The sequence below is a fragment of the Pyrus communis genome, chromosome 4 (genome assembly GCF_963583255.1).
Source record: "Pyrus communis chromosome 4, drPyrComm1.1, whole genome shotgun sequence".
Lineage (NCBI taxonomy): Eukaryota > Viridiplantae > Streptophyta > Magnoliopsida > Rosales > Rosaceae > Pyrus > Pyrus communis.
In genome coordinates this window covers 5,626,833-5,764,186 of record NC_084806.1, presented here as the reverse complement: position 1 = coordinate 5,764,186, position 137,354 = coordinate 5,626,833, and the positions used below count along the sequence as shown (strand labels likewise).

General features: G+C 37.8%; 22 protein-coding genes, 1 non-coding gene and 2 pseudogenes across 26 annotated transcripts; 8 read left to right on the top strand and 17 right to left on the bottom strand.

Moving 5' to 3' along the window:
- Positions 1–4,132: 4,132 nt before the first annotated feature.
- LOC137731419 (non-specific lipid-transfer protein 1-like) lies at positions 4,133–4,634 on the bottom strand. Its single transcript, XM_068470527.1, has 2 exons — positions 4,291–4,634; positions 4,133–4,142 (listed from the first exon to the last, which is right to left on the bottom strand). Exons 1-2 carry the CDS (start codon positions 4,632–4,634, stop codon positions 4,133–4,135), a joined length of 354 nt encoding a protein of 117 aa, XP_068326628.1.
- Positions 4,635–9,130: 4,496 nt separating this feature from the next.
- On the top strand, positions 9,131–12,449 carry LOC137731198 (uncharacterized). The gene is made up of 2 exons (XM_068470298.1): positions 9,131–9,637; positions 10,374–12,449. Exons 1-2 carry the CDS (start codon positions 9,557–9,559, stop codon positions 11,469–11,471), a joined length of 1,179 nt encoding a protein of 392 aa, XP_068326399.1. The 5' UTR covers positions 9,131–9,556; the 3' UTR covers positions 11,472–12,449.
- A 5,679-nt stretch (positions 12,450–18,128) lies between these two features.
- On the bottom strand, positions 18,129–18,863 carry LOC137730518 (probable E3 ubiquitin-protein ligase XERICO). The gene has a single exon (XM_068469509.1). It carries the CDS (start codon positions 18,779–18,781, stop codon positions 18,395–18,397), a length of 387 nt encoding a protein of 128 aa, XP_068325610.1. The 5' UTR covers positions 18,782–18,863; the 3' UTR covers positions 18,129–18,394.
- A 2,844-nt stretch (positions 18,864–21,707) lies between these two features.
- LOC137730771 (uncharacterized) lies at positions 21,708–26,506 on the bottom strand. 3 transcript variants are annotated; one of them, XM_068469730.1, is made up of 15 exons: positions 26,118–26,506; positions 25,086–25,147; positions 24,867–24,978; positions 24,632–24,787; positions 24,283–24,387; positions 23,675–23,758; positions 23,490–23,605; positions 23,307–23,408; positions 23,102–23,215; positions 22,946–23,002; positions 22,770–22,836; positions 22,610–22,663; positions 22,417–22,491; positions 22,283–22,318; positions 21,708–22,128 (listed from the first exon to the last, which is right to left on the bottom strand). In XM_068469730.1, exons 2-15 carry the CDS (start codon positions 25,130–25,132, stop codon positions 22,015–22,017), a joined length of 1,239 nt encoding a protein of 412 aa, XP_068325831.1. In that variant the 5' UTR covers positions 25,133–25,147; positions 26,118–26,506; the 3' UTR covers positions 21,708–22,014. The 3 variants fall into 3 exon arrangements, with proteins under 3 accessions (XP_068325831.1, XP_068325830.1, XP_068325832.1); XM_068469729.1 differs by having other exon boundaries at positions 25,086–25,172; positions 26,118–26,505; XM_068469731.1 differs by lacking the exon at positions 25,086–25,147.
- Positions 26,507–35,631: 9,125 nt separating this feature from the next.
- LOC137731416 (uncharacterized) lies at positions 35,632–36,748 on the top strand. The gene is made up of 2 exons (XM_068470523.1): positions 35,632–36,555; positions 36,647–36,748. Exons 1-2 carry the CDS (start codon positions 35,632–35,634, stop codon positions 36,746–36,748), a joined length of 1,026 nt encoding a protein of 341 aa, XP_068326624.1.
- Positions 36,749–37,341: 593 nt separating this feature from the next.
- LOC137731463 (GDSL esterase/lipase At3g26430) lies at positions 37,342–40,135 on the bottom strand. Its single transcript, XM_068470572.1, has 5 exons — positions 39,842–40,135; positions 38,870–39,079; positions 38,587–38,756; positions 38,129–38,399; positions 37,342–37,962 (listed from the first exon to the last, which is right to left on the bottom strand). The coding sequence occupies exons 1-5, from the start codon at positions 40,086–40,088 to the stop codon at positions 37,703–37,705; spliced, it is 1,158 nt and encodes a 385-aa protein (XP_068326673.1). The 5' UTR covers positions 40,089–40,135; the 3' UTR covers positions 37,342–37,702.
- Positions 40,136–43,567: 3,432 nt separating this feature from the next.
- On the bottom strand, positions 43,568–46,557 carry LOC137731462 (GDSL esterase/lipase At3g26430-like). Of its 2 annotated transcripts, none has more exons than XM_068470570.1 (5): positions 46,233–46,557; positions 44,928–45,137; positions 44,563–44,732; positions 44,205–44,475; positions 43,568–44,107 (listed from the first exon to the last, which is right to left on the bottom strand). In XM_068470570.1, the coding sequence occupies exons 1-5, from the start codon at positions 46,405–46,407 to the stop codon at positions 43,833–43,835; spliced, it is 1,101 nt and encodes a 366-aa protein (XP_068326671.1). In that variant the 5' UTR covers positions 46,408–46,557; the 3' UTR covers positions 43,568–43,832. The 2 variants fall into 2 exon arrangements, with proteins under 2 accessions (XP_068326671.1, XP_068326670.1); XM_068470569.1 differs by having other exon boundaries at positions 46,167–46,555.
- A 958-nt stretch (positions 46,558–47,515) lies between these two features.
- On the top strand, positions 47,516–47,588 carry TRNAR-ACG (transfer RNA arginine (anticodon ACG)). Its single transcript has one exon. It is a non-coding gene; the product is annotated as a tRNA-Arg (tRNA).
- Positions 47,589–47,956: 368 nt separating this feature from the next.
- On the bottom strand, positions 47,957–49,617 carry LOC137730665 (GDSL esterase/lipase At5g14450-like). The gene is made up of 5 exons (XM_068469635.1): positions 49,308–49,617; positions 49,018–49,227; positions 48,756–48,928; positions 48,314–48,584; positions 47,957–48,207 (listed from the first exon to the last, which is right to left on the bottom strand). Exons 1-5 carry the CDS (start codon positions 49,615–49,617, stop codon positions 47,957–47,959), a joined length of 1,215 nt encoding a protein of 404 aa, XP_068325736.1.
- Positions 49,618–49,906: 289 nt separating this feature from the next.
- Positions 49,907–50,614, bottom strand: LOC137731415 (uncharacterized). Its single transcript, XM_068470522.1, has 2 exons — positions 50,526–50,614; positions 49,907–50,321 (listed from the first exon to the last, which is right to left on the bottom strand). The coding sequence occupies exons 1-2, from the start codon at positions 50,612–50,614 to the stop codon at positions 49,907–49,909; spliced, it is 504 nt and encodes a 167-aa protein (XP_068326623.1).
- Positions 50,615–51,323: 709 nt separating this feature from the next.
- LOC137731095 (eukaryotic translation initiation factor 4B2-like) lies at positions 51,324–55,058 on the bottom strand. The gene is made up of 3 exons (XM_068470171.1): positions 53,699–55,058; positions 52,060–52,533; positions 51,324–51,685 (listed from the first exon to the last, which is right to left on the bottom strand). Exons 1-3 carry the CDS (start codon positions 54,838–54,840, stop codon positions 51,661–51,663), a joined length of 1,641 nt encoding a protein of 546 aa, XP_068326272.1. The 5' UTR covers positions 54,841–55,058; the 3' UTR covers positions 51,324–51,660.
- A 9,088-nt stretch (positions 55,059–64,146) lies between these two features.
- On the bottom strand, positions 64,147–64,916 carry LOC137730622 (sufE-like protein 2, chloroplastic). The gene has a single exon (XM_068469602.1). The coding sequence runs from the start codon at positions 64,894–64,896 to the stop codon at positions 64,210–64,212; it is 687 nt and encodes a 228-aa protein (XP_068325703.1). The 5' UTR covers positions 64,897–64,916; the 3' UTR covers positions 64,147–64,209.
- Positions 64,917–67,248: 2,332 nt separating this feature from the next.
- On the bottom strand, positions 67,249–71,679 carry LOC137731458 (uncharacterized). The gene is made up of 14 exons (XM_068470566.1): positions 71,411–71,679; positions 70,868–71,006; positions 70,502–70,759; positions 70,070–70,244; positions 69,845–69,906; positions 69,558–69,721; positions 69,363–69,460; positions 68,976–69,034; positions 68,756–68,890; positions 68,404–68,669; positions 68,144–68,303; positions 67,919–67,997; positions 67,763–67,813; positions 67,249–67,675 (listed from the first exon to the last, which is right to left on the bottom strand). Exons 1-14 carry the CDS (start codon positions 71,470–71,472, stop codon positions 67,455–67,457), a joined length of 1,929 nt encoding a protein of 642 aa, XP_068326667.1. The 5' UTR covers positions 71,473–71,679; the 3' UTR covers positions 67,249–67,454.
- Positions 71,680–73,370: 1,691 nt separating this feature from the next.
- Positions 73,371–77,413, bottom strand: LOC137731619 (protein PECTIC ARABINOGALACTAN SYNTHESIS-RELATED-like). Its single transcript, XM_068470778.1, has 11 exons — positions 77,059–77,413; positions 76,885–76,935; positions 76,706–76,796; positions 76,516–76,592; positions 75,701–75,789; positions 75,315–75,434; positions 75,114–75,230; positions 74,802–74,945; positions 74,597–74,720; positions 74,305–74,496; positions 73,371–73,995 (listed from the first exon to the last, which is right to left on the bottom strand). Exons 1-11 carry the CDS (start codon positions 77,371–77,373, stop codon positions 73,636–73,638), a joined length of 1,680 nt encoding a protein of 559 aa, XP_068326879.1. The 5' UTR covers positions 77,374–77,413; the 3' UTR covers positions 73,371–73,635.
- A 675-nt stretch (positions 77,414–78,088) lies between these two features.
- Positions 78,089–80,944, top strand: LOC137731508 (ribose-phosphate pyrophosphokinase 4-like). Its single transcript, XM_068470628.1, has 7 exons — positions 78,089–78,537; positions 78,654–78,969; positions 79,087–79,182; positions 79,302–79,370; positions 79,764–79,892; positions 80,189–80,288; positions 80,393–80,944. Exons 1-7 carry the CDS (start codon positions 78,173–78,175, stop codon positions 80,524–80,526), a joined length of 1,209 nt encoding a protein of 402 aa, XP_068326729.1. The 5' UTR covers positions 78,089–78,172; the 3' UTR covers positions 80,527–80,944.
- A 599-nt stretch (positions 80,945–81,543) lies between these two features.
- Positions 81,544–85,085, bottom strand: LOC137731745 (uncharacterized). Its single transcript, XM_068470939.1, has 10 exons — positions 84,102–85,085; positions 83,860–84,017; positions 83,712–83,795; positions 83,562–83,614; positions 83,387–83,468; positions 82,942–83,049; positions 82,637–82,760; positions 82,394–82,479; positions 81,911–82,214; positions 81,544–81,786 (listed from the first exon to the last, which is right to left on the bottom strand). The coding sequence occupies exons 1-9, from the start codon at positions 84,967–84,969 to the stop codon at positions 81,996–81,998; spliced, it is 1,782 nt and encodes a 593-aa protein (XP_068327040.1). The 5' UTR covers positions 84,970–85,085; the 3' UTR covers positions 81,544–81,786; positions 81,911–81,995.
- Positions 85,086–85,717: 632 nt separating this feature from the next.
- Positions 85,718–88,081, top strand: LOC137731413 (protein POOR HOMOLOGOUS SYNAPSIS 1-like; annotated as a pseudogene).
- A 471-nt stretch (positions 88,082–88,552) lies between these two features.
- LOC137732476 (peroxidase 44-like) lies at positions 88,553–90,067 on the bottom strand. The gene is made up of 2 exons (XM_068471789.1): positions 89,740–90,067; positions 88,553–89,600 (listed from the first exon to the last, which is right to left on the bottom strand). Exons 1-2 carry the CDS (start codon positions 89,974–89,976, stop codon positions 88,827–88,829), a joined length of 1,011 nt encoding a protein of 336 aa, XP_068327890.1. The 5' UTR covers positions 89,977–90,067; the 3' UTR covers positions 88,553–88,826.
- Positions 90,068–91,624: 1,557 nt separating this feature from the next.
- LOC137730531 (peroxidase 57-like) lies at positions 91,625–93,112 on the bottom strand. Its single transcript, XM_068469521.1, has 2 exons — positions 92,849–93,112; positions 91,625–92,636 (listed from the first exon to the last, which is right to left on the bottom strand). Exons 1-2 carry the CDS (start codon positions 93,080–93,082, stop codon positions 91,860–91,862), a joined length of 1,011 nt encoding a protein of 336 aa, XP_068325622.1. The 5' UTR covers positions 93,083–93,112; the 3' UTR covers positions 91,625–91,859.
- A 2,422-nt stretch (positions 93,113–95,534) lies between these two features.
- LOC137730710 (lysM domain receptor-like kinase 3) lies at positions 95,535–98,716 on the top strand (annotated as a pseudogene).
- A 1,082-nt stretch (positions 98,717–99,798) lies between these two features.
- On the top strand, positions 99,799–103,170 carry LOC137730972 (AP-1 complex subunit mu-2). Its single transcript, XM_068469999.1, has 11 exons — positions 99,799–100,159; positions 100,428–100,574; positions 100,674–100,736; positions 100,825–101,001; positions 101,088–101,191; positions 101,603–101,710; positions 101,828–101,924; positions 102,049–102,146; positions 102,236–102,377; positions 102,483–102,605; positions 102,866–103,170. Exons 1-11 carry the CDS (start codon positions 100,031–100,033, stop codon positions 102,962–102,964), a joined length of 1,287 nt encoding a protein of 428 aa, XP_068326100.1. The 5' UTR covers positions 99,799–100,030; the 3' UTR covers positions 102,965–103,170.
- Positions 103,171–104,192: 1,022 nt separating this feature from the next.
- LOC137732571 (L-tryptophan--pyruvate aminotransferase 1-like) lies at positions 104,193–106,903 on the bottom strand. Its single transcript, XM_068471887.1, has 5 exons — positions 106,712–106,903; positions 106,234–106,540; positions 105,181–105,473; positions 104,787–105,091; positions 104,193–104,503 (listed from the first exon to the last, which is right to left on the bottom strand). The coding sequence occupies exons 1-5, from the start codon at positions 106,822–106,824 to the stop codon at positions 104,304–104,306; spliced, it is 1,218 nt and encodes a 405-aa protein (XP_068327988.1). The 5' UTR covers positions 106,825–106,903; the 3' UTR covers positions 104,193–104,303.
- Positions 106,904–112,710: 5,807 nt separating this feature from the next.
- On the bottom strand, positions 112,711–116,113 carry LOC137731633 (uncharacterized). The gene is made up of 8 exons (XM_068470795.1): positions 115,393–116,113; positions 115,171–115,265; positions 114,909–115,012; positions 114,688–114,788; positions 114,233–114,336; positions 113,508–113,945; positions 113,284–113,415; positions 112,711–113,188 (listed from the first exon to the last, which is right to left on the bottom strand). The coding sequence occupies exons 1-8, from the start codon at positions 115,663–115,665 to the stop codon at positions 113,029–113,031; spliced, it is 1,407 nt and encodes a 468-aa protein (XP_068326896.1). The 5' UTR covers positions 115,666–116,113; the 3' UTR covers positions 112,711–113,028.
- A 4,371-nt stretch (positions 116,114–120,484) lies between these two features.
- Positions 120,485–122,725, top strand: LOC137731337 (large ribosomal subunit protein mL101 (rPPR4)-like). Its single transcript, XM_068470440.1, has 2 exons — positions 120,485–120,756; positions 121,355–122,725. Exons 1-2 carry the CDS (start codon positions 120,532–120,534, stop codon positions 122,597–122,599), a joined length of 1,470 nt encoding a protein of 489 aa, XP_068326541.1. The 5' UTR covers positions 120,485–120,531; the 3' UTR covers positions 122,600–122,725.
- Positions 122,726–124,986: 2,261 nt separating this feature from the next.
- Positions 124,987–129,597, bottom strand: LOC137732440 (protein neprosin-like). Its single transcript, XM_068471747.1, has 7 exons — positions 128,910–129,597; positions 128,708–128,794; positions 128,240–128,452; positions 127,552–127,716; positions 127,022–127,075; positions 126,747–126,893; positions 124,987–125,595 (listed from the first exon to the last, which is right to left on the bottom strand). Exons 1-7 carry the CDS (start codon positions 129,294–129,296, stop codon positions 125,218–125,220), a joined length of 1,431 nt encoding a protein of 476 aa, XP_068327848.1. The 5' UTR covers positions 129,297–129,597; the 3' UTR covers positions 124,987–125,217.
- Between the last annotated feature and the right edge of the window lie 7,757 nt (positions 129,598–137,354).

The following is a 137,354-nucleotide window of genomic DNA, read 5'->3' as shown; positions in this document are numbered from 1 at the left end:
CACACACAGTCACATGACTTACATCTTAAACAGATTTTACATGTTCCCATATTAACTGTTAATCTTCTATCTATCAAAAAGTTGTGTAAAGATAATCACAACTGGTTTATTTGTGATGATATTCAATTCTTTGTGCAGGACAAGGCAACATGGGCAATCCTCTACCACGAAAAGAGTAGCAAGAATGAGTTGTTCAAGATTCATGTGCATATTTTTCCTACATTACTGAATCAGGGTATGCATTCTTATGCATTTTTGGGGCATGTTGTCAAAACTTCTCTCTGGCATCAAAGACTTGGTCACCCGTCTAATGACATATTAACTGCAATGCTTAGAGAATCAGATATATCTTGTGTTCCTAATGAACTTGTAAAAATCTGTTCTCATTGTCTTAGTGGCAAAATGAGTAGGTTACCATTAGGACAGATAGAGTTGATATTCCATTTTGTAAGATCCATAGTGATGTTTGGGGGCCCTCTCCAGTTGTTTCTCTTGAAGGTTACAGATATTATGTTTCCTTTATATATGAAGCTACTAGGTTTGTATGGATCTATCCTTTAATCAATAAATCTGAGGTTTTTTATGCATTTGTAAAGTTTTGTGCTTATGTCGAGAATCATTTTCATACCAAGATCAAAGTTTTACAATCTGATGGCGGTGGAGTAATAGTTTTAAGAAGTTTTTGGATACTAATGACATTATACATTTTATCTCATGTCCATATACTCCCCAGCATAATGGATTGGCTGAAAGGAAGCATCGACATCTTATTGAAACAACTATTACCTTGTTGTTAGTTGCTAAGTTTCCTCACAAATTCTGGTTTTATGCAGTGTCCCATGCAGTGTACTTGATTAATCGGATGCCTTGTAAAGTGTTACAGATGAGTTCACCATTTCAGCAGTTGTTTAACAAGAAACCAGAGTTGTCCAGTATGAAAGTATTTGGTTCAGCCATATATCCATACCTCAGACCTTTTAATGTGCATAAATTGCGATCTAGATCTGTTTAATGTGTTTTTTTGGGATATTCACCAGGATATAAGGGTGCTATTTGTTATAACATTGAGACAGGGAAGATCATTATTTCTAGGCATGTTATTTATGATGAAACCATTTTTCCATACAATGAAATACCTAGAAATTCTGGTACTACTTCATGTCAGCCATCTTCTTCTAGCATTAATAGACTTATAATTGTTCAGTTACCTTTAGTCAGTCTTCTATAGAGGTAATTAAGCCTGTCAATTATGGAGTGTCCTCTAGTCAATCTCTTAGTCCATTGGTACAATCTGGTGACATTGATGGTGATAGTTCAGCTCATAATACACAGGAATCCAGTTCCAATGATAGTTCAGCTAATAATGCACAAGAATCCAGTCCCAATGCTACTCTTTCAAATGTTAATGCCCTGTTGCCTGTCCTTCAGCCTACTCAACTTCAGGTTGTTTTGCCAAGTATCAATTCCTCATCTTCTTCAAGTTCAAAGCGAGTTATTCATTCTTTAGGAATTCAGACAAGATTGCGCACAGGAACAATCACTGGACATGATTATTCAGCTCTCAGTGTAATGTTTCTTACGGTTCAGTCATTAACTTTTGATGGTGATGATCATTTTTCAGAAGGCTTTACTTTTCTTGCCGATATTGTTGATGCTTCAGAACCATCAACTTTTAGACAAGCATCTCAAATACCTCAATGGCAAATGGCAATGCAGGAAGAATTTGATGCACTTCAAACTTAAGGTTCTTGGGTTCTAGTTCCTTCTTATGGTGATGAGAATGTTATAGGAAGTAAAATGGGTATATAAAATAAAGAGAAATAATGATGGTTCAGTTCCAAGATATAAAGCCCGACTGGTCGCACAAGATTTTAGTCAAGAACAAGGGCTTGATTATACTGAAACATTTAGTCATGTTGTTCGCCATACGACTGTGATTAATCTTGTCTTTAGCTGCAACACATAAGTGGGATCTTTGACAATTAGATGTTAAGAATGCTTTCTTGCATGGTGAATTGCAAAAAGAGGTTTATATGAAGCAACCTCAAGGATTTATCAATCCTCAGTTTCCCACTCATGTTTGTAAACTAGTGAAGTCCTTATATGGTTTGAAGCAGGCTCCTCGAGCTTGGAATGCTAAATTCACTAGTTATTTACAAGCAATTGGCTTCCAAGTCTCTGTTTCTGATTCAAGTCTTTTTGTCAAGGTGGTTGACACTCAGGTTGTTATCCTTCTTCTATATGTGGATGATATTATCATCACAGGATCTAGCATTCAGTTAATCCAGTATGTGATTCATACTCTTAGTGAAGTCTTTGATCTTAGAGACATGGGGAAATTGGCCTATTTTATTGGTCCTCAAGTTACATATAAGTCCAATGGTGATTTTTTATCAATCAGGCTAGATATGTGAAGGATCTTCTTCACAAGGCAAGCATGGATGATTGTAAGTCCTGTTATACACCATGTAAGCCTCATAACCAGGTTTTGACTTCAGAAGGAACGTTGTTGCCAGATCCTACCTTATATAAGAGTCTTGTTGGGGCTCTTCAATATCTAACTTTCACACGGCCTGACATAGCATTTGCTGTGAACACCATGTGTTAGTATATGCATGCTCCTACAAATATTCATTTGGGAATGGTTAAGAGGATTCAGCGTTTTCTTAAGGGGACTATACACTGTGGTTTAACTTACATCTCAGGAGGTTCTTTGCAGCTAAATGCCTATAGTGATTCTAATTGGGCTACTGATTTGAACACTAGGCGATCTATTACTGGTAATGTAGTGTTTTTGGGAGAAAATCCAATTTCCTAGCAGTTGAAGAAACAATCATCTGTTTCACGTAGTTCTACTAAAGCTTAATATCGTGCATTAGCTCATACCACTGCAGATATTGCTTGGATTCGACTTCTTCTCAAGGATGTACATGAATGCTTGCCTATTCCACCTGTTATATTTTGTGATAATCAGTCTGCTATTACTCTCAGTTTGAATCCTATTCAGCATTCTCGTATCGAACACTTGGAGACAGATTTCCATTTTGTTCGTGAACGAGTACAAAGTGGCGATTTATCAGTTCAATATATTTGCACTATGGATCAAGTTGCCGATGTCTTAACCAAAGGACTTCATGGACCCGATTTTCTACGCCATTGCTTCAATCTTAAGCTAGGCTATCCTAGCTAAGATTAAAGGGGGTATTGACCATGTCAGCAGTGCCACCTAGGCAATAGTTGCTTAAGACATAAGTCGGTGTAATTTAGATGTAGTATAAAAACTGATTTCCCTCTTATTGTATATGTAAGAAAGTCGGTTGTATTGTAAGAGAACAGCTATCAAATACACAAAACTTCTCTCTTCCTTCTTCCTCCTCAAGGTTTTACTTTTGAGATTTTCTAATTCTTATAGATTTGTATAGCTTAATTCACAGTGTTATCATTCAAGTGGTGTAATTTTGGGAGCGCATTGCATGCTCTCTAGCTACTTCTTACTTGAATCCATATCTCAAAACACTGAATCACAATTTAGGCTTTTAAAGTATGTGGATCGTTTTCCACTACTTGCCAATATTAGGGAAAACAAGAAAACTTCCCGTTGTGTCCCAAAACGAGTGCGTTGCAGGTTGTAACAAAATTATACATGGAATGCAACGCATGATACATTGATTTGATTATTTTTCACGCTTAAATTCACTTTCATCGGTAAAGTGTTCGTATGTGCAGGTGATATATGGGCCAGTCTAAATATTGGTAATATATATAAAGGGCATTTAAAGTAGTTGGTTTGAATAATTAAAATTCAATGAAGAGTGAATCCAGCAACTAAACTCTATTTTTTTTAAGACGTGAGAATTTTTTCATTTAAAATCTCTGTGTTTATATGTATAGAGTGAGATATCCAACAGACAACTAAGATTTCTCTATTTTATTAAATACAATGTTATCTCGTACATAACAAGTAGGTTGAATAAACTAGTAGGCATAGCATGGCTCTCTAGTGAGAAGCATAACTTGACGACGTTCAACCAAAAGCTAGCCAATGCAGTGCAGCCGTTGAAGAAGATAGCAGCTGCAGCGGCATCCCCCATGCTTCTCTCTCTTTATTTCAACTCAATCTGTAGCCTTCATTTTACTCAATACTGTTCATACAAAAGCAAAAGACATTAGCAGTAGCAAGCACGTGATGATCACACATCGAAACACCTAGCACGTTCTAATCACATGGACAGGCGGATTACACAACAACTGTTAGTAAGAATTTTTTAATACAGTACATGAATTACTTACATGTTGCAGTCGACGCTCCTAGAAATTGGAACGTTGATCTGAACTCGGCATGCCGCGGGAAGGCCAGCCGCAGCAGCTTCCTTAATGTCTTGGTTTTGATTTGCTGCGTCCATGAGGCATTGGCAGGCTGTACGCCTATCTTCGGTGGTTTGAGTGAGCTGTCTCAGACCCGAAACACCACTGCAACATGCCACAGGAGGGGTGCCAGAGCCGCTGGTAAGATATTGAAGGCAAGGACTCACAGATGACACTGCTTGTTGGCAAGTGACCGTGGCATGCCCCGGTTCAACCAAAACCAACGTGGCCAGCACCAGCACCACTGCCGCTATAACGACGCCCTTCATTTTTCGTACTTTTGATTTTCGAGATCGATTAATGAAGTGCTAGAGTGTTTAGTTACCTTAATGGTGAGCTTAAATTGTTAATGTAGGTTTTGGTATGTAGGGTTTGAGGGGTATTTATAGCTGCCAAAGGAGGATATGATCCAAAACGATGACGGGATTTTTGGTGTGAAGATCAGAAGCCGTTAAGGAATGAACTTGTGCTTTTCTTGCTCTGATATGGGAAGGTTGAGCATCCTTTGCATGCTTTCTACATCTTCACTGTGTTAGGCTTTTCATGCATGCATTGGTCGTTACAATTTTCTTCGAAAAGAGAGTAGATTTGTTTTTATTGACAAGTGTTAAACAAATTGTTTATTATCCATGTTATCATTAAGTAAGAGCATGTTTAAAATTGCTTATGGAATGGCTAAAAATATTTTCTAACCACCAAAACACTCCGTTTTACAAATAAACTTTCTTGACAAAAATACTTAAAAGTACGCATGCGTCATAGAAACACTTTCTAATCAAGTGTTATCAGATGCTTATTCAAGAAGCATATACTAAGTACTCTCTTAGAAAAACTTGCATTTTTAATGAAAATTTCAATATGCTTCTAATAAAAGCACTTTCAACAAAAGCGTACATGCCCACCTCCATATAACATGAGGCATTTTGGGAGCTCACTGGCTTCGAATTCCATCGGAACTCCGAAGTTAAGCGAGTTCGAGTGAGAGCATTCCCAGGATGGATGACCCACTGGGAAGTTCTCGTGTGACTTCCTAGAAACAAAACCGTGAAGGTGTGATTGGGGCCCAAAGCGGACAATATAGTGCTACGGCGAAGCCGAGACTGGGATGTGACATAATGGTATTAGAGCCACTCTGTCGTGTGGTGCGAGTGTGCCGACGAGAACGTCGAGCCCCTAAGAAAGGTGGATTGTAATATCCCACATCGAATAACGGATAGGGGGTGATGTGTCTTATATGTACATGCCCACTTCTATATAACACGAGGCCTTTTGGGAGCTCACTGGCTTCGGAGTCCACTGGAACTCCGAAGTTAAGCGAGTTCGCGCGAGAGCAATCCTAAGATGGGTGACCTACTAGGAAGTTCTCGTGTGAGTTCCCAGAAACAAAAACCGTGAGGGTGTGGTTCGGGCCCAAAGCGGACAATATCGTGCTATAGCGGAGTCGAGCACGGGATGTGGTGGAGTCTGGGTCGGGATGTGACTATTTGGTATCAGAGCCACTCTTCCATGTGGTGCGAGTGTGCTGATGAGGACGTCGGGCCCCTAAGGGGGGTGGATTGTTAGATCCCACATCGCCTAGGGAAATGGATCCTCTATGCCTTATATGTACATACCCACCTCCATATAGCACGAGGCCTTTTGGGAGCTCACTGGCTTCAGAGTTCACCAAAGTTAAGTGAGTTCGCACGAGAGAAGTCCCAGAATGGGTGAACCATTAGGAAGTTCTCGTGTGAGTTCCCAGAAACAAAACCGTGAATGTGTGGTCGAGGTCCAAAGATGACAATATCGTGTTATGGAGAAGTCGAGCCCAGGATGTGGTGGAGCTCGGGTTGGGATGTGACAACATTGATAATGTTGGTTGATCTTTGATATCTCCCATAAGTATTATTGGTCTGAATTATCATAGATTTTGATTTATATCAAAACTTTTTAACTTGCCTACAAAATGCAACTCACATAGTGCAACTTTTGTATTCTCACGGTAATGGATTTAGTGAATAATAAAAAATATATATATATATATATATTATAATACAATTATATATAAATACTATTATATTATATATAATTCAGTTCGGATTCGATGACGGATATGGATTTGGGACCCCTATAACCATATCCAAAATATACCTGAATTTTCATACACAAATCCAATCCATTTGGGCGGTTATCTACGGTTATCGGTTTTAATAGTTAGAATTGACATCCCTATTCCTGATAATAAAAATCGATAGAAGTGGTTTCTCCACTTAACAAGCATATTAGCAGATTTTTCACGTAAATTGGAAAATAATCTATATGGTAGACATACTTAGAATCAACTTCTATCAAGTTTCATAGTGAAAGATCAAAGTGAAGACTTTGCAAATTTTAAGGACCATTGTGGCTCCAAACCCTTAAGGTTTTTCTTTTTTGGTTTAGGTCAAATAAGTATAATCTTAGTCTAGACTCTAGTTGACGTGAGTCTTGAGTCGTTGCCCCAAACACTACACATTGCGTACTCTTTGGTCTATTTGAACGTTTAGGTCAAGTCGACGCACAACTCCACCAAAACCAAATATTACCATTGCTATTTTCTAATTAATTAACGTTCATTTTTAAGATTAAACGTTATTTCCACTAATTAACAATGATTAACATTCGTAATAACCGAGCGTGTTGATGTGTTAATACACGACCGGTTTTTATTTGTAGGTTGAGCTAATTTTTTATTTTTAATTTGGAATTTGGAATTTGAAACTTGTATCGACATATCCTAGTTCACAGTTGACCGGTCGCCTTGGAATTGTTCCAACTTGCAACCACACACTGATTCTAAAAGGATCTAGACCTTAAAAATGATCGGTTGAATTGTCCACCTATCTTAATTATTATTCTCAGCGTGAAAACTTTTAATAACGATTTTGAAAGAAAAGATCAAAGCAAGTAGAGTAATGTTTTATTTTCTTTTTAGTACATCGATATTTTTTACATTGAGGGGAAAAGGAGTTCGGTTAAGTCACATAATGTGCAACTTAATTTGGTATTGAATTTGCCATCTACAAAATTCGAACCTAAGACCTTTCACTTTCAAATGAAGATGAATATCACCAGACCATAATACTGAGTGACATCACGTAGAGTAATGTTGTTTACCAAAGTATGTTCAATTTGGAAAATGTGTGTTCATAGTTAGAAGAGGACTTGAATGGTTTCGTGAATATATTCAATGTGACGTTTGTGTATCTAACACTTTTAATTAACAAAATTGGAATATTTTATGAGAAGAAAAATATTACGAAGGTAGAAATACAGAATTGAGACGCATCTTAAGTTTAAAGTAATATCAAAGTAATTTATAAAATATATGGACATAACTAAATTCAATTTCTCTCATTCTGTTTACGATTTAGTAAACTAGTCATTGGTTGAATTAGTCAGAAAAGGGAAGGAATACTCAATCCCAAATTCATTAGGTAACCACTTCACCAGAATCACCACCCTTCATGCATATTCCAAACCATAAACCCTAAAGAACAGTTAAGGAATATTGGGCAATATAATAATGAAGAGGATTTAATTAGTTAGAGTAATTAAATTATTGGTAAATAATGCATAATTGATGAAGGTATGTTATTGTAATTATAACCCATGTGCTTCTCTGCCATCAAATGGGGTGTTATTCTCTTTCTGCCCGTCAATAACAGCAACAACATTTGCACCACCCACGCTCGCAGCCCCTCCTTCCCTTGGAACTTTGAGACCTAATCAATCAAATGAAACCAAACCCTCATGGTAGGACCCAACAGTATTACAAAAAATGACAACCCCAAGAGAACAAGATTCTTTATTTTGCGAGGGTTGAGGAGGGAACGTATATTGTATGCAATCTTACTCTTACTTTGCAAAGAAGTTTTCACGACTCGAATCCACGACATTTCGAACACAAAGAATAAACTCTTCTGCTGCACCAACGCTCGCCCTTGACCCGCAAGTATTACAGTTTAAATAATTTTCTCTTCACTTTTAAATTGTAAGTTTCAAGTTTTAATTCTAATTAGCAATTAACTTATTATGTGGCCTAATTCAAATTTTGTTTTGTAAAGAAAAATAAAAATTTAGAAAAAATAAATAATCACTTGAGCAAATAAGAAAAATAGATAAAAAAAGAAGATCCAAAGCCCAAAAGGGCCCAAAAACGTTACCGACCCGGAAATATACAGCATCGATTGCACGAAATAAGATGAATTGATACGATAAGATCTTGAGCCTCGCGGGACAAACCCCAGGAACAGAAAGCCACGTGTCGGAAGAGAGACCCGGGTGGAAGTAACAACGCGCCAATTGTCAGCAAAATGAAGCAGGAGACGACACATCGTCATGGTGTTATTTATTGTCTTAGTGGAGAGGCTGTCACAGCACCGCGTGGGCCCCTCCATTTACCGACCTTCCCCACCCAGACCCGGCCAATGCCGTGTCCGTCCCCATGTTCTCCCACGCCTCCTCCAGGCAATGACATAAACACCCCTCCCCCTCCCTCGTTAAGGAAACGACCACATGGGCGAGCGCGTAAAACGCGGTATTATTCATTTTAATCAAAAATTATATTTTGACATTAAAAAATTAAAATTGATAGTATTTACTTACTTTTTATGTTATTTTTATCGTTAAAATTTAAAATTTTTAAAATATTTTCTTTAATTTTTCTTAAAATGAAAGGTAATTCGTAAATAAATTTAAATGGGAATTCGAAAGAAAAATATAAAGAGGAGGGGGCGTGGGGTAGACGACAAGTGAAACGGCTCGATTTGTGCAGGTGGAGAGAGTTGCTTTGTGAGGACAAGTGCCACCCAATACCAGAGAGGCAGCACCCTCCTTTCCCTTCTTCTTATTCCTTTAGCTTTCCTTTCCCAACCGTCTCTTTCCTTCTTTCTTTTTTCTCTCTATTTATTATTTTTTTTCCTCCAATACCCAACAAAAAGATCATATTCTTGGAAATTCTTAGGCGTCTGTGATCTGTTGATTCTCTTCTCCCCGAGTGACACGGAAGCCTCAGCTTGCCTGATTAGTGATTAACCAGAAAGGGATCGGGGGAAGCAAACAAATCTGGGTAAAGTTCCGATTTTGCCCTCGGGTTTCTGGAAGCCCGATCGATCTGCCGTGTTCCGAACCCCGGTGGGTCGTGGAGGTATTGAAAGGGAGAGGATACAGAATGTGGTGGATGATGGCTGAGGGAGGGGGCCATTACTGCTCTAAGAAGACTGATGATATCTGCGGCAATGTTTGCGGCCAGGTACTTCAATTTTCTTTTCGTTTTTTTTTTTTAATTTTTTCGAATTAAAGTTTGGTGCCTTTGGTTATTCTTTGTGTATGGTTTGGTGATTTGATGGTTTTTGTTTTCTGGGTTTGCATATTTGGTTGCTTCGGTAATGTAACAGCAATGGGATTATTGGGAAATTGTGAAAAAATGGTTTACCGGAAATTTGACCCAAAAGCTATGAACTTTTTGTACGATATTTCCTATGCAATTTTTTTTTTTTTTTTGGGGAATTTTATAGTTCAAAACCCTTTTTTATGAATGAAGTTTTCGATTTATTGACCTGAGTTTTCTTAGCAACCAAAGGTAATCTGTGTATTTTTTTCATCAAGTGTGGCCAGTCAGATCAGATGGATTTTCCTAATCCATGTCTTGTTGATATGAAATTTTGCATAACAAGAGTCTTGGTTTTTCGATCCGTAACACGTTTGTACTGGAATTTTCTTGAATCGGATTACTTTCAGCTTTTGGTTTGGAATTGACAATTGTTTTTGCTAATTTAAACGGATATTATAGCGTTCGTGTTGTTATCGAAAAGAATGTCGCTTGTGGACTACTAAACCTATGAATTATTTGGAGTATTATCATCTGCCGTTGTGTTTGTGTTGTGCATTGAATCTACGCCTGAATTATTGCAAGTAGTTGGAATTTCTTGACTGGTGGATTTCATGTTGTCTTGCGTCTGACAAATATTGTCTGTATGATTGTGCAGGAATCAGGCAGAATGTTGAGCATGTCAAGAGTTCGCTGCATTCTACGTGGATTTGACTTCAAAGTTCTCCTCATTCTGTTTACACTTATTCCGATGTGTGTCTTTGGCATTTACGTGCATGGACAGAAGATCTCATACTTCTTGCGGCCGCTATGGGAATCGCCACCTAAACCTTTCCATGACATTCCACACTATTATCACGAGAATGTGTCCATGGAGAACCTCTGCAAGCTTCATGGTTGGGGGATCCGTGAGTACCCTAGGCGTGTTTTTGATGCCGTGTTGTTCAGTAATGAGATGGACATCCTTACCATAAGATGGAAAGAGTTGTATCCCTACATAACGCAGTTTGTTCTCCTTGAATCAAATTCAACATTTACTGGATTTCCAAAGCCTCTGTTCTTCTCCCGTTATCGCGAGCAGTTCAAGTTTGTGGAGCCCCGATTAACTTATGGGACTGTTGGAGGAAGATTCAAGAGAGGGGAAAATCCATTTGTTGAGGAGGCATATCAACGAGTAGCACTGGACCAGCTTCTCAAAATAGCTGGTATTACTGAGGATGACTTGTTGATAATGTCTGACGTTGATGAGATCCCAAGCAGACACACCATCAATCTTCTGAGGTGGTGTGACGAAGTTCCTCAAATCTTGCATCTTCAGTTGAAGAACTATCTCTATTCCTTTGAGTTTCTGGTGGACAATAACAGTTGGAGAGCTTCAGTACACAGGTACCGGGAAGGGGAGACGAGATATGCACACTATCGCCAGACAGATGACATCTTAGCAGATGCAGGGTGGCATTGTAGCTTTTGTTTCCGCTATATCAGTGAGTTCATCTTTAAGATGAAAGCATACAGCCATTACGATAGAGTCAGGTTTTCAAAGTATCTAAACCCAGAAAGAGTTCAGAAAGTGATCTGCAAGGGGTCTGATTTATTTGATATGCTTCCTGAAGAGTACACCTTCAAGGAAATCATCGGGAAAATGGGACCTATTCCTCATTCCTTCTCTGGTGTCCACCTGCCATCCTTTCTGTTGGAGAATGCAGAGAAGTACAAATTTCTTTTGCCTGGGAATTGCAGAAGAGAGAGTGGCTGACCTTTATGTCTGTTTCTGTAAAGATAGTTGACCATGCAGCTTCTGTGACTACTCAAGAAGGGTTCGACTGAACAACGATGACTGGTGTATCGCTGACATAGCTGTGCCTCATGCTCGGTTAAATTTACATTATTCTTTGGAAATGTTTGGGGGCTTGACAGACTTATGAGTTCTTAGGGTAATGTTTTTGTACATAACTTTTACTGGGGTGGGGTTTAGTATAAGCGGAGCATGTCTTTCTAGTATCTACTGAGAGGGAGCCTGCCTGTGCTGGGAAGTGTCACAACGTACTGGCGTATCGCGTTGTTCCCTGGATACCCCAAAAAGATAGTACAACCGTCCTGCATTCCCCTTGCCGGGAAGTTTTGTTTATGAGACAAATTATTCGTTTATGCGATGAACTGACTCTGTATGTGACATCTGAATTGCTTTTAGATCGTTTTATTGATCAAAATGCATCACCAGATAGCGCAGTATGTGCAATTTAGGATGTTTTGTTTTCCTGTCATGCTCCTTTTGGTTCAAGATATTCATTGGAAATATTTTTGTTTCTCCATTAGTCTGTCAATTATGTCAATGATCTGCACTGCCCCGGCAAGTTTTTACGTTTTCTTTATCGAGTTTTGCTTTTTATGGTTTGTGCTCAAGTCGGGAACGGCTTACCTACATCAGGGGCGCCACTGTACGCAAGTCTCGCTTGAGTCAGGTGGATATGTAGTTAATCAAATGTTCGAAACATCATCGATATATTTACCCTGTTTCGTTCTTTGCTTGAAATTGAAGAATAATAAGATCCTTAGCTACAAAGGGAATCATATCCCTTTTCTGGTGTAATTATTTTCTTCTTATCAAATGACAACTTACATATACTTCCAAACCAAGCCTACAAATATCCCCAAACAAACAAGAGGGGTGACAAACAGATCGAAATCGTACAGATACCAGCAACCGGAAAAGTAGAAAAAAAGCGCCGCGCTTTTCAGGTGACAGCAGCAGCAGGGCTACGGCATGCGCCAAGAGGCTCAGCAGCAGAGCTACTCCATGCATTAAGGAGGCAGCTTGGAACTCAAAAGTATGATTATCACTATCACAACCACCTTTCAGGTGTGCCAATTATGCCTACTTTACGCCTCGACTGGTTCATGAAGCGAAACTCCATGTTTGACGGAAAGCAGGCTCTGCCGTTGCATGGCGGCAGCTGGCATGCCGAAAGCACGAACCAAAACGGATGGTATGGCTTCGGTGCCAACAATAATGCCTCGCAGTTTTCATTTGGTGGCCCTATGAACTTGAACAATGCATTGATGAAATTGGAGAATGCTGAATATGAAGCTAGTTTCCAGCAGGTGCATCGTCTTCCGGCAACGATGAGAATGCAGGAAACCAGATACGAGCGCAGGATTTGGGGTTATTGTGATGAGGATCATGGCCTTAAGTACTGCCATGATTTTATGACAATGTGATGCTAATTTTGCACTCAGTAACTCAATCGCAAGGTCCAAAACTAGAAAAATGGGAGGACAAGCTAAACTTGAGATGAAAGACATCTCCGAAATGTGTTCCGTGAACTTTAAGAAGCTTATGGTTTGACGAAAATTATATGAAAAAAGATTTACGATGGTTTATGTAAAATGTCACAAAAGCAATAAAAACCAAACGATCTTCCTTTGAGTCCCAACATATCCAAAATATCTTCCATGATATTTAAGAAGCTTATAGTACGGTTAAAATTTCATTACAGTAAGTTTTACTGAAAATATGACTTTAGCCCCTAAAACTCAAGTTTCTTTACATAAAACCCGACATAGTCTTTTTATCTGAATAAAACCCAATGATTAGCCTCCACATAAGTAAATTCATTAATTTTGTTTGCCTTTACACATTTTTCATTTTTTAGATACATAAAATACCCCTAATTACCGTTTTGATGTAGACATTTAATTCTATGCATATTTGAAGGGAGAAATTAATAAAAAGAAATGTATTAATGAAGTCGCTATCGTTTCAACTCTTGCATTATTGTATGTCGTCTTCTTGACATTAATAAAGTCGCTATCATTTCAACTCAAAAAAAAAAATTAAATTAATTATAGAATAAAAAATGTTATTTGATTCAAAATAAATTTATCTATATTTTATATGATAATATAGGTAAATTTTTCCACACATATATATTAGTAGTAAAATATGCCCAATATATATAATAATGCATGAAAATAATTCACCAACAAATAAAGGAAATTTGATTAAAAATTAATATATCTATTGCTTTTTGTTTATGAATTTCAATTCTTTTTTTATATTACAAACATAATGTACCTACAATATAATTTACCTATTGTTTAATCTTATAAGAAAATAATGTATCTACTATTTTATTTTATTTATTTATTTATTTATTTTTGTTTTTGTCGAATATGTACTGTTTTATTTTAATGGAGATAATTTGTCTTGGTTTAATTTTTACGAAATTATTTATGCACTGTTTAACTTTCCCAAAATAATGGAACTACTATTTTAATTTACCTACAAAATAAATACTATTTGATTCAAAATTAATTTACTTATATTTTAAATATAAATATAGATAAATTATTTTTAACAAGCATATATGATAACAAACAAAAAATGCCTAATGTATGTAATAATCTAGGTAAAATAATTTACCTACAACATAAAAGAATATTAATTGGTTTTTTGTTGTTTTATAAAACAATATTATTATTTGATGCAAAATAACTAATTGTACAAAGGATTTTTCTTTCCAAACGAAAAATGTGCCCATAAATTGTTTATGAACATAGCTAAATTTATATATATATATATATATTCCTAATATTTAACATACAAGAAAGGTAAAATTTTCATATGGGGTTAATTGCTAATCATAATTAGGGTGGGTAATAATATTTATTGACATAACTAGAGTTTTGTGGCATAAGTTGTAAATATGTGATGATAATTGGTTACATATTTGTCTACATGGTACTCTATTTGAAATTTGGGTTTTATTTGGAAGTTTAATATTATGTGGGTTTTTGCTTGGAAAATAAGAGTTTCAAGGGCCTTTTTCTAAAGAACCCTAAGTTTTATCATAATTTTAACAGAACATCGCGAAAACGATAAGATATCTTGAGTAACAGTTTTTGGAAAAAAAAGGTAATTATCGAGTTTTTCAATGTGATCAGAATACAAAAAGGAATACCACATGTCATTGTACAATTAGAGAGATACTTAAAAAAAATTCCTCTAATTGTATAATAACATGTGTTATTCCTCTCCATAGTCTGGCACGTTTGAAAAATCTCTTTTAAAATATCTACCATATTCCAAATACTTTCCGAACATCTCTTTTGCTAAAACGTGTGATAATGATCGTCCTTCCCTTTATGTTATGCCAGTTACTGTGTCCAGAGATTCCAAACTCCAGAACCAATCAGGGGCTTAGCTTTCAGAAAAGCATATATATCACAACCCAGAAAAACTTGTGGACGATATCTGGAACACGCTACGTACTATAATCAACATACGTGTTAGTTTGAATGGACGACGGCTTCAAACAGTATTAATATTCTATTAACAAAGTTGATGCACGAGACCCAAGGACAGAGCTGTATAGGGCTTAAGGGGGGCAACCGCCCCCACTCAATTTTGTGTGTGTGTATTTTGCAATTCTATTAACAAAGTTGATGCACGAGACCCAAGGACAGAGCTGTATAGGGCTTAAGGGGGGCAACCGCCCCCACTCAATTTTGTGTGTGTGTATTTTGCATTCCAATTCCCAAGCTCTAATTAAACTACAAATAAAAAAATGGATTGCATTTCATTGCATTTCAATTTCAACGTTCGTTCTAATTAAACTATAAAAAAAATACCCCAGTGAAAAAAAGACAAGGTGTATCCGTTAATTTACATGTTTATGACATTAGCACTAACTCTTTTAGTTGCTACTGCCACCGTTGAAAGATCATTTTCGGCCATGAAATTTCTGAAAAAATCGATTGAGAAATCAAATGGAAGTTCAATGGATGAATGATAACATGATTATTTTTATAGAAAGATATCTGATAGTATTTGGTAATGATGTTGTCATGCATCGCTTTTAAACACATGAAAACGCATCAAAGAATATTGTAAGACGTTGTATGAAAAACTTTATGGATTAAAATATAAGTGTTTTGTGCAATGAATTCTTGAGTTTTTTAATTGTACCTTGTTGTGTGAAGATGCCCTCATTCTTACAAATATCTGACTTCATCCCTGACGAGACCTAATGAATTTTGAACGCTCAAATTCCTGCCTGCCCAACTTTTTTATCCAAAGAGAACCCTTCGGTGCTGTTGCTTTGTGGGATTCTATATACCACCAAGTTTGGCCAGAAAGGAGGGCATTCGATTCAAACTTATCCTTCAAGAATAATGGAAACCCTACGCTTCTTCTCCAGCCGCCAGCCGCAATGCAGCTCAAAAATTCAAACCCTACGCGTTCCTCTGCCACTACCATATATAAATACAGCTCCTTCCCCATCCTACAACCTAAACAAAGCAACCGAAAACTACATACAAGAAAATGTCGTATTGGAGCAGTAACTCAAACGACTTCCAGTTCTTCGCATCCACTGTGGATCCTATGAATGATAGGTTCACTTCTAATGCCCAACATCGACCAAGACACCTTGTGAAGTTCAGCGATGAGTACGAGGAACGTGTTGTAGAATCCCCGAGGACAACAAGGAGGGCACCTGTGATAGAACCCCCGAGGACAACGAGGAGGGCGCACGTGACGCATTATGTGGCTCGTGATCAGGCGGAGGATGTCGATGAAGAAGCTGCGGAGTTCATTGAGTTTGAGCACAAGAAATTCCTCATGAACCAGCAAAGCATGCGAAATGATTAAGCACAAAACCCCTCTATTTATACCCAAGGTTAATTATTATATATGGTGCTTAATGGTACAAGTTACCATCTAAATAATGAAAAAGCTAACAAATTGCTTTGAAATTTGTACCTCATATTTGGTTTGTACTGCTGATGATTTCTTATAGAAGAAACCACAGTTTTATGTTTGTACTGATCTGTGTTGTAATCTTCTTCCTCTTTCTCTTTCCATCCCTTTCTATTTTTTTTTTTTTTTTATTGAGTGGATGTTTGCCTTTTTAAAACTTTGTGTAATGTTTATATTAAATCAAACTCCGAGAATAAATAAAATGGAATTAACTTTAATTAAATTTATTTTATGTTATCAGGTTGCGAATCTAAAACCGTAACAGCATTATTTTATAAAGAATAATAATTTGTAGCGAATTATCACAGCGTAGAACTAACTTTGCGATCCATTGCAAGTTCGAACCCTGGCATTATGCGAGAAATTCACATTTTTTGGGTTACACATGTATTTGAAAACTCAAACACAAAGCTTTGCTGTTGAAAACACACAAAGTTTGTGTTTAAACTATTTAAACTTTTAAGATCCATCCGCTTATCCACCAACTCCACCCTTCTTCCTGTGGGCTGAGATAAATCGACGGCGAACGGCCACTGCGATTTAGTTTCTCGTCTCCTTGGTACTATAGATCGCTGGACTTTGAATCCGAAACCGGCGACCCAACGGGCATCTCTTCCTGTCGACGCGAGTTTGGAGTAAGAGAAATAAAGAGGGAGTAAGGAGAGAGACAGAGAGAAATCAACGAGAGATGACTGGCCGGGGTTTTACGGGGTCAGGGGATAGGCCGGCGAAGTGGGCGGCGAGGGAGTGAAAGTTGGGGTTGTCGGGGATTCAGGGATGATTTTGGAGTTTGATATTTTTTTTGTTTTTGAATTTTATATTTTATTTCTTGTTGGATACAATTTTTTTCAAAATTGCTTCCTAAACAAGTTTTTTTTATATATTTTTTAAAGACATGAATAATTGATAGCAAGTCCCAATTTTTAGTTCGAATAAAAACCTCGCAATCCAACATTTATCATTGAAATACCAACTTGTGATTTACTAAATAAATTTTTTAATATTAAAAAAAAAGAAGGTTATGAGAAAAACGAAACTTTTGAATTTAATTTTCAAGTAAGATACCAAACGAAATCTTTAAATTCAATAAAATTTTGATTTCTCCTATCGGTAAGCAAGCATGTCTTTATAGTAGAAGAAATCCAAATATGGGATGGTACTTACGGGATTTTATAGTAGAAGAAATCCAAAAGAAGTTTTGAAGATAATTAGTTTGAACTAAAAATAGCCGTTTGCAAACCATAAAAAGCAAAAAGGAAAGGCATCAACTTTTACTTTTTATGAAAGTATTTACTACCCAATAAAATGGTGTCTCTTTCTCAAATAGCATAAATCAAACATGCTGAAATTTTTGTAGACATGTGTTCCACCCACTTATTCTTTTTAATAAATTATCTGACACCCATTTTATCCGTGTCCAATTCCCAATCCCAAGTCCCATACTTTCTTTCTTCTGTTCCAGATTGAAGATTTTGGAGAAATTTTTATTGAATACAAATAATACACCACGTGTTTTAATATAAGTAGTAAAAAATTTAAAATTTTTTATTTTTTAAGTTATTAACTTTTTAGCACAAATATCTCACTATTTGTATGTATAATAACACGTGTTATGACACCTTATGTACCAATCACACTTAAAAATCTCTCGAATATTTGGTGGCAGAAAACAAGAGCCAATAGAAAATTAACAAACCTTTAAATTGTTCAATGCTCCAATGCCTCTCCCTTCCTTTATTTGTTTATTTTTAATCCTCTTGGTACAAGTACAAAGTACAAACACAAATTAAACCAGAAAGCAAACATTTTAAATTAACTTTCTCTAATTTGTGCTAAAAAATAACAGGATAATATAAGCAACAACAAGAAAAAGTACAGCTGATGAACCCAAAACTCCATAACACAAAGAACTTATCTTTTTAGTCAATAGAGCGGCAGAGAGGGCAAGTCGTACTGCTGTTGTGGTCGAACCACTTTTCCAGACAACTTTTGTGGAAGAAGTGCTTGCAGGACAACTCGCTCACTTCTTGCTCTGCTTCGAACCCGCAGAGACAGACGCAGCACTCTGTTTTTCCCCCGTTTCTGCAGAACGATTTGAACTGGGTTATTGAGATTCTTCTCTCTCTAGGCATTTCCTCAGGACACCCATCAGGGTTCTCGTCGAAAGTGTGGGAATTGATATTGGCACCCATCACTTGGAGCACAGATCTCGCCATGTTCTTTAGCAGAGCCACGTAAAAAACTGTGTTCATTACTAGCAATGGCAGCACGCCCCCTGCTGCACTCGGGAAGTTCGAAAGCCCCATTTGAGAAAGTGCTTATGCTTTTTTGTTAGAGAGCGGAAGAGAGAGAACACAGAAGCCAAAAGCCAAAAGTTAAAAGCAGAGAATAGTTTTAACCATGGGCTTCAATTTTTAGTTGGGCTTGTTGCTGATAAATATACACGGACAGTCAACACTGTTAACCGTGGTTAGATGGAGGGGGGTTAAGTTTTACCCACGGTTTGATGGCGCATGCGACACGTGGCGACACGTGTAGGGTTTGTGTGAGACGTGTTTGATTGATGTAATAGAGTGAGAGAACTGACATTTTCACTGGCACAAAAAGGCCAAATTTGACGTGTCCACGTGTCCCTGGGAGGTTCTGTGAGAGCCAATGAGGTGGTGGTGTTCCGTTGGCCGTGGCAGATTTGTAGACCTTTCAATTTTTTCTGTAACCGTGGGTACTGGAAGTTTCTTGATTTCTGGAGGAATTAAAGGCTGGTATGGTATTGTTGTGTTCTGAAAAAAAACTGTTATTGTTAGACTATGAGAATAAGCTTATTTTTACTGCTTCATATTTTCATATTTTTTTCATCCAAAATTATGAAAATAAGTTGTTTTTAAATGTTTACCAAATACATTTTTGAGCTCAGTTTTTTATATACCCACTTTTATAAAAGCAACTTAATATCAAACATGTACTAAGTGATATGACCAATTATTTTGGGCTGCTTTTGACGAGAAATATTTGATTCCGACCGTTATACTATCATGTAATATCACTAAATAATTAATTGTAAGATGATATAATTGACGTGTCAAGAATTTTAAGTGATATATGTTTTGAAGCATAAACTTATCATATAATATAAAAATACAGTTCAGTACATTAAGCCATTAGTCAGCATACTAAAAAGTCTCGCCATACAAAGTCGGCCCAAAAGCAATACAAACTAAACATGTGCATTGAGTTTCACCTTAAATCAAGTTTCATGTTTTTTCATACCTTTATGTTACTTGTAAATTTTTATTGATCCATAGTATTCTCAATGAAGGAAAAAAAAAAATCTTAAATCTAATATGATGTTCTTCTAGTTTTCTGTGTCGTAGAGAGAACTGGTAGATTGGATCGAAAAGTTTTCTAATTCATTAGTTTATTGAAAAAACCTATTATGTAAAGATACAAAATTAAAAAGATCTCGTCACTTTTGGCTTTCATTCTTAGTTTACATTGAGAGATGGCTCTTATAAGTGTAACAAGACACGATGATATAACAATCACATTGAAAGAAAAATGTCAGTATTTCTAAATGGGATAGGATTAAGGGACAAATATTTTTACACTGCTTTTTAGCCTTTAGATTTTATAACATTCAACGGTCTATATTAAGAGTGATGTGAAGAGTTTTAAACATTAAATGACTTGGATGATGATGTGGGTTATAATTAATAAGGAAAATACTACTCTAAATGAAATACTAATATCTAATAGAATAAAAAAAAATCAGAATTTGAACCCTAATAACAAAAATAAAAATAAAAATCTCTTCTTCGTCGATGAGGTCTGTAATGTTCAAATAATCAGAATTTGAACCCAAACAAGTGCAAAGGTTGATGCTCCTATTTCTACAATTAGATCGCTAGAAACATCAAAGATTTGCCTGCGTAATAGAAAAAAATTGTCAACAAATGGAAATAAAGCGAGGCAAGAAAATCAATGTCAATTACAGTCTAAAACCAAAAGCATACATTCGCATAGGTATCAACATATCAAAAACCCTGCAGGATCGTTACAAACACACACTTTTGAGTTCAATCAAAACCTACGGAAAGCGTATTGAGATAGTTGTTTTTTTTTTTTATTACTCCAAGAGTAATATAACCACCCTACATATATGAACAATAATAGATTTTGGGGTTTTGTTTTGCTTATGTAATGGAGATTCAAGCATGGAAGTTGCAGACCTGGGGAGATGGAGGTTGCAGACCTCCTTTCTTATTTTCACGATTGGGGATTTTTTTTTTTTTTAAATCTTATTTTTAATTTTCTCCCAGATATTATGTTTTTTCAGTTTTATTTTTATCTTTAATATTAGTTAAAATCCACATAAATATTTATGTCATTTAATGAATAAATAAGAACCCTTAGATATTATAAAAATTTAAAAGCTACAAATGAGTGTAAAAATATTTGTCCCTTGTTCCTATCCCTTTCTAAATAGTATGATATATATACATATGACATAATAAATAATAATGGTGTGATTGCGATGACTGATATCTTGCTCTCTCTCTCTCCCTCGGAACCGAGCGAGTGGTCCACGCTTTCGTGACTCAAAAACCATCGTCACAAATTCAGAAAACAAAAGTTGATTCGATTAATTTGATGATCTCATACACACATAGAGCTAAAACTATGATGTATGGTTGCTTGCTTTCATACGGACAGTTGTGTGTTCCAAATTGTTTGTGCGGTTGCAGTGAGACATCGCATTCACACTTCACATGTAACGCCTCGGAATTAATTGCTTGAAATTTTGGGTTGCTACAACAGTACTTTGGCTTCTAGGTTATAGAAGAATTGGGTTCACAGAAAATTCTTGAAATACCTTCCCTACCTTCATTTCACTCTCCTGTATCGCTCTACTCACGTGACATAGGATCGGGATAATAAAACCGGGTCGGGCATTAAGCACAGCTAACGAAGCGTCCAACAGCGAAAGCCAGGAGCCGGAGGCAAGTTCTGTTCGGCCCGGAGAATTGATTCCCCATAACGAATACTAAGCTCTATCAATGATTCCATACCAAAAATTCCAGTTTCAAGCAATTTTTCATCTGCAACATGCGACTCATAGTTCTAAACGACCGTGATACGATGATACCAACAAAGTTCGTGACATGTTTTACGAAACACGAAACCCAGGTGAAACAAGATTCATGTTTTTCCGGCAATGGCCAAATCGATCGCCTCTTCTGAATTCCGATTTATTGGTATCTAGTATACGTTTAACAAGCACAACATCTCATACAGTAGTAATGATACGAATCCTAATACGAATATGTTACACCGAGTCAGAGGAGTTGTCACTAAAGCACTGAAATTCTAAAGGACGATTTAATCGACGCTGTGTTTTTACTCAAGGACCTAATTCTGCGATTTGGTCAATTAATGAATATCACAAATCGTAATGGATTTTACAAATTTATGTAAAACACCAATCGACATGGTCCTGAGTCGTCGATTGTGTACAGTACCTCTGTCATCGCTGCTGTTTCCCCTAATGGGCCTTTGAAGTTGAGGGATCTACCCCGATAGCCTTAAAGTACGCATTTTCTGCATTTGATACTCGCATTTGAAACATCGTCCATTCCTTTCGGCACCTTTCCCTTACCTGGAATCAGCAGTAAAGACAACAGCGATATCAGCAAACTTGATTAGAAAAATTGCGCGTTTTTGTTGTTTATAAGATAACTTTTGTGTGAGTAATTGACGTTTTTAAGATATAAATGTGAAATAATGGCATTAGAATAAGAGTTCTTGTATACCCCTTGCCATGGCGCCTTTCCATTTTCTGATTCACCCTACAGAAAGCCGAAATAAATTAAGCTTTTCGTACCAATATCTAAAATATGTTTATTAAGGAAACGAGATGATGACAGCGGCTAAAAGTGATATTTACCTGGCTCCCCAATGAAGGAACAGTTTGATGAATGATCCACTGAGAATCTACAACCCCGATCTTATCATGCGCAGGCTGTTTGCAATGAAAAAATGCATTTAATTAGGAGTTCCATTCAAATCCGGCCATGTGCAGATTACGAAATAAAGTACAAAACAGAAACATCAAGGAGGTTAGGAAGTGGGTCACCAACCTCTACACATTTTCTCAGGGCAAAGTCAAGACCCCAGCCGTGGACCAAGTCATTCTGCAAACACCAAGTGTAGCAATCACAGAATTAAGTAACAAGACGGCTAATTTAACTGAGTGCTAACAAGTGGTGATAATGGAAAAAGATATCGCGAACTTAATACCTGAATCATATGCCACACACAGCGCCAGGCACTTCGAGAAAATACTGGAGCCATGATTTCAATAAAGCTGAATCAATAAGACAGAAACAAGAAACATTTATTAAACACAAATGTCACATACAGAGGAAGACAAACAACAGCACTAAAATGTCCTCTGTAATTTCTTAGTGTCTTACGCTGCACATGGAGGCAGAAGTGGGTCAGTGCACCAGCCCGGTTTCTCCTCTGTTTGTCTGGAACAATTTGAGACAAGGGTTTCAGGATTACTTCATAGTTCATAAACTAAATCTGAAACAAATAAATAAGTTTCAGTTTAGGTTCCATGATTTTACTTGTGAACTTCACGATCGCCTCTCCTCTTTGTCATCTGCCATGTTAAACCTTTGTTGGGTTCCAAACCAGGCTGTGAAATCTCCAAACCATGCTTCCTCACTAGTCTAATGTATCTGAAATTGGATTGAAAAGGGAGGCATAAGAGATTAATTTCATAGGCTAACTAGCCCAACATCAAAGAATTACTTTGTAATGAAAACTCACTCTTCTGAATTAAAATGCTCTACTCCCAGGTCTTCATCCCAGATAAATATGTAGTCGTATGAGGCCACAATGTCAGGATGCAAAAACCGCTTGGCATACCACCTTTGACAAAAAGTTTAAATTCAAAAACCAGTGAAACTATTCATTATTGAAGTACAAATAGGAGTTAGCAATTGTTCATACCATTTAGTCTGCTTACGAACACTAATATGTATAGCACGCTTAGACCACTCCAAGTCATCCCATTCAGTTGTTTGGCCATCATAATGAAAAAGGAGAATCGTAAAGTTCTCTGAAAACTGTGAGAGAAAGATATTTAGTCACACACATCCACCACCACACAGAGAGAGGGAGGGAGAGAGGGAAACCTTTTTCACTGCCGCATCGATATTCCTTTTCTGATTCAAACCCACAGTGAATGTCACAAGGTACCTTGGTTTGATGGTCACGTCCTGCAATTGTCATCTTAATCAAAAGACTTGCACTTTGAATAACGACGCATTAAAATGAGAAGTATCGTGTGCCATCAAAAACAAAGGATTTAACTTGGCAGTCTCACTGGGACTAGAGAGAATTCAATAAAAAAAAAACTTGGCATGTTATTCAACTGTTTCCCCTTTATCTTTCAACCTAAAATTTGCAGACGACAGACTTCAAATATGACAATGAATACGTATGCTAAAATGACTATTTTCTTTGATATGAATTCCTAGACAAATCAAATGCGTAACACAGAAGATTCCAGTTCCAGCTTTATTTGCAACAAACGTATCCCATTATTTCATAATAACGTCGAAAAGGACATGTCAAATAATATCCTTTATATCCCATATACATTACAAAGAAATCAATTCAAGACACAGAGAATCTGTAATTATGCTGCATTATCTTCAGTATCTATTAGACCATTCCTGGCATTGCGTAAAGTCCAAACTGTTAACTATTTTGCTTGTATAAGTAAAAATAGAATACACACCTCATTAGGATTGCCCCATAATCTGCGCAAGTATAAGTCTGACTCAGCTGCAACAATTCCTGGTGGTAGCATTTCTGCACCTCTGGGATTTGATGGCACCCAAATCTGCAGGAAATGTAAGCTTCAGTCTAGATAAGTAATGACTATATAAGGAGAATTGGCATGGAACAACTGGAATCTGTAAACTATATCGAAAATGACACTCAGATTTTTAGCAATTATAGACCTGGTTCGACATTTGTATTACGAAATAGCCAAGATTCAACACACTCCTCAATAACATACAACATTAATACTGATGCAAGTCATTTCAGACACTACTGTTAATCTCAGGGAGACTGACGTATACCCTCGATGTGCCATTCGAACTCTGATCTTGACTTGTGCTATTTTTACTCCTTGCAGAAGACCAAGAACTTAGAAGTGCTTGGCTGGAGATGTCTGATTTCAGGTCCTCATTGTATGACAGATCAATAGTTGGATGAAGGCTGGATGAGAGATTCAGCTGTCAAAGTGTACACGTATTAAATACATTTTGTAAGCAACAGAGAGGAGTATAACAGACACCCAAAAGAACTGAGTACCCTTGTTAGTGACAATGTTGGAAAGGATGCACCTATCAAGAACCCAAAAACTACTCCTACAAAAGTTGTCACAATAAGCCTCATGGTCTCATTTGGTTTCCTACCACCCGCACTGCAGCCAACATGTAAATGTAATTAGCGGTGATCAGATCTCCATAATAAACTTAAAGACAACAAAAGTTAGCTCGTTGATGAAAATAGGCTGTCACAAAAGTTAACCTGCGCGAAAGGATTCCCATGTTATTTACAAGCTTCTGACTATACATTCACGGAAAAATGAACTGCAAGTAGAAAGCGATAGCTGATCTGCATTATTTAACAGGTTTTCAGTTGCAAATTCCCTTAAATGAAACGACAAACCTCATGAAGGAACAAAAAACCTGGTTTATCGTATACACAGGAACATAAGTTTGAGCACACAACTTCAGGAATTTAAGCAAAACTCTACGACTCAGTAATACAAGAATATACAACTACAAAAATGACCCGAACAATTTTTGTAAATCAATGCACAAACCATATCAATAGATGGGTAGCGCTTGCAACTCACGGCCCAAAGCTGCTGTAAGATGGAAACGCTTTATCTCTTTCCGCTGCATTTCAATTCGAATTCACAGACCACATTGACCATTGAACAGCAGAAACCGCATACTTATAGCCTAACCTACCAAGCAGAATTCTTCAAACACAATATAAAGAAGCAACAAGCAAGAAGTCATATGCCCGTTCCTCAATCCCCGTCTACATACGGAGAAACGAAGCGACCATGTGCTTCCATTTGACAATGAGCAGCTTACACAAAGTCACAAAATCTAACACCCATTCATTGAAATCATCCACGTGCTCCCTTTGAATTAAACATCCCACTACCTTAAATTAAGACAGAATAACAGCTGTTCTTGCTTAATGTCAGAGACAACGAACAAACCGACCAGAAAAAAAAAATATATATATAAATCCAATGGCTCATGTGACAATTCCCGATCAAAAATCTCCAGTAACTTCAAAATCAAAACATTAAACTCCACGACCAAAATCGATAAAAATTTAAACAAATTAAATTGATATATCGGATTGCTTTTAGTTAAACTGCTTGCGATCGAATCAATTCAAACTAAAATATTGAGAAAAATGGAAATTCAGGAAGCTAAATAATAACTTAATCGAGCTTGGCTGAGCAGCACTCTACCTAATTTTCTCGGTAACCAAACAGAAAACGCAACGAGTGAATCGAGAGACAAATGAACCGACCTCATATAGCCCGAGCAAGATCTGCTGAAGAGAAAAGCCGTTCAGGAGCTGGGAATCACGCGGAAAAGCACTTTCTGCGAATCCAAGCTTTTGGTGCTTATAGGTGTGATCTTGGGTTGCAAATAGCGTGAGAGGAAAGATTAAAAAAATCAAAAAATCAAAAAGCAGTTTCAGTTTAACGGCAAGAATACTATGATTCCTGATAGTTCCGAGGTTCGAGGTTCACGTGTTTTTAGGCGGTTGGCTGCGGGGACTTCGGCCGTTACGATTCGGAGGGCGGTGGACGTGGTGGTGGTGGAGGAGGCGGACTTTGGCTGGACTCGGAAGGGAAACACAGGAAGAACCCGAGAAAAGTGAGAAGAAAGAGGGTCTTTTATATTCTATTTTTAATTATGTGGAGATCTCAATAAAATAATAAATTAATGTAGATTATATCGTTTGTTAAAAAATAAAATGGAATTAACTTGGCTACTAAACAATTCAGCACCCACTTCTGCTTAAGCTTCTCGGTGGACACATCCGAATTTTGATTTGTCCATGTGTAAGCAAGAGTGGCTGCGAAAATTCAGGAGCCAAGTCTTGTTCAACTAAAATAAGCCAAGTCTTGTCCAACTAAAATTACTAATTTGTAGTGAGAGGAATGTTTAGGACTCTCGTGGACTCTCGTGGACTATTGTCGAGTTTAAATTTCCTACCTTCAAAATCTTATGTGGTTTTTTTATGGCCTCTTTCATACTGTGACGTCTGTTAACTCACTTAAAATCATCTAGAATAAAAAATAAAAAAATGAAATTAGTGGGAGATATATATATCAAAATTGTTAGTTGTGGACAAGTGTTAGAATTATGAGAGAGGCTATAGAAAATTTTGGAGGCAGAAGATTTGAACTCCTTTTTATCATTTCACAATTTAATATTAAATTACGTGTCAATATTATAAACCATCATACAAAAAAAAAATATTTAGAATTTATAAAAATTCTCACTTTTAAGAGATCTTATTACCATTTAGCAGTGTAGTGATAAGCAGCCAATTTATTTTCAAAACTTCAATTAGAGTTTTGACCATAATCAGACTCCTGAGTCCTTAACAGGTAGCCCAACTTATACTTACTTTTTTTTTTTATTATATTAAAATTTTCTTTTGTTGCTTTTGATGCTTTTGCTTTTCGACTTTTTTCTTGTTTTTAGCTTAATGGTGGGTTTTTCGGTTCTTCGTTTTGATTTTTTGGATTTTTTGAAGAAATTTGTGGGAAGGATGTCAAAGTCAATTACCAAGTGCCCCTATGTCATTGAAGTCCGGCCAAATAAAATGTATTACTACAATTTTATAGGAAAATACAGAGGCTTGATTTCTGTACAATTTTCTCTTTACACAAATTTATAGAAAGAAAAAAAACGTTTGTACAAATCATTTAAAAGATAGTAGAATAAATGACTACCAAAACTTAAATTACTGTATCATTTTTTTTAGTGAAACTTAGTACAATACTTTTGGTACAAAAAAAAATTGCTATATATAGGTGAAATAGTAAAAGCCAAAATAATAATAGAAAAAAAAAAGATTATGTAGATTATGCACAATAACTAGCTAATACTATAAATATGGTGAAATGTGGTAAAATAACTGAAAATACTTTTAATGAAAGTGCTTTTGTGATTTTAAAAGCACTAGAAGAGCATTTTAGAGGAAGAACTAATTATGTGTTTTTTGCATAAAACACTTCAAATGTTTTTTCATGATTTACTTGCATTTTTACTAAAAATTTCAAAATCGGTTTATCAAATACGATTTGGTCATTTTAAATGCACTTGCAAACATAATAACTACAGCCTCTCGTCACGAAAAGGTGTTTGTAATTGACTTTTTAATTAAAATTTATAGTGGCGATCCACATAAGATAAGAATATAATAGCATTTTGTTTCCACCTTTGTCTTTCCCTCCAATGGTATTCATAATTATTGATTAGAGAATTTTTTCGAAACCAATTCAAAAGATAATAATTAATGAAGGGAGGCAGCATTCTTTCGGAGATACGCTTGACAAAGGCGATTTCTATCAGGCTGCCTGAATCGTTGACTATTCATGGATTGACGTACATCGGACGGTACAGAAGATTCAATGAACAATGGGAAGCAATCACGGACCTTCCCTTTGATTGACTTTGAAGTTTTACCCGGCCTAATAATAAGACCTGTATGTCCCACGGCTACATCGCAATTTACATTGAGGGGGCAAGCACCCAGTCTGGAAGGGGCCACTTCATCTCAACCGTCGCCGTGCTTACACATGGTACCCTAATACTATGTAGGTGGGACCAACAATGTCATGTTCCCAAATACTTTGGCCAGAATCCAGGTCACGCTTGGATTGACATGTCGTATAAACATGTACACATGTCATCAAAGTTTGTCTAACCCATACTTGTAATAGACGTTTTGGTTTGGTAATTTTTTTATTTTTTTATTTTATTTTTTATGAAAAAGAAGAGACTAATCACTAATTTTGTCACGACAGTCTATCATTTTAAAAAATCAGAAACCAAGTAATATTAAAGAAGATATTGGATGTGGTCCATAGCTATGAATATTTTTTAACTGAAACCTTATTGGTTTTCAATTTTTTATTGAAGTTCCTGAAATTAATATGATAATTTATTTTTATGTATGTTACTATATTTTTTAATTAAAAATTGAAATTTATAGTTGTTTATATTAATGAAATTGTAAATAAAAAACCATAATTTGTGGGGAAAATATTAAAATATAAATTATACTATTGTGACACACTTCGACCGAAATCAAGGTGTGCTGGCCGTCATGTGAGGGTGACGTAACCATGTGCATAGTGCAGAAGCAAAAGATAATAACAAAAGTACAAAAAAAAATAAAAACCAAACTACACACAAAGTAGTTAACATACAAGTATAAGCGTAAGTGTGAAAAATAATATTCAAAGCACAGAAAACCTAGTGTAGTCCAGAGGAACAAACACTAACTAAACACATCCAGAGGTGGTCCTACACTGGTGATAATCTGTCAGATATGCCGTAGATTCCTCGTAAGCCACCAAAAGAGCAATTCAACTAGAACCTGGAAGGGTGCAAAACAGAAAGTGTGAGTGGGCAAAAACAAAGCTTTTCAAAATCATTTCAATATCAAAAGTTCTAACCCCTCGCCGTAAAACTTGTATAGTTTCCCAGAAAATAGAATATACACATATATCGAAAACATGCTCAGAAATATGCCATGTCGAATGCCTCCACATAAAATGTAAGTAATCCAAGTAATGTCAATCAATGCAAATAACATGTCAGCCGGAGTCACCTAACGTGACCTGTATGGCTGAATCTAGAGCTCAAATCCCAAACTCACTAACTATATCTGCACACGAGTCAGAACCACCTAAAGTGGTCTATACGACATGATTGGGTGTAAATAAATACGCTCAACTGCTACGATCACATGAAGACTGGGTGAATAATCGCGGGTCACCTAAGAGTCGAAACCACCTATAGTGGTATGTACGACAGGACTGTGCACCTAACTTGGATTCAAGATGAGCATGTGGTGCGGGAGGTGAACATCACATGAAGGATTGTGCCATACTCTGAGCAGGAGCACTAACACCGGGAGTGCAGGTTATGAGCTCTCAATGCATCTCATATAACCACTAATTCACAATCATAAACCATAAACTTACCTGGCACTTACCTGTGCGTCTGTAGCACCAAACATACATATATACAACTACTAATGCATAAATAAATAGGCAAACACTATGCATGGCATTTAAAACATATCAACATTCCATTTCATTTTCTAGGAAAAACCACAATTATATAGGTATATACGGAAAACCAAAAGCCCACTTACTGGTATGTGGAAGGGTCGTAACCCCCTTGCCTCGAGTGACTGCGCTCATCCTCGGGATAGGTCTCACTTATATGCGAAACAACTATAAAAAGGTCAATTTAAAGCACATAACCAAAACTAGGTAATAACTTCTCATAAAATGCTCAAATAGGGTGTGTGAATACACCAACGTGATATACTCAACCTCATGAACATCCCAATATTTTTAAAATAATTTTCTGACGTCACACGCGCCTCCACACATCGGCCACGCGCAGGCACACAGACGAAATCCCTAACGGCGTTAGGGAATATTCTGTCCAAAAGCAAGCATATTCCATTAAAACTAACTTGACGCCGTTAAGAATATTCCGCTAACTTAACGAAATATTCCCTTGTCTTCTCTGGTGAGTCTCGCCGGCCGCCGCCACCCGCCACCGTCTGCGTTGCCGGAAACTGGAAATTTTTTCAAAACTTCATATCTTCTTCATTTCTCAACAAAATTCCATGAAATTGGTACCAAATTGAAGCTTACAACAAGTAGAACAAAACCTTACCACTTTGAAAGCCCTAAAACCAACGGAATCTTGCCGTAAAAAACCATGATATTCTAGCCAAACCTGTAACTCACTGAAACTTGCCTTCTCGACGTCCAAAACGCTTCAACTTTCTTCCGCGAGCTTCGTGAGAGTGATCTAAAACTTCTTATGACCTTAAAAACTTCTAAAAACTTCATGATCACGTGTGCATGAATAGTGCACAAAATCGGGATTCCCTGGTTTTCAGGTTTTCGAGGGTTTCACGTCCAACAATTGGTACGGATGAGTTCCTGAGCTTGCTAAGAGTCCAAAACCCACCTTCAAACCTTCGATCCGTGCGTAGATAGTTGTCTTCGAAATGGTCCGTACACCTTGTAAAGAAAATGGAAGAAGTCCGAGAGAAAAGAGAGAGAAAAAGGTCACGGGAGTGTGGTATGGGTGTGTGTGTCTGTGTGTCCTGAAGAGTCAACCACCAAAAACAACAAAACAACACCCCACAACACCAATTACGTCATAGGGCATTTTAGTCTTTTCGCACCTACGGTACAAATAATCTAGGACGGGTTGTCACAATTGTGTGTGTGTGTGTGTGTGTGTGTGTATAAACATGGGTACATTCTTTAAAATCATAAAAAATTATTGTACCAAAATATGGGTACATTCTTCAAAATCACAAAAAAAAAAAAAAAAAAGAAGAAGAAAAAAGAATAACATATTAAGCTTAATAACATTAGTAAATTTCTTCGATTAAACTTGACATGGATACATTCTCAAATCAAAGAAAAAAGAATGTACCCATATAAGTTTGAAAAAGGATTAGAAAAAAAATGCATAGATTTTATTTAAAAAATGGTACATTTTACGTATAACAAATTGGTATATTTAAGAATGATTACATTTTAAGATTAAAAATTTCAAAAAATTACATGAACGGGTGCATATAAGATTAAAAAATTGAAAACATTTTTTTTAAAAAGCTAATGGGTACAAACTTATTCTAATTTTTTATTTATTTTGGAAATGTTTTGAATTGAAAATTAGTTAGGAGTTTAATAAAGGTGTGAGTATTAAAATTCTAAATCAATTATTAATTTTTATTTTAAAAAATTATGTAACTGACATGTAAATTCATTATTACATTAATGCTAGGAACTTGGATCAAAATCTGAAAACTAATAAAATTTCAGTCAATTAACATTAGTAACTAGAGATCAGATATTGATTTTTCCAATATTAATTATGCGGATATAAACAAAGTAATGTGAGAAATACACTGCTATGCTTGCTTGCAAAGTAAATAAATTTTAATGGGTCAAAAACAATGTTATGAGAAAAGTCTCATTCTTTGAAATTGAGATAAGGGGGAATTTGAGTGGCCACCTATATGATTGTGACATCAATGGCATACACCCTTTCTCAGAATTTATTTGAGGTTGTTCTAGGAATGAAATTAGTACACTAGAAAAAAGTGTTAAATTAATCACAAGATAGTTGATAGGAAACAAGATGGTAAGGCTACAGTTAGACATAGTTGAGTCATAAACTGCATGAAAAAAAACTCGTGTTACGATTTTATGTACTTGCGTTCTGTCTCTCTCATCACGCACTTAAAGTAAATGGCATATACCAACTATTATTACTTCTCTTTGTGTAAAAGAAAAAGCAACAAATCAAATCTGCCAAAGCCAAGCCCTGAGAATGGCTTTTGACGTTTTAAGATGTTGGGCAATGACTTTTGACGTTTTAAGATGTTCGGCAATGACTTTTGACGTTTTAAGATGTTGGGCAGGTGCGCATCAGTGTGGGGGTCTGGTCTAGGTTTTTTTTTCAACTATTTTTTGGTAAATGGTAACATCTTTTGTCATAAATAAGTCCTGTGTATTCAATTAGGATCCTGAAAATTTTTAATTTTTTCTTACAAAGGATAGTACTCTTTAAACACTCATTTTTACTTTTTACACACCATTTTCAATTTTGGCCGTCAAATCGAATGCATTACAAATGATTAATGAACCAAAACTAACAAGGGTGTGTGGAAGGTAAAAAATGATGTGTGAATAGCATTACCTCTTACAAATTCAATGGGTACAAAATTAGAATTTTAAGTGATTATCTAAAAATTTATGTGTATTCAATTAGGATTTGAAAGGAGTTTATAACCTTCTAAGTATGTATATGCAATTAGAAGTTACTTTTAAAGGATTTTAAAAAATTGTGAATTAGAGAATTTGAGAGATTTCATAGTTTATTTTAACATTCTCAAATCTCACATATTCCTTGAGAATTTGAGGGAATTCACTCAAAGTTTTACATAAAAATTTTAAAAATCAATTAAACCCCATCAAAATCGATGGATTTAAAAATTCATTAAAATCCCTTAAATTTTTAATTAAATTCACCCTCCGTAGACTACTCAATCCCTTTTTACTTTTTTTTTTTTTTTTTTTTTTTTACTTCCTTAAATTCCCCTGGTTTTGGTCAGAATTTAATTATGTAAAAGCCCAAAAGGCACAGAACAAAGCAGGGCCCAAACGCATTAAATCTAATCAATCATTAGAACATGAAATCTTAAACTATTCAATCCTTAAAACTTGCATCCAGACTTGAACCATATGACCAAAACTTTCATTATAATATATGTGTAACTCCACCTAAAGCAGCCTATCCAAATAAAAAAAAAAACAAAAAAAACTTTCCTTTCTCTCTCCGTGAGAGATCTTCCCTTTGTTTGGGGGTAAATCTCACCGATCTGTGTGAGCGTTTCCCCATCGAGTCCAATTCCCGTGCCGCCGGTCCTAGCTTTGGCTGGGATCGGTGGGTCTTCTTTTGTTTCTGTCTCCCTCTCTTTCTCCTCTTCCATCCGTTGTTTTATTCCTGGTTTTATTGGCCGATTTACCTTCTTCTCTCATCTCTGCTATCTTTCATCCATATTCATTCAATTTTCAAGCTTCGGTCACCCTTTGCAGCGATTTGTTGTGGTGTTTCGAGTTGGTGTGCTTTGATTTGATGCTTGCACTGGGTCGGGTGTTCCTTGCACCCCCACATTCTCTTTGTTGTTTGCCCTTGTTGGCAGTGTTGCTCGTGGACTGCCATGAGCTTCTTTCACTTGGCTGCAGGTTCTCTGGTGTCTGTAGCTGGGCTAGGATTGAAGCTTGGAATTGGTTGCTGGTATCGGTGAGGCGAGGCTTTGTTTGGGGAGCGAATTTGGCCAGATCGACATGCATGGCTGCTGTTTTGGTGGTTGCAGCGACTGTTATGGCGAAAGACACAGCAACTCCGGTTGTTTTTGTGTTTTCTTTGTTTTGGTCTCAACTTTTGGTTGGGCCTCTGTTGTTTGTTTGTGTTTTTTGTTTTTGGGTCTCTATGTTGTAGTATTTGTTGTTGGTAATGCATGTTAGCTTTGCTCTCAAAAAATAAATTAATAAAAAAATAATAATAAAAATCTCCACCTAAAGCACTGCATAATAATAATGGGCAAATTCGATTTCGAAATGACATTATCTGTCATATAACATGAAATCATGTCTGTTATTTTATATGGTAAGTTTGTAATCTTTATAGACAACTTTACATAAGACTGATCCATATATGCATGCGGCTTTCTATAGCAGGTTCGACCATCTCCAAAAGAAATACCAAATTAAAATTGATGGCTGATATCATTTTAATTGAGCATTCTCGATTAAAATGCTCAGTTGATATATAATTGCATGAATTATTTCTTGATTTTTCTATGTGATTTAAAATAACAATTAGACCCTAATTTTCCAACAGGTTCTCCTATAGCAACTTGCAAAGATTTTCCAAATTCAATCAGTTCGATCACGCGCTGCTGGTTTTTCAGCAAGAGGTGTTACCGCTTCAACCAAATCTACCAGTATAACAGAAACATTGCATGGTCTTCCTGACAGCATCCTTGAGTTGCTGAAGGTTATCCCTCATATGATCGCCTTGCACCCGTATATCTTCATCAACGTCATAAGAAATCTACATAAGCATATTATTCCAGAAAGCTAGCTATAGAGAAAGCTGTGCAGGTACCATAGCCATACGTTAGATTCTTTAACTGCAAGTAACACTTTCTCTCTTTCCAAAAGCTCAATGATAGCACTCGTGGACCACCAGTCTTTCGTTAGTGCTTCTTGCTCACCTTTGATGTATATGTTGTGTGCGCACATGAGCGACTGTAATTGCCCTACTGAACGTAAGTCGTGATAAATGAAGCTTCAGTAGGCTGCTCCCGACTCTGCAACTTCAGCAGTCGATCAAACTGACTCTTGAGAAAGGTAACAATCGATTCATTTAATCTGTTCCTTAGTCTTAATTGTATCACGGAAATGTTGTTCTTTCCATTTCACCAAATTTACTATATACAGACTGTAAATCTCCCCGCCCGCCATAATCCCTTAGAGCTCGTTTAGTGGAGACTCTGAGTTGGAGCAAAGCAGATTCCTCTCATCTTTCTGCACCTGCCAACAAGGATTCCTGCTATCTACTCACTTCCCACACACAACTCGCTCCCTACCGTTCAATCCTGGAGTAAAAAAAGACGTGGTAAAACAGTAGAAATTTTAATTAAAACACGTAAACCATGTGGAAACATAATTACCGACATCGTTAATCCAAATTAGTCTCCCTTACCCCACCCACATGCCCTCCCTAACATTAACCTGTTGAGTTGTTTATTTTTCTGGTACGGTGTCACATGAACTTCGTACGTGATGGAAAAGGTGCTCGTTTGCTTTTTTCCATGCATGAAAAAGATAGATTTTATTGAGATCGAACTTATCCTCCATACCCAAACCACTTCCAAGACGAAATAAAGTAGGTTTTGTTATAAACAGAAAGCCAGTAACAGATGGGAAAAAAGCTCGCACAGTTTACATGAAACGTAAGCGCTTTACGTTTTAAGTTTAGTGTAGAGTATCGCTTGTACTATCATAATATAAACTGTTTCCTCTCGGCCTCGCTTCTCTCTTCCTCTAAGTCTGCCAGTTTGGGTTGGATGCCATGTTGTAAGAAAACCTGCGAAATTCTTTCCGGGAGGATCTTAGCTAATCGAACGCATTCCTCTTTCGTTCGTTAAATCAATTGGTTTTCTTACATTTCGTTCAGTAACCATGCACGATTCAATTGGAATTCCGGCCTGCTTCACAGCCGGCACTCCAAGGCCGGCCGACGATCCAACCCCAACCGGCGTGATCAGGTCGGGGCAGAGCGTGTTCATGTCAGTGTACAGCACAAAGATAGCCGGCCAGTGCCGGCTGATCACCGTCACCTGGTGCAAGAATCTGTTACTCCACGGCCTCTCTGTTTCGGTGCAAGGCCAAAACAGAGACGAAGAGTACCGGTGCAAAGTTGAGCTCAAGCCGTGGTACTTTTGGCGCAAGCAAGGCTCCAAGCAATTCACGGTGGACGGCAGCGCCGTGGACGTCGTCTGGGACCTCAAGGCCGCCAAATTCAACGGCGAAACGGAGCCACAATCGGACTACTACGTCGCCATTATCTGCGAAGACGAGGTGGTTTTGCTCGTTGGCGATCAGAAAAAAGACGCATTCAGAAAAACTGGCTGCCGGCCGTCGCTCATAGAGCCAATTCTGGTTTCGAGGAGGGAGCATTTGTTCGGGAAGAGGAAGTTTTCGACACGAATCAAGTTTCACGAGAAGGAGAATTTCCATGAGATTTTGATCGAGTGCAGCAACGGCTCAGATGGGTCTGATCCGGAGTTGGAGATAAAGATTGATGGGATCCAAGCCGTTCGTGTGAAGCGGCTTCACTGGAAGTTCAGAGGCAATGATTGTGTTGACGTGAACAGAAACAGAGTTGAAATTTTCTGGGATGTTCATGATTGGCTATTTTGCTCCGGTCCGAGGCACGGCAAGTTTATATTTAAGCCGGTATCGGCGGAGCATACGGCTGAGCCCCCGTCGCTTTCGGCCGTTGATCAACCTTTGACCGAAAAGGTAGGTTCTGGTGTGGGAGACGACCATGATAACGTAGGTGGGGCATCCTCTGTGTTTACCTTATTTGTCTACGCGTGGAAGGTAGAATGAGGTGATTAGCGGCATGATTGGATTAAGTTAAGGTAAGTAATTAAGGATAAATGTGGGTGATTAAGGGTCCACGTTGATGCAGATTAAGAGTGAGATTTCGAGATATGATGTGAATTATGAAGAGGTGGGGCCAAGTGGTTTAGGAGTTTTTGCTACAGCTGGAATTGGGCAGCATGGAACATGATTAGACAAGGACACATTGGATCACTGTCCCATAATCCTCCAAATCCTATTTATCCAATTGCCTATTTATGACGTATATATTTGTTTTTTTTTTCCTTCTTTGTTTTTCTTTTTGTACTTAATTTTATTATTGGTTTTTTAGTATAATTGTTTTTGATAGTTTGTGTGAGAGTCGAATTCTTTTCGTGCGACAGTCAAATTCTTTTCGTGATTATGAGATAACTGTGTTTGTATCACTTAAATTTTATGTTCAGGTGTTGGTCAAACGTCGGGCAGAGACTTAGTGTCGAGGCGTCTAAGTGGAGTAGATGAGATTTTTTTAATTTTAGTTAAATTTATTATATAATACCTCTTCTTTTATAGTAGATAATATCGTTTGTTAAAAAAAAAAAACTTATTTATATTAATTGTATTGAGTTACACAAATTACAAAATAGAATGACGAATAAATTATAAAGTGCTAAAACATATTAAAAACATTAAAAACAAACATATAATTAGTATACATCTAAGCATTTAACAAGTTTCTTATAATTTATTAAAACTAAAACAAAAATAAAAACGATCTATTTTATATTTTTATGAGAGTTGCAACCTAGATGGTATATTTATCCAAAACCCTAGGATATAAAGTAATATTCTTATTCAAGGATCTGACCGTTGAATCTTCTGAAAAGTGCAAGTACCAAAGTGAAAATAAGAAACATATAAAAATCTAGGGTTGGCCCATAACGGCATGCCAATCACGTGACATGCATGCAAACCCCTAAAACGACAGGAACATAAATCCTCGAGGGCATGGGATGATGGGCCTCTTTGGTGGCCCATCCACTTTTGTTTGATATTCTTCTGTTTGGCAAAAATACAAGCCCAATAATACATTCCAAGTGAAAAAGCAAAAGGAAAAAAACACCCACAGAACACAAGCGTGAGTTTGGTGATTCAGTGGTCCTCCCTAACTGCAACGACAGGCCGTTTTCAACGGGTTTGGTGGGTCCGAAAAGGAGCCATTCACAATTTGTTGGAATATCCACTTGTTGGCTGCCTCCGTGAAGTGGGTCCCGTCCCAGTTGATCCGAACCGTTGGATCATCGCACGATTTGGCTATCAACGTCTCTGTGCCGTTGATAATTTTCTTGGCCCCGCACTTTGCGTACCGGTCGAAGTTATATTTGCCACCGTGACCACAACATGCGATGAGGGGATTCTCAAAACCTACAGATTCAAAATTGTGAACTTTTTTTTACTAAGAATCGGTGTATAAAATACATTACTCAGTTGGACGGTCAAATTTTATATGAAACCAAACGGCAATGTGAGCAATACATTGATGCATCGCAGAACTTTTGCTTCCAATCATATAAGCGAAGTGAGGTGTTACCATATTTTTTGGCTTGGGTGATGAGGGTGTACTTTACTGAGTAGACATCCACATAGTTGATTGCAGCCAATGGAAGATCTTTCTTGAGTTGAACCACAGCTTCCTTTAATCTTTGATTGAAAAATTGGGCCACCTCATTGATCTGATCCGCACACCCATATTTATTTATTTGGGCCGGATCAATGACGAAGCGGACCAAAACATAAGGGAGGCAGCCCAGTGGGCCTGTGTTATGTATCCAAAACGATCTTCCTCCTTGACCATATACATTCTGTAAAAGATCCATATCAAATTGTAAGTAGCGTTAACATCAGCCGCTCACGCGCCTGTGAACCATTTCTAATCGTTGATAGATTGCAGGTCTCAGATACATTTACTATCAACTCATCTCGTGCGAGTGAGCTACTAATGGTGAGAATATAAAGAAAACATGAAATGAAAACGAAAGAAAGATCAACCTTGATGGCATTTGAGAGCTGGGTGAGCACATATGGAAGATATGCCTTGACTTGTTCTGCGGTCCAATTGAGTTTGTAGCCAGCAGTGATATCATTTTGGCCGATGTCAAAGGTATATAGGGCTTGAGAAAAGTACTCTTCCTTCGGCAGCGATTTCTCAAATAATTCACCTATGTCAAGGGTAGACATTCTATATGGCGTTAAATATATATTACTGAATTTAACGGTCAGATGAAGGCTCGAGAAGTAAAAGGAATTCAAGGCTGGTAGAGGAGTAACCAACCTTTTGTGCGATAAATTTGGGATCGTGTGCGGAAGTCGGAGAATTGAAGAAGCTGCACGTCCAATGAGATGGGACTCGCCCCACTTTGGGAAATGGTTGTGTTTGGAGGTATAACGGTTGATCCAGCTGTGGCAAAATTGGCTCCATGGCTGAAGTTTGATCCCATCGAGTCAAGAAATGCACTCAGATGAGGCAACCCCAAGCCTTCCGCTTTCAAACGACAGCAAGAAAATAACTTCTTAATTAGTATAATTTGGACATGTAAATAAAACTGACTTCATGAGTCAGGTCACAAGTGCAGCGGTGTCTTGATCGTGTTATTTGTAAGACACATTCTACATTTAAGATCTTTTTGTATTTCATCTTGTTTGATCTCGCGCGGCCTCCCTCCATTGTAAAAGTTGCTCTCGCATGTCCAACGGGGGACCCACCCTCCTTTTCAAAAAACACACAGCACTTTGACGTGATGGCCAATAGTTAGGTTCCGATGTCCTACGGTACAGATCAAAATTCTTTTTTTTAGGGCAATTTTTTAATTTAATTTAAAAGTTCAGATATATATTTTTAAAATCTGATAGTAAACCTATCTAACCGTTAAAATTTAAATCCAAAACGATCAAAATAACAAAATAAATTTTTTAAAAAAGTACAAAATTTTAATGTATATTAAAACCATTTCACTAATTAAAATATTTTAGGTCATGAAATTTAAATCGGGATGGTTGGGTGACATTCACTATCCAAAGACTTAAATTCTGTGTTTTAATAGACCTAAATATTTGAGTTTGGTCTGTTAAGAGTTGCTAATTGAGACAATTGAGATCTATGCATGTGACATTTTCACATTAATTTTACAGTCCTCAAGTGAAACAAACATTATAGCAAAGGAAAACAGAGACATTAAAGTTCCTAATTGAGAATCTGATCATAACATCATAGCTGGCAAACAGAAAGATGTTGCAGAAGCAGTACCTATGAAATCGATTACAAGACGGCCGTCGGAGAAACGGCCGGACGGGACGTGAAAGTAGGTCTCTCCGTTGGGGTAAGGGGCTTGTCCGAATGCTGCAGATAAACCCCCGGTGTCCGAGTTCGAATCTCCGAAATTGAATATGGCCGGAAAAGAGCATGGCCCTGTGCAAATGCCGGGACTCGGAAGCAGCGTTGCCCAAATTACAAGGCCGAAGAGAACATGATGTTTTAAGAAAACAAATTCCATGTGTTGAGTGTGTAGAGAGAGAGAGAGACAGTGACTCAAGGGGAGAAGTATAGAAAAGCAGACGGCCTTGTTTTTATAGAGAGACGACGAAAGGGGGTCTTTCTTTATCTGTTTCTTGCCAACTGCATTGACCACTTTGATGGAATTGGATCCTCTCCTGAGCAGCCCATTCGGACCGTTGAAATTTGATCCAACGACTTAAAACAGGAGGTTCCTCTAAAAGTTATAATAATTATAACCATTTAATCAAATTTGAACAGCCTGAATAAGCTGCTCATAAGGATCTCCATCCTGAGCTCAGAAAAGGATCCAGTTCCCACTTTGATAGCATGGTCTTGAAAAAAGAATTTAAAAAGAAAGATAGTACTTGCGTGTGTATGCGTTCATTTGCTTGATAGATACTCATGATTAAACGATTTTAATTTCTTTGATCTTTTGTACATGTGATCCTTAAATTATGATTAAGAAAATCGATGTTTTCGGTTATGACCAATATCAAACGTGTACAAAGCGCGAGAGATAAGATCTTTTGCTTTAGCCATTAGCTGTTCAAATACTCCACCTACATTGAAGTTTATAAGGTCGAAGTATGAACAATATTAGCTTGACAGTTGACACATTTGCTATTTAAAAGGCTACAATTAGCTGCACTAGAGAAAACTAGATATTAATCCAAGTAGTACTACGAACGATTTGGGATCTCGAAGAAGGAACATCGTAGAACTCGTCGTATTGGACGTCCAAGGAGATTGGACTGATTCCACTTTGACGAAGAGTTGTGTTCGGGGGTCTTACGGTTGGGGATAACGTTGCAAAGTTGGCTCCATGAGTGTGTTAGCGTAAACACAGCACCAGGATCATGCAAAGCAAGTTACCGTGATCAAAACACAAAACCATAAACCATAAAGCAATGCACAAAGAGAAAACATACCCGCAGAAGAGTTTGAAGCTGCTGCCATGCTTGATTTCTGATAAGCTCATATTTATATATATTTTATATCAAATTCACTTGTCTTTTCTTAGTTAGTTCCTTATATTTTTGAGTTATTTACTTTATTTTTGTGTTTTGTAGGATTTGTCAAGCAAAGAAAAGAAAAATAACACAAGTGAAATTTTAAGTAACAAATTCGTCAAAACTGCCCGTGCAGGTCAGCTGACTTTGGAAGAAAGTTGCGGATAGCTCAGAATGAATTAGAGAATGAGCCTTATATGCTTGGAAAGCTACGGATGTCTATTTTCTGAAGAATTTCACGGATTGTTAATATCATTTTTTTAGAAGAAGTTATCACCGTTTTAACACTGAAAGGTTCCCAAGAGGCTGAGCAGTTTGTAACTGACAAGAAAGCATTGAAATCAATAAATCCAATAAATCTAGCAGCCAAAACTGATGCAATCAAGAACAAACCAGCTGACACCTATTCAAATATCAGAGGAAATGAAATTAAAGATGATGATTAAGAGGGAGTAATTGGCATAAAGGCTACCCAAGGAGTTACAATTGTTTTACATTTCCTTTCACTTATTGTCATCACTAAATGGCTATTAGTGGGTGAGTTAAGGAGAAGAAAATGATGCAGCAAGAATTGTTTTAAAAGTAGTGTTGGGGAAGGAAGGAAAGAGAAAGCCTTAGTTGAAAATTTTTGGTTCTATTTTCTCAAACTCATGTCTATTTTTTGTTTTAACTTAAGGATTGTGTAACTAAATTTTTAGTAGTTAGGGGTTGTTTGAAGCCCCGAATATGATTGCAAGTTTGTTATGACATTTCGTTTGAATTACTTATAATGGATGAAAATTGGTTCACTACTTGTCTCATTGATGAATTCTTTATGTGTTTTCTATGGATGCATACTTAGTAAGCATATCTAGGATTCTAATGCTATGAATATATGTGTGCCTGCCCTTGTTGAATGAGGACCTACATATGTTCTAGAGTAGTACTTGTTAATTGCGATTAACTTGTGAACCAATTTCTAGGATAAGTAAGACAACGTCAATACTTACGATACCTTGTGATGACTCAAACTCTTTTCGTTCTTAATGATTTCTACTTGTTAAATCTATGAACACTCCATTCTAGATTGCATGCTAGGGACTAAGTTAAGTTGAAAACGTCATTCTCTTAACATACTACATAAGAAAAAGTAATATGTTGAGTTCTAACATTGAGCCAACTTGAGCATCTTCATCCGGAAATAAAAGGAATTTGAATTAAACATAACATGTTTGTGTGATTATTTGGTGGTGGATAACAATTCCCCTAACTCGTTTTTCTTAATTTGTAAACTACTTAAAAATCTGTTTTTGTTCTCTTTATTTATTTATTTATTTTAAATAGCAAATCAACTCCAAAAATCCCAAAAATTTGTGTGAGTGTAGCTCTGTGTGTCTAGTATCTGCATATAAAATTTCGTAGACTTTAGATAAGTGTAAGTCAGTCTAATAATTATTTTTCGGTAGCTAGTCAGTAGGGACAACAACCCAGTTTTTGTGACATTTTAAGTAGTTAGATAAAACAATCTTCTGCCATTTTAAGTAGTTAGATAAAACAATCTTATGCGAGAAAGACCCTTATTTTCATATGCTACAATTGGCAAATCTTAGTGTTAGTAAGGAAAATCAATAGGATATTTGTGTGCTACTTTGTGGTGTGCTTTTAATCTTAACAATTTCTGCATCAAAGTCGTGGTGCACCTTCTCCTCTCTTCAGTGAACGAGACTCTCAACTAATAATAGGTTTTAGTCTTATATCGAGTACACACTGCGAGAGCAAAGGCCACCATATATATACTATACAATCTTAGCCAAATTCTGTAAGTATTCCCCTATTAAAATCCATATAGAATTCCAATTCATTCCAAATAGCAGTCCAGTTACAACATGGATTTACAAATCCATTCCCAACAAGACTTCCTACTTAATCTCTAATCCTACAACCAAGTTTACCGATTCATACTCATGCTCATATTCTAACAGAGTGAAGTTGCTGCCCATTGAATCAAGATATGCACTAAGAAATGGAAATCCGAGGCTTTAGCTGAAAACAAAGCGTTCAATCGAGCGTTAAATATTAGATAATTTTTCTTGAGCAATTATTTAGAGATGTTATTAATCCACGTGTTATAATGTAGATCGTTTTCAATCACATGGCACAACGGAAACTAAAAATAAAATAAAAAATACAGTAAAAAGGTCAATGAACTGTATATTCGTTGAGGTTAAAGTTTAGGCAATAGCTACCAGTCCAGTAGTCTACCGTACTCACAAACTGTATGGATGAGAAGATGGAAAATGGAGTGTACCTATGAAGTCGATGACAAGGGGGCCATTGCAACAACGACCGGGCGGGCAGTGGAAATAAGACTGCCGTGAGGCGGACCCGCCTGGCCGAAAACTGCAGAGAAGCCGCCGGTGTTGGAGTTTGAGTCGCCGAAGTTGAAAATAGCCGGAAACTTGCATGAAGTCGAGGCCAAAACCAATGATATCGGTGCCAAGCTCGACGTGAGCGACACCAAAGTGGTCACAACTAGTATTCTTGAGGAATGTGATTCCATAGGGAATGCATATACACACAGACCGAAGGAGAAAGCAGATGAAAAAAATGAATTTAAAGAATTTGGAGAGACATTAGGTCACCACTTGGTCCTTAATCCTAGCAAAAAATAAAGATTAAATTAACAAAAGATTCTGATGACATAAAGTATTTTATTTGAATTTTTGAAAAAAAGATAGCATCAGATCTAAATTCTAATGAGGTTGCTGCTGCTTTCTATGGCAAGCAAATTTCAATGGAGTTGGTGGGTCTGAGAGTGAACCATCTACAATCTGATCGAAGACTCTCTTGTTAGCTGCCTCAGTGAAATGCACACCATCCCAATTCACCCAAAGTGATGGGTCTTGGCATGCCTTTCCCACTAACACATCTTTTCCATGAACCCTAATCTTTCCTCCACATCCAATGTGCTTGTTGAAATTGTACTTCCCACCATGACCACAACATGCTCTTATCGGTTGCTCGAATCCTGCGACATTTTGTATTACATGTCAGCAAACCGTCGAAGAATACAAAACACGACATCATAAACTTGACAAAAGTGGTTTCAATCTAGGAAGGCTTACCATGCTTTTGTGGTTGGCTAATGAGGGAGTACTTGGCTGAATAAACATCAACATAAGTGATTGCAGCCAATGGTAGTTCTTTTCTTAACTGAACCACCGCTTGTTTCAATCCCCGGTTGAAAAACCGAGCAAGTTTATTGTAAGGCGTGACGCATCCGGCCTTGTCAAGCTGCGCGGCTGGGATTGGTAAGCGGTCCAATACGTAGGGAAGACAACCAATGGGACCTGTATTGTGTATCCAAAAGTATCTACCTCCTTGACTGTATACATTCTGCGTGAGTACACATAGAAAGCACATCACAACCAAATTAATGACTAATTAAATCCAAATTTAGGCACAGTTTGAATTGCTTATTACCTTAACAATGCTGCTAAACTGGTTTAGCACATCAGGAACATATGCCTTGACTTGGGTAGTGGACATGTTCAAGAACAAACCGGATGTTAAATCATTCTGGCCAATATCAAATGTGTATAAAGCACGAGAGAAATCTTCTGCTTTAGGCATTAGCTGTTCAAAAACTCCACCTGCATTGCAACTGATCTTCTGGATTAGCCTACATTGATACAAGTTTTCTCAACGAATAAACAGTGTAGATGTGCGTAAGGACACTGCTCGGTTTCCTTACGTGTAAATCATAGTTTGCCACATATGCTAAACGCACAAATGCAACCCGCTAAAATACAGAAAGAAAAGTATATGTGCACATGTCAAATTGTGACCTCGACTACGAGCGGTTTGGGATCTTGGTTGAAAATCGTAGAACTCATTGTACTGAACGTCCAGGGAGACGGGACTAAACCCGCTCTGGCGAATGGTTGTGTTCTGCGGCCTGATGGTTGAGCCCGCCGTGGCAAAGTTGGCTCCGTGAGTGAAGTTGCTTCCCACAGAATCAAGATATGCGCTAAGATACGGTAATTTGAGGCTGTTCGCTGCAAACAGAACATTCAATTAAAATATTATATTTTTATTATACAATTATATTCTACTTTAAATCGATGAATTTAAGCTTAACCACACAATATGATTAAAAACCACACAATATGATCAAAATTTTAATCAGATATCGAACTCAAAACAACTATAAACGTCAACGTCGTTCATGTGAGTCGACCAAGAACCGCTAAACTAGACCCGTAGTACTAATATTACAGATTCAGTCCAATTACTAATTGTCAGATAATCTGATTTGGTTAGATTCTTTTCCTGTATAAAACCATGTGATGTCATATAAGTTAAAACAGAGGCGGGTTGGCGTTTTTGGTAGCTTCCCACACTGACTCAATTATCTTATCCACATTTACACGTCACACTTTTTTTTTTCGGAAGGGTTAGGCAAAATTAGTTCTTCATTGACAATCTATGTCCGAAGCACCAATCTTCTCTTTCCTGAAAAAATTGAAGGTTGCACTAAGAACTTCCCGCACGTCAATATCAAAGAAGAATTGAATTGCAATTACAGAATTCTAATAATTCTGTTCGAACTTGAGACGTATTTCAACATTAAAAACGTAACATTAAAGTAAGAGCAACTTTTGATGCCTGAGTTGGGACATAATATTTTATTTCACTCTACAATCAACCTAAGCGTCGGTGGAATATTTCTATTCAAATGATCGACAAACAAGTACATGAAATGAATAATTGCACGACCAAAAAAAATAAATGAATAGTTAAATCGATCATCATGGTAAAAAAAAAGGAAGAGCATCGTCTTCGGATTCATTTTGTAGGAATTTTAGAAATTCATACATTATAATCATTTATCGTACATCATGATGTTAATTTTCGTCAGATATTATTTATATTTAATTTTAAATAAAAAAATCAAATAATTTCTAACTAAAGTGATCAAAATGTAACTCAAAACTTAGGAGGTCTAGGCGAGGCGAGCATCTAGACATGTTTAAGCGGGACGTTTTGGAACACTGCGGAAGAAGATGAAAAGTGTGGAAAAGTACCTATAAAGTCAATGACGAGACGGCCATCGCAGTAACGGCCGGCGGGGCTGTGGAAGTAGGACTCACCGTGGGGCGAACGCGCCTGGCCGAAGAGAGCAGACAAGCCGCCTGTGTCGGAGTTTGAGTCGCCGAAGTTGAATATGGCCGGAAATTTACATGGAGACGATGAGGCTGCCAAGCTCACTGATAGTAAAATTAACATAGCAGTCGCAACTAGTAGTTTTGAGAAATGAGATTCCATACCGTCTGAGGAAACAAAGAAGAAGAGAAAGAAAAGACAATCACTTATCTTGCTGAAATCGGCTTTTGGCTTTTGGAGCCGAATTTGTCGATTTGTATTTGTTTAGTTTCCCTACAACTCGCTTTTATCGGTCTTGACTGTAAGCGCCTGGCATTTTTCACGAGGGGTCTACTCGGATTTGAGATGATTTTAAAGACTTTAAAATCCTTAGTGCAGTGAATTAAAAGATTTTAGAATTCATTTAAATTTAGGTGTAGTCAATTAAAATTTTTTAGAATCCATTCAAATCTAGGTGTAATCAATTAAAATATTTTATAATTTATTCAAATCTTGGTGTAATCAATTATAAGATTTTAGAATCCATTTAAATCTAGGTGTAATCAATTAAAAGATTTTAGAATCCATTCAAATCTAGGTGTAGTCAATTAAAAGATTTTAAAGTATTTTAAAATCCATCCAAATCTAAGTGTATTAAAAAAAATTAAAATTTTGGAGGATTTCAATAAGTTGTGGATTCTATGGGATTTAAGAGTAAAAAGTATATATAGCCAAGAGTAAAAAGAAACCAACCTCATCCTCTAGGATTTCAAAACCTTCCACCACAATCCATCACAATCCATTCAAATTCTTTAAAATGCATATGAATTTTGTAGTAGTTTTTAATCTTCTTAAATCCTATCAAATCTATCACTTTTAAAATCCTTTAATATCTTAGAGGGTGTAGTCAAACTCAGATTTGAGAGGATTTTAAAAGATTTTAAAATCCTAATGTAGTCAATTAAAAGATTTTAAAGGGTTTTAGAATCCATTCAAATTTAGATGTAGTCAATTAAAATCATTTTAGAATCTATTCAAATCTAGGTGTAGTCAATTAAAAGATTTTAAAGGATTTTAAAATCCATCCAAATTTAAGTGTATTAAAAAAATTAAGATTTTAGAGGATTTCAATAAGTTATAGATTTTGTAGAATTTGAGAGCAAAAAATATATATAACCAAGACTACTACAACCCCCCCCCCCCAGTTTGACTACACCCTCCTAATAATTTGCTTTCAACTGTTGGCCCTTTTATGATTAAATAAATTAAATCCTAGCCAAATCGACATCCGGACTTCATGGGCCAATGGATAAGGCGCTGGTCTACGAAACCAGAGATTCTGGGTTCGATCCCCAGTGAAGTCGTCTTTTTTCTCTATTTTACAGTTCAATTTTTTTTGCTCTTCCCTCTTTCAGGTACCCAGATCTGTTCATGAAACACAAAAAACTATGCTCAACGTTAATTGAACGATATTTCTGGTTGATTTTTTACAGAGTTGATCATTAAAGGTGACCTTAAATTTCGATCAGAGTTCATTCTATAAAGTAAATCCTGAAAATGTGTCATCGCCATTGCTTCAAATTTGAATCACTAAATTTCCAGTTGATTAGAGATTCATTTTGTTTGTTTCTTTTTCGGTTGAGTATTCTTTGACGTGCCAAGATTACAAGACCGGAATTGCGCCATGACTCGAAGCAATGCTACAACCCCAACCGGGATACTTGAAGTAGAATCAAAACTGTGGAGTTTTGTGACATGCTTCGGTGATTGAAACCGGAGGATCAGAGAATGCGCCGTCCATAATGCGGGTGGCTAGCCACTCGTTCGCAGCATCAGAATAGTGCCCTCCATCCCAGTTAATGTGCTGAGAAGGATTGCTACAAGGACCTCCAACTTTAGTGCCATTAACAATAGCTTTCACCCCACAACGGACAGGGACATCACCGTAGCTTCCACAGCATTGAGCTAGAGGACTCGTAAAACCTGCGCATTCCACACAACGGAGACAAAAGGGTTTAGGGTTTTGGATACGCCGAAGAAATGAAGCACAGAGACACTAGCTAAATGCATGAAGAGGGAAAAGACTTACCATACTTCTCCGCTTCACTGATAAGTGTGTATTTTGCTGCATAGATATCGACGTAAGTAAGGACTGCTTCTGAAAGTTTGGCTCTTAGTTTAAGCACTCTCTCCTTGAGCTGCCTGTTAAATTCTTGACACACCTCATTGTACCGCTTCAAGCAACCGTTCTGATCCAGGTCGCCGGGTTCTGCCATCTTATATGCAAGAGTTGACGGCAAGCACCCGAGCGGACCTGTGTTGTGAATCCAAAAAACTCTTGCTCCTTGTTGGTAGAGTTGCTGCACATATTAAACAATCTGTTTATAGAGCCATCGGGATTTTAGGCATTTCATATGACAACTATGACGGAAAAAAATCTGGAGAGAAATTGTTTCTGACTTCGTGTTAATAAAGTTAACCCGACAATAGTGATTCATGAAATGAATAAGAGGAAGATCGAAACTGGTTACCTCGATTGTCAAGGCTAACTGCGCTGTTATGCTGGAGACGTTTTCCAGCAGCTGGTCTGCCGTCTTCCAGCTTAACCCGGCACTAAGATCGTTTTGTCCAATGTCTAAAGTGTACAAGGCCTTGGAGAAGTCCTCTGCTCTTGGGAGGCCGGCCTTGACGTATGACCTTTCATCTGAAAATCAATCCGTCATTCAGTGCAACAGCAGCATAATGAACAAATATTATTCAAGTAAAACGTCTTCAGCAAACATATATCCTTACCTCGAGGGAAAAGCTCATTTACACGTGCTTTGAACTGTGCAAATTGCGAAAGCTGTACGTTAAGAGAGATGGGGCTATATCCATCTCCAAACGTCCTGACATCTAGTGGCTGAATCGTAGATGCTCCAATCGCGAAATTCGCTCCAAAATGGAAGTTTGCTCCGATAGAATTCAGATAAGCACTTAAAAATGGAAACCCCAACTTTTGAGCTGCAAAAGAAAGGCAAATAAAAGTCTATAAGTAGCCTTAAATTTGAAGACAATGTAATGACAACAGATGATGCTCTAACCTATAAAATCGATGATGATACGCCCGTCTGAGAACCTGCCAGAAGGTTTACCAAAGAAGGTATAGCCATAGGGAGAAGGAAGCCGATAAAATGTCGCTGAGAAACTACCAGTGTCCGAATTTGAATCCCCAAAGTTATACATTGCCGGGAATTGACAAGCGCTGCACGATTTCTTCTGTGGTACAAGGCCGAAGGAAGTTGAAAGAGCAGCAACTAAAACAACTCCAACCGCCACTGCTTCCACACTCTTCTTCAGTCCCCATTTTCCTCTCCACCACCTGCCGATGGAAATAAACCTCGCACGGTCCATAAGAACTTCGTACTTTGTGAAATCGATAGAATAGCCTTACAGATTTGAAGGTCAACGGGCAGGCAAGTAGCATAATCTGGAAACATAATTTTATGAAATAAAAGATGAATTGTGATATCATCGCAAATATAATTGGATTTCATTTGTTAGGTGTCCACATCGGTTGTTTAAATTTATTCAAGAACAAAACAAGGTTGGATCCTTAATTTAAACACTCTCACCTCAATGATTAAGTACAATATTAAAGCCGTACCAAACTTATAGAACAAGTTATCCGCTTGAAGTTGAATCAGAACTGTGGAGGATTGCGACATGCTTCAGCGATTGAGGCTGGAGAGTTGGACAAAGAGCCGCCCATAGTTTGGTTGGCTATCAAGTCGTTTGCAGCATCGGAATAGTGCACCGCATCCCATCTCAACTTCAGTGCCGTTAACAAATCGCTTTCCTCCCACAATGGATATGGTAATCGCCATAGCTTCCACAACAATCGCATTCCTCCCACAGTAATCGCCATAGCTTCCACAACAATCGCATTCCTCCCACAATGGATATGGTAATCGCCGTGGGGACCTGTGTTGTGAATCCAAAGAACTCTTGCTCCTTGTTGGTAGAGTCGCTGCAAGACTACCAATATCACTATTTTGTTCAAGAGTGTAATCTCTTTAAGAACATTTACAAGTTCATGCGAAATAGCAACATTGTAGCTGTTTTCATGGTTAACAATTTTCTACTCAAAGAAATTACAGGTTCCGCCCGAAGCACTTGTCATTGATGAAATGAACGTAGCCATATCCGAGACCGTAAGACTTCAAGGCTTAACAAAGAATGTATTGCGGTAGGGAGAAGCAAGTTGAAAAAATGTAGCTGATAAATCATCCGTGGTGGAATTAGAATCGCCAAAGTTAAACCTTGCTGGGACTCGGCAACCATTACTTGACGTGTTTTGTGGACTTGGCAACCACTCCAACTGCCACTGCCTCCACTCTTCACTCCCCATGGCCCTCTCCACCACCTATTGGTACAACCTAACCTTGCACGGTCCATTTGAACCTCCTCCTACTGCTGTCTCTCACTCCCTTTTCATCAAACAAGGGAATAAACGGCCTCTTTGGAATTGCTTCTGAAACGGTTAAAAATGTTTTCAGACAATCAAAAGCGCTTCTAACACAGTAAATAAAAGTGTTTCAAAGTTACATAAGGATTTTGACATGATACCAAATAAAAGCACTTTTAGCAAAACCGCCAATGACACGGATCAGACTACGCCACATTGGTTTTTTGACAACGAATTAGACTACGCCACATTGGTTTTTTGAAATTATTTAAGCCTACCACAACTGATTCTTCTCCAACACAGCCGCAGGAGTTTCTTCTTATCAAATTTATGGAATCTCCATTGGACTTCAATGTCACTGAATGGAGAAGAACTTCCTTGAGACGCCATGGTGACAGTGTCCCAATGAACTGCCTTTTAGAAAAGTTTAAGCATAGGCTCCGGATACCGCTTCCACGGCATCGCTTGTATGGTCAACACAGAAAACTTGGCTTTAACTTTGACTTGTGAGCTAAAAGTACAAAACAAATTTAAACACAAACACTGAGAAACTTCAGATGGAATTTGGATCGAGGGTTTATCCCATAGGATTCAGAGTTAAGCATTCGCGCAACAAAAATTGAGAAAATTGAGTTCCGCAACGAGGCCATGCACAAAAGAACCAAAATATCTGTATAATTCCCAGACGATTGTCACAAAAATAGACTAGTGAGTCCCATGGTGTTCAGTAAAATTGGATCCTAAGAACAATACAGGCTCCTTCACATAAAAAAACAGACAACAAAGAAAACGGAAAACTGCAATTTTACATAGTTTCACGATGCAACAATAGATCGTCAACGCAAGAGTTTTCCCAGTGCCGGTAATCAATAATGCTTGCTCCATTTCCCAGAGCAAAATGAAGAAAACAAAAAGAGTGAGGCAAAATATTATTTGGTCCTGTTTGTCAGAAGCGCAATTCAACGAATCCATAGAAACGGCGCAGTTGTTCACCATCTTTCTCTTGACCTTGCCCTGCCAAATAAACAACCACCAAACGTCATATGCATTTTGAGGCATTCATAGACAAACATTTAGCTCTGAAAGTACATATTATGCTGACTACACAGGCGTAAATCGCCGAGAATGGATTGTTATTTTGAGATGTCCCAATTCTTTAATAATCAAATGGTCATTCTTTGAAAGTTTTTGATCCAATTTTAAACTTTTTCTTACAACTATTAATCAACTTTGTCCCAATGCATTCTTGAGAGTTCTGGGATCAGGCTACTAAATAGCATAATGAAAAAATTTATTTCCTAAGCATAACAGATCAAGTTACTTCTTAAACAGGTTAACATCCTCCATAAGACTGTAAACAGGAAAGCACAGAAGCACATTATTCTCACCTGCCCATGTCTCTGCTCCCCAGAAATCCTCCTCTTTCCCTGCCACCATGGAATGACCTTCTGTCATCAAAAGGCCTAGCCCACGGATCTCCTTTGCCTTGCAAGGGAGACCTATCTACGTATTCCACGCTTCTAGAATCTTCAAATGACCCGGAATAAGACGGCGTCCTCTCATGAAAGTTACCGGCCCTCCCGGTTGAAGACCCAGGCCTTCCTGCCCCAGACCCAGGCCTACCAGCCCCAGACCCTGGCCTATCGATGGCCTTCTGCCCAAAGCGAACTTTGTCATCAAATTCTCGTATCAATGCCTCCAATTCCCTTTCCTTCTGTAGTACTATATCACGTAGACTTGGCTGATCACCACCAGACTCTTGCACAGTTTCACTGTTCACTTTATCCGTAGATTCTTTCTCAAGTTCCTTGTTTAGATGATCTATTTCCTCCTTCAATCTCTTTTCCTCCTCTGTTTCAGGTCTGCAACAAAAGGCTTAAGAGGTCAATTCGACAGGACACCCACAGGTTACATATAACCACGACAAGAAAGTTGAAAATAAATAGTTTGCCTACTGATTACGAGGCAAACTACTTGAGTTTATTGGTAAGGTTTCATCTGCCTACTGCATTTTGCAATGCTAAATTACTGCCAAGTGGAAAAGGTAATCCAGTGAATAATATATTTGACCAATTAAAATGCAATTCTAATAATTTCCACGTAGGTGCAATCAGGTTTGAATATTTATAAAAGAAAACAAAATTAGTACCTTGTGATTAGATCAGACTCATTCAGCAAAGAAAAAGACACCAGGCTGTTTCAGCATAATATCCAGCAAAGAAAAAGACATGGCCTTGTGCAAGGTCTCTGACCGCCTAGTTGTATGCAATGAATATCTACTTCATCGGGGAGGGGAGGAAAAAAGTTTATGTAAACTCATTTCACCCCCACACCACAAACACACAATAAGACAAGAATGTGCCCAAGAGGAAGCACTAACCCAAATATAATCTACTTGTTTCAACCATACACTAGTCTACTCGTTTCTATAGACCCTTTTCAATTGAAACATAAACTCAATACACATAACCCAAAGGTGGCAAATGGCACTAACCCATCTAGCATCTTTGCATGCACTTGGTAGTTGTTGGGAATAATTCCAGCAGTATTCTCCCGATTATTAACTAGTAAGACAACTTATGGCAAGTAAGTAGGGACTAAGATGAAGAAATGAAGAAGCCATGCAAGTAACAAATGAAGTCGAGCAATAAAAAAAAAAGTTCGAAGCGCTACTTGAAGGAAATTCAAACAATAGCTTAACATGGCGAACATTCGAATTTTAATACAGGATCTCACAGGGGCAAGCTTAGAACAGTCCTCATGACAAATCATGACATAGCATTTTGTTTTTAGTGTTAGCAAAGCACTAATGACTTAAAAGGTTCCCCATTCCACTTGAAGAAAGTAGACAGATAAATTTCTCCTAAAACTATACATGACTAATATTCTAAGCATCAGCAACTGGGCAATTCTTAATAGCAAAAAAAAACAATCAACCAACCATTACCAATTCACCATACTTATTGAAACCATTACTTAGCTGAATGCACTACCTACAAATTTAACAAAATAGAAAGCAAAACCAACCTGTCAATACCCTGATGCTCCAGCTCGAGATCAATCTTCCGCCAATCCTTACCCCGCTCCTCCAGCAAAACCTCCCTTGGCTTGGCATCACCAAAGGGGTTTACTTTCGGCCGCGGCTTCACCACATTATCACTTGCATGCAGCCCGGGCCCTTCAGACCGGCTTGACTGAGCACTCGAAGGCCTGCTTGAGTGGGCACTCGTCGGCCTACTCGTCTTCTTGGCTTCAATTTCCGACTCCAGCTTCTTCCAATCCATCCCTTTCTCAGCCAAAATCTCCTCCCTAGGTCGAGCTGCTCCGAAGGGGTTCGGCTTATTGGTCTTCACAACCTGCGATGGCTCATTCACGCCGGACTCGACTTTCGGAGGATCCAAAACCAATTTGGGTCGCTCTCTCTCAACTCTGTCGACCTCGCGTCCGCCTCTCGCCCAGCGATCCGGTTCCGGACCCGAATGAAATTCAGACCCAAATGGGGATGACCTAGAAGGAGCAGGCTTCTTCCCAACAGCCCAGTTATCAACCTCGTCTGCCCTAGACCAAGCTGGGCCGCCCATACCACCACCAACACCACCACCACCCCCACCCCCAGCACCAACACTACCGAGCGAGCTATACCGGTTCTGCCTACCGGAATCTACAGAAGGAAGAGAATTTTTATTCATTGCCCAATTGTCAACCTCGTCCGCCCTTGACGGTTGATCTAAATCAGAAACCCTAGAAGGCGGGCCGCCCCTCCTGTCGTCGTCGAATCCACCGTAGGATCTTCTTCCACCACCACCCCACGACCCGTCCCCGCCCTCTCTGTCCCCGCCCCGACCCGGATTCGTACCAGAGCGACCGTAGGAGGGAAACCCGCCACCAAGGCGACCGTACTGCATTTCTTCGGCAGAGCGCTCCTTGGGGCCTGTAGGGAGGCGCATCATCTCGTCGGGAGTGAGGCCGACACGATTAGAGGCGGGGGTCGCGGAGGTGTTGTGGAATTCAGTGAGGCTCATCTTCTTCTTCTTGGTCTTGGCGCTGACGGCTTCCTTTAGGCTGGGGAAGCTCTGGGACTCAACCTTGGCGGCCGCCGCGAGCTCCTCAGCCTCTTCTCGCTCAGCCTCGGCGGCCCAGTTGCCGACAGTACCCCAGGGTTTGTCCATCTTCGACGGTTTGCGAGATCTGTGAACGCAGTTCGAAATGAAAGGGAGAAAAATGACCAGAAAAATTTGAAAAAAAAAATGGAACGAGGCGAAGGCGAAAATATAATAAAAAGTGGTTTTATTTAAAAAAAATTAATTAATTAATAAAAAGAAAAGAAACTAGAAAGTGAGATGCGAGCTGGGGCTCCGTTATTGTAGCCGGAGCTCCGAGGACATGCGAAGAAGAGGGAAGAGCAAGGAGAGTGGGCGCGTGAGCATTTGGGAAACGCAACTCACCAGCTAATATCAGCTACGTGGTGATTTCCTGAGGCGGTCTGATTGTGAAAGTGGGCCCGCGAGGTAGAACTGTGAACCGTTGATTTTGTGGGCCCCGAGTAAGTCGTGGGCCTCATGCAAGTTGGAGCGTTGGGGTGTTTGCGTGACTTGTTGGGTTTTGTGGAGTCACTGGAGTGTTTATGTCGACCACCTTGAGCATCCCGCTGATTTAACTTCTTGGTAGTTGACGGTTGTGATGCTCTTTGCACTGCACCTTTTTCTGAACAAAAAAAACCCATCTATTTTCAGAAATTCAATGAGAGTTTTTCTTTTTCTTTTTCTTTTTTTGTATTTTTTTTTCAAACGATAAATTTGTTAAATTAAATGGTAGATTTATGAGTCGATTATAGGTTTTGGGCAATTAGCCATGAGAAAGCAGATTGTATAGTATGTTTCCTAAGAATTTTTCAATGTACATGCAAAGAGAATAAATATTTTCTAGTATTTTTTAATTAAATAATGTTATTCACACCTATTTTTATATTTTTCACTCCTTTTAATTTTTAGGTAAATTACAAAAAATTACCTCAACTATAGGTCCAACGTCAATCTCATACCTCATATTTGAAAAATAACAATATCATACCTCATCTTACAAATTCGTGTCAATATCAAACATCTGTCAGTTTTTCTGTTAAATGCTAACGTGGCTTAAGATGGACTCCACTCCTTAGTCCAATTGGATTAGAAAATTAATAAATTAATAAATAATATTTTTATAAAATAAGTGGGACCCACCCCTACAAATTCATCTCCCTCACCAAATTTAAATCTGTAACCAAACACTCTCATAATCCCCCTCTTCTCCATCTCCAGACCAATTCAAACAAAAAAACCCCCCTAATTTCCCTGAAACCCTAACCCTACCTATTCCCGGATCTTCCCTTTCAGACCCATCGGCAGCTCTCTTCCTCCCCACCACCTCCACCGCCACCGCCATTACCTTCTTGAAATTCTTAGCCTCCTTCATTTTTGTCCCTATTCGTTTGCTTCTAAGAAGCCATGCGCCACACACTCCCTGCTTTCCTCCTCTTCACATACGCTTCCCTGTTCCTCATCGCCTTCTTCTCCCTCCATTTCTCCCGCACCACTAACTTAATCCACCATTTCCCCATCACCCTCGCCGACAACCGCCACCATTTCATCCTCGTAATCCGCGATTAGCCTCCTTCTACCCTTCACCGCACTCGCCACGACGTCTCCTCCCTCACGAACCTCCTTCACTGCCATATCCACCGTCTCCGTTCTCCTCCTCTCGTGGGAAGTACTACTCATTGTCTTTCTAGAGACTCCACTTCCATCCACCAAAGGCAACAACTATGTTTGTCTCTTCCAGAACAACTATACCTTTGATGCCAGGCTCTTCAAAACGTTGTCGTTTACGAACTGGACGACGCTGGCGTGCCCCATGCCTAACTGAGTGAAGCGTCTCCGCCCGTTTCACCAACCTATGTTGGCGAAGATGTAACATCTCATATCACTCAGGGGAGTAGATCTTGTAAGCCTTATATGTATATTCTCATCTCTACCTAGCACGAGACCTTTTAGGAGCTCACTGGCTTCGGGTTCTATGGGAACTCCGAAGTTAAGCGAGTAGCACGCGAGATCACTCCCATGATGGGTGACCCATTAGGAAGTTCTCGTGTGAGTTCCCAGAAACAAAACCTTGAGGGCGTGGTCGGGGCCCAAAGCGGACAATATCATGCTATGGTGGTGGAGCGGGCCCGGGATGTGGTGGACCCCGGGGCGGGACAATTTGGTATCAGAGCCTAACCCTGGCCATGGTGTGCCGATGAGGACGTCAGGCCCCTAAGGGGGGGTGGATTGTAACATCCCACATCACCCAGGGGAGTGAATCCTATAAGCCTTATATGTATATTCTCATCTCTACCTAGCATCCCACATCACCCAGGGGAGTGAATCCTATAAGCCTTATATGTATATTCTCATCTCTACCTAGCATCCCACATCACCCAGGGGAGTGAATCCTATAAGCCTTATATGTATATTCTCATCTCTACCTAGCATATGGCCTTTTGGGAGCTCACTGGCTTCGGGTTCCATGGGAACTCCGAAGTTAAACGAGTAGCGCGCGAGAGCACTCCCATAATAGGTGACCCACTGAGAAGTTCTCGTGTGAGTTCCCATAAACAAAACTGCGAGGGCGTGGTCGGGGGTCAAAACGGACAATATCGTGATATGGTGGTGGAGCTGGCCCGGGATGTGGTAGACACCGGGCCGGGATGTGACAGAAGAGCTTCGACAAAGACACGCTGGTGCAGGGTTTGAATTCACCAGAGCTGATGGTTCAGTGGAACTTCATGGTTTACGAGTCGTTCTTGACCAATTGCCAGTGGTCGCTCGACATTCTAGACGTCTAGGCGCCGATGGGTCCGAAGAGGAAGATGGACGAGGTAGGGTTAGGGTTTTGAGGGAATTAGGGGTTTTTTGTTTGAAATTGGTCTGGAGATGGAGAATAGGGGAGATTATGGGGGTGTTTGGTTACAGATTTAAATTTGGTGAAGTGATGAATTTGTAGGGGGTGTGTCCCACTTATTTTATAAAAATATTAAATAAAAATATTATTTAATTATTTAATATTTGATTAATTTTTTAATCTTGTTGGACTAAGGAGTAGAGCTCATCTTAAGCCACGTCAATATTTAACAGAAAAATTAACTGAAAATTTGACGGAGGTCTGACATTAAGACGAATTTGTAAGATGAGGTATGACATTGTTGTTTTTCAAACCTGACGTATGCGATTGTCGTTGAACCTATAGTTAAGGTAATTTTTTGTCAACGAATAAAATGAATTAAGAAAGTTTAACGACAAAAAAATTAACAAGAGTGTGGAAGGTAAGAAAGAGTGTTCTTTTTTTTTTTTGAAAATTTTTATTATTATTAAGGGGAAGGGGAGGGATTCGATAATATTACAATGATTTAGGAGATGAGGAGTTTCGAACCTAGAATGCACGGGCGAAATCCACTAAGATATTGGATCATATGCAAACAAAAAAACATAAAGAAAAAAAAATTAATATGCTTATTTTTTAGGGAAAATTTGAAATAGGTCCAATTTTATAAGTCACATTTTGAAATAAGTCCAATTTTTAGTGACTTTTGACTTTTGAAATATGTCCAATTTTTAGTTACTTTGGACCCATATCAAAAGACTTTTTTTTTTTATATTGGTGATACATCATTTAATTTGTAAATTTAGTGCACTGCAAGTTGGGCCCCACTGACCTTGTTTGTCTGCCAAAACGCACCACCCACTCGTGCGTTTGTGCATGCACCTAACATAAAAAAAAATTTAATAATGTGACTAACGTTATGCTAACCTGACACATGCGACATCAGATGGCACTCGGAGAAGTGGTCGGGTCAGATTGATTGATGGGTCTGTTGGCCCACTATTTGCCTGACTTTTTGGGTCACTATTTGCGTGACTTGCTCTAAATGCCACCGCATGTAAATAGATGAGTGTCTGTGTATTGCATGAAAAGGGCTATTTGTTTTGAAGTCTTTTGGGCCCTCCTTGCCGCCTTGCCGAACAAATTAAACGTCTGGAATCCATCACCATCGCAAAAAGGATGGAAGAAAAGAAAGGTTGAATAGAGTCCGATATAGTTTCAATGCTACGTAGATTTGACGGTATAAATATTTTAACCGTTAAATCTCATTTTCACAATTGCTTAAATTTTTTAAATATTTATTTTTTCAGATTACTTAATGTTACTTAATATTGAAGGAAAGTGGGATAAAATCATCCAATTTCAATGTATGTTTTCCATTATTGCTTAAATAATACATCTCATATACAAAAAATAGAAACACCTTTATTTCTGGGAACAACAATCATTATTCCTACTTTACTTATATTCCCCTAATTCTCAAAAAACCCTACTTCCCCACATCAACAACTCCACGTCTGTATTCTAATACGACACAATAAATTTGATTTAACGCAACATATTTCAGTAATACACAGAAGAGAATTCTTTAAATGATAATTTTATTCTTCTCAATGAGGCGTATTTATACAAGGTGTACAACCCTAACGTAATAGGAAGAAAACTAATTACACGAGATTATAGGAGATTACATAGAATTGATATCAATTAGGAATCCTACCTAAAATACAAAGCCAACACTCCCCCTCAAGTTGGTGCATATATGTTACTCATGCCCAACTTGTGTAAGAAACATGAAAACTTATGACTTGAAACAGCTTTCGTGAGGATATCTGCCAATTGATCATCTATTCTTATTGTCGGTAGTTTAATTATTTTTTCTTCTAATTTTTCTTTGATGAAGAACCAATCAACTTCAACGTGCTTTGTTCTATCATGTTGTACCGGATTATGTGCAATGTCATGGGCAGCTTTATTATCACAAAATAATTTCATGGGCTGATCATGTAGTATACCCAAATCGCGAAGCAGGAGCCTAAGCCACATAATTTCACAAATCGCTAAAGCCATACCTCTATATTCAGCTTCTGCACTAGAACGGGTAACCATATTCTGTTTCTTACTTCTCCATGTAACCAAGTTACCCCTAATGAATGTAAAATAACCTGATGTTGAGCGTCTATCGTCAATTGAACCCGCCCAAACTGCATTAGTGTAACCTTTAACTCTAAGATGATTATTCCTTTTAAACAAAATTCCTTTGCTGGGACTTCCTTTCAAATATCTCAAAATTCTCATCACTGCATTTATATGTTGTTCTCCGAGATCATGCATGTATTGACTTACTACACTTAAGGCATAAGCAAGGTCCGGTCTTGTGTGTGCCAAGTACATTAAACGGCCTACTAACCTTTGATATCTCCCTTTGTCAACTGGTACTTAATTAGGATTAACACTAAGCTTCAACCCTTCGTCTAATGGTGTAGCTACTGGTTGGCAAGCTGACATGTCGGTTTCGTGCAACAAATCAATAATATACTTCCTCTGTAATAAGAAAATTCTCAAACTGCTTCTCGATACCTCACCAAAAAATATTTCAAGGATCCAAGGTCATTCATCTCAAATTCTGTAGACAAATATCTTTGCAAGGCCGCACGTTCTTCCGGGTCATTACCTGTTACCACCATATCATCTACATACACAATAGGTGCAGTAAGTTTCCCATTTCGTCTTTTCAAGAACAAAGTATGATCGGAGTTACTTTGTTTGTAGCCAAATGCTCTCATAGATTTTGTGAATCTTCCAAACCATGCCCGAGGGGACTGCTTCAAACCATATAAGGATTTCTTCAACCTGCACACTTTTCTTTTATATTTATCTAGAGCATTACATCCCGGTGGAAGATCCATATAAATCTGTCAAGTCCCCATGCAAAAAGGCATTCTTCACATCGAACTGCTGTAATGGCCAATTAAGATTTGCAGCCAAGGACAACAAAACACAAACTGTATTGATCTTGGCTACATGGGCAAATGTATCTGTATAGTCAATTCCATATTTTTGAGTGTATCCTTTTGCTACTAGTCTTGCCTTGAAGCGATCCACTGTCCCATTAGCTTTGTACTTCACCGTATAGACCCATTTGCATCCCACAGGTTTCTTACCGACTGGCAAGTCTGTGATCTCCCAGGTAGCATTCTTCTTCAAAGACTTCAATTCTTCATTCATTGCTGATTGCCAACGTGGATTAGCTAAATCCTGATGCACACTGTTAGGAATAGATACAATAGATAATTGATGCACAAATGACTTATTTGATTCTGACAGGTGACTGGTAGACACATTACTTAACGGGTATAACACATTAGACTCAGGGTTGGGCTTACTCATCAGATACCTAGTTTTGCATTTAGGGTCGGCTTCATAAGTAAGTTGAGGAATACCTCGGCTGACGCGATCAGGGAGACGACGTGGTGGTAGTGCATCCAGGATCGAAGACAATTGATTATGGTTATTGGGACTCAAGATCGACTGTGAGATAGCTGGTGACATAGGACCGTCCGATGGTGAGGAAACTGGCAGTGAGCTATCAGGTCGTAAGTTATTTGGCGATGTCAACTCGTCTCTTTCAAGGTTTTCAACATTGTTTCCATGTGAATGATCACCATTTGTCTCCAAGACATCACCACTTAGTTCCAATCCATTCACATCATTGATCTCGTGTGAGCGATCACTACTTGTCTCTAAGACATCACCACTTAAATCCAAATCATTCACACTATCTATATTTGGAATAGGATAATCAAGAGTTTGAACTTCTGTCTGATTCTCCCCCTGAAGTGAAGACTCGAGATGGGCAAAGTACATATCATTGTCATGAAACGCAACATCCACAGTGACAAACAATTTTTTTGTCGGAGGTGATAACAACGATACCCCTTTTGATTTGAGGCATACCCCACAAACACACACCGTAAGGCCCGATGCTCAAGCTTACTTTTCTGTTGTTTATGAAGATGAACGAAGACCGCACAACCAAACACGTGAGGTGGAAGATTAGGAATTGTAGGAGCATCAACATATGAAGAAAGAGTCTGGAGCGGTGTCTGAAAGTCGACTAATCGGGATGGAACACGATTTATGAGATACGCAGTTGAGGTGAAAGCTTCTTCCCAAAAAGATAATGGGAGATGCGTCTCAATCAAAGAAGCACGAACAACTTCTAGAAGCTGACGATTCTTGCGTTCTGCAACACCATTTTGTTGTGGAGTATATGGACATGTAGTCTGATGAACAATACCATGATGATCAAGAAAGGCATAAAGATGAAGTTCATAGTTTATATATTCGACGTCATTGTCACTCATGAGAACCTGTATTTGTGACTTATATTGTACTTGTACCATTTTATAAAACACTGAAACAAAGAAGTAACTTCACTTTTGGACTTCATCAAACAAACCCAAGTCATACGTGTGCAGTCATCAATAAAAGTAACAAACCAATGAGCACCACCAAGTGTAGCAATTTTAGATGGTCCCCAAACATCAGAATGAATGATCATAAACAGGATTGAACTTTTATTCAAACTAGGCGGAAACGAAGTACGATGACTTTTAGCCATTTCACAAACACCACATTTAAAGTTAAAAATATCATGCTTACCAAACAGGCTAGGAAACAACTTCCGCAGATAGCCGAACGAAGCATTTCCAAGTCTACGATGCCACAACCAAATCTCCAAAGCTTTATTCCTATCCCCCAGATTTCCTTCCACTGCAAGAGCTTGAGTCAACATTCGGGAACTGTTTGATGTCAGCTCCAAGTAGTAGAGTTTCCCTTTCCTAATACCATAACCAATCGTCTTGCGAGTCCGAATGTCCTTAAAAACACAAAAGGAAGGCCAAAAAATCACAAGACAATGCAAAACGATAGTTATTTGAGCAACATATAATAAATTATAGTCAAGAAAAGGAACAACAAGTACGATATCAAGACTAAGGGTATTTGAAAGGGAGACGGTTCCTTCCCCGATAATAGGGGTAGAATTACCATTGGCAACACTGACGACAGTTTTGGTGGATGGTTTTAGGGTTTCTACTAGAATCACAAGTCATATGTTCAGTAGCACCAGAATTAATTATCCACATATTATTCATAATAGAGGCAGAAACCTTTAAAGCCTTACCATTGTTACCTGTATTAGTAGAGGCAGACACTTCCGCAACTATATTTTCAGAATCAACCTTCGTATCAGCAAACGAGGTACGCATGGTCGTATTCTCATGTCCAAGTTGGTCGGATCGATTTGGAGACGTACAAGTCCAGACTGCCATTCCCAAGCAACTTTAATCAATACGTCACTCGGTGATCGGTAAAACCCAGATTTTCAAGCAAACCAAGCCCAATAAGCTTCAATTTGCACGGGTCAACAAGGAGGATAGCCCAATAACAATTAAAAAAAATAATAATAAAAAAAAAACACAATTTTTTTCTTGGGCCTTAATCAAACAGCCAATTTTTTTTTCCTTTTTTTTTTTTTTTTTTTTTTCTAACACCACCAATTTTTCTCTCTTCCGTTGATTCCCCTTTTTCTTTTTTCCTTTCACCTTTTCCTGTTTTGTTTTCTTCTCACTTTGAAACAACAGCGGTGGTATGGTGGTTCAAGGCTCTAACAAGGATAATAGCAGCAAGGACATATTCCAGTTCAAAGTGCGAGATAGAGGTGTAGTAGTACTGAGGTGGATTGGTCAGATTAGCGGGTCGGATGGGAGCAAGTTCGTGGGTCGTCGAACCTCAAGTCGGGTATGGCGCAGCAACACAAGTCAGTTGGGTTGCAATCTATGCAATCCTTCACGGCTTCAAATCAAATCAGAAGCAAACAGGCTAGTTGGTCTGTCGTGTCACATAACAGAAAATGAAACGATTCGATGAATGCGGGTCAGCAACGACGGCGTCGCTCACTGTTCGTTTCGAATTCAGAGAGGGTAGCAACGACAACAGTCGCTCGCTCATCAAGGTCGACGCACCACACACGGCTGAGCCACAACAGTGCTATCGCAGCTATGGGTTTTTTTTTTTCTTCTTTCGACCTGGCTCTGATGCCAAGAAGAGAATGTTTGAATGATAATTTTATTCTTCTCAATGAGAGGTATTTATACAAGGTGTACAACCCTAATGTAATAGGAAGAAAACTAATTACACGAGATTACAGGAGATTACACGGAATTGATAGCAATTAGGAATCCTACCTAAAATACAAAGTCAACACACACAATAATGTGCTTCAATTTCTGCTAACTTGATTCACAAGTTAGCAAAAATATTGAAGGACTCGTATCACTTACCCAACATTTGAAGTCTCGTGTTCGATTATCGTTTTCACCTGTTTGATTTACCCTTAAACGCCACTATTGCTTGTATAAAAAAAAAAAATTATATATACATACATACATACATACATGCATACATACATACATACATGCATACATACATACATACATATACATACATACATATATATACATACATACATATATATACATACATACATATATACATACATATATATATATATATATATATATATATATATATATATATATATATATAGAGTAATGGCTTAACCGCTGACCTCATTACTCATTAGTCCCCCGTATCCCCTGCTTTCGCTCCGTCACCAAAGCCTGAGTCTTCCTCTGCATCGCCAGCAGCACGTTGTGCCACGTGTTCACTCTCGAATTCACCTTCCCGTACACCCCCACATTCACGTCCTCCAAATCCCGCGTCTCCACTGCCAAAACCTCACCCGCCTCCGCGCCGTCGAGCATGCAAATCAGGCACGAGCAGAACCCCTTCGAGATCTCCGAGTCGCTGTCCGCCCGGAACCTAATCCTCCCCGCCTCGTCCATCTCCGCCTCCACCCACACCTGCGTCGAGCACCCCTGGACTCGGCTCTCTGGCTCCCGCGCCGACACATTGTCCGGCGGGAGCCTCGCTGCGTAGTGTAGTAGCCGCTTCACGCGGTCGATTGGCTCCACCAGGGACTTGAATTCCAAAACGAGCCGTTTTATCTTGTCAGCCACCATCTCCGTGGCCTTCGACGGAGGCGCCTCCGCCGCCGTCAAGGCCAATGCGCTCGGGTTTCGAATTCCTCGAGTGGGGATGCATTTTATGGATAAGGGACATCTGTTGTTTTGTTTGTCGAGTTTCAACTTGGCCGGTATAAGGTTGTGGAATTGGCGGTTTGAGGATGATTCGGCGGCAGCGGAGCGGGAGGAGGAGAAATGAGGCAGTGTTGTTGTTGTAATTGCCGTGGAGTTCATGTTTGGATGCAGAGAAAGCGATGGAAGGTTAGATAGAGAGAGAGAGAGAGAGAGAGAGAGAGAGAGAGAGAGAGAGAGAGAGAAGTGAGGGAGTTGGTTAAACTGGAAGGTGGAGAGCAAGAAAATTGGAGATCCTTGAAGTGCGCACCGTCTTCCCTCGTTGTCTGCCGCGAAAGTTTCACTGAGGATAGAGGAGTGAGGAATTTACGATATTTATAAATGAGGGGTTGGTTCAATAGTTCGCCACGAGGGAGAGTCTATACGAGGCGCCAAACATTACAAAATTAATGTCGTAAGGTATCTTGCATGTGGTCCAAATATTCCTGTCGACAGGGTTTTGGATTGTCCCTATTGAAACTCATCATCTTTAAATTATTATAATCGTTTCGAATTTTTTTTATTTTCTAATAAGAAAAATGTTATTAGTATTCTAAAAATTTTATTTTACACTCTTCATAAGTGTATTTTTCTTTTTAAAATAGAAAGTTAGAAGTGTAGAACGAGAATTTTGGAGTGCCAATAACAATTCATTTTAATAATAGTAAATTTCTAAAAAGGATTATTTTTTTGGAATTAGATTGATTTTTTTAGTAGAGTTACAGTCTTAGTGGATTAAATAGTTAATTTTTAGTGATGTTGAGAATTATAAGAACGATTCTTCACATAGTGTATAGACATAATTAATTTTTACTACTACAGTAAAACGCCATTTCTGGAGATTAAATTGATTTTTTTTTTCCATTTTCTATGGGTAAATAGAAAACAATTATTAATACTAATTAAGTGATGCCTCCTTTCATCGTTGACGGATATGAACTCCACGGCAATTACAACAAAATAAAAATATTCATATTACAAATCAACTAAATAAAAATTTGACTATTGTCCAATTATCAAATATACGAATTCAATGTTTTTGGATTGAGTTAGAGATCGTTTGAAAGTGCTTAACTAACTGAAAATGATGTTAGAGAAAATATTTTTGAAACCAATTCTTAGTATAAATGCAAGTTAATCTTCAAAAAGCATCTGAAGTGCCTTCTGCAAGAAACACAAAACTTGTACTTCTTGAAAAATACACTTATGTGCTTTTAATGTTTTTGCAACAAAAATTATTTACTCTTAGGCTGGTTTGGTATTGCTGTGCTTTGAAAAAAAACTGCTTCTACTGTGTTGTGAGAATAAACTCATTTTTGCTACTTCATATTTTTAGCTTTTTTTCATCCAAAATTATGAAAATAAGTATTTTTAAGCGTTTACCAAACACCTTTTTGAACTCAACTTTTTTTATACCCACTTTTTATAAAAGCACCTAAGTACCAAATCAGTACTTAAAACACTTTCAATCATCAAAAAACACTTCTCAAATGCTCCCTTAATTTACTGCAAGAGATTAGACCAAGCAACCCAAAGAGGTAGGAAATGAATTAAGATATTACCGCCGCTAGTGACAGTAATAATTTTAATAAATATAATATTCCAAACTCAAAGTTGGGGCTGCCGCACGTGATGATATGATATGTATGTCTTAAGTGGAACTAAAATGTGACAGTTAATTAACTAATTAATTTTATAAAATTATCTTTACACAGTGTGACTTGTGTGCTTACGTAGCCGAATAGAATTAGATATTTTTCATCAGCCACCTCTGTTGCTTTAATTATTTCATGCTTCAAGCTTTGTTCATCCACTAATTATGTGCACGTATGAGAGATGATCGTGAGGTTATATTATTAAATGACACTTATTTTTAAATTGTACCGAGACTTTCTGAATTCAAATTTCATATCTTAAAAAATTTATTGGACTTTACTCATCAGTCATCATGCGACGGATATGAAATGCGAAAAAATTGGCGTTACGCTCTATTCTTGTTCAAATTATTTTCTTTTTATCATCGTTTCAGATTAGCGTCCAATGTACCGTAATTATTCATGTAGTTACCAAAAATATCCCAAAATGTACACGATGAAGTTATATGTAGTTGCTTGTTGGATATGTAACGTGCTTAGTGATGTAGCTTTTGGAGTACAATGTGTGTTTCTTTCCCTTAAATTTGTATCCATCAGTGGTGGTCTTGCAATATCATTGAATTATGTTCGACGACCAAAATTTAAAAATTTGGCATTTATACTAACAAGGAAGAGAGAAATTAAAGAAAATTTGGACGTAAACTGTAATTATGAACAAAGTTCATCACAAGTCTTTAATTGACAGTTTTGAACCACGATAATCAAATTGAAAGTGTGATGTCATCACAGGAACCATGAAAAAAGATAGCCTATTGTTATGTATTTATTTAAATTCGCTTGGCACTTTTGTATTTATATTTGTTTTCTTTGGAGTGGCAGGTATTTCAAATGAACTACGGAATCGCAATTCCATCCAAATTTGAGGGTGCAAAATATAATAAACGGAATTATCATTCTCACTGATTCTTAAAGATTAAATATTACAGCATATGCCACATCCCTTTCCCTCTTACTTGCTGAACAAGAAAGAACATGAAGAACAAGCAGCAAAACTACACCTAAAAAATGGTTTGGATTATCCTGCACCTAAATACAGTGCAGGACAATCAGTGCAGCCCCGTGCGGTACGACCGAAAAAGAAATTGCGTCGCCTATTACCCCTAAGTCTTGTCCGGTCCATACTTCCGATCCCGTGCAAGAACCTCTGGCCAAGTTTGTCATTGGAAGTTCTTTGACTATGTCTGCTCTTTGTGCAGTTATAGTAGCCCAATCACCGAACAAATTGAAAAACGCTATGTATATTTCTCCTGTAATTGCAGAAACGCAAACAGAATCAGAATTGACAATCGAGAAATATGCACCAGTTACGTTGAGAATTGAGAAATATGCTAAACCTTTTGTTCCAGTTGCAATCCACGAGCGAGCAACATCAGTGACGGCTTTAGCTGACCAGGTGATCAACTTGTAAGTTAAAACCATGATTAAACATAATTTCAAGACTCACTGACAGAATCAATGTACGAAAAGGCACTCGTGTTTTAATTTATTACCTTCAAATAAAGAATCAATTCTTGCACAGAGGCCAGAATAACTATTCACCAAGGTTCCGTTGGGGTTCAACTCCCACATCTGTTAAGTTCAAATACGTCATTTCAAAAAGTCACTCATTCACGATACAATTCATTCCGTACAACTTGTTCAGATTAGACACTCAATGGTGTATGCAAGATATCAATTCTGTATAGATTAAGTCTATGTATTGGGACTGAAGATACCTGGTTTGCATCCCATCTACAAGGTGAAAAGAAACCTCTCTTAACGTCCTTCGAAGTAAGCTTTTGTTTAGGAGAAGCATGCAAACAGCGATCCGTTCCATCATTGGCTAATAAATTGACCTTCCCCTGATATTGCTGTTTGTCCGTTATGTCTTCATCTCTATATCAGCATTGAAACCAGATTTATCAAATTCGTAACAGCGCAAGTAAACATAATAAAATTGAGAAAAACAGATCAGCGAAAGATAAAGAAATGTTACATTGCCAGGAGAGATTCTCTCTTGTTTAAGCAAAAAGCTGCCTGATGTTTGCCCCTTGAGTTTTCCGTCCAGCAGATGTGTTCAGGATCTTGGTCAAGAGCTTGAGAGGACCAACCAATTGCTTTTGCATCTGCACAGGTAGTGAGACCAAGAGCATGTGTATTTGCAGTTTTCGCATTTGTCAGATGTCTTCTTGATTGCCAGGTATGAACCTGATCATCATTCTCAACGGCCTTTGCACTGACATTACTGGTAACGTATGAAAACTGTAAATGCAAAAAAATAAGATTTTACATTGCAACCACGAACAATTTTTTTTCTTATGATTTTATGAATTGTGTATTCAACATACCTCCCTATTATTTGAGCTAAAAGAATTTATCTCCAGCACAGTAGGATTTGCAAGGAGTTCCATTGTGACATCATTAAGCTGTCTCATATCCCCTCCAAACATAAGAGGAGACCTGGCCATAGACCACAAAGTCATCTGTGAAAATAAATACACAAGGTCAAAAACATTGCTCAGCGAATAAAAAAGGACTTAAAAGACTCAATCGTCCTCATGTAAGTACCTGCGTTCTTTGCTCCATTAAACCGAGATTAGTCCATCTGTGTGGACCGTCATTTGAACCTAATATTTCAAAATATGAAACAGAAATTATGAGAACCACTCATCAAATATAAAACTCAAAGTGCATTTCAGATTTTCTAAATTTCGAGGAGATAAATAACCCTGCAATGCCTTATAATGATATTCTAGAACTATCTGGTTGAAGTTGCTCAGCCGAATTGACATGGATACAGTTGGTCCTAGATATTGAACTTGATCGTTTTCGCACTCAAATGCAGTGCGATGACAACCCATCAGTATGAAACCAAGCACATCAGGCAAGCGTCAATAGAGCTCAGTCATCTATCTTAGAATCTTGAAAGGAAATAAAAATGCTAAGTCCTCTGACCTGGATCACTAAGCCATCCCAATGGAAGCATATCTAAGTCCGGCCATGACTTCCCTAGCAAGCCCTTGGCTCCTATCATATCAGCAGCAGCAAAATCCCTGATACGGAATTTATTGTGTTAAGCACACACGAAAAACAAAAAATATGCGAAAGTCAATCTGAACGAAACCTTGTACTGAAAAACAAGTCAATCACCTGGTTACATCAAAATGGGCTAGAACATCTCCCCATGAATCCCAATCATCCCCAGTTATACGGTACATGTTGACCATTCCACTTATAGCCTTGGCCATATCAGGTGTTACTCTGGTTCCAGGAGATAGAGAATACAATATAGGGCGGTCAAGTTGCTTCAGAATCTGGAGACGTATGCATTATTTGTTAAGCACCCACTCTCCATCACAATATTGATGAAGATGCATGTTTTTGTGTGTGTGTGTGTGTGTGTATGTGAGAGAGAGAGAAGAGAGAGAGAGAATTACGTCTGAAATGTAGGTTATTTCTGGTACATCTAAGTCTTCACCAAACACACAGTCATTTTTCACTGCAAGGGGGTGGGTAAAAGAAGCAACCAATGACAGAGTTAGCAAGAGATAAAGCATGGACTTGGCTAATAATATCAGAGGAGTATCCTGATGATTTACGTCGTCATCCATAACTGACGCAATCTTAATATTGAACAAAATACGGGAACTTTTGTTAATTACCAAAATCAACACCCCATTCAGCATACTGTTTATAGAGTGACCTCAAGAAGGCCTTTCCAGCGCCCAACTCAGTATTCACACTCATGAAACCATTGTGCATCCATGCACAAGTCCTCTCCTTGATCCCTATATCTTTTGCAGTCCAATTTCTTCCAGCCTCTTTGTAAGCAGACCCCTGATAAAAGACGAGAATGAAAACTAAAGCACTGAGATCAAATGCCGATACCAAGACTTCAATTTCCCCCATTGCACCACTTATGTTTTCAAAGATAAAAATGAATTCCATATGTGTGTGCTTTCTGAATCTTTGTTAATGATAAACTAGTACATTAATTGATGCATCCTCCAAACTTACGTAAAATATAATCACTACAAAAATGAGAGGCTATGTACTTTTTCAGAATCTTTGTTGGTGTGATTAAGTAGTATTACCGTGTTGGTGTCCAAGATCAAGGTATTTGCATTTACTGCCTGTGTACTTATTCCTCTCATGACATGAATCCCGAATTTCAAACCAAGGCTATGTACTTTTGCTGCCACTTCAGCGAACCCTTTCCCACCTCTCGACGAAGGCCACCTATCTGGATCAGGTATCGGCCTCCCCCACTCATCGATCACATCAAACCCAAGAGAATCAACATAAGCACCTGGAACTTTTCTCCTATACCACAGGTAATCCACCACAGCATACTGCATTGAAGTGAAAATACAAAGATATATAAAAACACTCTCACACATACAAATGAATGCGAAAAAAGAAACAAAAAAACCAAATTCCGATCGTATTCCATCAAACACCTCATATCCATGAGGAAGGAGCTGCTTTGCCATAATTTCGGCATTTTGGGAGAACTCTTCCTCTGAAATAGTCCAGATAAACGAGTCATACGAGTTCCAACCTCTCGGCGGGGTGCTAGCGCGATCTTGTGATGACACCCTGAAATCAGCATACATTTGCAACCACCATTTGCATCACAAAACCAGAAACATTGAGATCATCGAATAAAACAAATTAGCAACAGAAAAAACCAAAGTAAAAAAAGGTAAAAACAAAATAATAGTGATAGCATTTAATCCAACACGCAACATTCCTCAGTTCCACACAAATCTTCAGATTAGTAAATTTGAGCTCAGAAACCCAGAAGAAGAATGCCACAAATGCAAATACTAATAAATGAGGGGGCAAGTTGCAATTAACAATTCTGAAATGGAATCTCACAGAAACACTGAAACAAATTCTGGGTTGTCGAGTAAATGATCATGCTTATCATCAACAGTAAACACAGAGCAAGTGAAGAACAGAAGATGATGAAATGGTAAATAGTAAAAGTGGGTTTTTACCTCTGGGTGAACAGACCGAGTAAGAAGCAGAGAAAGGTGAAGAGGAACAAGGAGACATTCATGGCTGAAGGCTGAAGCTTTGACTCAAGCACTGGGAATTCGATTCCGACCAGACCAGACCGGAATTCAGACGACGGAATCAAACAGCCGGCAATGGAGTTAGGTATGACACCGACATGTTACAGCCTTGATCCTTCTTGGGTTATAACCACTTTTTGGTCTCCATGAAGAAATGACGAAATGCTATATAAAAGAACAGAAATTTTTTGGCGTTGATATTCTACATGTCATAATACATGAATATATACGAAAAAAAAATATGTCAAAATTTTTATTTATATAATTATATATGAAGTACTGTTTGAATAGCTGATACTTACTATTACAAAAAAGAATTTTAACGAAAAGTTTTCAGTACTGTTCATGTTTAACGAAAAATTATATTTTTATACTAAAAAGTCAAATCTTGTAGTATTTACTTTACATTTTATTTTATCCTTATTGTTTAAATTCAAAATTTTCAAATCATTTTTCATTAGTTTTTCTTTACAAAAATTCATTTGGGAAGAAGAAGATTAAAATATTTTTTTCTTATGGAATTTTGTTTGTTGCGCCTCGCTTGGTGCTGACGTGGGAAACATGTCCTTTTACCGATATGAATGTTCGATTTATCTGTTAGTGTAGGTCAATGCCAAGTGCCAAATTCCAAATATTTTGACGGGGCTCTTTAGTTCCAAATTCTTATTGTTTACAAATTGAATGTTGGCCACTATTTTTGTCTTTAATCCTGCCTTTTTGAGATGGCTTAGAATCAATCATTCATTATCTAATGGATTTTTTTCGTTCTAATACTTCATCCGAGAGTTATCAGTATTTATCAAAGTTGTTCCTATCTACCGAAAATGACTTAAATTGATTCTTATCGTTCTACGGTTATAGATTCTCTAGTATTTTAGCATGATTATTACATACTTGTTTGAAAGTATTTTTAAAATAATTAATAATATTTTTGATGAAATTGATTTTGAGTTACAAAAGCACGCTTCTAGAAAAAAACATCAAATATGTGCTTCTTGCAGGAAACACTTAAAATGTCCAGAATCTATTTGGATTTTTACCAAAGATTGGTTTTCAAAAATATTTTCACAAAAAACATTTTTAATTATTTTAACGGCACTTCCTAAAGGGTTGTATATCTCAAGTTCAAACACTTCTCTCACTTTTAGTGCAAAATATCACTTTGATTTGAGAAAAAAAAAAATACAAAAATTCCTACTCATGCCCACCCAAAAATGAAATTGATTATTGAATGCTTTTTACTAATGTCACGATCACACTTATTCAGAGAAATAAGAGTGTTCAAAGACGAAACTTGAGTATACATAAATTCCCTCTTATTTAAAGCAAATATATGGTTATCTTATTTAAAACACATATATGGTTTTGATCGTATTAAATAAGTTTAGGTGATCTTATTTCTGATTTTATCACATTTCATATTACCACTATTTTCAAAATATTAGATTTGGATTTAAGCCGAAAAACAAAATATGGACCACTCTTAACAACCCCATCTGACTAGGCACGAACATCTCCTTGCATAAATACACATCTGCGTGGACCTTCATTTGATCCTAATTTTTGGGTAATTTATTTCTTTTTTACAATTTCGTGATAATTACAATTTGATAATGTTTGTATTTTTCTCGGTACAAAAAAGTACAGGGAATAGCAAGACTACTCCATCCGAGGACCAATGCATAACACAAGCCTCTTTGAAAACTTACAAAGGAGGTCTTAGCCCCTTTAGTGAAAGTTTCAAGTTCGATTTTTATAAATAAAGAGCAGGAAGATAAATTTTCGATTAACAAAGTATTAAAATAAACTAAACACCATGGACCAGGCTGCTAGGTGCTAAAATAATGGATCAAAAAAATCAGCATGGAATGATTCAAGCAGCGTTCATAACCCGAAAAACATCTTTCACATTTCTCTAATAATTTACACAGTTCTGATGATGATACAGGCAAAACTATTTGACATTCTTGACACAACCCCAAATGAGTTTGATTCATGCCCTGGTTTTCCCTCAATTTTCTTCATCACATAGTGCAACATTCTTTCAAACCTTCCGGGGAGAAGTTCGCGATTTCATTTCACAGGTATACATTCTCCGGGCTCTTGGAATGATCAAGTGTATTAAGTTTGCCAACCATATATTTTGTTCAAGCTTTACACATGCAAGGAGTTAGAGGGTTCTCCCACAAGTCATAGTTGGGGAAGGTCGCTTCTGGTAATCCAGTTCGTGTTTCGTGGGTGACTACTACATCGTCTGCAAAGGTTGCCCAGCCCATGTAAGGGTCCCCAAAAGATTTAGACATCAGCCCCTTGTCTGGTTTTATTGATTTTTGACGATGACCCATGTACCGGCGTGCCCCTATGATCAGCTTAGCAAAGTTGCCTCCATGGGTCATCACGAATACATCAGACTTCAAGCACACCAGGAAGTCAAGCGCTGCCAAGCTAGTCACATGCTTCCTGAATTTATCCAATTCCTGCTTAGCCGCCAACTCCTCTTTCGTTACCTTTTATGGATAGTGAAATGAGTGTATCAATCAAGAGGGAGAAAAGAAGGATTTCAAGTGAAGAAGTTTCCACATATCCCCTCAGTTTCCTGTTTTAGAAGATTATCTAGTTATCCGAAGTAATCCCAGCTAGAATTATTCGAAACCTCATTTTCTGAATTCAACTAGTCATCCAAGTGAGATATTCTTAATAACGGAAAGGGTATAATCTTTTAGATCTGATTTACTAACACTTAAAAACTAATGGGCTGTCTTCACCAGACAAGTTCAGTCAGTAGTGCTATGGTAGAATAAATAAGAAGTTCATACCAGATTTGGGAACATGTTCCTCAGCGGCGCCATCCTGTTGTGGCCACCATAAACTTGTCCTGAAGCAACATAAATTTGAGTTTCCTTAGGATAGCCCATTGCTCGAAGAATGACAGCCACTTCCCCAGGCTCAAGGGGGCATCGCCCTTCCTTTCGCTTCTGCAGGGCTAGTTGCCATAGATGGGTACCATTCTGCATACCAAAATCACCATCAAAAGAAAAAGAAACACAATAAGACTGATATTCTTTCAAAGTTCTGACTCCATAAAGTTGACCTAGGTATTCTATTTACCTTGTACCGTCTCGGCCATTCTTTATGTCTGTATTCTGCCATTAGAGCTTTCTCTTCCCTTGTGCCCACAAAATCACAGAAAGATAGGCCTACCATCCCTTTCTCAAACCTAAGATGAAGAGCCCTGCAGCAAGTGTAGAATTGTTAGTGAAGTTAAGGTACAATTGACAGAAATTTGAATGGATTTAAGCACAATGTTACATACATGTAAGGATTGGAATCTCCAGTGCGATTTCTCATCCTTGACGCCAATAAATCAGCCATCTCCTCTATCTCAGGAAGAAATTTAAGAGCATGATAATTCACCCTGCACCTTAGCCTGTTGATTTCTTGAGGGACATTGTCGTACCTGAAACCAGAGAGGTATGATATTATTAGCTTGTTATACATTGTTGATTTCTAACAGATATAAACACTTACATTTTTTAAAGACAAAAGAAACTTTCAGTCCTTTTCTTTCTACAAGAGTGTGACTTGTGAGCTTTGGACAGCACCTGTATAAGAATTCCCAACTTACCCGAGTCGATCGACAAAAGGTTTTAGGGCCATTATCTTCTTCTCCTTGATTCGCGGCAGAACATTGTCTATGTAAAATTGAGCAGGTGCATATTTTGGAATGTTCTTTACTGTTCGTCTAAAGAAAAAAAATTTACAAATCAGTGCGAGTTGCAGAGAAAAATCTATACAAATTTGGGGGGGGAGAGAGAGAGAGCTTAACCTTATACTTGTAAATAGCTCAGCTTTGTCAGTAAACCACTCAGGAATATCACGAACAATTCGTACATCATCCTTCAGGTAATCAATGAAATGGTCAACATCAAAGATATCTTCAAATTTCCTGCAGAAGTTGTAATACTCAAATCAAGAATTGCAAGCATAAGAGATCCCAAAACAAGATCTTATGAAGCAATTTCAAATAGGGATACTCTCAAAAGATCTTTAAAAGCATGAAAGCAAAAAGATTAGTTTTTCAAGATCTGTAACAGAGACCATTAACATCAAAATGGTATTTGCCTGTTATTTAATTGTGTATATAGTTATATACTGTTTTTATGACTTTACACTAATATGACAGTACGTATAAAAATAGAGGCAAAATCTCACGTTTGGTCTTTCCAAATCTGGTCCTGCTTCAGCACAGGCAAAATAAGGGTGGCATTCATTATTTTGGCTACAGCTACGGCATTGCATATCTGCATTGAAAACATACACTTGACAGTTCACATACAACGATAAGGCAGAATCATCCAGCTATAACTTTCCAAAGGAGTAATACAAATAAACTTACAGAACCATATCTCAAACTAATATGCAAATAAGCAATCAGACTAGCGCAACCATTATAATCCAATGGAAAATTGCTTTCTGTAAACCATAGAAAAGCAATGGAAAATACGGGGTTGAAAAAGTAGCTAAGTGAACAATTTTATATTTGAACAAAGAAATTCAGCCAAGCTACAATGTTGCATAAAAGATCAGTAAAGCTCTTATGACGAAAACAACAGCAGAGCAAATGTAACGAACTTAAAGCCATTGAAAGAGAGACAAACTAACAAACAAACAAATCAACCGCAGCGCCGCATCGGCAGACAAGCTATTGCCTTAGTCAGACAAGCATCCCCAGCTGGACACCAAGCACGAAAACATATTATGGTCGTTGTAACAGATTAACTGTTACAGCAAACTAATTGTTACTAATCTGTAACAGTCTCAGCCACCATTTAACATTGCAACCAATCTGTAGGAGCTCTTGAGAAAAGTCTCGGTGCAATGCCAATTCTAGAACTTTCTTGAAAAAGTGAAATCTTTGTCTTACATCTTCTCTAAATGACTCTTTCACATCATTCTTACAATGTGCACAAATTAGGGGAAATAAAGATTTCTTGAACAGATTAACAATAAGACCGAGTAGAACATACCGCAATTCTTTGCTGATTTAGGCCACCCTCAGCATGAATAAATATGTACCCAGTTGTTTCGTTTTCAGGTGGAAGATCTGCACAATGCCGGAAAGATTCTAAATTTAGAAAGGTAGAACTAGACATAGTAATAAAGAAGATCATAGATCTAGTGCAACACGTCAACAACAAAAACAAGAGCTCAGCTCACCTGAAATCCCACCAAGGCGGCGCTCGGCACAGGGCTTCCAAGACGTGGTTGCTGAATACGGATTCTCCCAAAGCGAAGGCGACTCCTTGACCTAGAAAAGTAAATTCACATTAAAAAATCTCACAATTACATCACCGAAATTCTAAAATTGACCAAGCAAACAGCTTTCCCCAACTTACAAGAGGACAGTGAAGAGTAATGCCATCTTTTTTACACAAGTAAGGAGTATTCTGCAACACAAAGCCAAACAAACCAATTGAAAAACATCGAATTGCACAGCTCTAAGCAAGACTGTCTTATCCCAATTGCCAAACACCAGAAATCCGAATAGAAAAAGCACCAAGAAGCCATACCACTCGTTTCACGATCGCCAGAATCGAGACCAGGCCGAAGACTGCGACGACGACGATGACGATGAAGAGTGAGATCCTGGAGCTGTTGGAGTCGTCGGCAATTGAGGGGCAGATGGATTGGAAATGGGAGAGAAAGGGACGGTCGCGATCTTTGTGGGGAGGGCGACCGCGGCCGTCGTCGTCGTCTTGGGGCTGAGTGTCGAAGATCAGAGGGGAGGAGTCCTCGTCGCGCTTCATTGGAGAAGAAGTGGCTCGAGCCCCCACCGCGATGGAGTGCCTGAGCTCCGCCATGGCACGCTTCGGACTGTAAGTCATGTTTCTGGCTCTTGGTTTGTTAAATGTGGAGAGTGGTGTAAAGCCGAAGCCGATTTAGTTTTTTATTATAATTTGCACGTTGTGTAATTTTATACAAATTTTTAAATTTTTTTTAGACAACAAATTTATAAAAAAAAAAAAAATAAATAAATTAATATTGAGCTCATTATTTATAAAATTTAAATTTAGTCATCTTGTTGAGACACTAAATAAAATCGCTTTGGTTTGATATTTGCCTCGCAACTACAGTTGCTCTTGCTCTTGAGTTTTTAAATTCTTACTTTTAAAGATTAAGGTAGCGTTTCAAATTAAAAATCGAATTGAACAAAATAATTGATTTGGTTCGATTTTGATTAAGTAGTTGTGCTCGAACCCGTTATCAATTGAAACTCAAGTCTAAAATCCAACTTTCGCCCATGAATTTTATCAACAAACTCAAATAAAATTACCCGTAAAATTAGAATAATATACATTTAATATAGTTAATTGGGTGAACTTAATTCAATGATGAGGTCAATAAAAGCAGTTTTTTTAATCAATGTATGAGTTTTTTTCTTTTTCAATCAAGATTTTGTAATTAAGTCTAAATCCAACAACAACAACAAAAAAAAAAATTAGATAGATCTAAAACAAATTAAAAAATGATTAAAAAACTAATATTTTGCGCGACGACGTCGTGCAGAAATGGGCATTTTCGTACATTTAAAACTATAGCCTTACACCGGTGACCAACCAAAGCCGCCACGCAGACACAGCACCGAGCAGCCCGGCGCTCTACTAGCACACCAGTGACCGCCACATGGCGGCCACTCGACCTCTTCCGCCATCCTTCCAAAACCCTAACTTTCCACCCGCGCCCAAATCTCCCGATCCCTCCTCGGCCGCTTTCCATATCAAAGCCTCCACCTTTAGGAAGAAGAAGCAGAACAGCAGCAACATCATCAGGTGCGAGATCAAGAGCTTCGGCCACAACCTGACCATCGAGCCGGACTCTCCGGTTCACGTCTTCCGCGACACTTCCGAACCCCAATTGTCAATGGCTTCCGATTCGGCGGTGAAGAAGGCGAAGAAGGTCTGCCTCTTCTACTGCGCCGAGACCAAAGCCCTCGCCGAGAATGTCGCCGCCCAGTCCGACTCCATCGAGCTCCGCAGCATTAATTGGAGGTGAGAGCTCCGACTGCAAGCGTGGCAATTGGGCATTTGCCTCGAAAATTTTAATTTTTAATTTGCGGAATTTGGCTCTGTTGTGCTTCAATTTTTGTAAATTTGGATTCTTTTAGGAAATTTGATGATGGGTTCCCCAACATTTTCATACCCAATGCTCATGGAATTCGAGGGCAACATGTGGCGTTTCTCGCCTCGTTTAGCTCCCCGTCGGTGATTTTTGAGCAGCTCTCTGTGATTTATGCATTGCCCAAGTTGTTCATCTCCTCATTCACTCTGGTGCTTCCATTTTTTCCGACGGGGACTTCGGAGCGTATGGAGGATGAGGGAGATGTCGCCACCGCTTTCACGCTTGCCAGGGCCTTGTCAAACATTCCCATTTCGATGGGAGGGCCTACTAGTTTAGTTATCTATGATATCCATGCCTTGCAGGTTTTTCTATACCACATTTAGTAAACAAATTTGCCTTCTCTTAGCTCTTAGTCCATTGATGAGCAATGTGCAACGATTACCTGACCTTGTTGTTTTGATTGTTTGTTGCGTGTTTAGGAGCGGTTTTACTTTGGTGATAATATCTTACCGTGCTTTGAGAGCGGGATCCCCTTGCTCAAAAATAGGCTCCAGCAGCTCCCTGATTCCGACAATGTAAACTGTTTTCTCCTCCCCTTTCTGTTGAGTCCTAGGAGTTTAGATGTTGATAAGGAGTAATTATTCATTAAAAAAATTATTTCTGACATTGTATACTGATTATCTTCACAATTTAGATATCCATTGCTTTTCCTGATGATGGTGCGTGGAAACGATTTCATAAGCAGCTACATCATTTCCCTACGGTATGATATGTTTTCCTTTCTCCCTAGTAACGAGGAGGATCAATTACCTGTGCATGTTTTTGTGTTTAATTCTAAGAGTCATCAAAATATCATCTAAGAGTCTTCATTAAAACAGCATAAATATGATAATTGTATTATTTTCGTCACGTTTGTTCTGATTGTTTTGACTTTAAGGATCTGACTATTCATGCCTGTGCAATACACCTCATAGATATCCATCTGAAAGCCTATAGTCTTGTGTAAAAGGCACAGCTAAGCAGTGTTTTTTTTTTTTCAACTAATGTTGTGCGATCTCCTTCACTGACACTTTCACGAGCCTTACGTTTACTGTATAACGGCTTGCTTTAACTATGTTTCTCACAGACTGCCTAACCTTTAAAGAGTTGAATGCAGATTGTCTGCGCTAAAGTTCGGGAAGGTGACCAACGAATTGTACGTATTAAGGAAGGAGACCCTAGAGGACGACATGTTGTGATTGTTGATGATTTGGTTCAGTCTGGTGGTACCTTGATCGAATGCCAGGTATCCAGGTCCTGAGCGAACTTCTTACTTGCTGCTAACTCTATAATATTGGCCATAACACAATGAACAATGTAATTCAGATAGAATACGGTTATTTGGCATGGGAAAGTATTAAACTTGTCCATAGGTTGGGACTTGAACTTAACTTCTTGGCCAGTAGATGGACATTTGACTTATGCTGCATTTCTTGCCACATAGATTCCTGCTTTAGGTTCATTTTCAGAGAGGAAAAAGAGTCCTTCCATTTGTTCACAAGTTAATCTGAAATGCCATATTACGTTCTCATCTTGTTTCAGAAAGTTTTAGCCGCCCATGGAGCGGCAAAAATCAGTGCTTATGTAACGCATGGGATCTTTCCTAATCGATCATGGGAACGCTTTCAAAGTGATTATGGAGGTATTACATCCTCTACTTACTACTATTTGGTGCTAACTTGTTTGAGACTTTCCAAGTACAGTTTCTAAATCCTGTGTGCATTCCTTCCTTCTTTTTGCAACCAGGGCACCCCGAGCACGGGCTGACCTACTTCTGGATTACGGACTCGTGTCCGGTGACAGTGAAAGATGTGAAGAACAATCCGCCATTTGAAGTTCTTAGCCTTGCTGGTTCCATAGCGACTACTCTTCAAATGTAAGAGTAACTTAGGAGCACTAGATAGAAAGTGTCCTCTTTGGTTTTTGTTATGTTTTTGCCCCACCCTTTCTTCCAATAATGGGGTTGAATGGACTATAGAGGAGTCATCAGGCATAGAGAAAGTTAAAGCACTTGAGAATGCGGATGCGGTGAAGAATTTTTCACTTTGTTTGGCAGATATGATGGCCAACTTGAGAACTTGGATAACAATAAAACCCCAAGTTCAGTCAGTCGGCCATAATGTAGCTCTAGGAATAGGGCAAGCGCGAATAACCGTTGATAATGTACAAAGTGGTTCTTGCATATACTTTCTTTAAGTTGTGGATTTTCGTAGTGTAATTCTACGATCCGAATCAGTTTTCTAACTTTTTCAAGGATTATTCATGCCAATTTGGCGAAGTCAATAATTTTTAGTCTTTCGATTTGATTGTCTACATTTCAGAATGAGGATGCTGGGATTATCTCTCAAATTCTGTCCGTACATCGTATAGCTAGAAATCATTTTAAATACTTTTATTTAAAATTAAACATGAACAGTATCAAACTGATCGTACGATCACGATTTGAACATCTCCAGGATTCTCACAATGAGGATCCAGAGAGGATCCTCATTCTACATTTCATTTAAGCTTTTATCTAGTGAATTGTGCCTTTTTTGTAGAACCGAATCCCCTCCGGATCCAAAGGAACTAAGCCCAATGATCAAATGATCTAGATCATTGAAATTTGATCCAACGGTTACAATTATTATAACTTTTAGAGGACCCCCTGTTTGTAGCCGTTGAATCAAATTTCAATAGCCCGAATCATTTGATAAGTAAGCTTAGTTTCTTTGGGTCCAGAGGGATCCGGTTCCCTTTTTGCACATTTCGAATGACACGTCAGTTTTGGATTTGAATGTGTTTTTGCAGGATGACCCGCGAATGAGGACGTTTGAATTGAGAAAAGCGTCATGGGATAGCTTAAGAAAGATATCTCTCGAGTTATGGACATCCTTATTAGTTACTATACAAGCCTCTTTGACCGAAAACAAAAAGCCTCTATGCATACAATATATATATAAATGCTGGTTCGTTCTGCGGTTACAAGTAAAAAGTAATTCGTTTTACTCAGATTCATCCCTCGCTTTACAAGTCGAATCAAACGAGAAAGATTTACATGGCACATGCGCACACAGAAAAATTTACAACTCAAATGACAAATCAAAATTTTGTAACAATTTATCCGCCACACATACATTTTGAAGTAGCCTTCCTTGGACCTACAAGATAACAACGACGTGTATCACAACTCACGTATAACATATAACATTCACATTAAAGTTTCAGGTGGATGCATGATAAGTTGATAACCTTGTGATGAAAGCGAAAAATGAGCACAATTACCTCTAGTTAGAGCAAAACGAAAACACATCCCTCCTCTTCTCCTCCTTCATCACAACATCTACCTATCTTCAATTCCGGGCCTATATCACACTTCGTTTGAAACTCTTATGTAATTCAAGACCTTTTTTAGAGCCTTTCCACTGTCAATAGCCTCTCTGGCTCTATCCAGGGCTGAGGTTATGTCTTCTGCACCATCACATCCAAGTAAGTGATCAGTCATTCCAGCATTCAACACTATTCGATCATAAGCTGGTCCCTTGTGACCACGAAGCGCTGTTAAGCCCAACTCTATATTCTTCACAACCTGAAGTTGCAGAAAATGCAACTATTCGTCACAAAATGCTGGCTTGTAAAAAAAAATGAGAGTGCAAAAACCTGTGTTTGTATGTGTGTGCATGTGTGTGGGTGCGCGCGCATGTGTGTGTGTGTGTGAGAGAGAGAGAGAGAGAGAGAGAGTGCATGACACAAGATGGGAGGAATTACCGATCTATCAGTTCTTGGAGTGTCGGTGGGTTCAAAACCATAGTCTACGGCATTAACCTCTAGACTGAAGCTCTGACGTGAAACACCTGCAAACCAAACTTTTGAGTCAGTTTCGATGGTAGGATACTTTATGCAAGAATCTCAACATTTGTGGCAGCTACATGCATAACGCAGAGCTTTAAAACTACTATTACAAGTGGATGAGAAAATGCAGAAAAGAACATAAGGACTTGATGAACAAACCATCAACTTCACAAGAGGATACAAGGCTTGTTGAACGAAACCCTGAACAGTAGTTTACAGGAAGTCCTTTTGATGAATTTACTGACCGCAATCTGGTTGTCATTGAGAGAGCTCCTTCCTCACCCTTCAGTAATAGTAAAGTTAGACGGTAGTAGTTTATTTGAATTACTCGGTTGATAAAAGAATAGTAAAGTTAGACTATAAATTCTTATATCTAAGATTTCAAAAAGATTGATTAAAAATATTAAACACTGTAGTATTTGAAGCACCATCCTCTTCAACTGCATAATCAGCAAAGTACCAACCTTCACCACCAAGCCAGCATTGACACCTCTTCTTTTCATAAGCATTAAGAGCGGCTCCTCAAAACCTTCATGATAAAACCCAGCAACAATTGCTTCCTTCCCCCGGGCCTGTTGAGAAAGCAATAGATTTTTCATATTTCGGTATGGTGCAGCCCAAATTTGTATAACGATGCTAGGGTACTTATCACTTCAATCAATAATTCGATTGGAGGTATTGCATGAGCAAATTATGTTATTTGTTGATGCCTACTAAATTTTCAGAATTTAAAGTAGATAAATCAATTGCATGGTAGGTAAAGAAGTATTCTACATGCATAATATTTTGTGTAGTTTCTAGATTTTACACAGATTTCTCAGCATCAAAATGCCAGTCGAGGTTTCCATAAGAATAGAAGGGATGAGCCTTACGAACAAGTTATTAAAAGATAACAGTGATGTGGCTTACCTTCACAAATTGCTGAACCTTTTCGGTTGTCGCCAGTGGGGGACGTTTCTTAATATGCTCTCTCAACTTAACTAATGAATATCTGCAGAATTCAAACAAATGTTATAATCAGTTTCATCCCGATTAGAATAAATACTAAGAAGAGCATGCCAAAATGTTGGCTAGAGATTCACACAGAGAAGGGCGGGCTTCACGTTGACTTATATAGGCAAAACCAATGTCTTCATCCTGAAATAACAAGATAAAGAATTTAACCGCAGCCCGAAAGACATAAAACCAAGGGGATGAGTAACCATAGCAAGAAATATATGGGAACCACATATACCTCAAGAAGTACTTTTGCTTGCAACGGGGTTAAGCTCGTATTTGCCCCCATAAACTTAAGCATCTGTTCTTCAGTAACTCCACCCTAAAAAACCAAAAACTTTATCAAACCGGCCGGGTCAATTGGTTGAGCAGAGCTGAAAGCTCACCTTAGGCGGCATCCAATCCAAGCCGTGAAGCAAGCAAGATTCGGAATAACAAGATCGAACCACAGCAACGAACAATGTGCTTCTAAAGAAACGCGTGTTACCATCGTAAGGTTCACCATAGTGAGTAAGTGATTTAACATCAGCAATTGGAGTATCACCTAATTAATCAATCATTAAGCAAACAATTCATCCTCTGAAAAAAAAAATTAAGAAAAACTAATTGGGATTAGACTAGAGCTTACCGAGTTCATCATCAAATGCAAGGCAGTAAGCTTTCAGCTCACGGACCGTTTCTCTGTTCATCCGCTGACCAATCAACAATGCCGAAAGCAACGCTTCACTCACACTATCGGACGACGTCGCATCATCCACTGATTTCAACGGAAGAATGTCTCGCAGCACGCCTTGGATTTCTTCGAATCCTAGGTGGCCGCCGGCGAGGACCTCCCGGAGGGCGCCGACCAATCTCATCTCGCTAGCGCCGTTCCCGACGAATTGGGGTCCGATTGAGCTTCCCGCGCCCATCAACGACCCCTCCGGATCGGCGATGAACACCACGTCCGCCGGAAGAGCCCGAACCAGAAGCGGCCAGAACTGGTTCATCGCCCGGATCTCGCCTTCGCTCCACTGCGTCGCCTCCGGAAAAGCGTTGGCGCGAATCGACATAGCCGCGAAAAACGCGCCGAGCTGCGACTTCGACACCGGCTCCTCATCCTTCAGCTCGCCCTTGACCGATCTGTAAATCGTGTCGAGCACCTTGAAGGCCTGATCCTCGCCGAGAGGCTTGGTCTGTGTGGGGCCCGTGCAAACCCTAGTCTGAGCGTCCAGCACCGTCTGATTCGGCTTCGGAATACCGGACCTCCGATACGAAGATGAAATCGTCGGGTTTCGGGTATCGTATTCCGGGATGTTTGAATTTTTTACGGTGACGGACTCCAACACGGATTTGGTGGTTAAGGTTAGTTTTCTTCCGGTAAGGCGGCCGTTATATGCGGGGAGGTTGAAGAGTGTTTGGGTGAGAGGGTGAGTGAGGCTGCGATGCTTGGCGGTGGTGGAAGTAGTGGAGATGGAGGTGAAAAGAAAAGGTTCTTGATTGAGAAGAGCTTTCATGGTTTGCTTTTCTCCGCTGCTGTGTTTTCTTCTTCCTCCTTCTAATGGTGCTGGTGCTGGTGCTGGTGCCGCTTCGGGAAGAACGCAAAACTGAGATAGTGCGGTTGGGTACTGATGTTTTCTATGCACGCCAAACCTTTTGTTTATCATTTATTATTTTAAAAATTCAACGTTCGGACGTGGTTTTTAGAAATGCAAGATAATTTTTTCGGACTTTTTTTTATAAATTCTCTAACACTTTAACATTTAATGTTAATTTTCGTGAGAATGGGTACTCGGTTAAACCACATAATAAGTAATTTAATTTGATATCGAATTCGTTATTCACGACATTTAAATTTAAGACTTCTCACTTCTAAGTAAAGATGAATATCATCAGATCATACCAAGTGACAACTGTTTTTCTCTTTTATTTTTATATTTTAACACTGGAATCAACAATAGTAATTTTGTTTGAATTTATTTTTTACGGTAAAAATATTACTAAACTATAGTATTAAGTGACAAAAAAATATCATGTTGAAGTTGTATATTTTTTGGAAAAGGATCCGGTAAGGATCTCGATCCGGTGATCTCACCTGTACAACATCGTACGATCAGATATCATTTCAAAATTTACAATTAAATATAAATACTGAAAAGCCACACCCTTGCCCTTCTGCATTTATTCCGTTTCGTTTCAATTCAGCTGCGTTGGGGCCAAAAGCATAAACCCAACAACCAACAGAGCCTCGAAACAAACAAACAAATGGCGGGCAGTGGCGGCACTGCTATTGCTTTGTTACTAAGGAAACGCAGAGGGAAGACCCGGGGAAAACGACTTCCGGCGCCGCCGTCAGAGAGCGGTGGGAGGTCCGTTTCTCCCGCTTCTTCCGCTACCATCCGGCCCGCTCCACGTGTCCTGATCTCATCCCTCTGTCCACCAGAATCAGAAATCGATCGACAGCTGGCAACTGGGTCTCCTCCTCCTCCTCCCTGGCTATGCTCCATCCACAGCTCGCTCACGATCACTCCTCCTCCTCCTCCTCCGACGTCCTCCTCACCGTCTGCTTCGCCGGCAAAGTTGTATTGTGAGCCCACGTTTTCTCTCAAGGACAATCGGGACTCAATAAATTTGCCCATTTTCCATACGTACACTACGCATTTTCACGGCGGCCAAACGACATTTAAGCTCAAACAGTCTGTGATATGATAAATAAAACGAGTTCAGCAAGTGCTAGATTGTTTATAGCTAGCTTCTGCCGGAGATTGCTACGAAGTCGTTCTTTGCTTCTTCCCAAAAGGAGTCTTGTAACCTTGCAGTCAAAGTATTCGATAGACGTCAACTGTTTAATATTAATTAATTAGCTGTTAAATCCCCATTATTTTCCTTAGCTCGTGTTTGGTTATTTCCTTTTCGATTCATAAAATGCTTGAGCATTCAATTTTTATGATTTTCCCCGCTTTATTGTTTCTGTGGCTTAATCAACAAGTAATGCAGTGAGGATTACTGGGTTTTTGGGTTGTTTTTCTAGCCTCCAGGCCAAACTTTCTTTGTTCCCAATTTGTTGGGTTTTTCGAAGATTCATAGATTTCATCTGGCAACTCTTTGAATGATTACGACTTAACATGTTGCAGGAGGAGCACTATGTTTCCAACCTGCAGTATGTTTGGCCTCACGTTTCATGCAACCCGCGACTTCCTTCCAAGGGTACCAGAGCCGTGCTTGTCAGCTATCGAGACTCTGTGGGCGAGGCAAGCTGCGCAATGCTTCTATTTTTTTTTTTGCTACAAGAACTCACAATGCCCTTGTGTTAACTAAGATCTTGTTTGTAGGTCGATGAGGCAGAGAGATTTATGATCTCTTTGAAGAAGAAATCATACTGCAAACAAAAGCCAGTGTGTTAGTAGATGAAATATCTTTTCCTCTGTATTGCAATGGAAATAGAGTTACGATTGGTTTTGTTTTTCAGGGGATCTTCGACATTGAACCTCTTAATTACTGACATGGAATCTGAAGTTTCTTCACAGTGTGAGTTCATTTATTCGGCTAGGCCACCCCTCGACCAGTAAATACAAAACCTGCAATCTCCTAAATTCTTCATTTCCCCTTGAGCTGCGACGGTGTTTTTCTGTGTTTCCAGGGTTTGTACACACTTTGTCATGACTCCGGTTCAGACTTATACCACTCAAATACTGCCAAGCTTCGGTAATGCAGCTGAGCACTACTCATATGCTCCTCCGATGATGCATATTCATAACTTTCAACAAAACTTTCCAGCCATTCGTCCAGGTTTCACTGCATTGCTGAATGACTATCGCGGCACCATTGAACAAGGTAAATTATATTTATTTTTAGACAATTAAACAAGGTAGAATGTACGCCTTTGCAGATAACCGGAAATTTTGCTACCATTAATCATGATTAAATGTGCGCGCAGCTCAATCAACTGTATCAGAGTCTGTCAATCTCAACTCCCATATCATGCCTCCAAATTTCACCTCATGACTTGGGAACTCCAACCTGTTTTTGAACAAGGTACATTCGCGACCTTAGCAGTAAACGGAAATTTTATTCAACGGAAAATTTGTCCTTGATCGAATGATTCAATGGCAGCACAATCATTTGTATCACAAGAAGTCATTTCACCGGAAGCCATTCTCATATCCCAACTCGCGGTAACTATTTCTAACACCTCAAAGTTTCTCGTCATAGACAATGTTCTTCGTCAGTAGAACAATGTGATTCCATGTGATGAAGTATTAACACAAATGTTTGTTATGTATCAGAGTTACAGGGGAGATGCTTCCTTCCAAGGTAGCTTCACTTTTACGTACCCTTTCATCTTCTTTTTTCCTTCTCTGAGAATTATTTTAAGGTAAGTCATGATCTGCAACGCATGAAATGCTAATTTGTTTCTAATTATTTATTTCTTCCCTGTTATTTTCCAGATATGTTGAGTAACGTGGAGAGTCATCAGTGAAATGGGGGTTGATATGACTCTCTAGTTTATTTCAAATTTTTTGTATATAAAACTTTAACCATTTCATTTTATTTTATCTGTTTTTTCTTCTCTTTTAATCATATGGTTTAGGTTGAAAGTTGATATTCAAGGTATTTTTAAAAAAAATTCCGGAAGTTTGTTATTAGTTATACAATCTAATGATATATCAGTCGTTTGTGAGTAAAAAATTTTATATTTGACTTCCGTATGTGGTAAGTGTTGGAGTGAGTTGACTTTTGTGTAATTAAGGGTATTTTATTCCCCGTTTATATAATTAGAGTAAATATTATTGCACATTCTTACCTTGTAAATCAAGTCAGTAATATATATTTGCCTCCTTAAGAAGAATTATATCAAGAATTGGAACCCTAAAATAAGCCTAAATTAACATGGTATCAGAGGCATGGAGCATGCATGTACTGACACATGATGGGTGGGTCCCATTGGCCCAATGCGATGATGGTGGGTCCCTTGGCCTCGCTTGTAGGGTGAATCTCCTAAGTTGGGGACAATATCGCGGTGTTTTGGAAGTGGGTCTTTGGCCCGTCTCTTTGATAATTCGACAAGATACAAGTGTTGTAACATGAATGAATTGGTAATCCCGTGATTAGCCATGTTGTAATTATTAAGCTAGGGATAACATCGGTGTTGTTGGAAGTGGGCATTTAGCTCTCTCACTGATAATTCGACAAGATACACATGTTATAACATGAATGAATTGGTAACCTCACGATTGGCTTCGCGAAGGTTACACGGAAAAATCAATCAGCAAATAAGTCAGTTAACAAGAACAGTAATTGTTACAAAAATAGAACAAGGTTCTTCGCGAAGGTTACACGGAAAATCAATCAGCGAACATGTGCTCTTAGTCATTTAGATAAATTTCCGACAATTTTTCCGTATCTCTCCTTGATCTTCAGTGAGAACATTGATTCTCCCCATCTTAATCATGGCGTTTGCAAATGCCCGAGCAAAAGAATCAGACCTAGCCAGTTTCGCCACCTCCCCTCTGGTGCGAGGATCGATCGCCAGAACCTGATCCGACTCCATCAATCCTCTCCCCTGCATCAGGCTCGAATAGTAGTGATTGTCCAGGACGAGCGGTGTCGTGGGGTCTGAGTCAACAACCCTCTTTTTAGCCTCCTCCGCGGGCAATGTGTTGGGTGCAGGGCACTGTTGAGCAAGCTGAGCCGCAAACACTTCGTTTAGTGAAGGGTCTTTCGGCTTGCCTGGTGCGAAATTGTACATCCTGTAATCGAAGAAGCTGCAGTGGACGGTGCCGATGGAGTGTGCGCCAGACAAGGCGACCATTTCCTCAAGGCTCAAGCCTCTTCTGGAGAAGAAGTCTATGAGCTCGTCCAGAGGTGTTGTGGGAGAAGGAAGTATGACATCGGAGGCACGGGAAGTGCGGCTGTCGCGGCGTCCAGCAGGGACTTCGTAACGAGGCAAACCGGACAGAGCCACAGCTTCCCGTGAGGCAAAAGCTAAAATGTCGGCACAGGAAACGGTTCCCGGGCACTCCTGTTCTACCCTAGCCTTGATCTGATCAATGACTTCTAAACCTCGGACCCCGAAGCTGGCCGGTGATAGCATCTCTACGGGCTCGCCAGAGGGTGTGACATCCAACAGAAGTGACGCATCGCAGCCCTGTACGTACATTCACGAATATATTTTAAGTAATAATCACAATTTGACATGCATGACCCTAAACGACATTGCCACAAATGATATATTACATGTAAGGAATCAAGGCGTTATCCCAATAGGCACAGTAAACCGTATTTACCTTGACAAAGCAATCGTGGAAGAAGAGGCGAATGAGAGCAGCAGGAAGCTTTCGGTCCTTCTCTACCGCCTTGGCCACAACGTCAATCACGATTTTCTCCAAATTGGGACATTTCCGATTGTAAAATCCAACGTGCAACCCGTTCCCCGGGTTGTTCACATCTGCCGAATAACCAACGACGATCATGGAACACAAGGTGACAGCAAAAACCGCCGCGGTAATTAAACGACGACCCATCTCCCCGGTAGAAGATCGGTGACTGTTTGTGACTTGAAGTGGCACAACCTCTGCGAGAATTGTTTGGTTTCTTTCTCTTTTTGTGCCACAGTCACGACGGAGACATGGTGCGGAGCTGTGTTTATATACAAGTGAGTGACTTAGGTTTGCCACTGTTTTGCCTCGTTATTCGTGGTTAAAATTGCAATACTATAGAAAGATGGTTTTTTTTTTTTCACCATTTGTTCGGCTCTTTTTGGTCAATGGATGGTATATCGTTTATAGCCAAAATTTAACTCCTAAATTTAAAAGTGTTGCCATTTATAGTCAAAACCTCATATCAATTAAACGAAGTATCCTTAAATTGAAAATCAAACGCCACAGAGATAGGCTCTTTCTGTCCGTTCCTTTTTGTTCTTTTTTTTTTTCTTATTTGCGGTTTGATTATTTTCATATCCCAATCCGAGAGCATAAGAAAATATTAAGAGGTATTCATTCTGATGGAATTTAAGTCGATCAAATTGTCAAATTAATTTCTTAATTGAGAGACCTACAAGGCTACAATCAAGAAGACCATGATGAAAATATCACATAACTACACCTTCTGAATAGTTTTCTATAATAGTTAATTGGTATGTTTCAGAAAATTTCATATAACTATAACTGATGCATTTTTATTTAGAAAATGATATTATAATATTTTGCAAGTTTTTATTTTGATGGAAACTGACATTACGTGTTCTCATGCATTCTTCCGCATATGAGTCCTTAAACTTAAGGGTTACCCTAATTAGTTATTTAATTAAGTGGTAGAATTTGAACATAATATTTATAACTAGTGAAGCAATTTTAACACCATGGATCTGAAAAGGAAGAAAAGAAAAATGAAAAACAAAGGAGACAGAGGAAGTTCTTTGCGGCAAATCGGCGTTCTCCCCAGAAAAAGGGCGTTGGAAGAGGACCATATATGTTTTTTGCCCCTTTATAAATTTGTGTGCTTTTTTTTTAATTTCCTCTAAAGGATGGGATTATAGTGGTTCACCGATCATTCTCATAATCTTATTAAAATAAAAAGAGAAATACAAACAAGGAGAACATAAAGCCAAACCTCATTAGGGAAAAAATATAGCAAGTAATTAATACGGCCAGGAAATCAAAAATCAACCCCACGTACAAATAAAACATATAATAAAAATTATCTGAAATGATATTTGGTAAAAGCAGAAAGATCATGAAAGCAGAAGCTGCACATGAAGGAACATTTGACGACCAGCAATATGTAGCATGATTTGCACCAAAGTTAGCTAAGGCCTAAGCCACACAATTGTCATTGTGAAACATATGTGAAACAAAAACACGCATATGCCTAACACACCATAGGCAATTGTTCCAATCAACACGCATATAGCCTACACAAACTATAGACTTGAATGACCCATCAGTATTTATCTTGATCCACCCTACCATAGGAGGTTTCCATACAACAGGGATGAAACTCTAGTCAGTTAGTGTTTTTGCATGCCTACAATAATGAGTAATGTTTCACTTATCATTTATTTGTATCATCTCTCTAATGGAGATGGAGCCCGTTACTACTACATATGGGTCACACTCTATTAAAGAAATGATAAAAATGATAGTAAAACCAGATGATAAGAATAACGTCTTTATTAAGAAGAACTTCAAAGTTTCTTTTTCTGGTCAATTGAGTCCTTCTAAATTACATTCTTGATCAATTCCTGTTTCATGTATTAAAAATAAAATCTTTGGTCGTGACATGCACGACGTCGTAGTGCATGACTAAACTTGCAGGGAAAGTGCTCGAGTGGATTCGATGCACTCCATGGATAATATATACATAATTACTATTTACACTATATGGATATACACAATTGGTCATAATGTTAGTTAAAGGTTCTACAATTTTTCCTTATCTCTCCCTCATCTCGAGTGAGGACGTTTGTTCGCCCCATCTTGATCATGGCCTTGGCAAACCTTCGACTCCAAGCTTCAGAATCCGAGGCCAATGTCTTTACCAACGCGCTGGTGCGAGGATCGGAAACCATTATCTGATCCGACTGGAGCAAGGTTTTCCCTTGCAACAGGTTCACGTAGAAATTGTTGTCCAGAACAAGTGGTGTTGTTGGATCGAAGTCCACGGCCCTCTTTTTCGCTTCGTCTGCAGGCAATGTATTTTGTTTCGGGCACTTTGTGGAGAGATCAGAAGCGTAGGTTGAGTTGAGGGCAGGGTCTTGGGGCTGAGATGTGTTGAAATTGTAGAGTCTGTAATCAAAGAAGCTACAATGGGCCACCCCAATGGAGTGTGCACCACTCAACACAACCAGTTCGTCGAGGGTGATGCCTTTTCTGGTGAAGAAATCTATGATATCGTTGAAAGGTGTTGTAGGAGCAGGGAGGCCAACATCGGAAGCACGGGAAGTACGGCTGTCGCGGCGTCCAGCGGGGACTTTGTGGCGGGGTAGACCGGCCAGAAAAACAGCTTCCCGAGCAGCAAAGGCTAGTATGTCGGCGCAAGAGACGGTTTGCGGGCACTCTTGTTCTAGCCTGGCCTTGATCTCATCAATGAGTTCAAAACCTCTAATGAAGTCATTTCCTTGTGCTTTTTTCTCTACAGGCTCCTTTGAGCGAGTGGCCTCCAACAGAATTGAGGCATCGCAGCCCTGTAAATTGTAATTGTTAAAAGCCTTAAGGGGGTGGACTCAACTAATCTAGACAATAAATACTACGCGATATTTGTACCATCTTAACTGACTGACTACGTTTTGTACGAGAATCGAACATGTAGGTCTCGATGTAGGTGGATCTCGCCCTTATTAGCGAGATGTCTGGCATGTCAGTTGAGATGATATAAATAGTACAATGCTGTGCGTACCTTGACAAAGCAATCATGGGAAAAGAGGCGAATGAGGGCACCGGGGAGCTTTGGATCTTGCCGGTTAGCCTCGGACACGATGTCAGCCACAATTTTCTCCACATTCGGGCAACTGCGACTGTAGAAACCTACATTTAAGCCGTTCCCAAGGCCTTTTCCAGCTGCCTCTGTACAAGGAGCGATGACGATGCATAAGGTGAAGATGATTGTCTCGTTGATCATTAGACGACGCATAATGTCTATGTGTGTGTTAATTAATTAATGCGATTGATGGCGATTAGTGACTAATGCTTTTCTTAATTGCAAATGTCACAACCAAACTACGTACCGGTGAATCATGGATGGTTGCCTGCCGTCCTTGGCGAGAGGGTGGTAGAGTGACAAGTAGGAATTTTGTCCACCGCTGCTTCTTCTGTTGCCCCCTCGCCGGTCACAAGATGAGAGCAAAGTCCAAAAGTAGCAGAGGTTTTCTTACCTAGGCGGGAAAATAGCAAATGTTTAGGGCTCAAATATTTTCCTGTAATTAGTTAACAAACGTTCACAAGTTGATTTTCTTTCTATTTTCTTGTTGTATACTTGTTTCACAAGTTTCCTTATTTAAGGCTTTTTAGTTAAAATGATATCTGAAATAGTCACTAACTCCTCACTTTGGTCTCTAATATTTAAAATCAATATATGATCTTTGAGATTGCCCACCGTCAATTATTTTGGTCTTTATGTGAAAAATCTCCGTTAAATTGAAAAAACCACTAGTTCAAGGAGAGGGGTTAATTTGACAAAAATACTCTCAAATTAACGAAGATTTCTCATATAATGACCAAAATGATTGACGGTTGACAATCTCAAAGATCACTTCTATCGATTTTAAATTTCAGGAACCAAAATGAGAAGTTATGCCATATTCTAATATCTAAACTATGAGAATGAAGATTTGAACATAAGTACATTGTTCTAACCAACTTACTTACATCGCCTACAATTCATGCTTTTATTATTGTACCATGACTGTGACTGAGGTAAACGCATGCCCCAATGAAATGGATTATAGATTTTTAAACAAATTATAATTGACAAACTTGACAGTAACTTGGCTAATTAAAATTGCCAACCTGCTTCCTCCCTCCCAAAGACGCATTGACTTCTTTCGTCAAAGTCTCTAAATATGTTTTTTCTTAGCCGGCACATAACTCCGAAGAACTAATCCCTAACTCCATGATTACCTACCCTAACCATCCACAATTAAACGTTAATTAGCTCTTCGTATCGCTAGCTAATTTCCAGTCGAACGACACCAGATAAAGGTAGAAGTAGATACGAAAAGGACACACCAGTGCTTAGCTAGCTCTAAGCAGAGTTCTCAAGGTATATAATTCTGATTAGTGATTAAATTAAAGCATAAGCATATATTTAATTGCTCAAGAACAATATTCTGTTTCAGAAATCCAGAACACATGGACGGCCGCGTGCCCCGTTAATTAAAAACAAAGAAAGAAAATCCAAAATCTAAACGGCCAAGCATGCTTTACAAACGGCAAGAACAAAGCTGTCTACTATTTAATGACTCCGCATGAGCTACCGACTCACAACTTTTATTAATAATTGCTGCATAATAATGTCATAAGTTACACTGAAGCAACAAGCTAGTTCTAGCTGTCTATATCGATCGGTGGTTAATCTTGAACCGTCAGATCACATCTGTTATTAGATTTATAAAGAGTGACATTATTCGACATGAATTAGGTAAGTTAATCAGAGAGTATGTTAGCTCGTTTGTATTTAAGATTAAAATAGTCTTGTAACAAAAAATCACACTAGTTATGGAATGCTTATTAATAGAAACGGTGATTTTCGTCACTTTGAGACTTATTTTGTCACTTTGCTCTTTGAAACTATGATTTTCTTCCATTCCATCATACATAAGTTAAATTAGAGAGTAGTATGGACATTTTATTGTTACTCAAGTAAAGATAAGCCTCATGCTTGACGACGTGGCACTTACATGAGAATTTTGGTTGATCACCACATATTTACCAAGCCGCTTGGTAAATACGTGGTGATATAAAAACAAACTTTAATTTATTGGCGAGAAAAAGTGGAAAAACAAATTAAGTGAAAGGGAAGGAAGAAATTTAGGCTTGTAAATTCAGTCCTTAAGTTCAGTTGATAGTCAATGTTTATATTACTTTTTAATTTAAGACCTATTTGACAAAATTGACGAAATCGGGTAAAATGAGACTAAATATGATGAAAATAGCAGTGTCGAGAGACAAAAGTAAGGCAAAATAAGTTTAAAAAAATGACAATTTCAAGAGCAAAATCAATTGATAAGCCTTGGTTGGAACGGTGCACATATTCATTCGGTCTAGCAGGCGCAGCACCCAAAATCCAAAAGGGTTCCGCGTTTATCTCAGCATGACAGTCCAAATAGTTGGTATATGTTGCAGTTGAACATGAAATAACTAATATAACCAAACTCCCTCCAAAACCAGACAAAAATCTGATGAAAGTCATAATTTTCGTCGATGCTTACAAAAATATGAACTCAGCTCTCTTTGCAATTACATCTCTTTGTGTTACTTGAGAAACAAACAAAAATAAACTATGATTTGATTCAGTTGTTTTGATTCTTTGAAACTATGTTTTCGCCCGTCTCTCTGAAATCTTGACGGTCCACCATCCCACAGCCATGGCATCCCCCCATCTCCTCCTTCCATGCATGCTCCTCTCCCTATTTCTTAGTCTATTTTCTGCAGTTTTCATTGCCGATGCATCCATCAGGTCTGCTCTCGTAAACCCTTTGAGTTGCTCTGCGAAAATCATGACATGTAATGCCTTGCTCTACCACATCAACATCGATCTGAAGGTAGAAGAAATTGCCACTTTGTACACCGTGAATCCATCCGAAATCAGACCTATAATGCACAACAAGAAGCAAGATTACCTGATAAGTGTGCCTTGTTCTTGCAAAAACATATCCGGCACTGTTGGATACTTCTATGACACGACCTACAAGGTGAAACAACATGACACGTTTTATAATGTGTCGACGATGATTTACAGTGGGCAGCCTTTGTATATCGAAGAAGAGATACCGCAGTTTAAAACAGGCTTTGATTTCCCCATCCATCTCCCATGCGGTTGCCTACAAAGCCAGTCTCAGATTGTGGTGACATATACAGTTCAGGAGCATGATACACTGTCGGATATTGGCATGCTACTGTCTGCAAAGATTGAAAACATCGAAAAAATGAACAAAAACTTGACTGAGAATCCTTCATACATAGCTGTGGGTTGGGTGTTGTTTGTCCCGATGGAAAAGAATGGACTTAGAACATCAAAGCCAGGTGAGAGCTCTCTTTGAGAACTTGAGTTGAATTCATTTGTCTGAAATATCTAGATATCTGTATCCACAGTTTGAAACAACAAATAAAGATTCAATATTTCTGTGTGTTAAGATGTCGGATAGACGGACTGCCCCTAACCCTAACTTAGCCACCTGCACATACGAGCACATGCAGAGTTTCATTCATACATAAAGGCTTTGATGCAATTAGCAATGGTGGAATCACTCATCATATATTATACTTTAGTTTCTTGGGTTTTTGATGTCGAACTTTTACATTTTTCAACAAAAAGTAAGTTCTGAATCAAATCGTAATTTAGTAGAAATCAGATTACTTACGTACAAGGGTTTGATATAATCGTTTTATCTTCTTTCAGCCTTCCACTACAGATTTGATGTAATCTTATCTTACATAAGTTTATACAAGAATTTCAGAAAATTCATAGATTATTTTCTGTCCGAGTTGATCCATGTTCCCTTTGTTTTGATCATCAGGATTCAGACACAAGTGGTCAATATTGGTTGCAATTTTATTAGCTGTGACATTGCTTTCTATCAGCACATTGATCTTTATCCTTTATCGGAGAAGAAAACCAGAACAAAATATGGAAGTTCCAGATAAACCTGTATCGACAAGCTTGAAAAGCTCAAAAAGCTCGGCTCCTCACCGATCCTTGTCGTTGCATAATCAGTTGCTTCATAAAGAAAACAAGGAAGGTCAGATAAAACCAGCAGCATCTCTGTAATGTAATAATTTGTGCATGTTATTATGCCTGAAAGAGAGAAATTTCTGCTCTTGACAGTAAATCTACATTGTTTATTTCACAGATGGGGCAATTTTTGAATCAGACGGACCGGTCATATTCAGCCTTGAGGAGATTGAGGAGGCAACCGGTTACTTCGATGAAACTAAGAAAATCGGAGAGGGTGGATATGGTAGCGTGTTCCTCGGAGTAATAAGGGGGAAGGTACGGCAAGAACCCCACAAGTTTTCTCCGTTTCTACTCGAAAAAAAGCTATGAAACTAAGCTATAAATGTTCAACTTTCAGGAGGTTGCCATAAAGAAGATGAAGTCTAATAGTACCAAAGAATTTTTTGCAGAGCTAAGGGTCTTGTGCAAGATTCATCACATTAACGTGGTGAGCAATCATTTCGGAATAAATTGACCTTTAACACGGTGCGAAAGGAAGTGCTTTTAGTCTAATCACTTGTATAAAAATCTGTGTTAGGTGGAGCTTTTGGGGTATGCCAGTGGAGATGACCACCTCTACCTGGTCTATGAATATGTCCAGAATGGATCACTGAGCGAACATCTTCATGATCCGTTACTTAAAGGTACTCAAATCATTGCGCACACACGCCTCTCTAGTGTTGTGCGAAGCTAACCAAACGAATTAAATCAGGTCATCAGCCGCTTTCTTGGACTGCAAGAACACAAATTGCACTGGATGCTGCAAAAGGTATTGAGTACATTCATGACCACACAAAAGCGCGATATGTGCACCGTGATATAAAGACTAGTAACATTCTACTTGATGAGGGGTTCAGAGCAAAGGTATACCTGAAACAAGAATCGTTATATCATTTCTGTTAAAAGATAGAATAAGTTCTTTCTTCTAATTAGTAGCTTAAAATCCATTTTCTGTAGGTAGCAGATTTTGGCTTGGCAAAGCTTGTTGGAAGAACCAATGAAGAAGATGTTATCGCAACACGGCTGGTTGGAACACCGGGCTATCTTCCCCCAGAGTAAGCTTCATTCGAGTTTACCTGCACATGGAAGCAAGTTTGCCCTAGTTTTTCATGTATCTGACTGTGTATGTGTTTCTGAAAGATCCGTGAAGGAGCTCCAGGTGACTCACAAAACCGATGTGTTTGCATTCGGAGTGGTACTAGCAGAGCTGATCACAGGGCAACGTGCGCTTTTCCGTGACAATCGAGAGCCTGGGAAGATGAAATCCTTGATTATAGTCGTAAGTTTCAAACCGACTTGAACAAAGACTATGCATGTCACTGATCACTAGTAGTACAATACAAATTTGATTGATTTGTTACTCATTTTGTCAGATAAAAAAGGTGTTCCAAGATGATCATCCAGAAGCAGCTTTAGAGGCAGCCACAGATGGAAACCTCAGAAGCAACTATCCTATGGAGGACATGTTCAAGGTGATCTAATGTATACTGCTTGGCTCGTTACAGTTAAGGAGCCACTCCACCCTAACTGCAAATCACAGATTGACACAACAAAACATAAAGTTTCTGCACACGTGTCAAATTGTAATTTGTGTGTAAGGAGGAAACACTTCTTCCGAAATTTTTCAATGAAAAGTGAGTAAAAACATTACTTTGGTTGCAGATGGCAGAAATTGCAGAGTGGTGTATGAGTGAAGAAGCAGTGGAGAGGCCAGAGATGAGGCAGATTGTTGTGATACTCTCGCAGATTGCGACATCTTCGATCGAGTGGGAAGCAACACTGGGTGGCAACAGCCAGGTTTTCAGTGGTGTATTTGAATTCAGTGGAAGATGATCCAAACCCTGTAAACCGCATTGGATTAAAGTTCATGATTTATCAAGTGAATTTCCAGATGGTTTGTTGTATTTCTTCCCCCTTTTTAAGACTAACAGATGGGAGATCTATGTAACCATGTTATGTTATATTCTAGCTCGTAACAATTTGTACTTAATCGATATTTGGCATATAAAGTAAAAAGGTGAAAAAAACGTGTATTTGTCGAGAGCATTATTCCACATCGGAAATAGACACTAGTAATTTAAAAGATTTTAAGAATCTTCGTTATTTTCAATTGGTTTGAGTCAGACGCTTATATCTCGACTATCCACGTGTGATGTCGAATGCATGTTATGTCTTATGCCTTATGCGACATCACACGTGAGACATAATCATATTTATATGTGAACCTCAAATTGGTAATTTAACAAAGACGGCATCTCAAACTATTCAAGAAGAAAACCAAAGATTGGAACAAGTGTATCTTCTGATTCGAACCAAATGTAGTAAACCCTTTTATGTATCCTTGAAGCCACTCACAACTCTTTGAATCTTGATTCTAATATTAGGTTTTCCATCACACAAGATTTCTTTTGGTGGTTAAATCTTTGGTTAAAGATTTACTAACTAAAATTTAATTACGAAAAATATCAATACATTATACTCTAATACCACATGTAAGTTATAAAGTTAGTTTAAAAATGAGTGAAAACACTTTTGGAGAAAATATTTTTAGATTTTAAAAGCACTTGAAGTGCTGTTTCTTATAGGAATCACTTTAAGTACTTTTTTTAGATTGCATTTTTACAAAACATTGATCTCAAAAATGTTTTTACCAAAAACATTTTCAATCATTTTAAAAACACTTCTAAACGAGCATATATTATAAAATACAACGAGGCATTATAAACATATGAAAAAGGATGGTTGTTTGTATGTAAAAAACATAAGCGTCACTATTTCTATCAATTTCCAAATTAATATTAGAAAGGGAAATCCTGAAGGGTAATTGTATATTACCTTGGAGTTTAACATGAAACGGCGTCGTAGAGAAGAGAGAGACGCGGGTCTCTAACGTCCGGAAAAAACAAAATATTCACCGCGAACACCTCCATTTCCAAAACTCAAGATTCTTTCTTCTTCTTCTGACTCTGAGAGAGATTGAAGATGGCGGTTGATGTTCCAACAGTAATAGCAGACGGCGAACGGAACCCTAACGCCTAAATCCTAAAGCCTCAAGATTCAGATTCAGATCTATTACTACGCCAATCGACTCCGCTGCTATATCCGAATCAGATCGCATCCAGTTGCTGCAACCGCCGATCAGATCTCATGGCAGGGGCAGTCTCGGCGCTGTTCCTCCTAGACATCAAAGGCCGCGTTCTCATCTGGCGCGACTACCGCGGCGACGTCTCCGCCGCTCAAGCCGAGCGCTTCTTCACTAAGCTCATTGAGAAAGAGGTCCAATAAAGCTTCTTCTTACCCAAATTTACTCAATTTTCCCCGGATTATGCACTTTATGTTTCTTAGTTATTTGAGGAATTGAAAGGTTGCCGAGAAAACGAAGGAAAACGAAACCAAATTGTCGTTTATTGATGAATTATTCCCCTTTTTTTATCAGTTGATTCCGAAATTAGTGAGGCTAATTTGGATTTCATCTGTTATGTTAGAGTAGAAATTGATACTGGCATTTTTTTTTTCTTTTCGTGCTTGTTGCGATGCGGTTCAGGTTGATCCGGAGTCTCATGATCCAGTTGTCCATGACAATGGCGTGAGCTACTTGTTTATACAGCATAACAATGTTTACTTGATGACTGCGTCCAGGCAGAACTGTAATGCCGCTAGTCTTCTTTTCTTTCTACACCGCATAGTCGATGTAAGCTCTATTGGTAATTATGCTAAGTTTCATTCCTCATTCGTCGTTCTGTATGCACCTGTGAATTGCGTAATTAGTAAATTGATTATTGGACGGCAGGTGTTCAAGCATTACTTTGAAGAGTTAGAAGAAGAATCGCTTAGGGATAACTTTGTGGTTGTGGTAAGGAGATGTTTGCGCCATTCATTTTACTTAATTTTGATTGTGAAACATTGCGATTTAATGTGATATTTGTGTCCTTTGTTTGTAGTATGAGTTGCTGGATGAAATGATGGACTTTGGTTACCCTCAGTATACTGAAGCGAAGATTCTCAGTGAATTTATCAAGACTGATGCTTACAGGATGGAAGTTACACAGAGGCCTCCCATGGCCGTAACAAATGCGGTGTCTTGGCGAAGTGAAGGAATACGTTACAAGAAGAATGAGGTATGTGCATTAGGAGAATGAAGACTTTTTATTCTTCTTTGAAGCCACAACCAGTGGTTGACTTTCCTTTTCCTTTTTTTTTCAAGGTTTTCCTGGATGTGGTGGAGAGCGTTAATATACTTGTTAACAGCAATGGACAAATCATTAGGTCTGATGTTGTTGGTGCGTTGAAGATGAGAACTTATTTGAGGTGTGTTTCTGTCCTAACCCAGTGAATTTTCATTTTGCTTTAGCATTCTAAATTGTGCTTCTTTCACTGGATATGCGTTCTAAATGCAAAGTGAAGTTCGTCTAAGATTTGCTAGCTTGTTTGGTTTATGATAGAGTTCTAATTCATCCGTAAGAAGAAACCATGTTTATGAGGACAATGGTATAAATCCTAGTTTCAATTTCTGTTTTTGAGTATTCTGTTTCGGGAAAGACACTAACTTGATTGATGTCATAAACCAGTGCACAGAAAGATAAAACTAGGGTTTGGGGAAAATCTCTGATGAACACAAGAGGGACTGAATTTCTATTTGCATCTTAAGAGTGATCTAGAGTGATCTCTTTTATATGCTGATATCATCTGGCAACTAGTACTTACTCATTTTGCTTGCAGTGGTATGCCTGAGTGTAAGCTGGGCTTAAATGATAGAGTGTTATTGGAGGCACAAGGTCGAGCAACAAAGGGAAAAGCCATTGATTTGGAAGACATTAAATTTCATCAGTATGTAGCTTTCTTTGATTTATCTGAGTGCTGCTTTTGTGTCTTACAAGTGTTTGAGATTTTACATAAACTAATCTTCCTGCATGTCCTTACATTAAATCATAAAATTTGTTTTAGGTGTGTCCGTTTGGCTCGGTTTGAAAATGACCGGACAATATCCTTTGTACCACCTGATGGAGCTTTTGATCTTATGACATATAGGCTGAGTACACAGGTATCACTCATGCTCTGCTGATGCTGTTTTATTTTCTTTGTGTCTGCGGACGCATTGAGTGGCGAGGGGAGGTTTATTTACTGCTTATGCCATTCCAATTAATTGTTGTCATTTTCCCTTTCAGGTTAAGCCTTTAATTTGGGTTGAATGTCAAATTGAAAGGCATTCAAAAAGTCGCATTGAGATTCTGGTAAAAGCTAGAAGTCAGTTCAAGGAGCGTAGGTATTGAAAAAGTTATTTGGTCAATTGCTTTGTGCTTTGGGCACCCAAATGTTTATTCCCTTAGTACTCATGAAAATTTAACTGCACAGCACTGCAACAAATGTTGAGATTGAGGTGCCTGTGGTATCTGATGCAACTAATCCAGATGTTCGGACATCATTAGGATCTGCAGCATATGCACCTGAAAGTGATGCACTTATCTGGAAAATAAGATCTTTTCCTGGAGGCAAGGTGTGGACTCGTCTTATTGCTAGTCTAAGAAGATTATCTTGTTGTATCTTGTGCCGTGCACTTTAGCCCCTTTTATTGATCTTGTTTCTAATCCAAATTGCCTAGGAATACATGTTGAGAGCGGAGTTTCACCTTCCAAGTGTAACGGCTGAAGAATCAACTCCTGAGAGAAAAGCTCCTATACGTGTGAAGTTCGAGATACCATATTTTACTGTTTCTGGAATACAGGTATTCCTTTATGGATTGATTGCTTTGCTCTATTTCAGTGACATTCCGATCTCTTTCTACTATAAACTTAGTTAACGGTTATTTGAATGGCTCGTCTAATATTGAAATAATGGTGAAATGGTTTTAGGGCCTGATATGATGATATCCCAGAGCAACTATAGAATTTGTATTCCAGATGTCAACATGTTAAATAATCAGCCATCATAGAGCTAGGAATTTGTTTTGTGCGGTTTTCTTATAAGCAAATTGGGGTTTTGTAGGTTCGTTACCTCAAGATTATTGAAAAAAGCGGATACCAAGCTCTTCCATGGGTGAGATACATAACCATGGCCGGCGAGTATGAATTAAGACTAGTATAAAGTTGTCCCTCATGGTGTTTTCTGGGTTGCAGCATTCACATACGATCCTGAATGGTTCAAACCCAAAACTGGTGGATAGATATCTGGCTTTGCTTTTGTGCATGTATAATGAAGGTTTATCCAACAATGTTGTATGTTTATCGTTGCCGGAAGGTAGATTTATTCGGTACGTTGAAATAAGATTTTGTTATTTTGGTTTTGGATTTTGTCTGGCTGTCATTTTTCCTATTCAATTTTTATTTGTTTGGGGACATGTCCGAATTAGTACATATTTTTTTCTTCTCTTTTCTTTCCTCGATTGAGATTCGTATTGAAACAGAGGCTTGTTTCCTACGCGTTGCCGTGTACTTGGATCCATAGGCGGATCCATATAGGGACTTGGGAGGTCCCATGACCCTCCGAAAGTCCGAAGAAATACTTGTGATCGACCTTTAGGACCCTCTAACAATTTGGGCAGGTGCAGCGGAGAGGCTTGTTGCCTTCATGGATGTGCATGCAGCAATGCTTGTAACGAAGAAGAAGTTTCTAATTTTTGTTTTAATCCTCCAAATCGTCGCAACCTCCCAACTTTAAACTCAAGTTATCCCATCCCCAAGCATCATTTGCCGTTCCACCAGCTCTAGCTGCCTAATATTATTTCTTCCAAATTCATTTAAGTTTTTTAATCCTAGACTCTAGTCTCAATTCCCAATTGTAATATATATGTCACACTAACAAAAAAAAAAAAAAAATTTAAAAGTGGGACAACTAGTGACAAGCCACAGTTATCCACCTCTTCTAGGGGTCTGGAAGACTGATAGAGCCATTTCAGCTTTCTCTTGGCCACAGTCAAGCAGACTCACTAGCTTGGAGCCTCGAACCCGAGACCTCCTTGTTTTTTGTGTTTTGAGGGCCGAAATCTTCACCCTTACCACTGGACCACTTGATGTGGTTGATTAATTTTGATTATTCAATTAACCAAATTTAAAAAAAAAAAAAATAGTGATATGAAACCAAACTAGTTTTTTTTTTTTTTTTTTTTTGGAACCTTTATCTTGGGACCCCCCGATCTTGAAATCCTGGATCCGCCTGGATTGGTCTTGGAAAACCCTCACCTGTATTTAGTTTTGATTTCATTTACTGACGTGGTTGCTTAGGTTTTAAGTATCAAATTTTGAAGTCATAACAACAATTTATTTTGATCGAACCTCGTCCGGTTTCATTTGTTTGGTGTGGTACGTTGCTCTAATACAAACAAGACTTGTTTTCGCCGCAGTTCAGATTATACCAAAGAAAACGAATTACAAATCGAAAATAATAACTCTGTGATCGTCTGTGGTTGAGTACTGGATTACACTAATTAATGACCATTAGTAACGGATTTGATAGTTGATAATCTCTCCAAGAACTTGTTAAACACGTCTTCCCTGCTCAGCATGCTAATCCTGACGTACCTCTGATCAACCCCAAAGCGCCTCCCTGTTCTTCCTTGCACTTTAATCTGTCCTCTCAGAACCTTCTCTGTGTCTACATCCTCCTTGGCCTCCATCCATGCAAATGCTGCGCATTGTAGAAAAGCATTCCCAATATTAGAAGGGCCAATTTAATAAATATCATAATTTCATCGATGGGGAAGTCGCGAATCGGAGAAAAACAAAGAATGAATAGGTACGAGATTAACTAGCCTCCTTAGTTGATGTGATTTCTGTTTTTTCCAGTGTTGGATCATGAACTTTAACGTGGAACCTAACTCACGCTTTGTTTTATTATGTGATAACAAACCCATTTTAAGTGTTTAATTAGTTACTTAGATGAAAAAAGAGGGTAACAATTATGATTTTACCTGGATATGGTTCAGTGGACTCTCCAGAGAAGATGCAGTACTTTTGGGGGTAGTTGGGTAGGCTGAAAACTACACTTTGCTCGACCACTTTTCTTAACCTCTCCCATCTGTCCGCCATGATTTGCCGGCAATGGTCGAAGAAGAGCTCAGAGTTGTCAGTGGACTTGCAGTTTTCATAGTCGTCGCAGATCACTCCCATTATCTTTGCAGCTCGTTGCTGGGAATCCTTGGACACACCAAGTGAGCTCAGCTCTACAAACTTTGACATCTTTCTGGCAACCTCTTTGTCCTTCACAATGGCCCATCTGATAAAATACAAGACCGAAATGAATAAAGTAACTTTTTTCAAGTATCAATAACAATTCTCGTTATGATTTATTATACTTGGACTCACCCAATGCGAGAACCGGCATGTCCGGTGCTTTTGGAGAATGTGAAGTACATGATGTCATGATCGGCCGGACGAGTAATTGGAGTGTACTGTGGCCAATAGTAGGCCAGGTCATGAATGAGCTTCCCTTGATCACCCCTGTTCTTCACGACGGCCTCTCGGAGAGTGCCGTCGGGGTTGTTTGGGGTGTTGACCACTTCAATGTAAGGTCCATGTCCAGTTTTGTTAAAGGTATATGCATCGCCTGTCCATTTGTACAATGCAGAACGAATATAGTCTGTTTCATCCGGATATGACTGCAACCAATAAGCAAATATTTGACTCAACTTAGTTAATAACGACCTAGAAATTAAGTAAAAATCGAAGTTATATTGAGTTTAATAGAAGGAAAACAAGTAATTAATTAGAGCGTAGAGAATCTAAGTAAGGTTGGCTGGAAGTAATCTGGTTAGTAACAAACACGACATGGCCATGTTACAATGTTTAATTTTCCAAGGGTTTCAAAACACAGGACTACGTGCATATGTTTGTTGCATGTTCCCAAACATGATTATGTTTTCAAAAAGACATATTTGCCTCTTTGTCGCATTTCCCATGCAAAAACATCAGCATGTTCCGCGACAGTCTTCTCGTAATTTCAATCCTCACAACTCAAAACACCTTCTGCAGAGTGCAGATCGAATACTACTACATTCGCAGCATGCAAAAGGAAAACTATGACATAAATATGTGTACTTAAGTTTTATTGATCCGTTAAACAATTTGATATGTTATGCTTAAATTATCGAGTCTAAATTATCTAATATAAAACTGTTTGAAGTTTTATATATATATATATATATATATATATTATAAAGTAAAACAATTAATATAAACTGAGTAATCCAGATTGATTGTCAACCGCTGAAGCAGCAATCTGTTGATCCTTTGGAGTTGACTTCACTAATTAACAAAGCCAAAATCAAGATCCACATATGATCAACAAAATACAGAAAATCAATGGCCGTAATTGCATCAGGGAAACTTTGCCAAATGTCAACGAGTAGAGAACCTCACCGAGTAGTAAGGGGCGGCAGACACAACGCTGACCGGCTCGGGCCCGCCAGGAGAAGTGAGAGCATACAGGGCAGCCTGATACAGCTGAGTCGAGCCTGTCCCCACCACGATATGCCGATCACCGTCCACGACGGCGTTTCCAACCGTACGATGAAGTCTTCTGACCGCCGCCTCCAATGCTGGCTCCAAAAACCAGCACACGCTGGTGAAATCGCTGATATAGCTCATCAACTCGCTTCCGGAGATCACCATCGTGCACTTGTCCCCCATCTTGCTCCAATAGGATTCGTACACTGCCGGGTCGCCCCTGTCATCATTAAAACCGGAAACACCATAAATGTCGATTGCATGTTAACCTAATTAGTAAACTAACCAAAACGATCAGTTGTTGGAAAGATTCGTCGCCATTAAACGACACTAAATAACAAAATGTTACATCCTCTCTACCCCAAATAAAGAAGCTAAAGAGAGCACTTACTGTTCGAGATTGAGGACATGGTCGGATGGCGGTATCGTGCCGCCGTTACCATTGGCCGGGGACACAGAGGAGGTTTTGCTATTGGAAGTAGGGTTCTCCGTGGTGCCGCACATTGTCTCTGTTGCTCTAACAAAACACAGCTATTAATTTGTCTTGAGTTTTTGATGTGTCTCTACTCTCTCTCTCTCTCTCTCTCTCTCTCTCTCAAGTCTCAAAGTTGGGTCTCCTCGTCTGTGTTTATTTCCCCATTTATAGAACAAAATATGGAGAGGATGTCTACCTTCAGGGACACCGAGATGCATGAACCCTAATTCCTATTTCTTTTTTCCTTCCTATTTGGTTAAATAAAAATAAATTAAAAATTAAAAATTAAAAAAAACTGACCATACCAAGCATGCTCCGTCCCCTTTTAACTTGGAAAATCTAAGAACCTCCCAATAAATAGGAAATAAATCTCAACAGCAATGACCGTAATTAAACAGTTCTGTTAGAGGTAAGATTTTCTGAGCTAATCACTTTCCAATTTTTTTTTTTTTTTGAACAAACGATTTTTTTTTAACAATAACAAACGATATTATCTACACTAAGGCAGGAGGTGGATTTAGCCTTACAATGGGCTAGTATAATGTGGTTCAAATTCGCTTTTAGCGAAAATTAAACCTAATACATCTCGCTTACAAGTGAAGATGAATACCACTAGACCGTATTACTAAGTATCAATTACTTTCCAATTTTGGAGGAATTTTTTTATGTGTCCATCTTATATTTTAAGTTTCCCGTTATAACGTTCAGGTACCAACCACACCAAACAGTGAAAACTTTTCACTTGATTTTTTTTTAAACTCACGGTAATATTTAAATATAAATTTTATATTTTGTGAAATTGACGTAGATGATCACGATTATTTACTAAATATATGTACATGTGCAGATAGATGCCAGTATAAACATATGTATTTAAATTTTAAACAAGTCTAATTTTTACAGATCGTTTCCAGAAAAATTGGTAAATTACAGTAGATGATCCAGATATTAACAAGGCTGGTATATAAATTTCAAAACTAAAACCTTGTAACATGTATAGAGGTCATGGCACTTGAACCCTAAACTTATTATATATCATGCTAAGACAAAAATCATGTGAAAACAAAAAATCTCAAATTATATATTGGCAGGAAGTACGATACCTAATCACCTCCACGATCCCAGAACTAAAGTGAATTAGATCCAACAAATTAAATAGCTTCACCTTCATACGTAGATCCAAAAGAGACGTAGTACATCCAAATGGAAATTGAAATGAAGTAACTCTCCTATAGAGGGCAATCAAATTAGCAAACTCCTCTAAAGAGGAAAATCAAAACCAAACTCTAAGACAATTCTTTGGAAATGATTAAACATAAACAAAATAAAAAGGATACCAGTTGTACGCATAGTGTTGAATTGACTCAATTTGATCGCGACACAATCCGACATCTTTCATGACTTTCAGCTTCCACCTTACATCGAAGGTGAAAATTAAATGAAAATCTTGCACTTACTGTGTGTGTGGGCCAAAAGACAACGATTATGTACAATAACAACGTTTCGCAACTAGGATTTTAAAAAAATAAAAATAAAAGGATATTCATTGAAGCAGTCCTTAGCTATTTTGATTGTTTTAAATGACAACGCAATTCTAGTGTTTTTGTTTATCGTGAATTAATTCCTTTGAATAGGAAAATTGTTGAAGTCCTTTTAAAACTAAAGGCATAGTAAAGGCTTAAATCGAGCCAGTTTCCCACTTGATACAATCGCTCGATTAGAAGTCAAACATGTTTACTAGAAGTATCTAGTAGGGGCAAGTTCACACAATCAATCATTTGGTAGATTTCGAAATTGAAAAAAAATATATCTTAATAATGCATTTTCTTTGAGAGATGCAAAATGCCTTAAAATGTGTATTTTATAATTTTTGGTAGTCGGAAAACTCTAATTAGAGAGATGTAAAATATCCATTTTGGCTAACAAATATTGTAAATAAAAACTTAAGTTTACACATTTTCTTACATCTTCTGATAGTAGGTCTCGCAAATCAAAAAGAGAAATATAATTTGCTTTCATTTTATAAAGTAGAACTCTCATTTACATCTATCAAAAATATAAAATAAGATGTAAATGAGATTTTTACATCTCAAATTTACATATCCGCATTAAAATGCTCTAACACGTTTAGTTTACACAATAACACAAAGCAAATTAATGCATCAGTTGTTTATTCGGTCGGCCGATCGACTTCGATTCTTGACTTCAAATTAATGCTTTCTGGTCAGACTTTGACTTAAAGGATCACAACTGAAGCCACATAAATTATTAGTATTTTTAGATTCCTATCTTTCATTGGGGTCAAACATTGTTCAAGATGTGTAGTTTAGGTCGACCAAATAATAGTTTAATTCTGAACTGTGTTGTTCTTTTGGTTTGAACACTATGAGCTCTTTTGAATGCATTTTTAAAATGATTGAAAGCGTTTTTAGAGAAAATGTTTGTTGGTTCCAAAAGCACTTAAAGTGCTTTCTACAAAAAAACACTAGTTATGTACTTTTTCTAGAAATCACTTTAAATGTTTTTCCATAATGTACTTGTATTTTTACTAAGGATTGATTCCAAAAATATTTTCACTAAAAGCGCTCTCAACAATTTTAAAAGCACATTCAAACGAGCTCTATAACTGTTAATTAATTAGTTAACTTTGGTTTTATGCTTTACAATTGTGGAGTGGAGGTTTAAGAAATGAGTTTTGGTCCCGATACATGCATTGCGTTGCATCAACAAAAACATGCACATTCCCATGTGCCACCATTGATGATGATGATGCTCATGCATGTGCTGATTTTACTAAGAGCGAGCCTACGTTTAATCCTTACTAATTAACTGCATGATTTCGTTAATGCAGTATTAATACAAAATTGACAAATATATAAGAGTCTGTTTGGTATTGGATTTGAGTCCAAAGTTTTTAACTCAAAAATAATTTTTAAGTTTTAAGGTAAAAAAAACCTATATGGTAGGCCCATTTTGCAAAACTGGACTCAAAAAATTTTAAAAACAGCCCATTATAATTTGAAAACAACAAAAGTTAGGTTTTAGGATTTTTTTTTTTTCACGAATTCATTTCCTGTACCGCGATGGAGATATGAGTTGCGCCGCGCATACCACAAGCAGGCCTTGCGCCTCACTGACGACAAACGACCAAGGATAAAGACGAACAGATAATCCTTTTTTTCGAGTTTCCAGGTCTTTGAGACTGCAATTCCTCAATCCAATTCAAATAGACCCTTTTCACCTTGTGTATTTGTGACTCAAATTTCTGATTTAATTTTATGTATCTCTCTCTCTCTCTCTCTCTCTCTCTTTACTTTTCTGTATTATTTGTTTGTGTTAAATTGCATGAATGCTTGATTGTTTGTATAATTGCTCAATTCTGTGTTTTTATTGGTGGTTTCGAAGATCTATTGCAGCTGAGTTTATTGGGTTTCTTTAAAATTAGGCAACTATTGGGAAAATTGGTGGAAAATGTTACAAAATTTGTAAAAATTGGGAATTATTATCATATATTGTTATTGAAGGTTTTACTTATTGATTTGTGTGAAATTGGGTTTCTGTTTCTATATTTTGAACTATAAAATGGTAGAATTGCATTGGCGCTATTGATGAAACACATATCAGTGCATGGGCTACTTCATCAAAACAAATTTCATACCAAGGTGGAAAAGTTAGTGTGAAGGAACGGCTAATGACTCGAGAGTGTTGGCATGTTCAAAACAAATTATTATCATATTATGTTGGCATGTTCATTTAACATGATGTTCACATATGTCTACACCGGATGTGAAGGAACGGCTAATGACTCGAGAGTGTTGATGGATGCAATAACAAGAGAAGAGAATAGGTTTCCAATGCCTAAAGAAGGTACGAAGTCATTGAAACATATCAAATTACTTATAATTTTTTTTCTTGTTGTATTTGGCTCAAGTGAAATACTTGTATGCATTGTTCTTAGAATAGGAAAATATTATGTTGTTGATTCCGGCTATGCCAACATGAGTGGGTTTCTTGTACCATATCGCAAAGTGCGTTATCACTTGCGTGATTTTAGAGGAAGAGGTAAACATCCAAGAGGAGCAATGAAATTGTTCAACTTTAGGCACTCATCACTACGTAATATTGTTGAATGAGGCATTGGAGTGCTTAAGAATCATTTTCCTATTCTAAAGTTGATGCCAAATTATCCAATTAGGAAGCAAATACGCATTCCCGTTGCATGTTGTGCCATGCTCAATTTCATTAGATGCAATCAAGGAATGATACTTTGTTTCAACAATTTGAAGACAATGATGTTGATGTGGTAGATGAAGAAAGCTCGGGGGCGAATCAAGAAGGGGAAAACATGCATTTGAATGACGACAATGTTATGAATGATGTTAGAGACCACATAGCCGGATCAATGTGGCTTGATTACGTCAATAACAATTACTCTCAAAGTTCATTGGTGTTCTAGAATGTTTTAATGTAATATTTATTATCTACGACTTGAAGTTCAATTTGATTATCGAGCATATATGTGTTGTATTAGCACATGGATATGAAAATAGTATGTTTAAGGTTTAATTTCATTTGTTTTGTATCTCTTAAAACAAATACATAATTGGGGGAAATTTTTTTTAAAAAAAAACACTGTTTTCAAGAGTTAAACCAAACTAGTTTTCAAATTTTTAGATTCAAAAATAGTTTTAAATTCAATACCAAACACATTTTTGAAACCTAAAAAAAACAGTTTCTAAGAAATGTTATTAAAAGTTAGTTTGAAGAACAATTTAAGTTTTTGAGTAGGATACCAAACAGACTCTAAGGATTTCGAGGCTTTCCATCATCTTAGGGCTTGTTTGGAATTGCTTTCAAAATGATAAAAACTTTTGATGAAAATGTTTTTGGAATCAATCCTTAGTAAAAACACAAATGAATCCTGAAACAACACTTGAACTAGTATTTCCTAGAAAAAGCACCAGTAATTTTGAAAGCATTTCCAAACGATTACTTATTGTTGTTGTGGTAGAACACTTTTTAATAAATCCAATTATCTTGTGTATCAGATTACTATATTGTAGCCTAATTCTCAGTAAGAGGTGGACGATCAAATGCATGGTAAAAAGTAACAACGGTGTAAGGATTTGTAATTTTAAAGATGATTTTTGCCTATTTATAAAAGATGTGGACTGAACTGTTACATGTCGTAAACCACAAAATGCAGTGTGTAATTAATCATAAAATATAAAGAAAACTAATGAAAAATGTTTGAAAATTTTGAGTTTTAACGATAAGGATAAAATAAATGGTAAATTAAATAGTACCAGAATTAACTTTTTAGTGTAAAAATATAATTTTTTGTTAAAACGAATAATATCAAAAACATTTCGTTAAAGTTCTCTAAAATCTATTTATATTTCCCACGTCTCTTTCTTTGGATGCTCTGGAGAAACAAAAAGGATTTGGGCCTTTACAAAACGGAGCATAGAGATGTATGGGCCTAGAAGGTGTCGTGGGTCTAGTTTAGCCCAAGTTTAATTTGTCCAAACAAACAATGCACATATGATCCAGATTTGTTGGAACAAGGGAAAGAGGAAGGAGCCAACATTGACGGAGACCAAAACTGTACTATTGCAAGTTTTGTGTTTCGAAGTGTCAATAACAACTCATTTGCTTTTTGTGTATTTATTTGAGATTTATTTTGAGGTCTTGTTCCCGGTTAAAAAAGAAGGGTGATGAGGTTTTATCTTATGCTAAAAGTGACGACATTTGAGACAGGCTTATAGTTGAAGTGATCACGAGCATTTACTTTGTATCCGAGCTCTCATGCTTGAATCTATCCCACAATATCGCTCGAAAGAAAATTGACAATTTATGTGATTGCTCATATCTTAAAAAAGGATTCATGCGCATGTTGAGAAATGAAAATGGAATTTTGGGTGTATAACTTAAATTGTATACTCTGTTTCCAAAATACATCAACTCTGGAAAGACCAAAGAGGTCTGAAGTACAAAGCTAAACCCTATAAATATCTCTCACTACACTACAACAAAGCCACACAAACTGTACCAGCGGTCGGAGGGTGAGTGAAAAAATTCGAAAAATCGAAGAAGGAAGAAGAAATAAACATATACATGAGGTCAGGGAGGGGGAACAAAGGCTACTGCTGGTGCTAATCAATAGCTTTCTTTGTTTTAGATTTTAGATTCTAATTTTGTAGTATATTGCGTGAGAGTATTGGAATGCTGAACTAATGGTGTGTTTCGTTCGGTAAAGTCTGCGGAGTTTTTCTAAACACATGCTTTCTGCAGCGTTCGAAAATGCTGTCGTATATCAGATCAAACTGAACTCCGGCCCTCTCCCGATTAATAATGAAGAATATGTGATCAGCTTCCACAATCTTGTAGTACCTGCATTGTAATCAAGTTCCACATTTGTTGTTTTGTTCAATGACAAACAATGAAGAATACGTAGTGATGGTCAATCGAGAAGTGTTTGTACTAACCAGATGCCAGGTTGCAATGGATGACAATCTGAATCATCTTTTACAAACCGACTGGGATGTTCAATGGGGAGAAGAGGGCGAGTCATGGAGATGGTATTCAAAGCTCCATCATTGTCCTGCCAATCCTCATCCCTACACACGAATTATTCACACAAGGATTGAGTCATGACAATGCAAATGAATTTGAGTCTTCAATTACTTTTGACATGTGCTTAAGAACACACCTGTAGCCTTTGTATGGGGGAGGGACATCAGGAGGGTGCCGCCATTGGCTCATTTGCAATACTCTAATGAAAAGCAATGGATGAATTCCGAATATGCTTGACGGAACTGTGACACCCAACACCTTCCTCGTACGCTTAGTGGCATAGCTGAAGTAGTATGTGTTGGGAAAGGAATGGAGATGGCTGTTGAGTCTTGCGGAGCCTTGAAGTGTGAGGTCCGGGAGAATCCAATCGGTAGAAGCGAATGGGCCTGAGTTTCCCAAGAGGCAATCAACAAGACCCCTAACGCCCACTTTCTTCCAGGTCATGTTATAGTGATCAAACCCAAAGTTGTAATAAGCCTTCAGCCAGGGAATGTCCAACCAATCGTAAATTATCACTCCTAGCCGGCATAACTGCAACAGACATATAGGTTTCAAGGTTTTTCCATCTTCTGGCCTGTGAAATACAGAAACCACAGTTAGTATTTTAGCATTCAAAGATTATTATTCACAAATTTTCTGGTCGTTCTGTTTTTACCTTTTGTTTTGCATATAAAATTATGGGTTATTATAAATATAAAACAAAGGGAGACAAAAATCCTGAGGTCACGAAAGACGTTTCTTTCTATTACTTTGCTCTTTTAGGCAGCCAATCATCGTATTGCATAAGTATGTGCATACGTATTTGCATTCGTCACACAAAGTTTATAGACAAAAGAATAAGACGATGAAATGGAAACTCACTGAATTCCATCCAAGTAGGTTCTTGTTGTTCCATTGAATGCTCCTGACAATGACGTGATGCTCAATACCCAATTCTCATTAGTGTTCTCAAATCCCTTGAACGCCTGAATACAAAATCAAACGTTTCAGTCAACAAAATCAAACATTCAGTCAACAAAATCAAACATTCAGTCAAAAATAAAAAGAGGATTTGGATTGTTGTTCAAGGCATGTTCACTAAGAAAGCGCTGTGACGAAAAACTTGAGTAGGGATGCCTGACCACGTCATCCACAGGGTACATCTCACAAAAGCATGAGACCGTCTGTACTTTGATCCTGCTTGACCGCTATTGGTCTCAGCGTGTGTGAGAGCTGCCCTCCCTACTCAAGTATCTCTCACTCGGAAGAAAAACTAGCCTAAAACCAATTCATATTCTTGACTTTAGCATTGATTTTAGGATGCTAATTGGACTAACCTTATCAGCAAGCATTTGCTGCAGCACACGGACAACCTGTGCTCCGGCAGAATGGCCGACAAAGTGAATAGGGTGATCCTCATCCCATTCAGGGTAGTGCCCTGCATATCCCAATTACAAATTAGCAATCAGAGACTCGCTATGAGCCTATGAGGCCTACTATTTCCGTACAATTTCTTTCATCAAATTACTAGACAAATGAACATGAGGAAAGCGCGAACCTTGTTCGTAAACTCGACCGAATTGTGAGTGCCCACAAGCCTTGCTGTGTTCTTCACCATAATCGACTCGCCCGCCCTTCAAATAGTAGAACAATTCACGAGCCCTGAAACCACAAAAACCTCCATTAAACCTGGTTAGCAATAGGATGCAGAACAAAACGGCTATTGGGGGAAATATCCGAGGTCCTTAGTTTGATTCTCGCTAACCAATTATCGCTTGTATCGAAAAAAGGAATATACTTTGAGGCTCCAAAGCACAAACCTATCATAAATGCTCGTTAGAGATCCCAAATCCGGCACCAGAACCCTTTCATCCTTCTTCTCCGCCCCGGCGAAATACGATAAACCTCCCAATCTCTGCAAAACACACGAAATCCGAAACACCCAGTTACAAAAAATGAACAAAATTCGATTTCAAACCGCAAAATGCTCCATTTGCGGAAGGAACCGGAACCCATTTCTGAAAAAATAAAAACAAACATACCCCTTTGCCAAAACCAAATATCCCATGAACCAAAACAATAGGCGGCAGGCTGCCATTGGCCGACGGGTCTCTCTGCGCCACCACATCCTTCACCTCAATGCTCATGTTCGGCTTCGATTGCAAATTGCTCAGCGCCTGCGACAGATCGCCGGCCACGGCGGTGCTGAAGATGTAAAACCCGTACAGCAAGTGAACCAGGCTGCTCACAAAAAGCTCCGAAAATTGCAGGGCCGCAATCCATAGTCTTATCATTTTCTCCAAACTTCTCAACATTTATTATTACAGAGCCTTCTCCTTCCTCAAGAAACTCAAAAAACACAAAACCCAGAAGGCTCCTTGTTGCAGAAAACGAAAAGGTTCGAGCTTTTTTATATAAGCATGAAATTTGAAGGATTCATGAAGGTCCCCCTTCTATACCATTTCAATAGAAGGGGACAAATCCGAAAATCCTAAGTCTCTGAAACTCCGCGGTTCTTTGTTTTTGTATGAAACAAGAGGGAGAGGAATAAAAGGAAGTAAAAAAAAGAGGAAATGGAAAAAGGATTAGTCTTTGTATGCTCTTGAGAAAATTGGAAAAAAATGGAAAAAAATGGGAGTTGGAACTGCAACCACAATTCTCTCGTTTCCCAACTATCTGCGTCTCACGCGAGTCACAATCCTCTCAGCCAATCAACAGGGCCTACTGTTAGTTCCTTCTTTTGTCGTTTGAGTTGAAGGCAGAGAGGAGAGAGAGAGCGCAAAATAGAGGCCAGAAAAAAGCAAAAGCTGTCGACGAAGAGAGGGAGAGAGGGTTGGTGGTATGAATTGATGCAACGTGTCCCCTTTGGAAAACCGCTTCAAGAAATTATAAGAAATTATAATAAGAAAAATTAATAAAAAAATTTGAAAATTTTGAATTTTAATGAAGACAAAATAAATAGTACTAATATTATTTTTTAATGTAAAATATGATTTTTCATTAAAGTAAACAATATCAATAATTCTTTTGTTAAAGTTCTCATTATAATAACTTGCAGGGGTTGGTCACGCTGAGTTGAGTGATCAGCACTCAGCAAACATTGTTGGGTTGGAGGTAGATTTTCTGCCCTCCCACTTTTCGTACCGTAGTCACAGTTAAGTTACGTTAATATTTTATATTATTATTTATTTTTGTTTTATTATCTCTATAAAAAATAATATAAAATATTGATATTATTTAAACGTAATCACATAAAACAAAAGGGTATAAAAGGACACAGAAAGTGAAAGAGCAGAAAATCTGCCTCCCTTAGGGTTTGGGATAAGGATTTTGTATGTGTTGTGGATGAGGACAACAAACTTCTAGGCGTTTCTACAATTTGTGCCAAGTGTGTGCTGGAGCTCTGCTGGATTGGATTTGAAAGATTTGGAGATAGAGAAATGTTAAAGGAACATCATTATAATTTAACGTTAATTTATGTATTAATATTATAAAATATTACATTAAAAATATTAGATGATAAAGAGTTCATAAAGAATTCTACTTCTAATATGATTTTCTTATCATTTCTCTTGAAAATTTGGAATTCCCTTTTTATTTGTGTCGCTCGTAAACTTGTAAACTTTGAAAGGTAGCCCTAACCCACAACCGACCAAAAACAACGGTCCTTGAATTCAATATCCAGCAAAGAAAAGAAACCCATATTTCCAATCACGCGCTTTCAACGAAAGGTGGAGTTTGACCAAACAAAAATAGGTAAGGCCAAGATGAGAATAGCAACATATATGGATTGATTTTATTTTGGACGTTGCAGTTTAATAATATTATATTGTAAAGAAAAACTTACACAAGTTATGTATTATTAAATCAAATATTGTCAAATTAGAATGTCACCTGATGAAAAATCCGTTATATGTTAGTTATTTTCATGTATGAGACATGAAAAACTAGTTCTTTTATTTGGATCAATCATGAAAAATTTGTTGCATATATGTTAGTTATTTCATATATGCAAGCACACATCTGCTAGCTACTAACAGTTCCCAACCTCTCATGGTACGGTCGGTTGTTCTTAATTTCTTACACGCTGACCACATTTGACTTCGCTTTTGCTAGTCTTCACAGAGAACAATTAACCCATGATGATGATGCTATAGTTTGTGTTCATTGTTGAATAGATACTGCACTTTATGACATACAATTTAATGAGAAGAGTATCAAAGTCGGAATTTTATCGTAATAAAGCATAATAAAATGATCCTACGAAGGAATAATGTGAGATATTTCATCAAACGCATAGTTTCTTTCTTTACAAAAGAACTCAAAGTGGGATCAAGGTTGTATAAGAATATTGAAACAATACAAAAGATATTGGAATCAATGCATTGGCCCCCATTGGGATTGTGAATAGTTTGTTAGGTCCCATATATTTTTCTTTGTGGGAAAGATTATGCGTTTGTTAGTTTATCTTAGCTGTTTTTTGTACCTTATTTTGTTTTAATTTTTTCAAATATTTTGTAAAACTTTCATTCTGACTCAATGTTCACATAATAATGAATAGACCTGATATTTTGAATCAGAGCTGTTAACCCGATTCAACCCATTAATATTAGTATTTGGGTGGATCCTTAATGAGTCGGTCGCTAACGGGTGAACCCGTTAACAATCCGTTAAATAACGAATCACTTTGGGTCAACCAGTTAGACCCGTTAGCACCCCTTAGTTGAGGATATTTTAGTAATTTCAATCAAGTCTTAACAACAAAAAATAAACTTTATGCAAAATAATAATAATAATAATTGTTAACGGGTGAAACGGGTCGGATTCAGATGACCTGTTAACTTAACGGATCGGATTGAACCCAACCCAAACCCAATAAACCCGACCTGTTTACAGATCTAATAATGAATACTTAGGCAGTTAGGCATATAGAGGCAATTGCTTTCATTGGCGCCCTAACGTGATGCCCTAGTGATTAGGGTTAGTAAACTAAACAGATTCGAGTGATATGGCCCGCTATTCACATAATAATAATTTGATAAGGGAAGGTGTCCCGCACGTTTTGCAAAACGTGGTGGGGTTTTGATGAATGGGTGCATATACAAATTCATTGTTTTTTCTCTTTTAAAAAAAAGGGACCAGTTCAATTTATTATTACGATTTAGTAATATTTCTCTTCACTTGTAAGTAAAAGATATGTAGATTCGATTATTGCCAAATGCGAATTTGAACCACATTATTGTTAACTCATTGTGAGGCTAATTCCACTTCTCTTTCTCAATGTAGATAATATCTGTTGTTAAAAAAAGAAAAGAAAAGAAAAAAAGGATCAGCTGGTTACTTTGTAATGGTAGTCCACTTTTTTGGACCAAAAAGACTTATTGAGTCATTGCAATCTTTCCTTAACCAATATCATGTAATCACCAAAACCATGAATCGATCTAAAGACGTATTGTATGAAATGCGAACTTGAAATTCGTCATCTATTACTGAGCCGCTCCATGATAATTCATGCAAATTCATTGTCGGCTGTGACTGGATAAATAAATAGAAAAGACAAACAGGTTGGCTCCGGGCAAATAGAAGCTGCCAGCGGGAGTAATCCCAGCCCTAAATAATAAATAATAATCCCCACCATTCTAGAAACAGGGAGTTTGGCGAGCGGTAGTCCATCCTGCGCTGTTGCTAGTTGTACAAAGGCAGACTGCTTGCATGGTTTGATGAGTGCCGTTGTTGTCCATCCTACGCCACTAAAATAAAATGTAAGGAAGGTTATATTTTTATGTAACATTAGTGTACTATTGATATGATACATTAATGTGTATATATCAGGTTAATAATAAATTTATCTGATTGAATATTGGTTATATGCATCATTTGTCATACGCGATGATACAATAATATAATAAAAAATGTGATATTCCTAGCATGACTCATCATAGAAAATTGCATATCATAACTTCGTTTTTTGCTGTGATACTTACCACAATTTCAATATTACATTTGTACTACCTCTCTAATAGAAGTAGAGCCGACCAAAACAAGTGGATCATACCTCTATTAAAAGCATCATCCAAACGTGGTATGAAAAATAAGGTAATGAAATATTTTCATAGGTAAATGGTCCCATATTAACTATTTGTTAGGCAAGAACACATGAATTGGATGGACTAAACGTAGTTCTGGTTTCATGTTTGGCAGCTAAACTAAATTTTGTATTGGATTAAACGACTAATAATTCACTATCCCTTACCTAATTATTTGGAAGTAACTAATAAAAAATTTTAAACAAAATTGTGAAATGCTAAAAAAAAAGAAAAAAAAAAAAAAAAAAAGAAGGAAGCGAAGAAAGGATAACTGTAAACTGCCAGAAACGAATACGACAAGACGACGACGTTTGCTTTGATGATACGCTGGCCACGTGAAAGTCCAGCGCCAAATCTGAAAGTCGGAAAGCAAAGGCCAAATATTTGGTCAGCAGAATCTCCTCTATTCTGAAAACTTCCAGTGCATCATTTGCCACATTAATCACATGACGTAATTGATGATTTAAAACTGCTAATCCCAATTTTCAAAACGTCGTCGTTCTAGAAGCGGAGATTCTAGATTGTTAAAGTAGGCCCAACCCCAAAACTGAACTCCCTCAAAATTACCGGGAGGGCACTCCTCTTTTTTATTCTTCTACATTTATTCCGTTGTTTCCGTCTCTTGATTTCATTTTATTTTTCCAATCCAAAGGTTGAAAACAATAAAAAGGAGTACCGTAAGAGAACAAACGGAGATTGCGAAAATCAGTTTCGTGTCAAGAGCATCATCATTCGGGTGCGAAAATCAGTTTCCTTTCAAGAGAGAATCATCATTCGAGAGTGAAGATTCTGAAATCAATAATGCTACGTAGACACATGTTGAAATTTTATAATATATAAGTATGTTTCCACATATAATAGCGTGGTACATCTCTATTAAAAAGTGTATAAGCAAGTGTGTTTTTTTGTGCGTAAAAAAAATCCAATTTAGTCTTACTGGCCCAAAACTTCCTAACCTTAAGTCAATATTCATTGGGCTTTAAGGTAGCAGGCCCAAATTACATGTTGAGCCCAAAAATTCACTCCCCTGTCGATTTTCATTCCCCTTGGATCACTCTCTTCTCTCTCTCGCAAAACCCTAATTTCAGAGGTCCAATGGCGCTGCAACAGTTCGGGCGGACGAAGAGCGTGACGAAGCGGTCGAGCAAGTACTTGGAGGAGGCTCTGTACCTGAGGCTGTTCAAAGACGGCGGCTCCGAGGTGAGCGTTCGGCAGCAGCTCAATGAAGTCCTCAAGAGCCGCAAGCGAGTTTACAAATGGGAGGTCGGCGACACTCTCAAGAAGCTTCGCGAACGCAAGCTTTACTACCCTGCTCTCAAGGTCCGTAATCCCAAAATCCCAACATTTGTATTTGGTTACGGATTTTGCTGCGTATTTTTTACACAAAATTTGCTCAATTTATGATCTCCGAGAGCAGTATTTATAGATAATTGATTTGTTGAATTTATGCCGAGCTTAGAAGTAGGATTTGATGGATAATTATTTAAAGTGTATGATTTTGAAAACTCAGTGAAATGGTTGGAAATGTTTATTGTAATTTTGATGATTTTGTTCGAGAAATGTTGCATATTTTTTGTATGAGAGGTTAGAATGTATGGTTGTTTGTTGAATCGCCAAAGTGAACTTACGCTTATATGTTTTTTACATGCATTATGGCTATTCGTTGTATGTTTATCTTAGGGGTGAATTGTTCTTGATAGATGCCAATTTGAATTGATTTGTTATATCCAGCTCGAGATTAGTATTCCGTGTGGATTTCATACAATATTTTTTCTAGTCTCTTTTTAGAAAGATATTGGATAAGATAAAGCTTGATCCTTCAACATTTTTCTTTGTTGCCTTTTTATGTTTCTTGTTTTCCCTGTTCTAATTTGAACTGCAAGACTAGATGTAGATGCTAAGCTGTTTAACATTACAGCTCTCGGAAGCTATGGATAGAAGAGGAATGAACAAGACAGTCAGTGATCAGGCAATACATCTTGATCTTGTTGCTAAAGTCCGAGGCATTCTTGCTGCGGAAAGTTATTTCATTGATCTTCCTGAATCAGCAAAGACCAATCTTTGTTACGGGGCCCTGCTCAACTGTTACTGTAAGGAATTGATGACTGAAAAAGCCGAAGCCCTTATAGAAAAGATGAAGGCTCTTAACCTACCTTTAACCTCCATGCCTTATAACAGCCTTATGACCCTTTACACTAAAACTGGAAAGCCGGATAAGATCCCAGCCATCGTACAAGAAATGAAGGCCTGTAATGTCATGCTCGATTCCTATTCATACAATGTCTGGATGCGGGCACTGGCTGCTGTTAATGATATTTCTGGGGCTGAAAGGGTTATTGATGAGATGAAGAGGGATGGTCGAGTTGCCAGTGATTGGACCACGTATAGCAACATAGCTTCAATTTTTGTTGAAGCTGGCATGTTTGAGAAGGCAGAAAATGCGCTTAAAGAATTGGAGAAGAAAAATTTGCACCGAGATCTTTCGGCTTTCCAATTCCTCATTACATTGTATGGTAAAACAGGGAACCTGCGTGAAATTTATCGGGTATGGCGTTCCTTGAGGCTGGCTTTCCCTAAAACTGCAAATATCAGCTATCTGAATATGATCCAGGTGTTGGTCAACTTGAATGATGTACCAGGTGCAGAGAAAACTTTCAGGGAATGGGAATGCCAGTGCTCAACCTATGATATTCGGGTAGCAAATGTTTTGATTGGAGCTTATGCTGAACAGGGTATGCTAGAGAAGGCCAAGGAACTCAAGGAGCTGGCCCGCAGGAGAGGAGCCAAGCCTAATGCAAAAACCTGGGAGATCTTTCTGGATTATTATCTGAAGTCTGGAGAATATCAATTGGCGGTTGATTGTGTTGCCAATGCAATATCCATTGGTAGGGGGGACGGTAGGAAGTGGAGTCCGTCACATAAGATTGTCAAAACTTTGATGGAGAATTTCGAGCAAGAGAAGGATGTTGATGGTGCAGAAGGTTTTCTGGAGATTCTGAAGAAGTCCGTAGAATCCTTAGGGGTTGAGGTGTTTGAATCATTGATCAGAACTTATGCAGCTGCTGGAAGGACAAGTCCTGCTATGCGTGCTCGTTTGAAAATGGAGAAATTGGAGGTGAGTGAAGCCAGTGAAAAGTTGCTTGAGGCCGTATGTGTGGAATGAGATTTGGTTATCTTCCCGTATATGTATTTTCTTCAGACTATTTCGAGAAAACGAGTTTCCTTGGTCTTGCTTAGGGGTTTATGTTCTGATAATAAAACGTTCCTTTGTGCACCATAACCTGCATCATATGATTATTGTTGTAGTTTTGATACTGAATTCAATTCTCGACTTATTCTGCGTTGTACCATTTACAGTATTCAGGTCTGAGAAGAACCAGGGTCCCTTTGACCTCTCGTCCAAGCCCACCATCGAGATTATTAAGTCGAACCTTGTTCCACCCAAGAAGCCCAACTTCTATAGGGACACATCGACTACTACATGTGCATCTCTAATAAAAATGTAATTTTTTTTTTTGTATTTTTGTCTCACTCGAACTTATGTTTGTCACACGTTATGTGATAGATGTGCATGTGCTAATAGGGCAGCCCTACTGAAAGTTTCTTCTGTGAAATGAACACTGGTATAGCTGATGGCTATGATACATTGTCAATCTATTCCGGGCCACCCCCCAACCCCACAATGTGTCATGGTGAGTGACTGTTAGTCACCACTCGCAAAAGAGTATTGGATAGGATTGTCTCGTGCATCAACTTACTCACGTAATGGGTAAATGCCGGCATTATACAATCGTGTTCGATGAAAAATTCTTCTATGCAGACGGGTGCACTCACAAGGGAGTGAAACCCTTTGGCACCCCACCATTGAGTGAGACGAAGACTTGGCGTACCAAAACTTTCTCCACACCACATGTACAGTTAGTGAGAGCTCCATTAAAACGTAATGGAAGACCAGGCATTCCATTTGAATCATCTTTTCCAAAGTCAATGCTCTTAACAGTCAACTACTCTGAGAGAGAGAGAGAGAGAGAGAGAGAGAGAGAGAGAGAGAGAGAGAGAGAGAGAGAGAGAGTTTCATATATATATATATATATATATATGGAATACGACTTCAATTCATGCAACATCATGGCATGTGAATGTGATGTTCATGTGCTCATCTCATCAGTCATGTCGATAATCCACATTCCATGCATTCTCTGGCTTAAATTACAGGTCAACAGATTTGACTTTTCGTTTATTCCACTAACCACCGACTTGGCTTCCAAGTCAAATTCTCTTTTTATCTCTTTTATATTCTTCACTTGTTGCTCTGCTACAAAATAAGAGAGACTTCAAGGCATCCCTTTGAATCATTTCACTGCTACGACAGTGGAGGATACATGAAATTTTCATTTCGCACGTCATTTTACTTAGGTGCTCCTGACCTTTTACTTTACTTCAGCCTCTTTCAGACATCTTTTTTAACGTCTTATCTCTTTAACAATCATGCTCAAATGTATAATCAATAGAACATTAGATAACATATCCAATATACACTAACCCTAATACTAGACGACTCGTTTCCATTGGAAGGAATCTGGTTTGCATGATAGTGTCGACACCTTTTTTATATAGCATCAAGCTTAATAATGACTAATAAGAAATAAAGTAAACTTTAAGAAAAAGACTGAATCCCAAATCATGCATGGAGGAGGCATCGTCGACATTTTCATGTGGGAACACGAAACAAGGACTCAGAAATATGCTTAACATTGGTACCGTATGTCAATAATTAATATGTTATATAATTAGTTTTGGGGTTCTAGGTAATTAAATACATTATTGTATAGTTTAATGATTTTGTGCGCGTGTGTGAAACAGTGTCATTGTCTTCAATGGCAAGGAACCCAACGTATAATCCTTGGGCACAGCTTCGGCTTCACAGTTGTAACCTTCGGCACGCATGGGATGGGACACCAACTTGTAATTATCTTTAATTAACAAAAAAAGTTTAGTTAGTCTTATATATTATTATGCTTTAAGCACTGGACCACATGGTAATGATCTATAGCTATGGACTATAGGGTTTTTTTTATGCACAATAAACTAGATAGGGTGTTTAAGGCTACACTATTTTATTATTTTGGGTTTTTGAAACGTTTTCCACTCAATAACGTTTACTTTATTTTTGAACCAATTATGATTTTTTTTTTTTTTTTCTAAAAAGGAGACTAGCGGGTGGATCGACTATGACAGTTTACTTTTTTGAGGGTCGAAAAGACTCCTAAGACGTGCTGCAAAATACGAACTTGAAATTCATCTCCATCACTGGACCATCCTATGGCGGTTGACCAATTATGATTGTTGGGAGAATGTAATTTTCAATGGGAAGCGATTTATATGATGTTTTGTGTTATACATGCATATAACTCTCTTTTGATTTGTTCAATCTGATGGCTAAAAAAATCCAAAAAAATGAAAATTAATTGCGCAAAAAACATACACAATTTCGCATATACAACATAGGCGAAAACAAAGCACAAAAGAATGAAATCAAGCCATAGTATATTCACTATTTTTTTTTGTTGCCCAAAATTTACATAGAAGTCCCTAAGGGTGGTATAATGAATAAATCACCAGTTAGCTGGGAGAAAAAGAAAGAGGGATTAACAAAGGAATACAAATACAAGAATACCCAAACTGAACTAACGATGGATTAACCCAAAATCACCCAAGAAAAAAGAAAATTGAAAATTTTAATATTATGTAAATATAAAATCCTAGCTCTATACCTTTCCCTTAGGGACACCTCACATTTCTTCCAGGACCTCCATAGTAAAAATAATTCCCCCAAACGTTGTTAATCCCCCCTTGAATATCATAGCAATTTGGATGATCAGCCAAAACTTTGAGGTTGGATAATGGGATTAAGCTATTATCCCAATCCACAACCTGCATGTTTCGAAAATATGAAGCTTTTCCAAACCCTTCACCTGCAAAGTGCCCACTGCCCATCTGTGTGGCTGTGTGGGAGCCTGAAGGCCTCGAGTTCACAACTTCTCCACCAAATTGTACCATGCTTGCGTGGTTTTGAAGGTGAGTGAACAAGAATGATGGCCAGTATCCGACTAGGACTCCGTTCCCGAATTCCAGCCACCAATTTCCATGCTTTGGATCCTACAATATGCACAAGTAATTAGGGTTACTATAAGTTTTTACTTTCTTCTTCTTCACTAGTGTGACTCACCCATGAAAACTAGTTAGTTGGTTCGTGAAACTAATACACATTATTATTCGAGCGATATTGAGGAGGGGAAATTAAACAGAGAACTTAGGTACTTAAACACTTTAGCTACAAAGGACTTGCATGCATGGTGATTACAAAAGCATATGGGAAGTGAGTAAAATGGATAAAGCAAAACCAAGTTTATTGTACTATGTCACCTTGAGGAGTCAAAATAAGGAAAACCCTAGAAAAGAAAAAGCAAATGATGGAAGGGCCAAGGAACTCTTTCTCTAGTGAAAAAAAAAAGAAGGGAATCCAGCAAAGCAGAAAGCACGAGGAATTTACAGCCCATTATTTTGGACTTTACCACTGCAGCAGGCACGCCTGCGGATAATTTTTTTATTTTTATTTCTGGTGTTAGGGTTTTCTTTATTTCTATCATTTGTGGATAAATTGTTTGTTGTTGCAGTTCAGGCGTTTGGCTAAGGTTATTTAACATGGCAATCCTCTAGCACATGTGACACTGCTAAATCTGTGGAGGGCCTATTACTAACCATCGGATTTGCGGACTTTTTGAACTTTTCCTGATTTGGGAAACTATACAAATCGCTCAGTCAAAGTGTCATCCATCGCCAAATAACTATCCTATATAGTATTTACCTTCCTGGCATATAGGGACCTAGAACATTCTTGGCTATGGGTCCTTAAGCACCTAACTTTGAATGTACAAAAATGGACCGATAAGGTGGGAGTAGGATTCTCTTTCCTCCTAATCTCTCTCTCCTTGTCTTTCCTCCTATTTAAACGGTTAAGATTGAGCTATATCAACATCTTGCTTTGAATTTTTTGTAGGGAAGAAGACAAAAACAAAGTATGAGAGGAGAAGAGGGAAAGGGAGGAAAATAAAAGAGGAGACAATCCTACATAACTTTTTTATTGAGCGAGAAAACGATATATTCATTGAAATCAAATAAGGTGACATAACTAAAAACCTGTAGATCACTACTATTTCCATGCCAGATTTACTAAGGGGATTTTATTTTATTTTATTTTATATTTTTGGGGTGGAGTTGGGGAACCTGGTATGAAAAGAAAAGGTTACCTTCCAAATTAACAAGCTAATATCAAATTGTCCACCATGGTAGCAAGAAGTTGGAGAAATTGCGGCTCCAATGGCAATTCTACTATTGGTCTGAACAAATCCAGAACACAGTAAATTGTAGCATCCAGTTGCTTGATATGCATCCGTCTGCAAAATAAATAATATAATAATTATTATTATTATGGTCTGTAATTATTATTATTACATCTTACTTATTATCAGTATTATTATATCTTATGCTTGTCGTCGAAGGCAAGGTGATTTTGTATACTTACAGTCCAATAAGTAAAGAATCTAGGGTAGTTGTCCCCATACAGCTCTGGACTGACCTGCACAAAATTAAATGAATTTAGCCCCCCCATTAATTTAATACATTACAATGCAGAAGAACAAGATGAAGACGACGACTCAAAGAATAGAGGTCGTTGAGCTGTGTTCACTGCCTTAAATGTCAAAATTATTGATTTGTACTATATGGATTGAAATTCAAACAGTCTGCCACCATCGTATTGCGCGTTACACTGTATCTTTCATGGGTTAAATCACTCTTAAACTTGTAATCCTACATAAATAAATAAAGTCAGAGGGACACTCAACATGTAATGAAGACCGTAAATATGGATATATGGTCAATTTATTGCCTGCTTAGGGTCAGTCGGTTGTATTTTCTATTAAAAATTTGTAATCAGTTCTATCGGTGCATGTTTCGAGAATCCTAGCCCTACCAGTTCAATAATTAAACAGAGAAAGAGAGAAAATTCAAGGTTAATTAGAGGGGAAGTTTAGTGATGAAAGATACACATGCCTGCCAACCAGCTTCAATGGTGTTGAGGTCATCACCAAATGAACCAGAGATGACCCACATCTGGGACAAGCTGAATTCATATTGATTAACAACTTTGGGGGCCCAGACATTGATGCTAGCTTTGGCTCCATAGTATTGATCTCCACTCACATACCCAACTGCATGCTGCAAAGTGCAAACCCAATTATCACAAAACATAAACCACAATCAGTGCACAATTATTTAATTTAATCTTCACTAATTTGATTTTTCATGTATTTGTTTTTTTTTTTTTTTTGCCAAATTTTTCATGTATTTTGTTAGAAAAAACATTCTGAAGGGCATGAAAACATGGTGGAGTTGCAAGTTCCTTGGGAATTAGTGCAACTCCAAGCAGCAAAAGCAGCCATGAAAGTCTTTAATTACTACTAATGGAAACTGGAAACTCAGCTGAGAAAAAATTGCAGGAAAAAAACAGTAGATCACCTACATTGGTCTCAAATATATATTAAAAAAAAAGAGGATGACTTAATTGAAAAAATTAGTAAAAAAGCAGTTTTTGTACCTACACTCTTTCATTCATTTATTTAATTAAGTCTAATAAATTACTAATTGACTGAAATTAATTAAATTAAAATGATAGTGACTCTTCGGAGACAAATTCTGAGAATTCCTCTGTTTCTTGTTTGTACAATTTACAAGCACTAACCTCATGGCCATTACTGGATGTATCTCTTCTGACATGCCTTCTTAGTTTTCTTCCAAATCTTCTAACAGAGCTGGCTCTCATCATATCTTCCTCTCTTGTTCTTCTAATTGGAAGTGTTCCTTCTGGGCAGAGATTTCCTGACATGCTCCAAAGCTGGTAATTTTCAGCGGCCATTCCTGGCGGGTTTTGGCCTTTCGGTCTCTCCGGCGGATCCTAAAAAATTCAAGTAAAAAAAGTTATCAACTTATCAAGACTTCTCCTTTGCCGGCTCGTCAGCTGATGACTAGTTTGATAACCATTTCGTTTTTTAAGTTTTTAGTTTTCATTTTTTATTTTTTGTGCAATGTTTGACAAAAGAAATGAAAACTAAAAACTTTTAAACGAAATAGATATCATACTGCCATTTAGAGTTATGATTTTCTAAGAACCTTGAGAAAATTTGAATTCGCTCAAGGAAGAACTAAGTACCAATGGCTTCTGTCCTTTTAACTGGGGATGATCGAAAGCTGGTTGGTGATGAGAGAGAACACAATCTATAAGATCGCCATCCGGACTCTGCAGAAGCAACAAACAAAACCCAACAAATTAAATATTAAAAATAAAAAAAAATAAAAAGAACAAAACAGAGCAAAAACAGAGGGAAAACAGAGCAAAATTAAAGACAAAATGCCTGAAATGTCTTGAGAGCAGGCTTGTTGATCTTGTTAAGACGTGCTCTTATAGTCTTCAACTTTTTCAATTCTTGCTCTGGCTTCAACGTCTGATTGGCGGCGGTTTCGCGGCGGATATCAGAAGATTGTGCTACCGGACACATTGAAGAAGCAACAAGAAGGAAGCAAATAACAATGGGAATGATTGGGGAAATCTTGGAGTAGCTACAAGCCATATTGCTTGAGAAGTTTTCTTGTTTTTTTGCTTTTGTTGAATCCTCTTGTTGTTGTTGTTGGTATTGTCTTCTTCTGTAGTCATGAAATTTGCAGCATAAAATATTGGTGCTATTTTTTGTCCATGGAAGCTCAGCTCCCACCAAAGCCAGTATCCAATACATGGTGACCATATTCTAAGAAGAAAACCTACTCACTCCCTCACCATTTCCAAGGATTTTGAACCCTAAAAAAATATGAGAAAAACTTGCTTCTATTCTTCTTCTTCTTCTCTCTCCCTCCTCTCTGTTTCTCTCTCTACAGCTCTAGAGAGGTTAAATTGAGCTTCTGGGCACAAGCTGATTAAAAAAAAGAAGCAAATGGGTTGTGTTTTCTTAAAGTTTTGGCCATGTGGATGTGGAGTTATAAATACTGGATAGCGAGGTTTAAATTAGGAAAATAAAATAGAAAAAGAAGAGAGAGAGAGATAGAGAGGTTATTGTGTGTAGTGTGTGTTTCCAGTCTCCAATACAAAGACTGAAACTTTAGCTTTTGTGTTAATTTTATAGGGGAAAACGGGACTGATTGCTGCTGTTCTTTATTTGTTGGCCCAAGGAAGAGATGGGAATTACGCTCGAGTCTGGGTATCAAAAGTTCTGCGCTTTGGCTGTTCCCTTTCTCCCCTCCCTAGATGTTCTTTCTGTCAGCTGTGCTAGGTTTGTACCACTATACACACATATTTTTTACCTCTTACACACCACTCTTAATTGGACTATCGGATTGAAAACATTGAAGAAGATCAATGAAAAAAATTAACAATGGTGCGTGAAAAGTAACAAGGAGTGTGTGAATAGCACTACCCATCATATTATCTCCCACTTTTTAATTAGTGGTAAAATGTCACAGTCACATTGTTACGCATTTCACTAACACATCGGTTAAACTACAAGTAAATGACATAGTTGATACAAATAAATTAAAATATATTATATAACAAATAGATGGATAATACATACTGAAATTTTTTAATAGTTTACATACCAAAAAACAACACACTCTAATTTTTTTAGTGTATTATTTTTTGGTGTCATTTTATTTCTCAGGGATTGGATATTAGAATACATTGTGTTGATTTAATATTTAATTATAGCATCCCTTAATCTAAATGGGATTTCATCTGAGAACAATGCACCTTTTGAAGCTGTCGTTTTATGCGAGGTATTAGCCAAATGGTCTGGATGCGTCATATTGTGTTCGGCATGCTGAGTCGGCAGTTGGCATGCGTACCTGGTTATGTGCAGTCATTGCATGCTTCTGCACTCACTCATGCAATTCATTATCGTTAAACTGCGTTTAGTGGCTCAATCTTGATTTTGTGTTTGGTTAATTACCTCAAGAGATCGACTATTATTCCCACTGTTTATTACTTATTACTGGCCTAAAGGGTTTGTTAGAAGATTCTTACACTAGTAAAAAAAAAAAAAATCCTTGCATGACGAAACATTAAACTTTATCACACAAAATCTTGCGCGACAAAAAACACATCATCGCGCAAAGTGACTTTACGAAATTCTAAGCTTCGTTGCGCAAAGTCTTGCGCGACGAAAATTTAAACTTCGTTGCGCAAAGTCTTTACAAAAATAAATAAAAAAATTTAATCTTTGCGCAACGTAATTCAAATATTTCGTCGCCTAAACCAAATTATTTTCATTTTTTATTTTGTACGCATAACACTTAAGAAATTGAACGGTATATATATGTATTAAGTAGCTTTAAATTTATTGTTGTGGTTCGGATCGGGTTTTTGTTAGAAAAATATATTATTGTAGTTTGGATCTAATTTTTGTTAGAAAAATATATTTTAAATTGATGATCGAATTAGTTCATTGTATTCATATAGGGTCAAGGAGTGTAGTTGTAAAAAATCATCAAAATCGGAGTTGAAATAACCATTAAATCATGATTTTTCGTTTATAACCGTCGAAAAGTTTTATCCCGTTACTTGATCTCTGAATGTTTTTTTTTTTTTTGTGATTTTTGTTGTATATGATCTCAAAGTATATACAACAAGTTTGACGGTTGGATCATTGAAACTAGTTTCGTAGAATGCGTATCTCATCAAAACAATAGATTCACTAATACTCAGAGTTTATTTATATTTTCATTAAGTATAACATAAGATTTTGTGGTATCCACTAGTGTAAATATTTTAAATTGAAGATCGTACGTATTTAGTCACTGTATTCATATAGGGTCAAGGAGTGTAGCTGTAAAAAATCATCAAAATCGAAGTTAAAATAACCGTTAAATCATGATTTTTCGTTTATAACCGTCGAAAAGTTTTGTCCCGTTACTTGATCTCTGAATGTTTTTTTTTTTTGCAATTTTTAGTGTATATGATCTCGAAGTATATACAAACAAGTTTGACGGTTGGATTGTTGAAACTAGTTTCGTAGAATGCATATCCCATCAAAACAATAGATTCATTAACACTTAAAGGTTTATTTATATTTTCATTAAGTTTAACATAAGATTTTGTGGTATCCACTAGTGTAAATATTTTAAATTGAAGATCGTACGTATTTAGTCACTGTATTCATATAGGGTCAAGGAGTGTAGCTGTAAAAAATCATCAAAATCAGAGTTAAAATAACCGTTAAATCATGATTTTTCGTTTATAACCGTCGAAAAGTTTTATCCCGTTACTTGATCTCTGAATGTTTGTTTTTTTCGCAATTTTTAGTGTATATGATCTCGAAGTATATACAAACAAGTTTGACGGTTGGATTGTTGAAACTAGTTTCGTAGAATGCATATCCCATCAAAACAATAGATTCATTAACACTTAAAGGTTTATTTATATTTTCATTAAGTTTAACATAAGATTTTGTGGTGTCCACTAGTGTAAATATTTTAAATTGAAGATCAAATTTAGTCATTGTATTCATATAGGGCCAAGGAGTGTAGCTGTAAAAAATCATCAAAATCAGAGTTAAAATAACCGTTAAATCGTGATTTTTCGTTTATAATCGTCGAAAAGTTTTGTCTCATTACTTGATCTCTGAATGTTTTTTTTTTGTGATTTTTGACGTATGCGATCTCGAAATATATACAAACAAGTTTGATGGTTGGATCGTTGAAACCAGTTTCGTAGAATGCGTATCCCATCAAAACAATAAATTCACTAACACTTACAGTTTATTTATACTTTCATTAAGTATAACATAAGATTTTGTGGTATCCACTAGTGTAAATATTTTAAATTTAAGATCGAATTCAGTCATTGTATTCATATAGGATCAATGAGTGTAGTTGTAAAAAATCATCAAAATTGGAGTTAAAATAACCGTTAAATCGTGATTTTTCGTTTATAACTGTTGAAAATTTTGTCCCATTACTTGATCTCTAAATATTTGTTTTTTGCAATTTTTGGCGTATATGATCTCGAAGTATATACAAACAAGTTTGACGGTTGGATCATTAAATGGTGTGTGTGTGTGTGTGTGTGTGTATTAAGTAGCTTTAAAATGATTTATTTTGTACGTATAACACTTAAGAAATTGAATGGTACATATATATTTATTAAGTAGCTTTAAATTTATTATTGTAGTGTGGATCAGGTTTTTGTTAGAAAAATATATTATTGTGGGTTTTATGTAAAAAAAAAAAATTGAATTTGAAGGGAGTAAAGTCACAGTTTCAGTAAATTTTGGACGGGAGCCAAAAATGGGACGTTGGATTTTTTTTAAGACTTCGCGCGATCAATTTTTTGTCATGCAAAACTTTGCACGACCAAACTCTAAAAATTTGGGTGGCCACCAAAAATGGGACACGGGAATTTTTTTTTTTAATTTTATTCAAGTGGTCGCGCAAAACTCTAATTTTAATTTTTTTTCATTAGTATATGTTTTTTGGAGTTAGTTTTGAGTTTGGTGTGGGGTTTGGGGTTGAGTATAGGATGAGGAGTGGAGTTTGGGGTCGGATTTGGGGTATACCAATTTTAGGGGAGATTATGCCAATTTTTTTTTTTTTTTTTTTTTGTTATTTGACCATATATATATATATTTTTTGTAGGGAATCGTTGAGACTTTGACGGCTAAAGTTGAGGATTAGGACGTTATCGAAACATATCCCCCGCCACTACCACTACAATAAACTTGTATTAGGATTTTATTATTGTACTTTGTTAATTTATGTGTACATTTTGAATATATTATATATATTGGATAATTTGATCACTATTTTTCATATGTAATTTTATTTTGAATATGTCAATTTAAATTAAAGTAATTAAAAAAATAAAATCATACAATATTATAATTTGATCACTCTTCATGGACTCTCTACCATCCCACGTTTTAACGTTAATTCCCGTACCAATATTATAAAACAATGTGCAAAAAACATGACTGACAGAAAATCCAAAAAAAATTCCACTTTTAAGAGAGTATTCATAGCATTTCTCAATAAGATAACCATAGTAGTGATCAACATTCAACGCAGGGAGACATGATTTATAAATGCCATCATTAGAGAAAAATATCAGCAAAGTGCCATTGAGATCTTGTCATCAAAAGCCCCAATTCATTTCTTTTCTACATTAAAATTGAAATTAACTTGTCTCTACAGTAGATTGTGTTCAAGCTGTGGAATATTTAGTAATGGATAGAGGCCACGATGCATGGCTTGGTCAAAACATCATTGTCAGTGATCGCAAATAAATTGGAATCTTATGTTGATTTCACCTAGTTCCTTCTAATTGATTTCTACTCAATTATTAAATAGATATTATTTATCTTGTTTTATCAACCATATTACGTAAGTCTCAAATAAACTTTAAAATGCAAACCAGTCTTATTAACAATTGTTTCAACTTTCAAGCATATTATGCGAGTCTCAAACAGGTTTTGCGGCTCCAAAGGAGGGGGAAAAACCTTAAAAGAAAAAAAAAACCTAGCGGCCGACCCCTTGATTTTGAAATTGGAGTCGGTAGCGGCAATCCTTGCTCTATTTCCTCTTTTTCTTTCTCTATTTTCGGATGTGATTGTTCTCTCGCTGTATGGAGGAGAACCTTCATGGTTGTAAGCGTTTTCTTGTTTTGTTGATGAGATTTTTTTTATGATTGTGGTTATGTTAATGACTATTTGTTCAATGTCACATTCTAGAGACAATGTTCGTTGTTCATATATGAGGTGGTGATTTTTGTAATTTGCGCGCATAACAAAGGAATATGACAACATTAATAAGGATACTCGACCTTTTTTTAAGGTAAATCATACATTACTTCTTTGTCAACAATTTCAAAATCAACAGAATTGGTGGTGCGGCTTTTTCGACAGTAGTGGTCATTCCTCTGAAAACCGATAGAGTGTGTCTCGTCACCTCCAATAACGTCCAAGGTTTAGAGTGTGCCTCACCCTTAACAATGTAAGAAAAACAACCTCCTCCTTACCGACAGTGTCATGCATGATTTTCGTACACTGCTCAAGGGCATTTTTTCATATTACTCGTTGTCACTGGAGCATGTCAATTTTGTGTGCAGTACTACAGCTCTGGATGAGAACCTGACTACGATATAGAATCTGATATTGGTATTAGTGTATAAACAAGTGATACATGGATGCCGTTATAAAGGAGACGCGAGATTGCAAGAGTGCAGTAGTATACCAAAAAAGTTTCCTAAACTACTGATATATATAAAGAAAAACTAACGAAAAGTCTAAAAAAACTTTCGTTTTAATGAAAAATGATAAATAAAGGTGTTGTAAATAGTACCAAAGAAATGTAAAAATATGATATTTCGTTAAAAGTGAACAACATTGGAAATGTTTTGTTAAAACTTATATATATATATATATATATATATATATGTAATCTTTGACTAAGTAATTAAAAACTACAGTATGACGATTGCAAGAGTACACTAGCATACCAAAAAGGTTTCCTAAACTATTGCTATATATATATATATATATATATATATATATATATATATATATATATATGTAATCTTTGACTAAGTAGAAAACTTCATTTTAATCATCGGCAAATATGACTTTTAAATTAAAATCATGAGTAATATCAAAATCTAATTTTAGTCCATTGATACATTAATAACCTCACTTATTAATTATATTTTGATTTTTTAAGGTTTTTTATATTAGTATCCTACAAAATGTTGAATGCACCCCACATTAAAATTTAATATTAAATGATTTATTTACCCTACTATATAATGGCATTTTTGACCTTATTAGGTTTAAAAAAAAAATCTAAATACACCCCAAATCACTTTTAATGTATTATTTATCTTCTTCAACTATCAAAATCCCTCCGACCCTTGTTGAACAAAACTCTAACCAATGAAACTACAAACATGTTGATTGAGAAAAATTATTTTTGACGACTGAAACACGAAATCGATGTTTCGGAAGCTTCACATGAGGTAAGACTTCATATCCTTTATTGTTTTAGTGATTTTGACGACATCGATAATTATTTAATCTTGCTTTCGCTGTGTTATTCAAGCTTCTATGTTCGTATTCATCTTTTAGGGATCACAAGGATTACATGAAGAATTAAACACCTAAAATTACCACCAAATATTAAAAACAGACGACATGGATTTTAATGGTGGAATTGAAAACAACCCACATATGCTTTAAATCCCAAACAACATCTTTTGTCAAAATTCCAGTCAACATTTTTTGTCCAAATTAAAAGCTTTATAAGATTTGAGAAATGTGGGGTGTATAGAAAATATGGGGTGCATGTAGAAATGTAAGGTGTTAGGGTATTATGGGGAAGTATGTGTGGTGTATTAAGATAATTTTTCATTGAAAAAGCAAATGTGGGGTGCATTAAGTATGTGGGGTTTATTCAACAATTTGTGGGGTGTTAATGTGGCGACCCGTCCCAATTTATTACATAATTTTCTCCCCGAGTGTGTTAAATTGACGAATATGCCCTCATTGGCTAAGTGACATGGATGTATGTGTGCAGATTTAAATTATCTTTCTCGCTATCGTAATTAAATCATACTCGATGTCATGAGTGCATTGAAGCGAGTTAGAACCGAAGTGGAGTCGTAATGAAAAAGTTACAACTATTTAAGTGCGTAACGGGTAATTTTTGAACTAATTAGATGGGTTTTTCCCTTGGCCCAATCAAGTTGTTTGTTTTTATTTTTCTTTGGGCCAATTACACATATAACTTTTTCCCTCTCTCACGGTAGCCCAATCAGAAAATATAATTTTCTTCTTCTGCCCAATCACGTACACACACATACACATTCACTCATCTTTCTCTCTCTCTCTCTCTTCTTCTTGACTCTTCTCCCTCCATACACTCGGGACACCCCACACACAACCATCATCAAACTCACACAAATCGAACTTTTGGAAACCATCCTCATCCTAATCTCGACTTCACGATTACCACCATACCCTTTGTTTTCCGTTTTGGTGAGTTTTAGCTTGAAAACCAGAAGCTCCGACGAGGAGCTAGGTTGCTCTGGCACTATCACAGACGATTTACAAGGTTTTGAGGCTCGAGATGGTTTATATGCAACTTCCCTAGCACTTTAGAGTAGATTTGGAGTGGAGTGAACGTCGGTATAGGTGAGTTCGAAGAGTTGTAAAGTTGGTTGGATTTTCCAAGAAATTTTCCGATCATTTTTTGTTGGATTTTGGACTTCTAATTGGTACGAACGTGTTCTACTCTTCGAGACCTTCAAATCCATATAAATTTCATGGATTTTGGTTAAGAAATGAAGTAGATATAAAGTTTTGAAATTTTTTCAGAAATCGGTGAGTACAGACGACGGCGGATGGCAGAGACCGACGGGTGACCAGAGAAGAAGAAGGTATATTCCGTTAACTTTAACAGAATATTCTAACGGCGTTAGGTAACACCGTTACCATTTAACATAATGTTTCGCCTATTTTGACGGAATATTCCTAACGCTGTTAAGGTTTCCGTCAGTGTGTCATGCACGTGCCTGCATGTGGCCGTGCCTTGGCTGGAGCGTGAGGGCACGTTCGGTGTCCAAAAATTTTTCTAAAAATTTGTGTGGGTTCGTATCATCAAGTAGATCACGTTCATATATTCAAACCTTACATTTGAGCAAACTATGATGAGTTATTTCTAGATTTCATATATGTGCTAATTAATTAACGTAAAAATAGTTGTATCTTATGTAGGTGAGACGTACCCCCAGGACGAGCGTGGACAAGCGAAGCTAGGGGGTTACG

Bases quoted from the DNA above. Each gene is read 5' to 3' on its own strand.
- LOC137731416 (XM_068470523.1), top strand. From the start codon at position 35,632: ATGCACGATTCAATTGGAATTCCGGCCTGCTTCACAGCCGGCACTCCA. The intron at 36,556-36,646 runs GTAGAATGAGGT...ACGTTGATGCAG, and splicing joins TATTTGTCTACGCGTGGAAG to ATTAAGAGTGAGATTTCGAG.
- LOC137730972 (XM_068469999.1), top strand. From the start codon at position 100,031: ATGGCAGGGGCAGTCTCGGCGCTGTTCCTCCTAGACATCAAAGGCCGC. The intron at 102,147-102,235 runs GTATTGAAAAAG...TTAACTGCACAG, and splicing joins AGTCAGTTCAAGGAGCGTAG to CACTGCAACAAATGTTGAGA. The intron at 102,378-102,482 runs GTGTGGACTCGT...CAAATTGCCTAG, and splicing joins GATCTTTTCCTGGAGGCAAG to GAATACATGTTGAGAGCGGA.
- LOC137730622 (XM_068469602.1), bottom strand. From the start codon at position 64,896: ATGAACTCCACGGCAATTACAACAACAACACTGCCTCATTTCTCCTCC.
- LOC137731095 (XM_068470171.1), bottom strand. From the start codon at position 54,840: ATGGACAAACCCTGGGGTACTGTCGGCAACTGGGCCGCCGAGGCTGAG. The intron at 52,534-53,698 runs GTTGGTTTTGCT...CTTTTGTTGCAG, and splicing joins GAGCATCAGGGTATTGACAG to ACCTGAAACAGAGGAGGAAA. The intron at 51,686-52,059 runs GTGAGAATAATG...TTTATTTGGCAG, and splicing joins GGGAGCAGAGACATGGGCAG to GGCAAGGTCAAGAGAAAGAT.
- LOC137731198 (XM_068470298.1), top strand. From the start codon at position 9,557: ATGTGGTGGATGATGGCTGAGGGAGGGGGCCATTACTGCTCTAAGAAG. The intron at 9,638-10,373 runs GTACTTCAATTT...ATGATTGTGCAG, and splicing joins GCGGCAATGTTTGCGGCCAG to GAATCAGGCAGAATGTTGAG.
- LOC137731458 (XM_068470566.1), bottom strand. From the start codon at position 71,472: ATGAATGTCTCCTTGTTCCTCTTCACCTTTCTCTGCTTCTTACTCGGT. The intron at 68,670-68,755 runs GTATGTTGAATA...TTGCATTTACAG, and splicing joins TTAGCTCAAATAATAGGGAG to TTTTCATACGTTACCAGTAA. The intron at 68,304-68,403 runs GTAACATTTCTT...ATGCTGATATAG, and splicing joins AGAGAATCTCTCCTGGCAAT to AGATGAAGACATAACGGACA.
- LOC137731633 (XM_068470795.1), bottom strand. From the start codon at position 115,665: ATGTTGAGAAGTTTGGAGAAAATGATAAGACTATGGATTGCGGCCCTG. The intron at 115,266-115,392 runs GTATGTTTGTTT...TGTGTTTTGCAG, and splicing joins TATTTGGTTTTGGCAAAGGG to AGATTGGGAGGTTTATCGTA. The intron at 114,337-114,687 runs GTTAGTCCAATT...TTTTGTATTCAG, and splicing joins AGCAAATGCTTGCTGATAAG to GCGTTCAAGGGATTTGAGAA.
- LOC137730531 (XM_068469521.1), bottom strand. From the start codon at position 93,082: ATGCGTCGTCTAATGATCAACGAGACAATCATCTTCACCTTATGCATC. The intron at 92,637-92,848 runs GTACGCACAGCA...TACAATTTACAG, and splicing joins CCCATGATTGCTTTGTCAAG to GGCTGCGATGCCTCAATTCT.
- LOC137730771 (XM_068469730.1), bottom strand. From the start codon at position 25,132: ATGTATAGTCAGAAGCTTGTAAATAACATGGGAATCCTTTCGCGCAG. The intron at 23,759-24,282 runs GTGTGTATTCTA...TGACAATTGCAG, and splicing joins TATGGGGCAATCCTAATGAG to GACGTGACCATCAAACCAAG. The intron at 22,492-22,609 runs GTTGGTGACCCA...CATTGCAAACAG, and splicing joins CCCTGAGAAAATGTGTAGAG to CCTGCGCATGATAAGATCGG.
- LOC137731462 (XM_068470569.1), bottom strand. From the start codon at position 46,407: ATGGAATCTCATTTCTCAAAACTACTAGTTGCGACTGCTATGTTAATT. The intron at 45,138-46,166 runs GTACTTTTCCAC...TTCTGTTTGCAG, and splicing joins TCTCGTCATTGACTTTATAG to CGAACAGCCTCAAATTACCG. The intron at 44,733-44,927 runs GTCACAATTTGA...GTTGCAATGCAG, and splicing joins CCAAACCGCTCGTAGTCGAG to GTGGAGTTTTTGAACAGCTA.
- LOC137732476 (XM_068471789.1), bottom strand. From the start codon at position 89,976: ATGGGTCGTCGTTTAATTACCGCGGCGGTTTTTGCTGTCACCTTGTGT. The intron at 89,601-89,739 runs GTAAATACGGTT...ATGTACGTACAG, and splicing joins TCCACGATTGCTTTGTCAAG to GGCTGCGATGCGTCACTTCT.
- LOC137732440 (XM_068471747.1), bottom strand. From the start codon at position 129,296: ATGGTCACCATGTATTGGATACTGGCTTTGGTGGGAGCTGAGCTTCCA. The intron at 128,453-128,707 runs GTACTTAGTTCT...TGAATTTTTTAG, and splicing joins TAAAAGGACAGAAGCCATTG to GATCCGCCGGAGAGACCGAA. The intron at 127,717-128,239 runs GTTAGTGCTTGT...TGCACTTTGCAG, and splicing joins CATCCAGTAATGGCCATGAG to CATGCAGTTGGGTATGTGAG.
- LOC137731619 (XM_068470778.1), bottom strand. From the start codon at position 77,373: ATGACTTACAGTCCGAAGCGTGCCATGGCGGAGCTCAGGCACTCCATC. The intron at 74,946-75,113 runs GTAAGTTGGGAA...CTCTGGTTTCAG, and splicing joins CCTTTTGTCGATCGACTCGG to GTACGACAATGTCCCTCAAG. The intron at 73,996-74,304 runs GTATGAACTTCT...TATCCATAAAAG, and splicing joins GGAACATGTTCCCAAATCTG to GTAACGAAAGAGGAGTTGGC.
- LOC137730665 (XM_068469635.1), bottom strand. From the start codon at position 49,617: ATGGACCGTGCGAGGTTTATTTCCATCGGCAGGTGGTGGAGAGGAAAA. The intron at 48,929-49,017 runs GTAAGGATATAT...ATTGATTTTCAG, and splicing joins AAATGAGCTTTTCCCTCGAG to ATGAAAGGTCATACGTCAAG. The intron at 48,585-48,755 runs GTAACCAGTTTC...TAATATGTGCAG, and splicing joins AGTTAGCCTTGACAATCGAG to CAACTCTACCAACAAGGAGC.
- LOC137731463 (XM_068470572.1), bottom strand. From the start codon at position 40,088: ATGGAATTTGTTTTCTTAAAACATCATGTTCTCTTCGGCCTTGTAATT. The intron at 38,757-38,869 runs GTTGGTTACTCC...CCCTTGACATAG, and splicing joins CCAAATTTATCGCACAAAAG to GTGAATTATTTGAGAAATCG. The intron at 37,963-38,128 runs GTAACACCTCAC...TTGAATCTGTAG, and splicing joins CACCCAAGCCAAAAAATATG to GTTTTGAGAATCCCCTCATC.
- LOC137731337 (XM_068470440.1), top strand. From the start codon at position 120,532: ATGGCGCTGCAACAGTTCGGGCGGACGAAGAGCGTGACGAAGCGGTCG. The intron at 120,757-121,354 runs GTCCGTAATCCC...TTAACATTACAG, and splicing joins TTTACTACCCTGCTCTCAAG to CTCTCGGAAGCTATGGATAG.
- LOC137731415 (XM_068470522.1), bottom strand. From the start codon at position 50,614: ATGGGGAGTGAAGAGTGGAGGCAGTGGCAGTTGGAGTGGTTGCCAAGT. The intron at 50,322-50,525 runs GTTTAACTTTGG...CCATGAAAACAG, and splicing joins GGTTGCCGAGTCCCAGCAAG to CTACAATGTTGCTATTTCGC.
- LOC137731745 (XM_068470939.1), bottom strand. From the start codon at position 84,969: ATGAAAGCTCTTCTCAATCAAGAACCTTTTCTTTTCACCTCCATCTCC. The intron at 84,018-84,101 runs GTAAGCTCTAGT...TTGATTAATTAG, and splicing joins TGCATTTGATGATGAACTCG to GTGATACTCCAATTGCTGAT. The intron at 83,615-83,711 runs GTATATGTGGTT...TTGTTATTTCAG, and splicing joins AAGCAAAAGTACTTCTTGAG to GATGAAGACATTGGTTTTGC.
- LOC137731508 (XM_068470628.1), top strand. From the start codon at position 78,173: ATGGCGGCCACTCGACCTCTTCCGCCATCCTTCCAAAACCCTAACTTT. The intron at 79,371-79,763 runs GTATGATATGTT...AGTTGAATGCAG, and splicing joins AGCTACATCATTTCCCTACG to ATTGTCTGCGCTAAAGTTCG. The intron at 80,289-80,392 runs GTATTACATCCT...TTTTGCAACCAG, and splicing joins CTTTCAAAGTGATTATGGAG to GGCACCCCGAGCACGGGCTG.
- LOC137732571 (XM_068471887.1), bottom strand. From the start codon at position 106,824: ATGTGCGGCACCACGGAGAACCCTACTTCCAATAGCAAAACCTCCTCT. The intron at 105,474-106,233 runs GTGAGGTTCTCT...TATTGGTTGCAG, and splicing joins CTGCCGCCCCTTACTACTCG to TCATATCCGGATGAAACAGA. The intron at 105,092-105,180 runs GTGAGTCCAAGT...GTATTTTATCAG, and splicing joins CATGCCGGTTCTCGCATTGG to ATGGGCCATTGTGAAGGACA.
- LOC137731419 (XM_068470527.1), bottom strand. From the start codon at position 4,634: ATGAAGGGCGTCGTTATAGCGGCAGTGGTGCTGGTGCTGGCCACGTTG.
- LOC137730518 (XM_068469509.1), bottom strand. From the start codon at position 18,781: ATGGGGCTTTCGAACTTCCCGAGTGCAGCAGGGGGCGTGCTGCCATTG.